The 144,179-nt window shown below is 35.5% G+C and overlaps 1 protein-coding gene across 1 annotated transcript; it reads left to right on the forward strand.

The window, feature by feature from the left end:
- The first annotated feature begins 24,129 nt into the window (after positions 1-24,129).
- Positions 24,130-87,235, forward strand: MEE12 (maternal effect embryo arrest 12). The gene is made up of 4 exons (XM_089789241.1): positions 24,130-25,289; positions 25,891-26,766; positions 60,373-60,503; positions 85,940-87,235. The coding sequence occupies exons 1-4, from the start codon at positions 24,695-24,697 to the stop codon at positions 86,462-86,464; spliced, it is 2,127 nt and encodes a 708-aa protein (XP_089645367.1). The 5' UTR covers positions 24,130-24,694; the 3' UTR covers positions 86,465-87,235.
- Positions 87,236-144,179: the final 56,944 nt, after the last annotated feature.

The raw sequence follows: 144,179 nt of genomic DNA on the forward strand, positions 1-144,179 counted from the left end.
AATAGATGATAGATCTCCTAAGCTATAAGGGGCGGAACCATCTCTGGCAAGACCAGTTTAAAAAAATAAGTCTCCTAAGCAGATTACCAAATTTTGGCAAACTCCCTCTCCAAAAAGAGATTATTCAGAAAATAGGGTCAGAACTAATGAGTCAAAAGTGTGCATTTCAAAAGATATTCTAATTCAAGACTTTCTGGAATTTTTGAATTAGAAAGTGGATAGGAAAGAAGAGTTAGAAACAAATTTTCTCAAAGAGGAGGAGAAAGAATACATAGAGAAGCTTTTAGAAGAGCTAAGCAGGGTATTTGTTTCTAATAATGAAGATAATGATAACTTGACTCAAAAAGAAGAACTCTTGCAGAAAGTTTTACAGCTGGGAGGAGACAATTACACTTTCACAGATCTCATAAGAGACCTACTAGCTTTTGAAGAAGAAGATAAGAAATTCAAGGATACATCAATAGAGGATAGAATATATGAAGATGAAGATAAAGTGACTGAGGCACAAAAAAGCATAACAGAGCAAGTACTTCAAGAGTTGGAATCTGAGGAAAAGGAGATTGAGGATAGCACTAGAGCAGAAACTCTTAAGAGTGCACAAGGAAACTTGGATCACTTGGGCATAATAAAGAACTTGGAAGGAGTTAAATTTCCTAACTATGGCAAGAGGTAGAAAATTGCTTAAGGAACTCAGAGAAGCAGATGGTAAAGCTCGGGAACAGCAAAAAAATAGTCATCTGTTCAACTAAGGGAAGGGGAAGAGCCTTCCCACGGAACCACGAAGATTACAACATGGAATGTTAGGGGCCTAAATGCCCCTAACAAGAAAAGAATTTTAAAACAAAATTTAAACAAGTTTGAATCAGATTTCATACTATTACAAGAAACTAAGTTGAATAAGTCAAAAGGAATTAGTTTATGCAAAAAACTAGGTAACTAGAGTTGTTTTATGCATGAATCTATAGGTACTTCTAGGGGTTTAGGGTTCATTTGGAATCATAGGAAAATATCATTAGATATATTAACATCAAAGAATAATTGGATTAGTGGCTTAGTTAATAGTGTGAAATCAGATGTTAAGTTTATGCTGCTTAATATATATGGGCTAGTAAGTAACATAGAGAAAAAATTGGTTTGGAAAGAAATCAGCTAGTACATGGGAAATTATCAGAACATTCCAATAATCTTAGGAGGAGACTTTAATATTATATTAAATTTGAATGAAAAATCTGGGGGTGTTTAATAGATTTCCCAATCCATGAAGGATTGTAAAGAATGGTGCGAAGGTCTCAACCTAATAGATATTCCATGTAGCAATGGGATGCATACATGGAATAACAAATGAAAGGATTTTGTGTATATTGCGGAAAAAATAGATAGGTTCTTTATCAAAGGAGATTTAGAAGTAAATAATCTTAATATTAAGTCTTTAATTCTTAAAACTATTTCTTCTAATCATCTCCTTGTCAAATTGGACCTTTAAAAACTGCACAAACCATCTAGAAATTCGTTTAAATGCGAAAAATGTGGTTTTTGAACTCTAGTTTTTTTAGCTAATATCAAAGAATGGTGGTCACAAGGTGATTTTGAAGGGTCAAAAATGTTTATTTTCATATCCAAAATGAAAATGCTCAAAGAAAAAATTCTAAGATGGAATAAAGATCACTTCAACAATATTTTCAAAGAAAAATTAGAAATTAGAGATAAATTGAAAGAATTAAATTTAGAAGTTATCAAATATGGCCTAAATAATGACAGCTATAAGTTAGAAAAAGATCTATTGGCTAAACAAGAAGAAATTCTGACCAAGGAAGAAATTTTTTGGAAGTAAAAATCCCAAGAAAGGTGGTTAGAGGAAGGAGATTGGAATACCAAATATTTTCATAATTCAACTCTCTATAATAGAGCTAAAAGCACTATAACTAGTATTAGAAATCATGAGGGTACATCAATAGATAAACCTAGTGAAATAGTAGAGATTTTTGTGCATCACTTTCAAAAAATATTGAATAATTTTGAAGGGTCTAATAGAATAGAGCAAGACAAAATGTTGGATGTTATTTCTAAACTAGTAACCGTGGAAGATAATAAAATTTTAAATAATTTGATCTCGTTAGAAGAGGTAAGGAAGGTAGTATTTAACATGAATCCAGAGAAATCTCCTAGTCCAGATGGTTTTTAGGCCTTTTTTTATCAAAAATGTTGGGATATTATTGGTAGAGACCTCGGGGAGGCAATCAAAGCTTCAAGAAGGGGTGGATCTTTGCTATCAAAAATGAATCATTCCTTTCTTACCTTGATTCCCAAGAAGTTTGAGCCTAAGAATCCAAGAGATTTTAGGCCTATCACATTATGAAATACTATTTATAAAATCTTTTCTAAAATTCTAGCTAATAGACTTAAATTAATTCTACCAAAAATCATCTTTGAGGAATAAATAGGTTTTGTTCTGGGAAAATCCATTCTAGATGGTATCATAATCATTCAAGAGGTAATTCATTCGGCAATCAAGAATAAAGAGGCTTGTATGTTTATGAAATTGGACATTTAGAAAGCCTATGATATGGTAGATTGGTGTTTTCTCTACAAAACCTTAGAAGCCTTTGGCTTTTCGCGTCAATGGATCAATCTTATTTTCAAATGTATTTCGACTACCAAGATCTCGGTTCTTATCAATGGGTTGCTAGAAGGTTTTTTTGAGATATGTAGGGGAACAAGACAAGGAGACCTGTTATCCCTGTTTTTATATATCATTATGGAAAAAGCTTTTGGGAGAGCTATAATTAAAGCATATAACAGTAAATAAATTAAAGGTGTCACCGTTATTAGAAATATTCCTAATATTACTCACCAACAATATGCTAATGACATGATCACGATCTTGCAAGGAGAGAGCACTCAAAGGGAGGCAGCTAATTTAAATGTTATAATTGAGTGATATATGAGAGCCTCTCGACAAAAAGTAAATGATGCCAAATCATAATTTTTTTCATCAACACAGATATCAAGGTGGAAAACCAAATTTGTCAGATAATGGGATACAAAAAAGGTTCGTTCCCATGTAAGTATCTTGGTATAGAATTAGAAAAGAATAGTAAATTAAGTAAGATCTGGCACAACATTTTGGAAAAAATGGAAGCTAGGATTGGAAGCTGGAAAGATAAAGGACTCACAAAAGCAGGTAAGAGCATGAAGATAAGATCTGTCCTTTCTGCCATCTTGACTTATCCTCTTTCTTGTCTTCCTCTTCCTAAACATCTTCTTCATAAATTTGAGGTCAAACTTGGAAATTTCCTATGGAATGACTATGAGGAATCTAAAAAATTGGCACTCACTAAATGGGATAATATTTGTAAACCCAAGGACTTTGGTGGGTCAAGAATCAAGAACCTCTTATGGCAAAATGAAGTTGTTACTAAAATTCAACACATGTTGAATTTTACTTTAAGTAACGTTGCAGAAGGAAATATTCATTTTCTATTCATTATTTTGCAATCATATAAAAAATCATGAGAAAAAGGAGATATGATGTTTATTGTATAAATTATCAACTAATATGTACAATTATCATTTTTACAAAGTATGAAACGAATGGAAAAATGCTGGAGATGAAAAATCTCATGCAAGCTGTGAGTCTGACTATTGCTTTTATATATATTGAGAATAAGAAAAACATAGAACAAGGAGGTAGAGTAAAAGGTAACCAGTCATTGTCTTTTAGCCTTTAACAAGTTAAATGTTCTTTGTTGCCACTTCTGGTCCAACTCTTGATCTGACAAGCTCCGGGTCTTTATTCTCCTGCATGGGAAAAGTGGGCTTAGATATTAAAATATCTAAGCAATGACTGATTATCTACGACTATGTACCCACACATGCAATATCTTCCCTATTCTGAATACATATAAAAAACAAAAAAATGTATTTTAAGTGCTCAAAGAACAAAAATCAAAAAATATAATGTTAAAGGGACATATTATTTCTGATATGAAACCTTTCATTATAATCAAAGACAAGCATAGAATTTGCAGATCATAGAAAGATAGTTTATGAGTGTCACGAGCCCATGCTCAAACCTCATGGAATACTCTTCTAAATATTATAGAATAGGATAAGAACAAAGGAGAATATTGTCAATGCTCTGCAAAATATCAAAGAGGGATGAACATTTTGAGTTTTCTATAAATGTCAAGTTGGGAAAGAGAGTTTGATTTGGATGAGTGTTATAAATAAGAGTCAAACCTAATAAGTAATTTTCATCCTATAATTAATGGTGGTCATATTGAAATGGCTATTAATTCTCCTTTCTGCATGGATGTCCAGTTTTTATAGAGTGAAGACTATGACAGTAATGAAGAAGATCTCAATGAAAAGTAAAGGACAAAGAATTTGTAGATGCAGCAAAAGCAGAGAAAATAGCACAATAATCATTTTCAAGTAGTGATCATATTCTCAATCCAGCATATGAAATTGAAAGAAATAGTATAGAAACTGACTTTGAAGTGTACCTTCGTTATTATACACCTTCTAAAAATGACTATTTTGATAATACATCTATTGACAGTTCATCTAGCAGATGTAGTAGCTCGAAAACTAGAAAAAATTGGGAAGAAGTGAGGATGACTCAACAATGTTGCAGCAATGTTTCCATTTTTAGGATATTTTATGAATCTAACAGGTCAAAGTCCATATGAGAAATGTTTGGTCACAAGACTTCAAAAAAACTCATCTTGACACTTACTCTCCTCTCGACTTCTATACAAGGGTTGAGATCAGGTGTGCCAGCTAATACAATAATGAAAAAGGAAAAGATTAGAACCACACAGCTGGTTTGTTCAATCTGGGCAATACTTTCCTTATGAACTCAATTACTCAATGTTTACATTCTGTTCTAGAACTTAAGTCAGCACTACAAAAGTATATTTATTCTAGGAAGAGCAATGATTTAGACCCATCCCCACGTCTTTTGACTATTGTTGCAAGGGATTTATTTGGTTAATTAGATTGAAGTGTTCGACCTGTTGCTCTCATGAAATTTTTAATGCTAGAAAACAATATCCCCAGCTTGGTCAGCAACATAATAGTTATGGTGTGTTGTATTCAGGTCAATGCTTCAATTTGTGTTTTAAAATTTGAATGTAGAACAGTCACATCTAGAAAATAGTGTCAAGAATAAAGAGAGTATCATTTGATGAGCTTAAATCCATCAATAATGATTCAATGAATCATTTAGCATAAGAGGTTTCCCCAGATGACACTCTACACAAAGCAATTTTCAACATGGTCCATGGATTAAGAAAGGCCAAAATCTTGGCAAATTTCTTTTAGCTAAAACCCGAACCGCAATAATGCTTCAATGGTGCAAATTTTTTAAAGAACAAGGATATCTGACTTTTGAGTTACCTTTAAAATTTCCTAGAAAACTGGCAGCAAATGTCACTAATAAGTGACTATTTATATCAGATAGCAATAAGGGAAATTTTTGCAAGTTGGAAGTAATGAAGAAGAGGTTCTAAGAAATGGTTCATTTGGACAACATATGGTCCCAAGAAAAATATATTGTATGTTGCAAACAAAAAAAACCTTGGAAGGATTGTTCGTACTCTTGTTGGAAATGGAGTGAAAGGTTCTAACTATAAAGGAGGAGCAAACTTGAATGAAGGCTTCGAGACATGTGTAGAGAAAAGAGAAGATTGGAGTGTCATGGATTTGGTGGCTTGCTTGCATAAGGAACTCATATTCCACTCACAAACATTCATTTTGTGACTTTCCATAATAATCCCAACAAAATCTTGGAGCATACCAAAGTAGAAGAAAGCTTATTGCTGATGAAGTTTTATTCTTTTTCTTCTGGCATTGCAAACTAATTACTTGGACGATCTGGTATAGGAAAGACAACTGGACTCACAATGAAACTTCTTCAGAAGGAACATCAATTGTGTCTTGCTATTCATGGTTTCTCATGGAATAATTAGGGTAACATAGAAAGCAAAGATGAGGAAAATGATTTGCAAGAAAAAAACTAGCAATTATAGTTTTAAAGGAGTGCAAAAAACCAGAATGCATGTGTAAATAGCAAGTTTGAACTACATACTTACAGCAAAGCATCAAGACAAAAAATATTTTCCAATGGTGGCTGAAGACCAGTGAAATCCTTTAAGAGATTCTCCAGTAATCTCATTCATGGCAACCAACAAAATATAGAAACTCAAAACCAACAAATCCCTTTCATTGCGACTTCAGAACCAACAAATGCATTCATGGCGGCCATCAAACAACAACAAACCCTCATTTCTCTCACCTTTTCCAAACTCTTCAAATGTGCAAAAACAAAATGAAGATTATTTAGGGTTACTAAGATTTAGTATCTCCTATTCTCTCCATTCTTTTTAATTGCATTTGGGCAAGCATTTTTATCCTATTTTAATTTTGCATTGTGAGAGTGGGGGGCTTTTATGTTTGCACCTTGGGTTCTTTTAAGGGTGTTTGATTATTTGAATATGATTTCTATTAAAGAAAAAAACAAAGAATATTAAAATGACATATCATTTTAATATCTCTTGTTATTTTTAATACAAATAAAAGGCATTGTTCAATTATTTTCTTTTTGCATAAGTTAGTAGCTATAAAGGATTAATATTTTAATGATAACTTTATGAATCATTAAGTATTATTTCCTATTTTAAATGCAAAAATAGAGTATATGATTTGACCTTGAATATTATAATTATTTAAGGAAGGAGAATTGGTTTGAAAACATTAGGAGGGAATATAGGGTTCTAGGGTCGAATTTGACTTTGCCCTGACAGTTGAAGGATATTTATTGGCTATTAGAGCATTTTTAGGGCAGTTTTGAATGAGTCATGGGGTTCATTATGAGATAGTGGGACTTTCTCAGGGATAGGACTTAATTTTGCGAGTCTTTAAGTCCTCTTTTTTATGCTATCTTTCTAAATTCAATCTAAGGGGCTGAGATTGTAATTAGTGAGTATTTTGTACTCATTTTAGGGAGTTCTAATGATGTAGAGAAGTTTATGTGACTACCTTCTGAGTCCTTAACATTTTTTGCAGAGTTTGTAATTCATTTTGGAAGCTTAATACAGGTGACAACAATTGTGTTTATGCTATTTGTGTCAGTGTTTGAACCTTCTTTCTTTTTGCAAATTTGTGTGTAATGGCAGAATGATTTTGATAAAATAATTTGTGAACTATTCTTGTTCCTCATTAGTTTGTCTCATTCCAACACCTAGTTGTAGAAAAGTAAGTCTATTTGCAAGTTGTAATCTGTGTTTTTTAAAGGTGAAATTGGTAAGAGAGAGGCATATGTATTCCTCCTTTTGCTAATTCATTCCTCAAACCTTATTACAAATTACTTATGCAAGTCTTTATAGAAAGAAGTGTTTTGTTTGTACTTCAAATAGCTGAATAATCCTTCTCTGTCAGTTGTATCTAAACTTTCATATCTCTTTTGGTGTATCACCCATTTGTTAGTTTAACTATAGGTTTTAGGTTTATTTCTAGTAATCTCTCTCCCTTTTCCCTACAAGTTTAGATTAATTTCATGGAGATTTCACTGAATATTTAATAGGAGTCAGCCTAGAACTCGAAGGTCTCACTTCATTTGCATGGCCCACGTAGTGAAGTGATTCCCATGTTAGGTTAGAATTACTAAACTTTTCCAGTTCAGTACTTGGTGCAAATTCTGATACTTAACAGTTTTGGCATGCCTTGTGGGACACAGAGGTCATTGTTCTCATTGTTCTTTCTAGTTTTGATATGCATCCAATAGGTTATAGACCTTTGAGAGGTCATTATTTTGCATATCTGGTGACTCAGAGTTCATATCTACTGGTTTTAAGCAGATTCAGTGCTTAAAATGGACTACCATCCTCCATTTCCTAGAATTCTCTCTCCATTACCTAAATTTCAGTCATCTCATAATAGTTGTATCGCTGGTTTTATGCCAGGATTCAAAGGACAACATTCATCTTATGCTTACCACCCACCCACCCCTACTGAAGGATCTTGGAAGCATCAACATGCATACCAGCAACCTCATGAATAGATGCATTTTTTGGAAGAGCAACATAGATTTGATATGCAACAACAAGAGCCTATTTTTCAAGCTCATACCCAACAACAAGAGATGTTGGTTATTCAGGAGCAACATCATAAAGAAATGGAAGAGCAAAGAAAATACTATGAAGAGCTATTGGAGACATAGAAAAAGCATATGCAATCACAAGCGAAGGAGAAATTTGATGCCAGATGGAAGTAGTATGAAGAGGTCATTATAGGACAACAACGAAGTCAGGTAGCCCTTACAAGCAATCTCGCAACATTGGAAAAAGTTTATGAGGAAGAAATGATAAAGGTTACTACTATTGTAGCTGCAAAAGAAGAAGAGTTTCAAAGAACATTAACAAGCAATGAAGAGTTTCATGCAAAAGAGTTAGAAGCACAAAAGTTGCAGCATGAAAAGAATGTTCACCAAGCATTAAGAGTTCATGAAGAATTTAATGATAAAAAGCTAGAGGAGTATAGTGAGAAAATGGAACTCCTAGTTAATGAATTCATGAAGAACAAGGAAACTCAGGCTCATCATGAAGAAGTACTTGCTCAACAAATTCAAGAGAAGGAAGAGCAAATGAGATTGCTACTTGCACAAGTACAAGAGCTAGGGGCTCAATCAGCAATCCATTTTCCTATTCATCCTATGAGTGAAGAAGTTCCTAACCCTATGATTCCAAGTTTTAAGGTAGAAAATTCTTCTCAGTCCCCAACTCAATTTTTGAAGCCAAACGTTCCATTTTTCAAGGCTCGTAGTTCAGCCAATCCAATACAACATCCCCTGAAAGAACCCTTGAATGAGCATAGACAGCCAAGCCATATTGTTAGTTCCCCTATTCAATCATGTCAAGAACCTGTTAGTAATCAAGATGTTCAACAAACATGTCAGTTTTCATGGACTAGGTATCCTGGTTATGAAATGGAAAATCTTGTCAAGGATGCCCCATGTAAGCTAATACAAAGTCAAGAGATTGAAGATGAGGTCACTTCAGCTCATTCTGAACTACAAAATGAAGAAATAACTATGCAAGCCTAGTTGGAACAACAAGATTGTGAACAACATGATGGAGAAGCTCTATTAGTTGTAGGAAAAGATGTGGGTAAAGAAGAAACCATTATGTGTTTCTCTGATGAGTTACCCCTATTTATAGAGCAAGAGGAGAGTATTGATGTTCAAAACATATCCATCCAAGCTTTGCACAAAAGGACATAAATGATGAATTTACACTTGACAAAGTATCCATTCAAGATATAGAAGATGGTGAGGTTCTAGGAGAGGAGTGTTTTGATAGCATTATCAAAGATTTATGTGAAAATCTTGTTGTTGAAATTTTAGGATGTAAGCCTATTGAAGAAAGCCCTATATTGGAAAACACTCTTCTTGAAAATTTTCTACCTGAGTTCAAGTTTGAACCCATTATTGAGAACTAGAAGGAAGAAATGATATGACAAGAAATTATGCAGGGGAATCATGATGAACTACAACAAGGAGCCAGTAGGTTAAGTGCAAAGTTTTCCATCTCTAGAGGTTGTCCCATTAGGCACTTAGTAAGAATGGAGGCCAACCAAGAAAAACCAATCATGTTTGTGCTCAAACATGCATATTCAAATGAAGCTGAAGCTGAAGGTCAACTCACTTATCTACCCCTAGACAATGGAAAGAAGAATTTGTTGATGGAGGTGAGTCAATTTGTTTATGTTTTTCAAGAGATGGTGCATCAATTCTTTACACAACTGCATGTACTTCATTTCTTATTAGCTGTCCTCATGCATGTAAAGTATTATATCCTAAGGAGGAAGGGTAGTTGTTTTAATTATCCAATGAATGGATTTGTTTGATAAATCTTTTAGGCTGGTTAGTTTAGGCTAGTTTAGGTTAGTTTCATTTTTCCTAAGTGTTGTCCAAGCACATGTCAGGTTTGTTTTCTATTCTAGGTTAGTTTCCTATTTTGTTTGGTAGTCTAGGTTAGTTAAGTTGCTGGTTTATGTTGTTAAGCAGCCATTTTCCACCCATTTCATTCATGTATGCATGAATGTATGTGATTCAACACATACTCATATCCAATATACACATACATATGCATATACATATCGCTGCAAATAAGTATGTCTGGCTACCAGCCATACATATATGCATATCCATGTATCCACTACATACATGCATCCATTCAGCCCATTCATTCATCCACACATAAACCAAATGGTCAACTATGACAATTTTGACTCCTAAAGTTGATACTTGAAGTTTTGACCCTTCATACCCATCAACCCAATAAGAGTTTTAAGTCTTATTAAGCTCATGTGCATGCACTATAAACTGAACCAACAACTTTAGAAGTCACTTTCTATCAGGTCTCGGTGCTAGGAATGCATAATTTAGACTCTATGCCCAATGAATAAGAGCAAACTGGTCAAATGTCAAGCATGCAAACATACAACAAAGGTCACCAAAAATGTTACTAAAATTTGACACATGTTGAATTTTACTTTAAGTGACATTGTAGAAGGAAATATTCATTTTCTATTCGTTTACATTTCATCATTTTTCAATCATATAAAAAGTCATGAGCAAAAGGAGATACAATGTTTATTGTATAAATCATCAACTGATATGTACAATTTTCATTTTTACAAAGTATGAAATGAATGGAAAAATGTTGGAAATGAAAAATCTCACACAAGTCATGAGTCTAATTACTACTTTTATACATATTGAGAATAAAAAAAACACAACACAAGGAGGTAGAGTCAAAGGTAACCAATCATTTCCTTTTAGCCTTTGATTAGTTAAATGTTCTTTGTTGCCACTGCTGGTCTAGCTTCCGATCTGACAAGCTCCAAGTCTTCATTCTCCTGCATGGGAAAAGTGGGGTTAGATCTTAAAAGATCTAAGCAATGACTGATTATCTGCAACTATGTACCCATACATGCAATATCTTGCCTATTTTGAATACATATAAAAAATAGCAAAATGTATTCTAAGTGCTCAAACGACAAAAATCACAAAATATAATGTTAAAGGGACATATTATTTCTAATATGAAACCTTTCATTATAATCAAAGACAAGCATAGAATTTGTAGATCATAGAAAGATAGTTTATGAGTGTCACAAGCCCATGCTCGAACCTCATGGAATACTCTTTTAAATATTACAAAATAGGATAAGAACAAAGGAGAATATTGTCAATGCTTTGCAAAATATCAAGAGGGATGAACATTTGGAGTTTTCTATAATGTCAAATTGGGAAATAGAGTTTGATTTGGATGAGTGTTATAAATAAGAGTCAGACATGATAAGTAATTTTCATCCTATAATTGATGGTGGACATATTGAAATGGCTGCTAATTCTCCTTTCCGCATGGATGTCTAGTTTTTACAGAGTGCGAAATATGACAGTAATGAAGAAGCTCTCAATGAAAAGTAAAGGACAAAGAATTTGCAGATGTAGAAAAAGAAGAGAAAACAACACAGTAATCATTTTCAAATAGTGATCATATTCTCAGTCCAACATATGAAACTAAAAGAAATAGTACAAAAAATGACTTTGAAGTGTACCTTCGTTATTATCAACACCTTCAAAGAATGACTATTTTGATAATACACATATTGACAGTTCATCCAACAGATGTAGTAGCTTGAAAACTAGAAAAAATTGGGAAGAAGTAAGGATGACTCAACAATGTTGCAACAATGTTTCCATTTTTAAGATATTTTATGAATCTAACAGGTCAAAGTCCATATGAGAAATGTTTGGTAACAAGACTTCAAAAAAAACTCATCTTGACACTTACTCTCCTCCTGACTTGTATACAAGGGTTGGGATTAGGTGTGCCAGCTGATACAATAATGAAAAAGGAAAAGATCAAAACCACATAGCTAGTTTGTTCAATTTGGGCAATACTTGCTTTATGAACTCAATTACTCAATGTTTACATTATGTTCCAGAACTTAAGTCAGCACTACAAAAGTATATTTATTTTGGGAGGAGCAATGATTTAGACCCATCCCCACATCTTTTGACTGTTGTTGCAAGGGATTTATTTGGTGAACTGGATTGAAGTGTTCGACCTGTTACTCCCATGCAATTTTTGATGTTAAAAAATAATATCCCCAGTTTGGTCAGCAACATAATAGTTATGGTGTGTCATATTCAGGTCAATGCTTCAATTTGTGTTTTAAAATTCAAAGGTAGAATAGTCGCATCTGGAAAATAGTGTCAGGAATAAAGAGAGTATCATTTGATGAGATTAAATCCATCAATAATGATTTAATGAATCATGCAACATAAGAGGTTTCCCCAGATGACACTCTGCACAAAGTAATTTTCAACATGGTCTATGGATTGAGAAAGGCCAAAATCTTGGCAAATTTCTTTTAGCTAAAACCCGAACAACAATAATGTTTCAATGGTGCAAATTTTTTAAAGAACAAGGATATTTGACTTTTGAGTTACCTTTAAAATTTCTTGGAAAAATGGTAGCAAATGTCACTAATAAGTGACTATTTATATCAGATAGCAATAAGGGAAATTTTTTCAAGTTGGAAGTAATGAAGAAGAGGTTCTAAGAAATGGTTCATTTGGACAACATATGATCCCAAGAAAAATATATTGTATGTTGTAGACACAGAAAACCTTGGAGAGATTTTTTGTACTCTTGTTGGAAATGGAGTGAAAGGTTCTAACTATAAAGGAGGAGCAAACTTGAATGAAGGCTTCGAGACATGTGTAGAGAAAAGAGAAGATTGGAGTGTCATGGATTTGGTGGCTTGCTTGCATAAGGAATTCATATTCCAGTCACAAATCTTGGAGCATGCCAAAGTAGAAGAAAGCTTATTGCTGATGAAGTTTTACTCTTTTTCTTCTGGCATTGCAAATTAATTACTTGGATAATCTGGTATAGGAAAGACAACTGGACTCACAACGAAACTTCTTTAGAAGGAACAACAATTATGTCTTGCTATTAATGGTTTCTCATGGAATAATTAGGGTAATGTAGAAAGCAAAGATGAGGAAAACAATTTGCAAGAAAAAAACCAACAGTTAAAGTTTTAATGTTGTGCAAAAAACCAGAACGCATGTGTAAATAGCAAGTTCAAACTTCATACTTACAGCAAAGCATTAAAACATAAAATCTTTTCCAATGGTGGTTGAAGACCAATGAAATCATTCAAGAGATTCTCCAGCAAGCTCATTCATGGCAGCCAATAGAATATAGAAACTCAAAACTAGAAAATCCCTTTCATTGGGGCTTCAAAACCAACAAATGCATTCATGGCGGCCATCAAACAACAACAAACCCTCATTTCTCTCACCCTTTCTAGACTCTTTGAATGTGCAAAAACAAAATGAAGAGTATTTAGGGTTACTAAGATTTAGTATCTCCTATGCCTTACTCTGTTATTTTTAATTGCCTTTGGAGTCCACATGCATTTTTATGGGATTTTTATCCTATTTTAATTTTTGCATTGTGAGAGTTGGGGGGGTTTATGTTTGCACCTTAGGTTCTTTTAAGGGTTTTTGATTATTTGCATATGATTTCTATTAAAGAAAAAAACAAAGAATATTAAAATGACATATCATTTTAATATCTATTGTTATTTTAAATGCAAATAAAATGCATTGTTCAATTATTTTCTTTTTGCATAAGTTAGTAGCTGTAAAGGATTAATATTTTAATGATAACTTTATGAATCATTAAGTATTATTTCCTATTTTAAATGCAAAAATATAGTATATGATTTGACCTTCTAAATTATAATTCTTTGAGGAAGGAGAATTGGTTTGAAAACATTAGGAGTCCTTCTAGGAGGGAGTATAGGGTCCTAGGGTCGAATTTGACTTTGCCTTGATAGTTGAAGGGTATTAATTAGCTCTTAGAGCATTTTTAGGGCAGTTTTGAATGAGTCATGGGGTTCATTATGAGGTAGTAGGACTTTCTTAGGGATAGGACTTAATTTCATGAATCTTTAAGTCCTCTTTTTTATGCTATCTTTCTGCATTCGACCCAAGGGGCTAAGATTGTATTTAGTGAGTATTGTTTACTCATTTTAGGGAGTTCTGATGATGTAGCGAAGTTTATGTGACTACCTTCTGAGTCCGTAATATTTTTTGCAGAGTTTGTAATTCATTTTGGAAGCTTAATATAGGTGACAACAATTGTGTTTATGTTATTTGTGTCAGTGTTTGAACCTTCTTTCTTTCTGCAAATCTGTGTGTAATGGCAAAATGATTTTGATAAAATAATTTGTGAACTATTCTTGTTCCTCATTAGTTTGTCTCATTCCAGCACCTAGTTTTAGAAAAGTAAGTCTATTTGGAGGTTGTAATCTGTGTTTTTTAAAGGTGAAATTGGTAAGAGAGAGGCATCTGTATTCCTCCTTTTGCTAATTCATTTCTCAAACCTTATTACAAATTACTTATGCAAGTCTTTACAGAAAGAAGTGTTTTGTTTGTACTTCAAATAGCTGAATAATCCTTCTCTATCAGTTGTATCTAAACTTTCATATCTCTTTTGGTGTATCACCCATTTGTTAGTTTAACTATAGGTTTTAGGTTTATTTCTAGTAATCTCTCTCCCTTTTCCCTGCAAGTTTAGATTAAGTTCATGGAGATTTCACTGAATATTTAATAAGAGTTGACCTAGAACTTGGAGGTCTCACTTCATTTGCATGTCCCACGTAGTGAAGTGATTCCCATGTTAGCTCAGAATTACTAAACTTTTCCAGTTCAGTACTGGGTGCAAATTCTGATACTTAACAAAAGCATTAGGGGTTAAACTGATCTGGCATTTAGATTCAGAAAGAGAACATAAATGGACCAAGATTTTGTATAATAAGTATCTTATTGCAGAAGATCCCAGTTCGATTTTCAGAATGAAGTCTCTTCCGAAGGGATTAGAAAGCTAGAATTTTATGGTTAAGTGTCGTCATCTTGTAAGAAAATATCTTACTTGGGATGTAGGTAAGGGAGAAGATGCTCTATTTTGGGAAGACTTGTGGGATGGGCATCCACCAATTGACAACAATCTTGTTCCTATCAGTCTCAAAAGAAAAACTTATCAGTTGTTGGGCTAGGAGAGTTAGTGAATATAAAATTAAGGCTAACTTGAAAAATCAATTGTCATGGATATGGAAATCCTTGGAAGGTGTAGACCTGGATCCTAAGGATATTAAGGCTTACAAAAAGATTATTTCCACAAGGAAAGTCAAACAAACGAAGAGGAAGGACAAATTGATCTGGGTAGCATCAAATGATGGCAAATATAGTGTTAAAAATGGATATAAAGCTTTGATTAATTCTAAAAGATGGGATGAAGTGGAGATACCGCTTAAGCTATGTTGGGACCCAAAATGTGTGCCAAAAGTAGGCTTTTTCTTATGGTTAGCTTTTCAAAGTGGGATTTTGATGGCAAACAGGCTTTGTAAAATTGGTCTAGCAGGACCGTCAAGATGCATTCTTTGTAAGAATGATTGCGAAAATGTTGACCATCTCCTCTACAAATGCTCTTTTTCAAGAGTGTGTTGGGAATGGTTCATTCAAAAATTAGACTAACACTCTCCTTTTTCTAAAAATCTTAATGATTTTCTTATTGGATGCCCCTTTGATCTCTATAAGGGAATCTATAGAAAACTTTGGAATATTAGTCCCTCTATACTTATTTGGGAAATTTGGAAAGAGAGTAATAGGAGGATTTTTTGTGATAGTGAGATGTGTGCAGATGAGCTAATTCCAAAAATAGAAGCCAACATTGTGGAAAACATTAATTCCCATCTCAGGAAATCTAGTAAGGAAGAAGGTTCCTTTTCATTGTGGGATGGTTGAATCAAAAAGTCATGGCCTAATCTGATCAATCCTCTGCTTGTTTACTTTAAGAGGAATAAGGAAGCAAGGAGAAATTGTAAATGGTCTCCCCCTTTGAAGGGTTGGGCAAAGCTTAATTTTGATGGAGTAGCTAGAGGCAATCTAGGGGTTGCAGGCATTAGATGTATCATCAATAATGACTCAGGAAAGTGGGTGGCCAAAAAAGCTATGTCCATATCCCCAAATACTAACAATTTGGCGGAGTTCATAGCTTTGGAAGAAGGACTAAGATTATGTCATCAACTAGGTATATCAAAACTCATAATTGAGGGTGACTCTCAAATTGTTTTAGATGCAATCAGGAATAGATCTACTCCTAATTGGATACTCAATTCGAAATTAGAAGAAGTCATCCATTTGATCGATAAGTTTGAGGAAACCAGGATATGTCATATTTACAGAGAAGGTAATTATAAGGCAGACTCCTTAGCCAATGTAGGGGTAGATGGCGCTAATTTTCAAGAATTCTGTAAAGGGACTTAATGTATTGTCGTGTCTTTGTTTATTCCTTAATTTATCACTTATTTCTTTTAACTATTCTTGGTGTTCTGTAATAGGTATGTTTAAGGAATTATATAAGATTATTTATAAGGATAGTTAGTCTAAGGGATATTAATCATTATTATTAATCCATCGCTTCAAATTATATTGGGAGTTGTCGGTATTCAAGAACTACATTATTGGCTCGCTATAGTTTAAGGCTTGATTTAGGAATGATAGTATGACATCATTATCCTTTAAGGTAGACAACTCTCTATGTATTATAATTAAGACACCTAAGGTTGGGGCTAAGTGTTTAATTAATTAAGCCCTATGTCGATAGCCTGCCCATTAATCATGGCATGGTGATGGACAACTCATATGTTTATCTAGGCTTTCTAGGTAATTCAAGATCATTCAATTTAGTAAGTCATCTGTTATTAGAATTTTTGGTTGCTATCAGGTAGGGTTGCAAAATTTGAAAATGGATACCAATATTTGTGTGTTTCACACCTTTGAAGTTCATACTATGGCGTTTTGTGGTAATGCGAAGCCAGAAAGGTGGAACAAAAATCTTAGGGTAGTAGATGGCATGACCAAAATTGCAGTGAGTAGGGCGATTGGAGAAGGTATTTTTAACTATGAATTTTCATGGAGGACTAACAGTGATGTTATAGGTACTTTTATAGGCTACATGGCAAAGGCTGGTTTTTAAAATGGGCCATGATTCGGTTATGTCTAAACATCTCCGATTCAACCTGATGCAGAGGCATTGAGGAATCTATAATGGGTCTGGATGAAGAAATGCATGTACCTCTCCCTGAGATGTACATGGATCATCCCTCGGGGAGTCTCATTATAGCCAATATTCCCAGATGCCCAACCCTAATTATTAGGGATAAGGTTGCCTTTAACATGGAATGACCCAAAATGGAATCTTGTAGCCTTTTTGCTTCATTGCTTCTTGCATGTCTGGTTATCATCTTTTGTTTCTGGTAGGGTTTATTGGCGTACGTATGCAAGATAGGGTTGGATGGCTTATTTTTCTTGAATACTCTTAGATTCTTATTCAGAGTATAATGGGGATGCTAGATGATGAGGTTTTATGTTTTAGACTTAATCGCCAATGACTTGAAGTGAAGGCGATCTTAGCAGTTTCTTTTTAAGCTGCTATTTAAAGATTAAGCCTATTAATCTTACAGGTAATTAATTGAAGACGTAGAATGGTCATCTTATTATAATACTACTGATTTATGAGGTTTTCATATTTTCTTAGCTTGAAACCTATAGAACTGATAACTTACGCCTTTAAGCATATTGGCTTGCTGGCTAACTTAGACAAGTTAATTGTGTTGGATTTTAGATTCTCCTTTTGATATCTTATTATCATATGCATGATACCTGTATCAAAAGAGGGGAAGGATGCTTGTTTTTTTGCAGTTCTATGATTCAAGCTAAGTAAATTTTGTTTAATATAAGATGGATGTCTAAATATTTGGTAGATAGGGTCTATGCTTATGAAATCATTTAGCAAGTTTGGCTACTAAATTTCCTACTGGATAATTTACAATTTCTAGCTTCTCAGATCTGTTATGATATTTTGGTTGTCTCTCTATCTGCCTTATTCTAGTAGTGTTAGTTGTTTGGCCTTCGTTTTAATGCTTTGAGTAATTGGTGGTAGCTTTATTTTTCTGTGATATGTTATTTTTGATGAGATGTCTAGTATTCTTGCTTTGGAGCTCTCTGTTCGATATTGTTCTCCTATTCTTAATAAGTGTTGTTCGTAAATCTCTTGGGTTATTTATGAATATTAGGAACCGGAGTCTAGTTTTTGAGTGTTCTCATTTCAGTCTAGATATCTAGAGATTTTGTGGTATGTGTTTCTTCATCGGTATGCTAGGCGCTCGGGGTTCTATTTACTAAGCTAATGTTTTGGATGAAGGATTCAGATATTATTTTGTAATTTGTTTCTTTCTCATAAACTATGAAGTAGGTATTTCTTTCTAATCATTAGTGTTATTATTATGCAATGTGTTGGTGGTATTTAACTAATATAGGTAGACTAACGTTTGGTGACTTTCTAAGGTCTTCTTTAATCAGCATGGATATTTGTAGTATTTTTTCTAACCTTGTTGATTGACAAGCCAAGAAGAAGGGATGAGTGCCTTACTCTGTTTGGATGGAATGTTTAGCTCATTAGCAAGAATGGCTCCAAATAATTGGCCATATATGGTTTGACAAATGGATTGTTCAACTTTGTAATTTTTCAATTGAAACAATAATATATGATGTAATATTGACTGGGGTATGCCCCTTTTATTATGTAATAATATAGGATGAATGTCCCGGGCTAGATTGGAGGTTTTCTTCTCCGTTCTTTCCTACCAGTGTCCATTTGAACGAAGAACTATTGTTGTAATTTATTTGTTTAAATTAATAAATATAATCAAGGCCTTGGCCGTTTACTAATCAAAAAAATAAAATCATATTTCCTATCATTACAGAACAAAAAATTTGTGAATGGAGAGTATTTTATTGGGAAAAACATGTTGGCAATTGAAAATAGATATTTTCGTGCTCTAGATATTCTCAATATTTTTTAATGATGAAACTACATCTTCTATTGGTTTGAAGTTGCATGTAGGAAAGCATGCAATTACTAGTGATTTACATGGTTGTCCAAGATATGCAAATTGATTTGATTGTATGAGATCATGCAAAACTTTATAGACATTTAAAATGTATTTTTAGCACTCATATTTCTAGTTGTGAATTTTACCACACTTTGTGAAAACGTTTATTATTCAAACTCTCTTTGCAAATGTGTGATGAAATTCTTAAGCTATATGCAATTTCATCATGTCCATTGATTTTTTTTTTTTTTGCATAGAGAAATTCATCTATTTGATACAAAGTTGAACCTTGATAATACTATCATATTTCCTATCATTACCAAACAAAAGTTTGTGAATGAAGGTGTTTATGAGGAAAAACATGTTGGCAACAAACATGGAGATTTCTGTACTCTAGATATTTTCAACATTTTTTTTAAGAACAAAGTCACATCTTCTATTGCCTCAACATTACATACATGAAAGCATGTGACTACTAGCAATTTACATGCTTATCAAAGATATTAGAATTGTTTTGGTTGCATGAGCATGCTCAAATTTATATGCATTTATAAATGCATTTTTAACACTCATATTTATAATTATCAATTTTACTACACTTTGTGAAAAAAGTTTATTGTTCAAGCTCTCTTTGCAAATGCGTGATGAAATTCTTGAATTATATGCAATTTCATCATATCCATTGATTTCTTTGTATAGAGAAATTCATCTATTTGATATAGGTTATCAATAGATCGAGCTTTGAAGTGTATGCAACTTTGTGTGCAATAATTGTGCTTCTGATTCATAAAATTTAGTGTTGTGTATATAGCGAACTCACATCTTCTATTGATTCACCATTGCATGCACAAAAAGACATGTGACTACTTGTGATTTACATGATTGACCAAGATATGAGAATTGATTTGATTGCATGAGCATGCAAAACTTTATAGCATTTAAAAATGCATTTTTAGTTCTCAATTTTCTAATTATGAATTTTTTGCACTTAGTGAAAAAGTTTATTGTTTAAGCTCTCTTTGCAAATGTGTGATGACACTCTTAAGTTATATGCAATTTCATCATATCCATCAATTTTTTTTTGTATATATAATTTCATCAATTTGATATAGGTTATCAACTGGTCTAACTTTGAAGTATATGTAACTTTGTGTGCAACAATTGTGTTTCTAATTTATAAAATTTAGTGGCTTTTTTTTTCCAATAGGTAATAGGCTCAAAGGCCACAGATTGTGAAGAACATCTTAAAAGACCCATCTCAATTGAGCACCAAAGATAAGAGATGGGTAGGTACCCTTGGTTTATCCCTTATAGAATTTCACATAATCAAATTTAATGTTGTGTATATAGCAAAATCTTTAATTTAACTTTTGTGTGCTCATAGTTTATAATGTCTATTTTGTAGCTAGAAAATGTGTTTGTGCCTTAATTACAATTCCTTTTCTTACAATCTTGTGTTTTCTATACTGTATAACTTTAGTTTTAATATGACACTACCCACGCCTTTATGATACGAGTCAACTACTTGTTTCAATGTATATGAACAAACAAAATGAACAAGCTAAAACTCTTTCGAAGCTCATTCCATACAAAAAGTGAATCATCAACTTCAAAATATTCACAATCATAGATGCTACAAGTCTTATAAGCAAATGTGCTACACAAAGATTTTTCAAATGTTTTAAACAATATAACATGTATCTTAAGTGGTACTACAAAATCACAGAGATTAAAAAAAAAGCCACATAATCGAATTTAGAAAATACTAGTAATTGATTTAATGGATTGTGAAAATCTATTTACTTTTATTAATAGAAAAAATGGATATTTAATGTACAAAATCATATAGACAATACAAAATATGAATATTTAACGTGCAAGTACCAGTTTTAAGCAGCTACATTTGATGTGGGCTACATTGGCTCATGCAAATGGAGGCTTCCATAAAAAAATTCACTAGGTGTTATTGATTTTTTAAAAAAATGGTCAAATCTCATAAATTGTATAATGTAATTTCAAGCTTATAAGCTTTTAAATAAAAAATAAATGTATGTTGTTGAATTTTTTTAAAATTAAGTGATCTAATAGATTTTATAATATAATTCAAACTTACAAATATAAGCTTTTAAATTTATTAGGTTATACATTATATAAATTTTATTATTGTTTAATTATTAAAAAATATAATTTACTGCCATGATTTTTTCTCACTAATTTTTATATCTTTTACCACTCAACAATTATTGAAAAAAGGCAAGAGCCTACAAAACATTAGTAAATATAAATCATCTAGACTTTGGCCATAACTTTTTTTATTATTATTAACAATGCCTTAAGTTGCTTGGACACCTTCTGTCAAGCCTTTGGATTTGCTATTGAATGACATAAAACGCTCTGCTTTCGACAGTCATTCTTGCCAGCTCCACCTTGGCTTAGCCAGTTTGAATGGAAATGGGTTACTCACGGGGAGATTTTCCACTTTCTTGTCATTCCTTTTGCTTTCCAGGCTTCGCCTGTTGAGCTTTGGAATGTTGTGCTTGCCAAGATCACCAAGAAGCTTGATTATTGGCTCACGAAACCACTCTCCCTTGTTGGCAAATTCCAAATTTGCTTGAAGGTTATTGCGGATACTCATGTCTATTATTCTTCTCGTTGGGCTCCCTCCAAAGCCTCCTACTAAAAATTGGAAAGATTGCTCAGGGATTTTCTCTGGGCTTCTAGTTTTGATCATCATGGCTTTCACCAAGTTGCCTGGGATTTTTGTTGTCTCCCAAAAGAATCTAGTGGTCTTGGCCTGCTTTCCACATAGAAACAAGACCTTTTTCTTTGTGCTAAATGGATTATTCATGACATCACTAGAGACAAAGCCTAGAAGATTTTGGTTCGACATTGCATATCTTCCAGCTTTCTCGTCAATAGGCCTGCTTGGAAGGGGATTGGTTTCCACACCCTGCTCATCATGCATGAGCCAATGATCATTCAAGGCTCGTTTGTTATCAAGAGCATATGGAAGGCTTGGGAAGCAATAAAGCCTTGGCTTTGATGGGTTGGGGATGAGTTCCGCAATGGCCTCTCCTTGAATCAACAGAACATTTGGTGGTCTCCCCTATTTGCCATTCAGGGTACTCCCCTTGCCAAGACTCAAGGTGCTAGTGCTTTGCGTTTTTTCAAACGAGGCATCAAAACTTTCAAGGATCTCTTCTCGAGGGTTACCATGAGTTTCAGATCTTGGGAAGACATGCAAGTACAATACTGCCTTATCCGTTTAGATCGACAGACTTTTGACCTATTGCTCTCTTCAATTCTAGTTCACTTAGGGTCCATTTGGTTCATGGAATTTAAAAAACTTGGATTTCTACAAACCTTGGTTTAGCCAAATCAAGGTTTTGTATATCTTCATTCCAATTTTTGAGATTTTATTGAAATCGTTTATTTCACTTGGAAGATGTGTGTGAAGACACATTTTTATGCATAAGCTTGGAGTTGAAGGCAAATTTCAAAAAGTAGTCTAATCTATTGTTTTTGCACTCATCAAAAAACAAAACCAGGTTTTGATTTTCAATTCCTACTTTTTTTAGGAAGTTGGAAAACTTGGTTTTGAGGCAAAATTGGAAGTCCCGTATGCTAATTCCATTTTGCAAATTTTGAAACAAACGCACAAATTTTCGAATCCAGATTTTGAAAAAGCCAATTCTTGTCATCTTCCAGGAACCAAACGAACCCTTAATTCATAAAGTGGGTATTCAGTCTGTTCGACCTTGGTGGCATGATTGGAAGTGGTTTCCTGCCACTCCTTTCTCCAATTATAAGCCAAGTTTGGGTTATAGATGGTTTTTGCCCCATCTTCCGATGGTGGACACACTTAATTAGAGATGACATTTGCAATCTTCTCTTTCTCAATGGAGAAAACACTTTGAAACCATTTGGAGTGCTATTACAGAACCCAAGATTGCCCATTTTGCTTGGTGTCTTGCCTTCCAAGGTCTTTCCCTAGGGCCTCGGCTCAAGCATATTGGGGTTCCTGATCCTAGATGCCCTTTTTGTGGGCAACCAGAGTCTTTCATACATATCTTCTGGTTTTGTAGGTGTGCCCAAAATTATTGGCACTAGATTCATGACTCTTTCAAGCCATTCAGGCATAAACCCTTTTCTTGGTTTATGGTTATTCTGGGGGATTCCCCCAGAATCCCTCGAAAATTCACCCAAATTTGGCATACCTTCAGGATGGAAATTTTGTTTACTCTGTGGAAAGATAGGAATGCTGTTCTTTTCACAAACAATTTTCTAGATATTAATATTGCCATGTACACTAAGGTGTGCATTTGTAATAATGTAATTATGCAGATTTGAATGCAGATTTTTAATGTGGCTCACCTATAGGAGCTACTAAATCACTGGGGCAATGCCCCTTGCACTATTGCCAGAGTTCCTCCGGATGCGTCGGTTGATACTTCGATGCCTCGTGGCCTCCGTCAGCGGCGCCATTCCTCAATTTGCCACTCACACACCCCGCGCTCCTAGGCTTCCCGGTGGCGATGGTGGATGGAGGTGCCGCTCAGCCTCCCCGCCCTGTGGTGGCTCTCGCTGGTCCCTAGCTCCTCTTCCTGGTGCTCGACGAGCGCTTTTTGGGAAATGGCCTCACCTGGATCTAGCGATTTCTTTTCTGCGACCAAAGATAAAAGATGCGAAGGCTGCCACTGATCCTCTTGCCACTGTTGCCGATGATGGCTGGACTGTTCCCAACCCGCCCCCCAATCCCAAAGATGATTGGGGCTTTTATGATCGTGATGAAACACCACCCTCGGTTGGCACTGCTTTGGCCGCCTGAAGTTGCTTTAAATATTTTTTTTGATGAATAGTGTTTGATTCCGGCTGCAGCTGTATGAACTTATTCGCGAGGTGATCTTATATCTCCTGACCTTTTTTTGTGAATTGTAATCTTAGTGTATTATTTATTTATTGATAGAAAATGACTATTCAAAAAAAAAAAAATGACTTTTTAACTTCGGCAACTTTACAAAATTAATGGAACGACCTGCCTCAAAATACCCTACTTCATAAAGTCAAGGGAACAACGATTTTGAGGTTTTAGAGTAGAAACCCTACTCTCTGGCAACGCAGCATCCTGTTCGTATCCATGCTTGCGGAGACCAATTGGAGCAATTTCCCAGAGCCTGATGAATGAATCCCTGTAACTTATTTCTACACAGTTCATGGAACTCCAACAAAGGGAGTTTTTAAAATTCGGAAGGAACGGGAGCTTTCAACTCGTTGAAATTAAGATCAATGAAACTCAAACGACGGCTCACAACGAGAGAGGAGGTATCTGCCAAGAGCAAGCATTACCCGAATTTTCAGGTGTTTGATGCTCCTTCTTCTTCATCCCACGCCTTGTATTTCTCCTCGGAACAAATTATTCGCCATATTCACAATTTGTGGCTCTGTTAAATGAGCCAGTTGAGAAGGCAGGTGCCCTGAGAAACGATTGCTTTGGAAGTAGAGTGAGGCGGATTCTTGCATACGCCATCTTTCTTTCTTTGCCACCGACGCTACCAGCGCCACATTTATCAGAGGATATTCAGAACATAGAGGATTGGTTGATGGGTGGCTGCATTGCTTAGACTCACAGAACTCGGAAATCATATTGCTAATGGAGAACACCCTTTGCAATGTTTGTGGATGCATTGGAATGTGTAATGGGGGAGATGGATTCTATTACTGTCAAGCATGTGGAACACAATCTCAACATTTAATGGAGCAGGCATTAGGGGATGATGAGATGGTCAATAATGGCATTTACAATGCTAATTATCAAAGAAAGGTACATGCCCCCGTTGAGTCCCAGGCTGATATCGATATGCAAGCACAAATTGACGTGTTCACACAAATGCAGAGAGTTAATAGGACCACTGTTCAGAGTTATGGACAGCTGGACAGTGCAAGTGACTCAGGTGATGATACTATTATGCGGGATTTTGGATCCCATACTGGTGGTGCTATCATTGATCCTGAAACTTTAGCTTGTAATATAAGAGAAAAATATCTGGATGGCATGCAAATGATGATTCAAATGCAATGTGAGACCTTAGTGAAGGAATTTGGAGTGAGCCCTTTGATTTGTGGGGTGACTGGTCCTATCTGGCTGCGTTTTGTCGCCTCGGCTCATGTTCTAGAACCAGAATGGGCCGATGAATCACTCGAAGTTGCAGATGCCTTATATGAAGATCATAATGGGAGGAACCACAGTAAGATGAGATATTGTTGTACATTATTCTGTAATCTGCAACATTATATTAAATGAACCTGCAAATAAGAGCTAACGTCTTTGGGATTTGGACATCAAACAGAGCTTTGTTTTTAATTGCATACCTGTAACCTGGCTCTCTGTGTAATAACAGATGAACTAGATAATAACATGCTTAAACCACAACTTGCGAAACACATAGCTGCCCATTTGGAATTTGTCACTCTGTTCCAAAGCAATTTATGAATCTTTCCTATTCACAATCTCTAATGGAAAATTGCGTACAAGATTCCTAATTGTTTTTATTGGAATATCTATCTGCATATCAGGCAAATGTAGGATTCTGCTAAAATAATCATTTTTCCCTGCTCTCATATATCTTTCCAAAGAACGAGATTCCAGTTGCCTTGCTTTTTCGCAGAATTCTACCCGTGATTAGTGCGTTCTCTGTTTTTCAATCGTCCTAAATGTATCACATACTAAATGGAACAAAAGGACTTTTTAAATTTTCAGTCGCTTCGGTTTCTTTAATGGTATTGAGCGCTGTAAAAACTAGAAGATATTTTAAAAACCATATTGAAATTTTACAACTGCTTTTGCAGATTTTGAATTTCAAACTAAATACCAGAGGAGGAAGAAATTCAGTGCAGAGCCTCGTTCTCTTTTGTATAGGAAAAAGGCACAGGTTGTGTGGCAGAGGTCTTTGAAGAATCGGATTCCACTGTACATTTCTTTAGCTATTTCATTTTTGGCCTGTCATATTGCTAGGGAAGCAGTTCTGCCTACAGACATTATTAAATGGGTATTGGAGGGGAAGCTTCCTTATTTGGCTGCTTTTGTGGACATTGAAAGAAGTTTGAGCTCAGTGTCAAGTGAATGGCCATTGAGTGCAAAGTTTTTGCTGAGGCCAGGTCGAGTGATTTCAGCACGACAATTAGAGTTGACATCAGGATGCCTCGCAAAGCGAATTGGTCTACAGCTTCCTCCTGTAAATTTTCATATAATTTCTTGTCGCTTTGTCAAACAATTATGTTTACCAGTGGATAAGCTTTTTCCTGCATTATCAAACATGCATGATTGGTTATTGTCTCCTGGTTTATGGCTGTCGGCAGAAGCTGCTGACATCCCAACTCGTGTTTATGTAATGGGTATGTTGGTTGTTCTCATAAGGATACTATATAATATTAATGGTCAAGGATACTTTGAAAAGAGTGTAATGGCCAATGCGGCAGTTTCTTCTGTCTCTTCTAATGACAACTGTAATAAAGAATTCTCAATGGACCAGGACAGATCAGCTAGGTCTTGTCTGAATGATTTCAATAATGAAAACAATCGTCTTCGTGTACATCCGAGTGTGAACCAACTAGGAGATACTTGTATGACTGGGTGCATGGCACATCTTCAGGATCAAGAGCTAGATGCAACAATTATGTTGCAGAATCTTGAAACTTGGCATCAAGATAACACTGATCGGTTTGGTAAGTGATTTATAGTATTGTTTCTTGATCGCTTTTGCCATACCTGTTCGGTACAACTCATATTTTAATCTGAGCATTGCTTAATTCATTCTAGTTTTGCTTGTATCTGTGTACACTTCTGAACTCCACCAAAAACAGCGTGATTATAAATATATATTTTTATATATAGTTTTCTACCTTTTAGTTAAGCTCATTTTGATCTAAAATAATGGGAATACAATCACATGAATTCAGAGTAGTTCGATGCACCTCTGTCTCTCCTTAGTTGCGCATATTCCTTTTCTGTATATGTATTATGTATACATGGCATGGATACAAGTTGGTTGCCATATCCACATGCGCCCAAAAAACCTTGATTTTCCAACCTTTCTGGATACCATGATTGGGTTTTTTCAAAATTTGACATTAATTTTCCTAAATAAAATTTAAAAAAATTTCAATCATGCAACTTTTTTTCTTTTTAAGTTTATTGTAGAAATAAAACCTACACCAAATGATGTTGACAAATGAAATGTTTTTCTATCTGAGCAACCCATATTTTTGGCTTATTTTCCAATGCAACTTTACTATTTTAATTTTTTTTTTTTTGCATATTGTAAATTGTTTAAATTAACTTATAATTATGTCTGTAGCAACTATTGACTATTTTGCTTTTAGAGTAATGCAAATCTCCTCTTTAACTTTGAAATTTGTGTTAATGTGTCTGGGTTTTTTATGAATGTTATATCCACTTGCATCTGTACTGGGGATCTTAAAACATGGCTATTTTGCTTTAAAGTAATGCAAATCTCCTCTATAACATAGAAGATTGTGTTAAATATGTGTCTGAATTTTTTTTTTATGAATGTCATATCCACTCGTACCTGTATTGGGGATCTTAAATCATGGCCATATTTGTATCCAATTTCTGTCAATTATAAGCATATAATATAAAATATAAACCTTCTTTATAGTATACAGCTACAAATAATTATAGAAACAATCAAATTTTGTGAAAGTAATGGCATGCAAATAATCTTAGAATTACCATTCTCTTTTGTACTGTGTCTTTCCTATGCATACATATACATGCAACTGGAGAACAACTTGGTAGAGGATATCAAAAACAAGGGTGAATTCAACTGGTCTTTGTTGCCTATCGCTGCCGGGAAGATAAGTGCCTGAGCGAGTTACCCTCTCGATATGTACTATATTAGTATATAGTAATTATACAGGGGCAATGTAATGCTGTTAAATGGTAAAAAATGCCTCTCTTTCAGGATATGGTATGTAAAAATTCTCATGGGTTAACAACATACACCCAGGAAAGTAGTTAAACTTAAAACCTCAGTTTTCAAACTCAGATAATACCTTGTCTGTTTCCCAGGAGCTAAGCTTAACTAGTCTCTTGTCCAACTCTGCTGTGACTGCTGCCTGTTGCCTTTTATGGGGCTTTGTTATACAGTCAATGGTCATGGAACCAATCTTATCAAATGCCACCCTTAAACAATATAATCTATTTTATTTAGTAAATAAGAGATGATGATAGAAACACTCATTAAGAAATTTAATCTATTCCATTTTGGCACCTTCAAGTGCTCTGGGTCAAAAATGTGATATGCATTGTGATTGCAAAATATTGATCATGTCTCCAACTTGTTGAACTGCCAGTAGCTGGTTCTCATTTATCTACAATGTTAATTGCAGAAAGCACTGCTGAATCTTACCACATTAAAGCCTTCCATTTTTTTTTGTTAAAAATTAAAATCTTGTAAATTAAAGAGTAGAACCATATCACTTACTTCCTACAAGTGCAATAATAGAAACACCCTACAATTTCCTATGCAGTTAAAACTCAATAAACTGATGTTTTCAAGAATGAACCAATTTATGTCTATGGTTAACATCAAAGTCTATGCTAAGGAATGACTGAACACAAACCTTGAAGATACCAAGGCAACCCTGAAGTGAACATTGGTTTTCTCACTGAAAAGCAGATCTCAAACCCTCATTGTAGTCTATTGAAAAATCCTCAAGGAAACATACAAAAAACTTGAAGTAATAGAAGGCATCCAGAATAAGGGAAGAATAAATATAGACTCATCTATGTGTTGATGTGAATTTTAATCCACTACAACATGCAAAATCAAACACTCATTATTTCGAAGTGAAACATCAAATACTCAACTCTCTCTTGATAGAAGGTCACTTCTTATGCTAAGTTTGCAAATTAAGAGCTCAAGGTGACTTCAAGGTTCTCTTTATTGTGTACACCTGCTCAGTGGATGTGATGTGATTTGCTGGATCACCAAGGGGACTTATGCTAGGTCATTCAAGACTTGTTGACTTGACTCTACTGATTTGGCTTTATAATGTGCAATAAAAATATGTGTTTGGCTTTCAACTCTTGAACTTAAACTCTAACTTAATTTCTACTACTACTTTTACTTCTAACTAAAATGCAAGGAAGTATCGATGGATGACTCTATTTGGTGTAATCTTGCCAGTGACTCCACCCACCTAGTGCAAGCTTCTATATTATTTCGAAGTGAAACATCAAATACTCAACTCTCTCTTGATAGAAGGTCACTTCTTATGCTAAGTTTGCAAATTAAGAGCTCAAGGTGACTTCAAGGTTCTCTCTATTGTGTACACCTGCTTAGTAGATGTGATGTGATTTGCTGGATCACCAAGGGGACTTATGCTAGGTCATTCAAGACTTGTCGACTTGACTCTACTGATTTGGCTTTATAATGTGCAATAAAAATATGTGTTTGGCTTTCAACTCTTGAACTTAAACTTCAACTTAATTTCTACTACTACTTTTACTTCTAACTAAAATGCAAGGAAGTATCGATGGATGACTCTATTTGGTGTAATCTTGCCAGTGACTCCACCCACCTAGTGCAAGCTTCTATGGTAGATAGTAAAGGTTTTCAAATCAATATCTCACCTCTAATCTCATCAAATGGATGCAAACTAAAGATTTGACATCAATTGAAGTTATGTGTTTTGATCATCGACTTATTGCGCAAGGTAATCTTGACAATCCACAAGAAGCTAGTGGCTCGGTTTTGTTCAAGACTAACAAGTGAACATCCACAATATCTTTTATCCACATAAACTAAATTACTGAAAGAAAACTTTGTTCTAACAACTTGAAGTGAAATCTAATCTAACAACTTGGAATGAAAAACTATTGTAAATGAAGGATGCAGATAACCATGCATTAATGCAAATCATGCAAGACACAACAACGAAGTGTAGAGCAAATTTGATATTATACATTAGTTATCTCCATGGCAGTGATAATTTGGATAAGCAACTCAAAAACTTGGAAGAATCAGAAGAGTTCTAATGAGCTCTTATGTGATATACATATTGGCTAGGAAGACAAGGTATGAAGATTGAGGTGCAAGGGGCCAATAGTAAGTGGGCCAAGCTATGTGAAAGTGCAATTTCCAGTTGTAGCTCTATGCTAAGGATGACTTCATGAGGGCCAACAATGCCTTTGCCATGTACATTGTTAGAATTTTGTAAAACAGCTTCCATACATGCCTTTCAGCTGAGGCGATGTAGTTGGTATAGAAGTACAGAGCATGGTGCATCCAATTTTCTATCTTCTTCTACATTAAGCTGCCAGGGTTTTCATCAGAACCATATAGGCTTCAAAGGTATCTGACTGACAAATGGTACTGTTGGAAGTTACCTGGTAGCTGAGGGCATATGAAAAGACTCGTAAGAGGAAGAAGTAATTGGGAATTGAATTCCCAATTGCCATAGTAGATAAAGATGAAATGTGTCCTTGTCTATAGGGAGTTGAAAGCTCAACAAATGAGCTACATTTATATTGTCTAGCATTTTACTCAACAAGATTGGATTATTAGAGTGTTGGCTGGGGTAAAATACCAACACAAGATTCACCTTGAAGATTTCTGGGCCAACACTGTAAATTAGTACAAGGTCAAAAGGAGGATGTTTTCTAGATTGCCACTCACCATACTCAAGCCATGCAAAATCATTCAAGTATCAGCCCAAGTAGAAGAAACATGGAAAAGAGAAGATAATCCAGCCATATTATTGGTCCAAAATAGAAATACTGGTTCTTGATTCAATAGGATCAATCTTGGAATTTACAAAATGGTGGGTTGAGCGTCAAATTGACAAACTGAAGGTGGCTAAAGATAGCTCGACTTATAAATTGATGAGACATTAGGCGTCGAGGGATGATAGACCAAGGCAATCACCAAGGAAAAAAATCGAAGTAGGAGAAATCCACCAACGAATACTGAACAAGAAAAAAGAAAGGGTATTCCTTGAGCAGTAGAGTCAAGAAAGAGCCTCAATGCTCATAGTGAAGAGCATTTGCATAAGAGACAAAGGCTAGTAATAACACTGACATCCTTTAGGTGGACCTCAAGCCTACAAGAGATTGAGCCTTTCATTAGTGAAGAAGTAGGAACCAATGGGAGAAGGATGCCACAAGTGTTATTGTTTTGCCCAAAAATAATGATAAATAACAATAAACAAATAAGAATGAAATAAGTACAAAAGAGACAAGAACGTATCCTAGGAAAACCCTTCAACTTGAAGGGAAAAACCCAACCACACTAGAAAAACATCTCTTTTATTGATAATAAATGTTGAAGTGCAATACTTTCACTTAATCACACACATATATAGGATTGAGAGCCTCTTCACATCACAAACGAAGGTCTCTTCAATTTCCAAAGAATAAGTCTTTTCATATTTCCAAACGTATGACTCTTCGCGTGCCACATGTCTCTTCATATAATATTATCTCAAATATTATCATAAATATCTTCTCCAGCTGTAAATACAATACATAGGTATTATCTCAATTTCAATATGTAGAAAAATTAGAGAAAAAGATCTCTATCACAACTACAATCTTCAACACTCCCTCTTAGCAAGAGTGAGATCTTTAGTATAGCAAGCACACAAAGCTATAACTAAAAATGTCAATGATAAATTCATATTGCATAGATTCTCATAAAATTATGTTATCCCAGCATAACATAATTCACCATAGTTACTTCATAAGCACATAAAATTAATTTCATGGAGTCAGACACATGACTTCCGCCATGCCTACTTGCAAAGGGTGGAGGGCTATCACCTCAAACCTCTCTAAAAAAAGAACGCATTTCCACCACACCTATTCGCCAAGGGTGGAATGAGGGCTTTCACCTTAGACTTCTCTTAGAGAAGAATGCATTTCCACCATGCCTACTTGCAGAGGGTGGTCCACCATACCTACTTGCAGAGGGTGGAATGATGGCTTTTACCTCAGACTTCTACCAGAGAAGAATGCATTTCCACCATGCCTATTCACAGAGGGTGGATCCACCATACCTACTAATAGAGTGTGGAACAAGGGATTTCACCTCGAACTTCTCCTTCATAGAGAAAAACCCATTAACAACATGCATGAGAATGACACAGATTCTCTCTCTACAAAGACTCCCTCTCAGTAGGGACAACTTTGATCACCACAATAAGATGGCTGATTAAAGACATCTCCTTCTGTCACGTAACCTCCCCCTGAAGCTGAAAAATCTCCCTCTGAATATCATTTCCTATATTTGATCTTCCTCTTTTAATGAAGACATGTAAGATTAACTGAGTCCCATGACTGCAAGCAGCATATAATCTCTCATCATCTCATTGCTTCTTGTCCTGCAATCAAGAGGGATTAATAATAACTCATAAAAGCAGCTTATTATGAGGAGGTATATAGCATACACTATTCTCAGTTATATAACAAAAATTTATGATCTTTCATAGAATACTTATTTCTTTCTAGTTCATAGTCATGCTGAAAGATGAAAAAAGGGATACGAACGAAGTTTCTTTGCAAAGATTGACAATCTTTGCATTATCAACATCGTTTGCAAAGCATGCCAAGGCATGAATACAATAGACTCTGACAGTAGGGATCTAGCTCTGCATTCTTCTTTGCATGCAGTCAAAGGCCTCATGCCAAACTTCATTACTCACTTTTGCACTATCTGGTAACTGCATAATCATCTTGGACAAAATTTGGCATGATCTGAATTGTATGGCCTTGTGAGAGACTTCCAACAGAAAGAGTGAAATCCCACAAAACTTCCTTCAAGAATGCATCACATTCTTCGTCAGGCTTTTCATCTCTGTAAGTCGCAAAATCTGCAACAAGTCAAGCAATCCCATCAGCAGCCGGTACACTCACAATATAAGATAAACAAACTGACTGAATATCGCATTATTTTATTGTTGAAGAAACATATTCGACAGAGATCCACAAGCTGATGGAAATTAAAACAAAAAAAGATACATATAATATTACACGAAAAACCAAAATGAACATCACATATGGAAATGGACATCACATGTAAAGTGAGTACTAAAGTTAAAACCAACAACACAGAGTCATATGAGAATCACAGATAAAATATCATAGAAAATATTAACACTGCAGATGCCAAAGAAAATGACACGATGCCTCCACAAGGTGAAGTGATGGGCTCCATAAAGGACACAAGCAACGTAAAAACTGCAGGCACAGTCTCAAAAATAATTTCTATTGATACAAGGGATACTCAACCCAGAGACGGATGTCCGTGTTATTTTATTTTAGAAACAATGAACAAGATTCATGTCCAATGCAATCACGACTAATCAGAACCTTTGTCTTCAATCTAGAGAGGCCATACCGTCTTGAGCACTGACAAGAGATATGTCTTAAAACAACACGACACCCACACAAGAACCGACAACTCAAATCATCTATCATAAATAAAAGACACAAAGAATTCAAAAATAACTGATGTATCAAGAAGGCCATTCTAAACGACGACAAAAGGTTCCAGTAAAGAGTTCCCAACAACGATGCGTCACACACATGATGCCAACAATGTATTAAGACGACAATTTGACAACATGATGCCAGTAAGGAATTAAAGCAGTGATTTGGCAAATGACCGGTCTGCAATAATAGTATGCACAACTTCTGAGTGGAAGACAAGAACCTGGCTTGAATGGAGAAGCTGCTGGGCATGCACAAATAAATATTACTCCAATTTTGAATAGCTGAACCAGAAATAAAGATTAATAACTAAATCATCATAAATCTGCAACTCCATAGCAGCTAAAGAACATTGGAAACTAACCACAATTATCTAACAAAAGCACGAGCACAACCGAAAACTGAGTCATCGCAGGTAGATTGATTTCTATGGCAGCTACCAAAATCAACTTCCAACATTAACAGTTTGCCTATGAAACAGCAATCTGAGACAAATCCGTTGTCCTCCATTTTGTCATCACAAAATGGAGATAACAATACAAAACTTTTCCAATTAAATTTCGCATTTTTCTTAGGCAATTCATTATTTTATTGGCGAAAATTGATCAAACAATTGTTACCAATTCATATAATGGAATGTTTTACTGAAGGTTCTCATCAAGTATTTTTCATTTTTTCAGTTTGTTAGCCTATATTTGAGTTTTGAGATGTTAAAGTCTATTTTTTTGCATTTTTAAGTGTTTGTTTTGATTGTTTTTATCTTTTTGTTTTCTTCAATCTCTTGCTTTTGATTTTCCCTTCGATTCGAGATATCGTGGGACTTAATCGGAGTTGTTAGTCAAAGATATCAAGGATTGAGTCCCTAAAAAGTGGGTTCTCCATGTTCAATTGCATGTTTAAAATATTGCCCTTATATCCTAATGTTGAGTTGCACCTTTTGAAAAATATAACTTAAAACAACTTTATGTTATGTTTTTAACTTACTTTAGCACTTTAGATTTATCACTTGCACTTCATGTTATAATTTGATATTTTCTTTTAAATTTATCACTTACAGCGACTTTATTACTTTATAGTCTGATTTGATGTTGAAATTTACTTCAATGTTTTAATTTAAAACATTTAAGTGAAATATCACTTTTGAACATATTTACACATAATATATAAAATATATAGTGTAAATATGTATTTGACCCCTTTAAGTGATATTTTCAAATAGACATGTGTTAAACAAAAAAATTAAGTGATGCAATTCCATTACATGTTATTTTTGAAATAAAATAATGCATGGAATGCATCCAAGAGAACCCAAATTTTGGCTTCAACGTCCAAATGCATGTAAATGCATTGCATATTTAAAACATGCAATCACTCCTAGAGAATCCGATTTTTCAAAGAAGTGGAGCTTTGGCCAAAACACATGCAAATACATTACATTACAAGGCGTGAAAACACAACATGCAATGGGCTCTTCTAAACCCAATTTTGGTCTACAGATGAGTTTCATGTCTTTACATTGTACATTTAAAGCTTGCATTTGAATTTTCTAAACCCAATTTTGCTCTTGCATTAAAAAACACTGCATGTAATCTCCTCTAGAAAACCCGATTTTGGTCCACAAATGGGTTACATGCATTTTCATTGCCCATTTAAAACTTGCATTTGAGCTGGAAGAACTTGATTTTGGTCTATGAGCAATTGGTTTGCATGCAGTCCATCCTCATAAACCCGATTTTTCTCTTGGAGGAAAAACGTTGGGATTTATGCTTTGCCAATGCATATTTTAAACATGCAATCCAACCTTATAACCCAGATTTTGGTCCTCGAGCAAAAATGTTAGATGTATAGCCTCTTTCTAAACTTGATTTGCTCTAGGCGTTGGAAAGAGAAAGTCTTGCAACTGCATTTACATGCAAAAATGCTGCATGTAATGCATTCCTCTAAACCTGATTTGGACTTGGGAAAGAGTTACATGTGTCTTCATTGCATATTTTTAAAGTATGCATTTGTCTTTAGAGAGCCCGATTTTTCTCTTCCAAGGCAAAAAAGTCCATGCAATAAGATTTTCTAAACCCAATTTTGGTCTTGGAGAAGAGGTGTTTCATGCAATGGGGCTTTTTAAATCTGATTTTGCCTAAAAAGGTTGGCAGAAAAGGAACTTTCAAAGCATTTGCATCAAATGAATGCACATGTAAGGCAAGTTGGAGAACCCGAATTGCTTTGAGGAGACATTTTCAAACATGAAAATCACTCCAACAATTGTGATCTGCACTTAGGAAGATGTTTTGAACAACACCGGCAACATCTTGCACATGCATTTGCATCTTCCAAACCTGATTTAAGGCTGAGGTTTGAATCTTTCAGAGGCTTTTGGCTATTGCTTGTAAACACACTTGGAGAACCCGATTTTGGTGAGAACAAGTTAATCTCAACTTTTTCTTCTTCCAGACATTTCTCCTTGCTCTCCAAGTAAGGGTAAGAGTCTGGTTTTGCTTGTATATTTTCATCTTTTTACTAATTTGTTGCATTCTTAGGCTCTTTATAATCCATTTGTTCAAATGCAGCCTTAGTTTTTTGCAATAAGTTATTTAATAAGTTTTAAACCTTCATTTTCTTGCAAATGCAAAAGCTATTCCATTTAAAAACTGAAATTGCATGCAAAGTGAAGTTTTGGAGTTTGTCAAAGTTTGAGTCAAAGCTAGAGGTATGCTTCTCTTTTAGTTTTTAGTTTTTGTATATACTTTGTTTCTTGTTTATTAAGAAAAGTTGGAGATCTTCCCTCAAGAATGCAAGTGCATTTCCGTGCTTTCATCTTGCATGTTCTTTCATTATCCAAATATATCCAAACTCCATATTCTTACATATGTAATCACATTCTACAAACTAGATTACATATTTACACCAAGTCAAAATAATGAGTTTTTACCACATGTAATTGCATCTCCTAAACCTGATTTTGGTAAAAAATCACATTTTTAAATACCAAAATTCTCATTTTGCACACATCCATATGCTTCCAACTTGCATTCTAAGCCATCGAGAGCAAAAGCCCTATTTTGCTCACATGCAATCCACCATCTAAACCCCAGTTTTGGCCATTTTTGCCCAAAATACAAGTTGGTCCATTTATTTCCAGTCTTCAAAAGTGTTCGATAAATATCTAATCCATACTCTGAACACCTATCCTTAATAGATCCGTCATTGAGATTTGAACCCGGAAGATTATATGGATCCAATCCTGTTTGATGTTTTCATTATTTGGAATCTTCCTCTTGCAGCAAACTTTTCAAGTCAAGATATGTTGGAATATCTTTAAAGAATAGAGACATCCTGTCAAGAAGAAATGCTTTGAATCAAAAGAGGCAATATTCATTTAGTCTCCACTTTCTCAACGATTGCTCTAGAACTTGAGTTCGTAAGGGAGCACCAAAGCAGAGCAGAGAGAGAGAGAGAGAGAGAGAGAGAGATTAATTGAAGATGCTGATGGGAGATTTGTTTCGGGTTTACATCCAGACATCATTGAAAATATTTTCAAAGTGTTTCAAATGACAACTGACAACCGATAATTCATCAAAGAAAATATTGTGGTGTGGAATACAATAATTCCTCATTTGGCAGTCACCCACAATTTCATCACCAAGTACAAGGCCTTTACTGATAATCTTCAATATTGATTCAACAATTTTAATTTTTTTCACAAAAACATTTTGCATTTTGTAGTTGTAGAAGATAGATTACGTGTAATCGAATTGCATGTAGTCCGATTACATGAACCTTTAGTGCATGTAATCCAATAAATCGTCTTTCCTAGTTTGACTCAGTCAAGGTGGTTGAGTTTCTCCCACCTTTTTCTCACTCCTTTTTCGTAGATAAAGGAGTGCCCCTCATTGCAAAAATCATCTTTTATTTATGCAATAGATGTTACATCCCAATTTTGGCTCAATTTAAAAATGTTCATGTAGCCATTGAGATTTCATGTGAAGTCAGTTGACAGGTAAAATTAGTTATGATCATGTGAAATGGGCAGTTGGTTCATCGTTATAATTTCATATGAAGGTGACGTGTTAGTTAATCGTTATTATTATTATCTTGAAATCTTGAAAAGATGAAGTAATATGGTGGTTAGCCATTGTGATAATTTATGAATAATAATTTGATATAGTAATTGTGATTATATTGAGAAATATGATATTCTTGTGGATAATTTCTTTTCTGCAGGAGCATGTTGAAGGGGGGGAAGCATTGCAAGAAAGGAATCGGACACGTGGGGCACCACCATCATTGGGCAAATAGGTATGAGTCATGAACCACTATGGCTAAGGGAAAGCGACTAGACAAGCAAGAGTGTACGGTGGATGACCATGAGCTAACCAGTTAAATTATATATATCACTTCATAATAAAAGATATCATTAAGCATAAATTTAACTATGAACAAGTTTGTACCTTTGTAATTATGTTGTTGGAGCCTCTTGGTGTATAAGCATGTCTTATCAAATCGACATCATGACACCTAAATATCTATAAGAGATAAAGGTCTCTATTGCAGCTACAATCTTCAACAACAAGGAGATTAGATAATTGAACCATATTGCTGGTCCAAGAAAGAGAAGATAATCCAGCCATATTGCTGGTCCAAGAAAGCAATATTGGATCTCGATTCAATAGCATGATTAATCTTGAAATTTTCAAAATAGTGGGTTGAGTGTCAAATCAACTAACTAAAGTTGGCTAAAGATAGCTTGACTTATAAATTGATGGGTAATTAAGTGTCGAGGGATAATAGATCGAGGCGATCATCAAGGGTCAAAATCAAAGGAGGAGAAATTCCACCAAAGAACACTGAACAAGAAAAAGGAAAGGGTATTTGTTGGGAAGTATTATTAAGAAAGAGGCTCAATCCGCATGGTGAAGAGCCTCTGTAGAAGAATCAAAGGCCATTGATAAATTGACATCCCAACTGGACCCCAAGCTTACAAGAAATTGAGCTTGTCACAAGTGATGAAGTTGGAACCGACAGGAGAAGGATGGCACAAGGAGATCAAATGACTCAGCCAATATAAGATAGGGAAAGCTTTAATTCGTATTAGAAATCTGCCCAACAAAAAAATCAAGAGCAAGGGGATTCCATTGAGGAAGGCTTAAGACCATATTAGATGAAGTGATAGTAGAGGCAAAAGGTCCCATTGCAGAGATAAATGACCCTACCACACGAGCAAAAGTTACCATTACAAAAATAGAAGTTCCTATCATAGAGGTTGAAAGTCCTATTGCAGAAGAGAAATTTAATGAAGGGATGATCCAAGGACAGGAATTATTATCAGTTTATGACCAAAACACTACTATTCCAAGTTGGCTAAGGGAAAAGGTGCAGAGAAGGCATGCAAAGGAAGTTGATTTTCCATTGGAGTTACAGGAAATCCTAAATTGAGCAATAGGCGAGAGGGAAAAGGAAAGGACATCCCAACTGGACCCCAAGCTTACAAGAAATTGAGCTTGTCACAAGTGATGAAGTTGGAACCGACAGGAGAAGGATGGCACAAGGAGATCAAATGACTCAGCCAATATAAGATAGGGAAAGCTTTAATTCGTATTAGAAATCTGCCCAACAAAAAAATCAAGAGCAAGGGGATTCCATTGAGGAAGGCTTAAGACCATATTAGATGAAGTGATAGTAGAGGCAAAAGGTCCCATTGCAGAGATAAATGACCCTACCACACGAGCAAAAGTTACCATTACAAAAATAGAAGTTCCTATCATAGAGGTTGAAAGTCCTATTGCAGAAGAGAAATTTAATGAAGGGATGATCCAAGGACAGGAATTATTATCAGTTTATGACCAAAACACTACTATTCCAAGTTGGCTAAGGGAAAAGGTGCAGAGAAGGCATGCAAAGGAAGTTGATTTTCCATTGGAGTTACAGGAAATCCTAAATTGAGCAACAGGCGAGAGGGAAAAGGAAAGGAAAGCAGCTAGTAAAGATTAGAATAGAAGAATAAGGTTCGAGGACTCTACAAATTGTAGTACTCACAATGGATAAGGCCAAGGACTAGAACACCTTAGAAGAGTACAATGTGACAACATTTGATCTGGGATATATCACTAGGGAGCAAGCTATTGAACAATTTGAGGACTTTGTCCCTGTTATAGAGGAGAAGATGAGAAAGTTGGAATTAAAATCCTAGAAGGCAAAAAATGAGAACATGGCTTTGTGTGTGTATTTGAACAACTTATCCTATCTTGTCAAGTAAGAGGACTAGTCTTTTGTTCCTCTTAGTCCTAATGTAGTTCATTGAAAATATCGACAAGTGAGAAAAGTTACCTAGGGCACAATGGTTCGAATGGAAGGTATTCAAAAGGAGGTAGAGAAGTTTATTGAAGACTTGGCGCAGATGAATGAGAGGGCATTAACTATTATCTCCATAATAAAAGGTATAGTTGTGTTGGACTAACAACCAATGTCCTCTTTCGAGATTCGTGACATGGCTTAACCGCCTCTAGTGTTTTATAAGTCTTGTGGTTGTATCGGGCATTGACAGGTTGATCTTTTGGTGCAACCACAAGCCTAGCTTGTAACAAGTGGTATCAAAGCTTGGTTACAGGTTCAAATCTTCTTGGGTAATGCTAAGGGGGGGATTGTTGGACTAACTGCCAACATTCCCCTTTGGGATTCGTGGCATGGCTTAACTGCCTCCAGTGTTCTATAATTCTAGTAGTTGTATCAGGCATTGACAGGTTGATCTTTTGGTGCAACGACAACCCTAACTTGTAACAAGATGACCTGTGAGAGGGTCAACTTCTTTACCAAGATGAGATAATCTCACAACTACAGGCCCTAATGGAGACTCCCAGGCACATGTTGGTTAATGATGGATTGGTCAGAGAAGAAGAGGCAAATAATTTTGCTCGTTGGTATGGTGTAGTAGTCGTGGCAAAAGAGATTATTGAAAATTCCAGTGAGGAATCTTCATGTAATGCCTCTCCCATTTGACTTTTGTAAGTCGTCCTAATGGATGCAACCTTGATGATCTTTTGTTGTGATGGGATCATGATTGTGACCCTGAGTAGTCTACACCGTTGAGGTGTTTGGATTTATGTTTCTGTATTAGTTGCTTTGATTATGATTTTGACCGATCTTTGAGATTATGATGTGATTTTTGGTTCACTGAGGTTTGTGCCAGTGGTTATCAGGATCGATGTGGTATCATGAGGTTGTTCCGTGATTACTTTGAGATGTGTGCAGAGATTGCACTGTGTACTTTTTACCGTGCTACACTGGACTAGGTTCCCGTAGCAGTGGTTAGTCATGTTTATGACTATGTTTGCTTATGTGTTTTAAGTGCCTTATTAAATGCTTAAGTAATTAGAATGGATTGTTCATGTGGGATTATTTGGTTATTTGTTGTGGGCATTTACCTTGTTATATTTTTGATTAGAGAGATATTTGTTACTCATGTTATGTTTACAGTTGAGAGGACCCGAGGGTCAGATGTTACTCTTTGAGTTCAGTATCATAGATATTAGACTACTATTTTGTTCAGTTAATCATATTGCATGATGATGCCATTTTGAGATGACAGTGTGTTATATGATGATATCTAGTTATCTGGTATTTGGACATACCTCTGATTTTGTTATGTGATGGATTTAATGCTATGGTTATTTACTTCATTCCTGCGTTGCTATGCTTTTTGCGAACGTGAGTGATGTAAATAGATTATTTTAATATAATTAAATAAATGGTTAAATTAGGTGACTTAATGCATTTATTGCTTCGGCTATGTTATTATATGCAATTGCACTTGATCGTTTTGTTTAGTGTGTAGGATTATATCCCTGGCAGTGACACATGGAGTTAGTGATTCAGCCTTTCATATTTTACTAATGTCGTCCTTGTATGGTCGACATATCCTTTATTAAATGTTTAAATTAAACCTTTCGGTGATTATTAAATCCGAACTCATTGCATTATGTGATTAGACCAGTAAGCGTGTTTGTGCATTTAGAGGTTCGCATTATCGCGAAAGTTGTTTAAGGAGATTTATGTGTTTTTGGGTTTTCGGGCTTTTTAATTGATTTATTTTAATTTCTGGCAGCTTTGCCATAGATGAATTCCTATTTATAGGAATAGCCTGTTTTCGTTTGGGTCGATTCGGAGTTTAACTAGATTGGTTGGTTAAATGCCCTAATCGATTATTCACCCGAAAAGTGAATAATTATCCAAAGAGGAATTTAATTCCTCACTTCTCACTTTCAAATTGGAAAGTTGGAGAGTAAAACCCAAAATCCTCTTCATGAGGATTTACTGTTTTGTTTGTTGTGGGAGCTACGGGCGTGGGATCGTCGCGAGGTTGAGCTCGTTGGATCCCGCTCGGGGAAACCTTGGATTGCCGCGATTTTCAGCTACTTCTGTGAGATATTTATTTTATGGTTTAGATTCCCGTTTTGCCCTTTTGGCTGTGAGGTAGGGCTTTCCTGTTTTATTGTTTTTGCTCCGTTTTTGATAGCCGTTTGTTTGGAGGCTGAGAACTAGTGTTCCCCTCCGTTTTTGTATGCTAGTTCTACCCGGTTGGGCGGGTATGAACATTTCCTTGTTTTTTGGGATGAGGGTTTGGGATTTTATGACGTTATGCTGGCCGTTTTTGCATACGGTGTCCGATTCCATTTATTTTTAGATTTTTGGGGTTTTTGAACCCAAAGGCCAAATGGGTTTTAATTTTGAAGTTTTTCAAATTTTTGGAGTTTTTACCTCGTTTTGCGTGCCGCCTTGTTTTCTCGAGTTTTCTTGGCACAATGTGGGTCGTGGACCTGGATGATCCGTTTGGATATCAATTAGACCACTATTGCACCTTTTGTTGCATTGGGATGCGTGTTGCATCCGTACTTCCGACGTTGTGTTCGGTTGAGTGATTTTATACTTGTTATGGTTTTTGTTGGACCTTTGCTTTTGTTTCGTGAACGCTAGGATTCGTGTAGAATCCATACTCTCGGATTGAGGCCGGTTGAGTGATTTCATGATGTATGATTTTATTGGCTTTGGGATTCGTGTAGAATTCGTCCTTCCCGTATTGCTTTCAGTTGGGTGTTTTCTTTGCATTGTGTTCTCATTCCTGTCCTTGTGTTATGATCTTCGTGATGGTGGTGTGCCACACACGAGTACGTGCGTGTACATTTGTTGGGTGACTTGCGAGGCCCGATCTTCCGTGGATTTGCTGGAAGTTATGATCATTGGGGTTGGGATGGGAGTATGCATGCCCACGGGCACTTGTTGTAGGATGAGCATGGGTAGGGTAGGGTAGCATCTGGAGGGGGCTTCTATCTCGCACCTAGGCGTTCATGGCGCCGGAGGTTGACGGAGGATAAGAAGTTTTAAGCAAGTGATAACTAAATAAAATGTGTGATTGTTAATAAAACTTAAGATAAGTAAAATGTGTGAGCACTCGATTAAGTTCGAGGACACAATGTGTGAGCACCCGTTTAAGTTTGAGGACACATGATCCGAGCTTTGGCTTTTCGATGCCAAGCGACTCTCCAGGATGTCAGCCCCTACTTAGCAGCCTTTTGAGTGTCTGACTAGGACCTGTACTCCTTGCATTGTCTTAGGTTCTTGGTTGCAGCCATCATACTGTTTGGCATGAGTGTTAGCCACGGATGTTCTTTTGTGTATTTTTGGTTGGATCATTATCTCCATTAGCACGGCGGGTGTGAACCTACGGGTGCCACGTGGTTGGGAGGCGTAGCTACCTTCACCACTGCTAGGGAATGGTGTACAGAGACGATCTTTTGTCCTAGTGCGACCGTTGCTGGATGTCTTCACTTGGTACTTCGGGTTCCGGAGTATGCTTTCTTGTGTTTTATGCTTTCATTGGGATGCTTGTATATCATGTTTAGATGATGTTATTTTATTTGGCGCATTCCCTTATTATGATGTTTAGCATACGATTAGATGATGTGATTTGCTTTAGTAGTATATCTGTTGCTTACTGTTGTTCAGCATGTGATAGGTGATGTTATCTACTGTAGGATTATCTTATGCGTTATCACTAGCATGTTAGATTTCTTTATGCTTTTAGTGTTGCATGTTTTAGTAGTGACGTCCCTATTACGACAGTACCGACGATCTGGTCGGTGGCTTGGGATGTTACGTGCGGGGGATGGCTAGGACCCACGATGGTCTTATGATGCTATTGACGGTTGGGAGGAATTGCGTACTTTGTTGGTTATTTTGCTCATTGCATTGTTAACTATGTTATTGCGATGTTTCTTTCAGTTGAATGTGATGTTTCCTTTGTGTACTTTTTCCCTTCTTTGTTTGGTAGATGGTTAGATCGTAGTGTTCTATCTTTCAGTTACTCTATTATTGTTCGAGTGCTCTCACCTCGAAATGTGGATCCGGTACTCCTCGGTGTGGAGCTTTTTCTGTGTGTTTGGCCTTTTTCAAGTTTCTTGAAGTGTTTTTGTTTTCTATGGGCGACATTTGTTCAGCATTGTGCGACACTGATAAAGTATCGCACACCCATAGAAAGAATGTCGTACGATACTGTAAAGTATCGCACACATTACTGGAGAAGTATCGTACGACACTGGAAGAGTGTCGCACAACTTCATGAGAAATGTTTCGCGATACTTTTCCAGTATCGCACGCCTTCTTGAGAAGTGTCGCATGCACTATGGGAGAAGTGTCGCCCTCCTTTAGTAAAAAGTGTCGCACGCACTTTGGTTAAAACCTGCGCGTGCCATCAGTGGGCACTTTTTGTAGCATTCTGATCTTTTTGATAGTTGATCTGGATACCGTTTTGGGCGTTCTTCAAGCCTATGTTGTTGCATTTTGTATTCAGGAGGTTTCTTTGTATTTCAGTTTTTGAGTTTCTGTTGTAGTCCTTCGAGATTTAATATATATCGTTTAAGTAATTTCTTATACTTAAGATATATTTTAATATATGCGACAAATCGTTTGAGATAGGTTTCAGACCTCTCAGAGATAAGTTATGGATTCTAAGAAATTTCAGGGCTTCAAAAATCCAGACTTAGCCAATTTTTAGGGCTTCAGGATTTCAGGCTTAGCCAGATTTCAAGTTTCTGCATTTTACCCCAGCTTGGTGTTTTGTTGATGAGTGGTTGTTTCTTGTGCCCTCATCATGTGCGTTGTCGTTGTTGGCTTTGTTTGTGTGTGTCAGTTTGGTAGTGGCGTTCGGAGATTTGTTGGTTGCCGGCATTGTGTTGAAGTCTTCTGTTGCGATCTTTGTGATCCCTGTATGATGTCATATGCATTCATACTTGTAAAAAAAAAAAATCTTGGCTTGATTTGAATCCTTGTTTCTAAGGATCTCCGGGTGGGGCATTACATCTGGTATCAGAGCCCATGTTCAAACATTAGGATCTCTGTGTTTATGTTGCCCATGTAGTTGTTGTTGCATTGGTTGAGTGCGAGTGTCTTGGTGAGTACTCGTGATCTTGTTGCTTTAGTATTTACTCGTGATGGACTTGCTTGTCCAGTAGATGCAACTAGAGCAGTTTGTGGAGAAGGAAGCGAGTCTTCCTAGTTTTGTTAGCAGAATCGATGTGCCTTGGTTGATTGGTTGCTTGTGTGACCCTTTTTGGATGGAACTGCTGAGTGGTGTCCATGTGTTGGCTTTGAGAGCCTCTCTTTGTTTCTCCTTGTGGAGTTAGGTGCATTGTTCCTTGCTTTCTCCTTGTTGTAAGTACATAGATGAATCTTTTTGTGATTCTTTATTTGTTGATTATAATAATAAAATAGTTTTTTGTCTTTTTCTTTGAAAATGAGTGTTTATTGTGAATCATTGCAAAGAGTAGGTTTGCATTATATCCTTGGGTTAATGACTTAAGTCCCCAATCTGATTGTTTCTTAAGCTCATGTAAAATTGTATTAATTTGATGGATATCTAAATGTTGCATTGCATGGAAATTTTTGTTTTTTCCATATGAATGAGATTACTGATGGTATACTGTTTGATTTGTGTGAGTGTGTTCTCTAACATTGCTAGGATGATGTATTCCTTAGCATTGTGTGGTGATTTATCCCTCTTGTGTGACTGTACTCAGACATCACCTGTAATGTGATTTGTTTGATGCCTTATTTTATTTGGCTGGAGGTACTTCCTCATGTTGTTGGGCTAGCATTGGTTTATAGTATTTTCCTCTCTTGGAGTAGTCATCAAATTTTATCTATTGCTCTCTTTGTGGCAGTTGTCACATTTGACTTATTGTTGAAATGAGCTCTTTTTGTTACTTACTGTTGGAATCAGCAATTCTCCCATTTGGGCTTTTTATTTTGTTTCATGATGACTATTTTGGATGTGTTTTACTGCTGCCCAGTTGTGTGTTGTGACTCTATCATGTTCATCTCGAACCTCTGGTAGTACGTTCAAGGGATAATATCATGGAGAACATGCTAGTGTGTCTTTGTTAGATCTAAAGTTGTTATTGTAACTGAATGGTTTAAATGGTGATTAAACTTAATGTTATTTTTGAAAGAAATTGAAAGGTATGTACTTGTTCTATAGTGACTCTTGGACCCTTGCTTGAAAATCTTTCAGTTCATTATGCATTAGTGCTTATGTTATGCTTACTTAATGAATTTATGAAAGAAAAGTAATGATGGTTTCAATGTGTGATCTACCTTTCATTCCATGTCTTATGTTATTTGGGCATGTGTGTTCTTGAGTGGTTCTCGACGTTTTGTCCGTCGCTTGTCTTGGTGGCCAAGACTGTTGGTTTTGTCTTTGTTGTTTTGAATGGTGACTCAATTGTAGGTCTTAGGTCTCTCTTAGCTTCTTCTTGTGGTAGTCCTTGTCGATATCTTTTCGACGCTTTTCAAATGGATTCAATTCGAGTCTGGATGTGAAAGCTATGGCTTCTGGAGTTGCTGATTGATGTTCCGAGTACCTTTTCGAATAGAGGCCAATTCAGTCATGACATATCATTTTTATGGCCATTGGAGAAGTTTTGTTAGAATCTGAAAAGATTAATAACCCAAAAAACTAGTGCAAAGAGTAAATATCTAAACTATGAATGCAAATGATACAAAATCAAAATAGCATCATAGAGTTAGTCTCCAAGAGAGTAATGCAAATGCTGGAAGCAAAATAGCATTAAGAGGATGCAAAAATAAGAGATACAAATACAAGCCAGGTAGCATGCTTATATAGGCTAGGAAGAGGGAGGAGGTGGCAACACCAACCAATAAGGAGCAACCATCTATCGGACTAAAGATAGCAAAGTATCTTCCCAAGATAGCTAATTGATGCTCACATGTAGGAAGGTGACACCTCACAACCATTCACCTAATAAGACATGCTTTATTAACCTAAGCGAGATTATTAAAAGTGTAGGAAAAACCTAGCAAAATAGGAAAAATAAAAAACTACACTAACACCCCCCCATAAGCGAAGCTTAGGTGGATGTAGAAATGGGTCCCGACAAGTCAAGCCTGATGAGGTACCCATGTACATAAAATTCCCTCAAAAGAGAGAGAAAAGAGACTCCCCAAAGAAAATTAGGACTCCAAGTGAGAGGAAGAGCCCCCCCCAAAAGATGAAGCATCCCACACCCCCAACAAAGCTTGCAAATTTTGTCCGGTAGATCCACTTACATCGAACAAGTTTTATTCCCTTAGGAAAACGGACAACATCCCAAGTGTGGTTCCTCATCAAGGAACTATACTCTTCCTGCATAGCTATATCCCACTCAGAAATACCAGAAGCCTCATGAAAGGATTGTGGATTTGAGGCAGTAGCAATGAAGATATGTAGAGCATCCTTGAATTGTGAACGAGTCTGCTTGGTGTCTGATGGATCCCCAACCCAATCACCTGCAAACTGCAAGGTCTGTCTAGCCCAAAGTGGACCAGAAGATGGAGAATCTAGAGGAGAATCATCAACCTGTAAATGATGACTAGGAGAGGAAGGAGGTGAGTCCTCTAAATCACTCTCTGCATCAAAAGTGGAGGTAGAAGACTGCTCAAGTGAATCTGACCCATCAAAAGATCTATCATGTATTCCAAGTGACTCCAATGTCAAAGTAGAAGGCAACCCTGTGACCATGTTCTGCTGGTTAAGCTGATGCAAGTAGTGGAAGTTAAGATGGCCAAACCGCTCATGCCATAATCTGCTCACATCATTAAAGTGAGTGAGTGAAACAGTCAAAGGAGGATCAGGAACAAAGTGAGAAAACATATAGAGTCGTGATTGATGATCTGCTCTCCCAACTGCAACTGTAGGATCATTGTGCAACTCACATATCTCCACTGAACTAGGAGTGAACTCAACCCACTTGCCTAAACCTGTGTGAGTGATCTGGTGTACCGATTGGAGATTAGTTGACAATGAGGGTACATAAGGAACATCATGGAATGTACCATCCCCCACATCAACAGACCCTCTCCCACACACATCAACAAGAGTGTTATCACCCATCAAAATAGAAGGCATAGTACACGGCTCCAAGGACGCAAGTTCTTCCTTAGATGAAGCCATTTGGTGTGAAGCACCCGAATCAAGAACCCAAGTGGATGGTGAGGAAGCAACTGCAAAAAGGGGCTTGCCCTTTCCTTTCCCCTTGCTGTTTTCTTTTTCCTTGTTAGACCCTTCATTAGAACTTTGTTTGATAGACTCAGGAACACTGATATTATTCTTCTCAAGAATGTATGTCAAGTGATTAAGTTGTTTCTGCAAACATTTATGTTCATCATGACCAGGTCTTTTACAATAAGCACATTTGACCTTTTCTTTCTTAGGCTTATCGCCCTTGGAAGATGGTGTATCAATAGTTGCTTTTTAAGAAACCGACATCTGATCCTTCTTCTCCTCGCTATTCTTTTGTTTCTTGTCCTTACTATTGTTGTTACTACTTTGTCCTTGTTGTTCTTTTGTGCCTTGGTTGGTAGCCAAGGCATGTGACTTAGAGGACTTAAGAATGCCCATCTAGATTAGCTTGTCCTGTTCTCGAGTGAGATTGACAGCAAAATCATCTAAAGATGACATGGTGAATTGGGTACCAAGTGCACCCTTAGTAGCATAGAAGGTAGAGACAAACACAGAATATTCTGAACTTAGCTTAGAGAGAATACTAAGAATCAGTTGTTCATCTTTCTTTTCAATTCCACATTGTTTTAACTGCAGCCTTAGTGATTTCAATTTGGTGAAGAAATCTTGGATTGTGTTGAAATTGCCTGGACTCAAACTTATTAATTCATTTTCCAACATATGACCCCTCATTGAATCTTGTGTGCCAAATAGTGTTTCTAGCTTTGTCCATACTTCATTTGGTGTATCCAAAGACTCAATATGAAATAACAAGTCAGGAGAAACAGACAAACACAATGTTCCAAATGCCTCATCACATTTGTTAAACCACTTAGGCTTATCTTCATTTTTAGCAGGTTCAGTTTCAAGTCCCATAGTTATCCTATTTAATCCAGCTTTTCTTAAGTGAATTGTCATGTGTGATTTCCATTCAAAATAATTGTATGGAGTTAGGATGGGCATATTTGTTTGATCCATGATGAAGAAATGCAGAGAAGAAATGCTAGAAAGAAGAGAACCCAGCCACGACAATGCCCCCCCCCTTTTTACTCAATCAAAGAACCCCCCCCCAAAGAAATATGATTTGACACTTTATTTTAGTGCATTTACAACTACCGACTTGATTTCAATGCATTACAAACCCTCATGAAGAGCATATGCTAAAAGTGAAACTTGGGCACAATAATCAAGGAAACAAATAGCACCACTGCAATCTACTCGAAAAATCATGCACTTTCAAAAAAAGAATCGCCTCGATACGAGGTCGTATGAGAAAGTTATAATCCTCCGAAGTTTCCAAAACGAGAACTGTGCACAGTCACGGCTGAGAATCTGCAATTTCTGAAGAATTCATGCATGAAAATCAAAAAACAACTCCACTAGTGGATAGAGCACAAAAAAATAGCCAAGTTCATAACAAGAATCATCAAAATCGGAGTCTGTATGAGCAAGAACGAGACATTTGAAAACTGCATTCAAATCTGTGACTGTCAACGGAGAGGGGTATGGCTGTAGCTTTGCATGCTCGATTCTGAAAAATATACAGCTTGCATGCAAAATCTAAAAGATACCCAGATGGTTTTTCGGGGCTGCGAACAAAACCCAGAAAGCGTTTTTCTTGCTGATGTACAGAAGATGTTGCTGTAGTGTAAATCAGACGCCTTTAACACTAAAAACAAACTCCAAAAATCAAAAAATGACCCCAACAACCAAAATATGACATGCAAATGCTAGATTAGCTTCTTAAGTCCATCAATGGCATGCTGGAACCTGCAAAATTGATTGAAAACTCCAAATATGCAAGTTGGTTGTCAGATTTGAGATTGAAACCCCAGAGAAAAACTGTTTTTGTCAAAACTTTTCTGATTCTCAGGATCATCCAAAGATGCAAGAGAAGAGCATACTTCGTTTTTCAAAAAACTACAATAAAGTTTATTTGCCCCCCCCCCCGAATTTCTCAAATAAAGAAACTAAAATCTACTCTTGCACATAGAAAAACTCTGATACCATGTTAGAATCTGAAAAGATTAATAACCCAGAAAACTAGTGCAAAGAGTAAATATCTAAACTATGAATGCAAATGATACAAAATCAAAATAGCATCATAGAGTTAGTCTCCAAGAGAGTAATGCAAATGCTGGAAGCAAAATAGCATTAAGAGGATGCAAAAATAAGAGATACAAATACAAGCCAGGTAGCATGCTTATATAGGCTAGGAAGAGGGAGGAGGTGGCAACACCAACCAATAAGGAGTAACCATCTATCGGACTAAAGATAGCAAAGTATCTTCCCAAGATAGCTAATTGATGCTCACATGTAGGAAGGTGACACCTCACAACCATTCACCTAATAAGACATGCTTTATTAACCTAAGCGAGATTATTAAAAGTGTAGGAAAAACCTAGCAAAATAGGAAAAATAAAAAACTACACTAACAAGTTTAACTCTTCATGTTATTCATAATGGAAGAGTATCTTGTCTTCATAATCTACTAGGTACCTGATGGAGTTCGTGCTTGGGTTTTTTGTGTTTCCTATTGCACTGAATTGCCCTTGTGAGGTGTAGTGTGGTTTGTGAGCGTTCCTTGCTCAGGGTTGATGTTGCCGTGTTGTTTGGGAGTGACTTAGTTCCTTGATGAGTCTAGATTCTCCTTTTTGGATGTTGTCTTGGGCACATCTCCGTATTCTTTCTCTCTTGGCAGAGTAGGCTAGTGTGGTTATGCCACTGGCTCAGTTAGTGTTCTCTTGTGAGTATGTTGATGGTTGGGGGAAATGTGAGTTCCCTAATGCATCTTGGACTGATTTTGTGCAGAGGTTGAGACTGACTCCCTCTCAGTCCTAATACTCTATAGTATCCTTCTGCCTAAGCTTATATCTTCTTGTGGATTGTCTCAGTCAAGTTTTCTCTTTAACTATTGACTTGAGGCTAGAGATTGAGTTTAGCGGTAGATTAGGTGTAGTTTTCCTAGCATGGTGCTAGAGGGACATGGTATCGTTGGACACATGTTACCATCTCGTGAGTTGGTATGCAGACTTTTCATGATTGTGTTCACTAACGAAAGTCTTTGAACCTTGTGAGAAGGTGATATCTTGTCTAGTTGGGTTATGTTACCCTAGTTTCTAGTGGTAGTTGAGCTTTTGTGCCTTGGTGAGGTGTTGTGCTCCTACGCTTGGTGGTGAGTAGTCCTTTGGAGTGTGTCCTTTTGTTGGTAAACTTTCATCCTCTTTGTTCTAAGGGTGAGTTTACGTGGATTCCAGAATGATCATGTGTGACATGATAGTATTCTTGGGAATTTGGGATGGTTATTCCCCATGATTCCAACTCTTGTTGGAAGTGTGTCGTGTTTTGACCTGGTTTTGTGGTCATGGGGTTGGTGCATGTCGTGGTTGGGCACTTGTTGACAAGGTAGAGTGGCTTGTTCCTTACCTTGTATTGTTGACTCTATGGCTAGATAGTTTTTTTTTTCTAGCGCATAGAAGGTTCCTTGTTGGAGGAACTTGTGTCTGTGTGACACCCATTCTCTCGTGGTTAACCTATTTGGGGGTTAACGTGATGGGTTGAGAATGTTGGAGTGATTTGGGTTTGACTTGTAGAGAGTTTTTGAGTCATTCCTATTGCTCGCTTCTGATTTTGGTTCTTGTGTGTTTAGGTTTCTATTCTTGGATTGCAGGCTTGCAGGAGTAAGCCTAGTCTTTGGGGGGGATGATGTAGTGCCTCTCCCATTTGACTTTTGTAAGTCGTCCTAATGGATGCAACCTTGATGATCTTTTGTTGTGATGGGATCATGATTGTGACTCTGAGTGGTCTACACCGTTGAGGTGTTTGGATTTATGTTTCTGTATCAGTTGCTTTGATTATGCTTTTGATCGATCTTTGAGATTATGATGTGATTTTTGGTTCACTGAGGTTTGTGCTAGTGGTTATCAAGATCGATGTGGTATCATGAGTTTGTTCCGTGATTACCTTGAGATGTGTGCAAAGATTGCACTGTGTACTTTTTACCATGCTACACTGGACTAGGTTCCCGTAGCAGTGGTTAGTCATGTTTATGACTATGTTTGCTTATGTGTTTTAAGTGCCTTATTAAATGCTTAAGTAATTAGAATGGATTGTTCATGTGGGATTATTTGGTTATTTGTTGTGGGCATTTACCTTGTTATATTTTTGATTAGAGAGATATTTGTTACTCATGTTATGTTTACAGTTGAGAGGACCCGAGGGTCAGATGTTACTCTTTGAGTTCAATATCATAGATATTAGACTACTATGCTGTTCAGTTAATCATATTGCATGATGATGCCATTTTGAGATGACAGTGTGTTATATGATGATATCTGGTTATCTGGTATTTGGACATACCTCTGATTTTGTTATGTGATGGAGTTAATGCTATGGTTATTTACTTCATTCCTGCGTTGCTATGCTTTTTGCGAACGTGAGTGATGTAAATAGAGTATTTTAATATAATTAAATAAATGGTTAAATTAGGTGACTTAATGCATTTATTGCTTCGACTATGTTATTATATGCAATTGCACTTGATCGTGTTGTTTAGTGTGCAAGATTATATCCCTGGCAGTGACACATGGAGTTAGTGATTCAGCCTTTCATATTTTACCAATGTCGTCCTTGTATGGTCGACGTATCCTTTATTAAATGTTTAAATTAAACCTTTCGGTGATTATTAATTCCGAACTCATTGCATTATGTGATTAGATCAGTAAGCGTGTTTGTGCATTTAGAGGTTCACATTGTCGCGAAAGTTGTTTAAGGAGATTTATGTGTTTTTGGGTTTTCGGGCTTTTTAATTGATTTATTTTAATTTCTGGCAGCTTTGCCATAGATGAATTCCTATTTATAGGAATAGCCTGTTTTTGTTTGGGTCGATTCGGGATTTAACTAGATTGGCTGGTTAAATGCCCTAATCGATTATTCACTCGAAAAGCGAATAGGTATCCAAGGAGGAATTTAATTCCTCACTTCGCACTTTCAAATTGGAAAGTTGGAGAGTAAAACCCAAAGTCCTCTTCATGAGGATTTACTGTTTTGTTCGTTGTGGGAGCTACGGGCATGGGATCGTTGCGAGGTTGAGCTCGTTGGATCCAGCTCGGGGAAACTTTGGATTGCCGCGATTTTCAGCTACTTCTGCGGGATATTTATTTTATGGTTCAGATTCCTGTTTTGCCCTTTTGGCTGTGAGGTAGGGCTTTCCTGTTTTATTGTTTCTACTCCGTTTCTGCTTTTGTTTTTGGTAGTCGTTTGTTTGGAGGTTGAGAACTAGTGTTCCCCTTCGTTTTCGTATGCTAGTTCTACCCGGTTGGGTGGGTATGAACATTTCCCTGTTTTTTTGGAATGAGGGTTTGGGATTTTACGCTGTTATGCTGGCCGTTTTTGCATACGGTGTTCGATTCCATTTATTTTTAGATTTTTGGGGTTTTTGAACCCAAAGGCCAAATGGGTTTTAATTTTGAAGTTTTTCAAATTTTTGGAATTTTTACCTCGTTTTGCATGCCGCCCTGTTTTTTTGGGTTTTTTTGGCACAATGTGGGTCGTGGATCTGGATGATCCATTTGGATATCAATTAGACCACTATTGCACCTTTTGTTGCATTGGGATGCGTGTTGCATCCGTACTTCCGACGTGTTCGGTTGAGTGATTTTATACTTGTTATGGTTTTTGTTGGACCTTTGCTTTTGTTTCGTGAACGATAGGATTCGTGTAGAATCCATACTCTCAGATTGAGGCCGGTTGAGTGAGTTCACGATGTTTGGTCTTGTTACATCATTGGGATTCGTGTAGAATCCATACTCTCGGATTGAGGCTGGTTGAGTGATTTCATGATGTATGATTTTATTGGCTTTGGGATTCGTGTAGAATTCGTCCTTCCCATGTTGCTTTCAGTTGGGTGTTTTCTTTGCATTGTGTTCTCATTCCTGTCCTTGTGTTATGATCTTCGTGATGGTGGTGCGCCACACACGAGTACGTGCGCGTACATTTGTTGGGTGACTTGCGAGGTCCGATCTTCCGTGGATTTGCTGGAAGTTATGATCATTGGGGTTGGGATGGGAGTATGCATGCCCACGGGCACTTGTTGTAGGATGAGCATGGGTAGGGTAGGATAGCATCTGGAGGGGGCTTCTATCTCGCAGCTCGGCGTTCATGGCGCCGGAGGTTGACGGAGGATAAGAAGTTTTAAGCAAGTGATAACTAAATAAAATGTGTGATTGTTAATAAAATTTAAGATAAGTAAAATGTGTGAGCACCCGATTAAGTTCGAGGACAGAATGTGTGAGCACCCGTTTAAGTTTGAGGACAGACGATCCGAGCTTTGGCTTTTCGATGCCAAGCGACTCTCCAAGATGTCAGCCCCTACTTAGCAGCCTTTTGAGTGTCTGACCAGGACTTGTACTCCTTGCATTGTCTTAGGTTCTTGGTTGCAACCATCATACTGTTTGGCGTGAGTGTTAGCCACGGATGTTCTTTTGTGTATTTTTGGTTGGATCATTATCTCCATCAGCACGGCGGTGTGGACCTATGGGTGCCACGTGGTTGGGAGGCGTAGCTACCTTCACCACTGCTAGGGATCGGTGTACAGAGACGACTTTTTGTCCTAGTGTGACCGTTGCTGGATGTCTTCACTTGGTACTTTGGGTTTCGGAGTATGCTTTCTTGTGATTTATGTTTTCATTGGGATGCTTGTATATCATGTTTAGATGATGTTATTTTATTTGGTGCATTCCCTTATTATGATGTTTAGCATATGATTAGATGATGTGATTTGCTTTAGTAGTATATCTGTTGCTTACTGCTATTTAGCATGTGATAGGTGATGTTATCTACTGTAGGATTATCTTATGCGTTATCACTAGCATGTTAGATTTCTTTATGCTTTTAGTGTTGCATGTTTTAGTAGTGACATCCCTATTACGACAGTACTGACGATCTGGTCGGTGGCTTGGGATGTTACGTGCGGGGGATGGCTAGGACCCACAATGGTCTTATGATGCTATTGACGGTTGGGAGGAACCGCGTACTTGGTTATTTTGCTCATTGCATTGTTAACTATGTTATTGCGATGTTTCTTTCAGTTGAATGTGATGTTTCCTTTGTGTACTTTTTCCCTTCTCTGTTTGGTAGATGGTTAGATCGTAGTATTCTATCTTTCAGTTACTCTATTATTGTTCAAGTGCTCTCGCCTTGGAATGTGGATCCGGTACTCCCCGGTGTGGAGCTTTTTCTGTGTGTTTGGCCTTTTTCAAGTTTCTTGAAGTGTTTTTGTTTTCTATGGGCGACATTTGTTCAGCATTGTGTGACATTGATAAAGTATCGCACGCCCATAGAAAGAATGTCGTACGATACTGTAAAGTATCGCACGCATTACTGGAGAAGTATCGTACGACACTGGAAGAGTGTCGCACGGCTTCATGAGAAATGTCGCGCGATACTTTTCCAGTATCGCACGCCTTCTTGAGAAGTGTCGCACGCACTATGGGAGAAGTGTCGCCCTCCCTTAGTAAAAAGTGTCGCACGCACTTTGGTTAAAACCTGCGCGTGCCATCATCAGGCACTTTTTGTAACATTCTAATCTTTTTGATAGTTGATCTGGATACCCTTTTGGGCGTTCTTCAAGCCTATGTTGTTGCATTTTGTATTCAGGAGGTTTCTTTGTATTTCAGTTTTTGGGTTTTTGTTGTAGTCCTTCGGGGTTTAAAATATATCGTTTAAGTAATTTCTTATACTTAAGATATATTTTAATATATGTGACAAATCGTTTGAGATAGGTTTCAGAGGTCTCAGAGATAAGTTATGGATTCTAAGAAATTTCAGGGCTTAAGAAATCCAGACTTAGCCAATTTTCAGGGCTTCAGGATTTCAGGCTTAGCCAGATTTCAAGTTTCTGCATTTTACCCCAGCTTGGTGTTTTGTTGATGAGTGGTTGTTTCTTGTGCCCTCATCATGTGCGTTGTCATTATTGGCTTTGTTTGTATGTGTCAGTTTGGTAGTGGCGTTCGGAGATTCGTTGGTTGTCGGCATTGTGTTGAAGTCTTCCGTTGCGATCTTTGTGATCCCTGTATGATGTTGTCATATGCATTCATACTTGTAAAAAAAAAATATCTTGGCTTGATTTGAATCCTTGTTTCCAAGGATCTCCAGGCGGGGCATTACACTTCATAGTTGAAAAAAATGATTGGGAACATTCAGAAGAGAACCTTCAATACAATGGTAGCTTTGTTTACGCATAGGATGACCGAGGATGACATGATTGCAAATAACTTCAAGGGCAAGCACAAAGAATTATTTCAATCAAACTCCTCAAGGGATGCCTTTGAGAATTTTTGCATATTCTCAAGTATCATGCACATTGCTCAAGATTCAATGCTAGAGTAGAGAAGAATTTCAGTAGATGTGAAAGAGACATGACTATTCTGGAATTTAAAGGAGAAGCAACACTAAGTGTCAACATAGATGAATTAGAGATATTGTTGTCCAAATTTCAAGCATTGAAGGAACAAAATCAAGCATAGGCTATTTTGGAAGACAAAGCATTTAATGCTAAGTGGGAACCTTTGGCCATTGGGTTATCTTTGACCACTATCCCACTATTTGGACACCCTTCTTTTGATTGGTTCAAGAGAAACCCTTCTCCCTCCTAGTCATAACCTTAATTAGGGTTGGGGTGGCAAAATTTGGGTCATTAGTTTGTTCAATCTTGGCTACTCATTGTGATTTGAGAACTATATATAGGCTTCACTCCTCATGTGTAATGGACAAAATTTGGAGATTTTTGCTTATGAGCTACCAAGATAATAAAGTTGTCATTCTGTTGGCAAAGTGTTTCGTTCTCCCCTCAGGATTCACGATAAGGGCTTAATCGCCTCTTGTGTACTATAAGTTGAGTGGTTGTATTGGGCATTGATAGATCAATCTACTAGTGCAATGACAACCCCACTCCAACAAGTGGTATGAGAGCTTGGTCATAGGTTCCAATCCTCAGACCCCTGGGTAATGTTGAAGGGGAGATTGTTGGCAAAGTGTTAAGCTCTCCCCTCGGGATTCATGGCAAGGGCTTAACCGCCTCCTGTGTGAAGGGTGTCCTTGTGGTCCAATCAAAAGAAGGGTATCTACTTAGTGGGAGAGTGGTCAAGGATAACCCATAATGGCCAAAGGTTCCTACTAAGGATGAATTGCTTTGTCTTCCAAAATAGCCTATGCTTGATTTTGTTCCTTAAATGTTTGAAATTCAGACAACACTATCTCCAATTCATCTATGTTGATACTGAGTGTTGCTTCTCGTTTGAATTTCAGAACAGTCACGTCTCTTTCACATATACTGAAACTCTTCTCCATTCTAGCATCGAATCTTGAGTAGTGTGCATGACATTTGAGAATATGGAAAAGTTCTTAGAGTCATCCCTTGAGGAGTTTGATTGAAAGAACTCTTCGTGCTTGCCGTTCAAGTTATTTGTAATCATGTCATCATCGGTCATCCTATGCGTAAACAAAGCTACCATTGTATTGCAGGTTCTCTTCTGAATGTTCCCAGTCATTTTTTCTATCGGCATTGATAGATTGGTCTTTTGGTGCAATGGCAACCTCACTCTAACACATTCAAGTTTGGTAGTTTTTTGATGTATTTTAGTGCTTGCATGTTCTCTTTGTTTGCTTACTTAGAGTAGATTTGTTTTCAAGTACATATATAAATGTGATTGATAATAGTGTTATGGTACTCATACCTTTTGTACTTAGGTGATTCCTAAGCATAGTGTAAGGTTGGATCTGAGCTATTTTGTAAATGCATTACTTCTGTCTTTGATGCATATTGTTAATTTTGATGGTGTTCATTGGGATACGAAAATTATTTGCACAACCCTTGAAGATTGCACCAACTTTGTCTAGTTGTCAAAATCGGCCTAGATTCCACCAGAGCAGTGCTCATCTATTAAGAGGAATAGAATAGAATTCCTAGACCCTACACTCGTTTACTTTCTACATATCACAGAGAACCCAAAAAAGTACTTTTGTTGCAATATCTTTTGATATCTCACATAGTTAATATTTTTTTGAAGTTGACTTGAAGAATATAATGTAAGTGCCCTCGTGATGCCGATATATCACATTAACCATTGAGCTTATCTGCAATCAAGATCTGACATAAAAATAACATTGGCGTCAATTGTGTGATCTTTTACAATGTTGGCATACACACGATTTTGATCAAGAGAGAATAGGATATCTCAATATTTTATTCTACTGTTGGTACAATCATAAAAGACACAGTTAAAATTGAAGATTGCACCAGCTTTCTGTAGTTGTTGAATTTGGTGATGCAAAGTTTGGTAGAGTTCATTGTAACAATATTTATCTTTCAAGTTCTTAGGATTAGAATAGAATTCCTAAACCCTATTCTCATTTACTTTCTGCATATCATGAAAAACTCAAAAAAAAAGTATTTCCATTGCAATATCATTTGATATCCTTCATAGCTCATATTGTTTGAAGTAGAAATATTATGTAAGGCCCCTCGTGATACCAACATATCACATTTACCATCGAGCTTATCCAACCTAAAAAGAACCTTGGATATTACCCGAGCGGTCTTTCTTGCAGTCTTACCATTCATGGAATTATAAGATAAACATTTTATTCTACTGTTAGTGTGATCATAAAACACACATCAACAATATCCAACATAAATGGACCAATAGTTGAATACTAAAACCTTTTTACATTCCCTTACATTATATGGAAAAAGCAAAATATTTAATGTCCTCACTTTATATATTTGTGATTGGATAAATTACTAATATGCAATACTCTTAAGGCTTTTGCATTGCTACCCCAATAGTTGTACACAGTTTTGTTTTTTCACTGTGACAAGAATACTTATTTAAATGAGCATTTGATTTTATAAATGCCACTTATAGTGGATAGTTATGATATTTTGCTTGAAACAGAAAATTATCTGTTTCACTTATTTTTTATAATTGCAACATTCATAGGTTTTCATGTGTTAAAAGTATCCGTCTTGATCAACATTTGGTTGTTTTTTGATTTACAGTGAACTAGTTATTTACAATGCATAGTATAACCACACGGGCAAGACTTTATATTATGCTCAAGTCGTTATACAACAATTTAACACTGTACAATCACTGGTCCCTCTCCCATATACCAAATAGATTAAAATTGTTGTTGTTGCTGGTGGTAAAACCGGGAAAAATCTATGTACTCAACAACACATCTTTGATCTTTCAGTTTGCTTTTGATCCCCAAATTTGTGGGACAGGAGTGAGGTAGGACTTAGTTTTGGTGCATTTTCTTAGGTGCAAGCTTCTAGGGTTTTGCTACCCATAAATAATTTAACTGCCAAGGCATTATCATTGACCTCAATAATTGACTGGTGTTTTTCATCATTTCTTTACCATTGCTGTTTTGCCTTTCTCTATGCTCAAATCAGCTTTGCCTTCATCATTTCTCAACCGTTGGTGTTTTGCCTTTCACTGATCTACATTATATGCCCGAATAAGCTTTGCCTCATCTCTTAGGTCCTATGATTGCTTGTTCCTGTGTATTATACATTTTATTTACTTTATTTCTTATTAGATTTTTTTCAGTCTTTCATGCATTTCTGGGCATAGCTCATTCGAGTTAGTAGTCTATGTTTGATTACCATATTAATAGTGTATGCTTGGCTTCTTTATATACTTATGGTTGTCTTCAGTGTATGTTTGATTGCCATATTAATATTGTATGGGTGGCTTCTTTGTATACTTATGGTTGTCTTCATTTTATTTATTACATTTCTTTGTGCTCTTTACTTTCCACATCGCTTTAGATGTTTGGAATGCTAATACTCTTTTAAGTCATTCATACAAGCCATTTTGTGCAAATCATCCTTAGTTTTATTTTTGCCTTGCCTTCACATAATGGACTCAAAGGTATTTGATTTGGCCTATCCCATATTGTTTGGTTCTTAGATCAATTTCTTAGTCACAGATTTTGAATTTTTTCTGCCTCAACTATTCTTTTTAACTGTTTGCTTAAGCTTCTTTCAGATGCTCTGACAGTGTCAGCTGTGTTAATTGTATTAGTTATTGTTTATCTTGGCATTAAATGACATCACAGACACGTAATGACTTGATGTCTGTAGTGTAGAGTATCATTTTTTTTCCTTGAGCGGACATATTGTTAAGAATTAATCTTGATGTCTGTAATCTAGAGCATAAATTTTTTTGAAGTAGACACATTACTGAACTCTCACTATTTTTTATGGCAGATTATGCAAAGGATTTACCAACATATTTGAAATACTGTAAAGATGTGATTTTTGCTGGTGCAAAGATGACATATGATGAGGAGCTCCTTTATAAACATTTCTGGCAACATTATGAGAAACTGGGGGAGGAGGCGAGTACATTTCTTCAACAGCTATATTAAGCATCTCTTTTTTTTGGCCTAAATAATTTAGTAGTCCATCTTTTCTTTCTTTTAAAGGGCAAGCCGGCCTGAGGAACTATTAAACTATTCTAAGTTGCATTATACTTCATTCGGGTTTAGTGGAAGGGTCAAGAACAAAGACAGTTATAACTGCCTTTGATTTGATTAATTTATTGTGTTTTTTACATATGAATGCAGCATCATTCCAGTCATCAAATTTTCTTTTTGGGTTTGCAATATGTTTTTGTATTCCTCAATTTATTGTTTCTACGTCCTTTGTCACTTAGGTTAGCATGTGCTAAGTATTGTAGGTCTGTGTGTATCTGAAATATGTCTGTTGTCCATTTATACCTGTTTTTTTCCATCAGGCAAACTGTCCCTAGTTTTGTATATCAGCTCTGGATTTTCTACTTCCTTTTATCTTTTTAATCTGCTGAAGGAATTAATATCGCGTTCCCATGTTGCTATTTTTGAATGGGTTAAATTGCATATTGGAAGGAATCAAAAGTTGTTTATACTATATAAACCAAAATAAGACTGAACATGGAAAAAGTGGTTTGGCAATACAATTTAGGAGATGCATTTTGACAAGAACTAATTGGTTGCCAGTTTATAAGCAATTGTGGTGTTGTGTAGCATGTCTCTTTATGCGATGTCCCCAATTTTAATGTAATAATTCAATTAATTAATTGGTTCCAGAAATAAAATAAAATAATAAAGGGGCCTTTAATTTATTAATAAAAATGGGACCCAAATTAATAAAATGACAACAATTATTTATGTTAGCCCGTTGTAAATTTCTAGATGTTTGGAGGCCTTTAGAAGGAGATGGCTGTAACAACTAAAAAATTTAAAGGACTAATAACCTTAAAATATTCTTTCTTTTTACCGAATAGAACGGAACAAACTACCTTTCACATGAAAAGGAACTAACAAAAAATAACTATCCTGCAATTTTTTATCCTGATGATGGATCATGTAGTGTGATCCGAAACGTTGATGAAATAAACAAACACAATCAAATCCAGAAAACTTAGCACTTTACAAATGGATTGTGGAAATCTGTTACTGTTAAAAAATAACTGATTAACTGTTGAATCATAACTGCATTCTCATGAAATAATTTAAACTAAAAACTGAACGATTTAAACTATCTTTTTGATTAATTAGAAAGAGTGATTTCATAGAATAGATTATCTATCTATCTACATTACACATGAAAAGTAAAATAATAGCTAACTGCAAAATCTTAACTACCATTTCATATGAACAGGAAAGTAACTGCATAGAATATAAAGCTGATGCTGAAGCTGAGATAAAGATGCGATTGAAAGAAAATAATGGAATACTAACAAGGTTTAGATTGCACCACATCAAGAGTAGGAACTGGTTTGTTTTGTGCAAGTCTGGGCATTTGGTATGTGTACACCATCTTGTTTTGCCCTCTTTTTTTCTACTGAGAATGACCCTACCCTACACGGGATAAGGTATGTGTACACCATCTTGTTTTGCCACCTAAGCAACCTAGTGTTTGAGCTATCAACTACATAGCCGGCTAGACTGTGGGTACTTCCCAATAGACTATCCATCTGACTATGAGTTGTCTTGACCTCTGCTGATCATTGCAACATTACTTGCCACTAAAGCTACCCTAGCCCGGGATTTCCAAAGGACACTATGTGCCCGATCACCCACCGCTTGACTTGACAGACTTAATTAATATCCAATTCCCACTATGAACTGACTGGATTTTCTATTTTCCAATGATTCATATAATTTTTCCTAGTTCTGTTGCATTATAGATAGTCTATCCAATTCGTATGAACTACACCACTTAGCTCAGCCATTCTTGGCTATCCTTGATGTTCTTTGGTGTGATTTGACAACTTGCATTATATAATATTCAATTTCTTTCTGCACCCATAAGTCAAAAAAGAAAGAAAGAAAGATTATGATTTCTGTGTGGCCAGATTCTTTCAGCGATGGACAATCTTCCATAAATCGCAAGGACATAGTATTAATGTCACTATAGTTTGGAAGTATAAATGACATTCTCAACCAATTCTTCTTGACACATATAAATAAGTTTTAGAAAACATTATGTGATAGAGGCAATAAACAATCTATGAGTGCTCTTGGCACAGATGGTAAGATAGTTCAAATATGGCTCAAACAGTCTTATCATACTGCAATCAATGATCCGACTAAAACTTTTGTATGCATGCTATGAATGATGATCTAATGACTTCTATTATGACAATAAAATATACAATCTTAAGGCAATTACAACCTGAATTTGGAGCTTCTAATTTGTAGTTCACTTGCTCTTCTAGCTCAACTTGCTCAATGATCAATGAACTTCAATGGATCTTCTTAATTGGAATCATAGTTTTTGGGGTGCTAGTTGAGTATGGCATGAAATTTGAATGAGCTACCACTATTCACAATTGCAGATACGGTTGATATCATAGTTGGAAATCTCTCACTCGGCAAGTGTCAAAAAGTTTAGTTGGGAAAAAATTGGCCAGTTTTCCAAAGCAACTCGGGATGAACTTGGGAACCTAGAAAGAAGCTCAAATTTAATTAAAAATACATTTATTTTGCAAAATTCAATGAGAATATGCATGTAATGATTTAATTAAAGAGAACACAAAAGAAACAAGCAAAGTTTAGATATATATAAATGCATAGTGCATATAAAATCACATTTTCATGTGGAATGCTGATGGCAAGAGGCAAAATAGTAAATAGTTTCTGTCAAACTAGAAGTAAATACTAAATACATCAATACAATCACATCTTCCTCTTCCCAGCTCTACTAGCAGAAAAGAGAGGGGGTCTATGCCTCGAAGAGGTGCCTCACATTGGGAGTGGGCGTGACTGTGAAGTCCGCGGCTGTGCCTCCCTGCTTGGCATCCCTACTAACTCGCTCTGTGTCCTGGAAGTGGATGTATCTCCTCCTATATGTGGCACTAGCAATGCCTCCTTTGAATCCTCATCATCCTCGTCCTTAATGTCATCCATTTTGAAATGAAAATCTGTTCTAGCCTCCCCCCAATGGCTTGCCTCTCCAAATCAGCGATCTCATTAACCGAAAACAATGGACTTGGCTCCTTTGCCGTCCAATTAGAATAAGGATCTATCTCATCCAGGTCAAGTGGACCAGGTACTATTGAACTCTGTGCCCTTTTTATGCACAACATAAGATTATAGTGCACATAAACAAGGTCATTGAGTCGTTTTTGAGTCAATTTGTTTATTTTCTTTGTGTGGATGGACTCAAATAAGCTCCAATTGCGATCACAATGAGATGCACTATAAGGTTGGCACAAGACTCTGAGAGAAAAAATCTTTGAATTGGGGGTATTGCAACCCAAGTTGCCCACCAACCATCTGCAAAAAAAATTATAATAAGTTATAAAGCAAATCAGAAAACATAACTCACCGATTTGCAAAAGTTTTAAAGATTAACTTGAAACTTTTACGGTTTAGCTAGGGCATAAGTGCCTCTTGCTCTCTTTGCTAGCATAGAGGAGAACAAATTACCCCTTGATTCCACGTAGACTTGTTGTTCGGTCAAAACAAGGTCTCTCTCCGCTTCATCGGATGAACAAATTACCCCATGGTTCTACATAAACTTGTTGTTCGGTCACAATAAGGTCTCTCTCTGCTTCATCGGATATCATCCTCTCAATGTATCTAGAGAGACCTCTCCATTAGGATTTGAATAGGAATCGTCAACCCTAAAAAAATAGGAAATGAAATCAAGTCTTAGTACACAACCTTAAAAAAAAAGTAAAATGAAGTCTTAGTAAAATCTCAAAGAGAATCATAATACCTGAAATGGGGGTTGAGGAAGTATCTTGCTGCATGAATGGGTTGGTGGAGCATATTGTTTCACCTATCAATTATTTCCCAAATGGGGTCAAATCTGAGTCTGTTTGCATGATAGTAATTTCTAACAACCTCTTTGGTCTTACCCATGACCTCATAAAGACATCCTGTTGGGGATTGCTGCCCATCACATATGCGCAGGGCTCTAACCAGGGGCATAGACATCTACATTTGAATTTGAAAACTACAAATTAGTTACTAACATAGCGATGTACAAATTAATAATGAAACTTGAATCAACTAAAAAATTAATTTATTGATTCTCGAAGTTACCTTCACAATCTTAGTAGCCTTTTCAAAAAAACTATCATCAAAAACTATTCGTGTAGCAAACTCTCCTTGAAGCTTCTTTGTGTAAGGTGAAGTAACCCAATTAGGACACACAAACATTTGTTTCAGAGGCAATATTGTGTCAATAATACTTTGCAACGTCAAGATCACCATTGCAAACCTTGTGATAACGTGTCTCATCAAATCTTTGTCTTTAATGATCCATCTTATCAAATTGAGAACTCATGTGTGATTATAGATAAACTTGGCGACTTGCCTTGCATCTTCCACAACTGGACTCACCCAATCAAGTTTTCTTATGTCCTCCAAAAGAAGGTCAAGGACGTGCTGCACAAAGTGACCAAAAAAGTGGGGGGTGCCTCTCTTGGAGGATTCTTCCTAAAATATTAGTAAAAAAACAATAATTAGTTGCAAATTTTTCACACTTACATAAAATTTAAATTGAATAATACTATAGAATTAGATTCATGTTTCATATTGAACAAATAAAATTAAATTTACCTGCTGCCGCATTATTTGTAATGATTTGTACCACATTCTTTATTATCACCTCCATGACAACATTCTCCAAGATCAAAGCCAATGTGTGTGCATTTTTCACTTTATTGGAGGCATCAACAAATTTCCAAAACACCACATCATCTTTGCAAGCAATCAAGAAATTAATAATGGTTCTACTTTCATCTATCCACCCATCAGATAAAATGGTGTAGCCATATTTCTTCCGCTCTATCTTTTGGTCTTCCACCAATACTCTTGCCCTATCAACCGCATTGTCAAGCAACCTACAAAATTAAAGTGAAATCAAGTGTTGGTAATAAATAGGAAAATAACAATTAAAATCTAAAATATAAAAATGAACTCAAGTGGATTTCAATTATTTACAGTTACCAAATAGTAAAATACTAACCTTCTACTAAAATCCTTGCAAGAAGGCAGCTTGTACCCTTTGGCCGATATTGTAATTACGTTCACCAAATTCAGCCAGTAGGGACTATCAACCACATACAATGAGAGATTGTTGAAAAATCGAAAGTTAGCACATGCAATATTAGTTTGCTCATGCACCTTCTTGTTCCATCCAGTGCTTTTTAATGATGTTTGTGATCTAGCTGTGTTCCTTGACACAAAATAGCTCCCTATCCCTAATGCCGATGGTGATGAAGAACTAGGCAATGTAGAAGAGGGAGTAGAACTGACAAAAGAGGCACTTTTGTTTGCAGATCCGTGGGCCCCGAAGAGATCCCGCTATGTTCTCGAGTGCTTCTTCTTCTTCTTGAACATTTTTAGGAGTTCCTTCAGATTCAGCTATGGCTGCCCTCATAGCTAATTTTCCCCTCTCCTTGCTGCAAGTAGGGCATTAATGAATATTTTTTCTTCTTCAGTTACCTTGCGACAAAGTTGAATCATGTTTCTTTATGCCTGCAAGGTGGTATTTGAAGTAGTTTATGCCTCCAAAAATACTTTCTTCACATTAAATGCATATAACCTTCCCAACATCATTTGGAGCTTCATAGCAATACTGCCATGCCTTATCTCTTGCATTTCTAGGTCGAGTGCCTATATATCCATATGGACATGTATTTGTGGCCACTCTTCCTGTGAATTTGCCATGCTTATTTAATGCTTAACTATTGCCCTACACATAAATTTAAAATACAAATTAAAATTTATAGAAAAATAATTATACAAAGTTATAACTTAGAAATAGAAACTAGGTAAATTAGTTTGATTTTTTTTAGACTTCAGTCAACATTAAACGTTAACTACATAGACTGCTAGGGTTTGTTTAAAACATATTCTTCAAAAAGATAGCAATAGATTAAAAAATAAATGGCAATCATAGAGTTGAAATGCTTTCAAATGATTCAAACATAGAGTTGAAATGCTTTCAAATTATTTGAATTCATTTACATGGAACAAAAAAACAATAGAACATTTTTTAAAAGTATAAAAACAATCTCAACAAATCTAGCTGGGAAAGAGATTTTCTCTTCTAAAATTGGTTGGAATCCTCTTAAAATTCACTCAAATCTGCCTCCAATAGCTTGCAGGCGGTTTGTTCATGTGGTCAAGTTGTTGCTAAAAACTCGACGATTAATTTGTCGGAAAACTTGAAAAATCGGTGAGTTTTAATCCTAGCCAAGTTGTGATTTTTTCCATTATTTACTTGCCTGATTGAAAAACTCGGTGATTAGTTGCTAATCACTGATTACATCATCTATGGTTGCTATAAAGAGTGAATTGAGGTCTGGACAATAAACAACTGCAACTGATAATTATAATGACAGATAGCTTCAACTAATCTACAACTGGTAATAAAGAAGGATGCTCTTGCAGAGGAAGGAAACTTTGTGACTTGAGGAGAATGATATCCCCTTTTCCTTCGGCCAACATGGGAAATAAATGAGCAAAAATGGAGTTATGATTTGCATGAAAGAAAAGGGTGGTCGAGGAATGTAGCTATAAGTTACAATCTTGGCCAAAGGAACATGCAATGTTGGAAGAAATATGAAAGGCCTTAATAATAAAAGAATTATAAGAGGTCGATGGACTTTTCATGAGTTAAGATTTTATTTGATATGGAAGTTAAATTTTCACCCATACTATTATATAAATAATACTTATACTATTTATGTATACTTGTACATATTATTTTGGCTATATATATACATGCTATATTAAAAAAAAATTGTATATATATATATATTTCATACGCCAAATATACATTAATACTATGGGTATTACCTATATAATATAATACATCCGACATCAGATAATGCAAAACATCCAGATTCCAATTTAAAGGTAATAATTTTATTTCATTTATTATTTATATAAATATGTATATATATATTTTTAAATTTGATGAGCTAGTTAGTTCGGAGTAGAAGCTTGTTAGTCTACCCTAGTTTGTTTTTCCCTGGCCAAAGTGGTTTGAACTTTGGATGAACACCTGATAAATTCGGTGGTAGCTTAGTGTTCTTGCCCTAATCCCCCTTTGTCAATGCTTTCCCTCTTTGTCGTGCACCTACAAAAGAAAATAACGTAGTGAAAGTACATTCCCAATAAATTCCAATGCAAATAATAACCAATTTAACCAACCATTTCCAATTCACATGAAATTATAACAGATAACCAATTTAACCAACCATTTCCGATTCACATGAAATTCCAATGGCTATAATTTATATTAAGAACATTTTTAAATTATAATAAAATATGGAATTTAACATACCCTCCCCCTTTTGTTTCATTGTCCTCGATGAACAATTACAAATAAGTATATAAAAATAACAATAATAACAAGTAACATAAGAGCTGCCACAATGTCTTAGAATTCTCAATTTAGAACACAATATAATAGTATCATTCCAAAGTTCATATTCTCAAAAAAGACAGGGAAATTTTTGGAAGATTTCATCATAATCTTCCCAAGTAGAATTTTCCTGAGCATATTGGTCTACTGGACCTTGGACTGAGTTATATTCCAATAAGTGTAGCTTACGCACCTTGAGTGTTCTGAGTGGTTCTATTACGACCACCCTTGGATCTTGCACTTGCAAGAATTTCTAGTCAATGGTATGCCCAACATTGGCTATATATTTCTTAAGACAGGACACATGAGAGTCTCAACGAACTTCTCATACCCTGAGAATCATTCATACGAGAAATAAGTGTCTAATCTAAACTTCCAAAATTCAATTGATTAAAAACTAACTATATTCAAGAAGAATCACGACTAATCACTAGAGGTATCAGAATAAATAATACTGGCAGAGAGACTCAAGTATTTGTTGTGAAGTTTTCACACCATCGCCCCAAAATTTTTGGGGACCCCCTTTTTTTTGGACCGCCTTAGCAAATTTTTTGACCTTGTCCAAAAAATTTCGATTTGGAAAATTTTACGTCTTGGATACCTTCAAGCCAGAAGGAAGAGGGTTAGCTTCATTCTCACCTGCTTTCAACTTGATTTTTCAGAATGACCAATTTCATCTTTAGGCCGGACAAATTTCAAAGAACCACTCTTGGCAGGATAAAATTGTAAATTTTGTACTTAGATGATTTTTTTTGAAAATTTGGATATAATTGTGTGAACTTGAGTAATTTTCAAAAATGAAATTTTGTTAGATTTAAAGTTTTTTTGGAAAATCTTGAATTTTTCTTTGGTGAGAAAATTAATTTTGTGATGATGAAATCAAATTGCAAAATCGATTTTAGACTCTAGAAATGATTTTATTTTTGTCAAAAAATTTAAGTTGCTTTGAAAATTTTTAAGCCTTTAATGAAATTGGTAATTTAATATTGAAAAAATGGCTTTTGGCTAGCCAAAATCCGATTTTAATGACGTATTAATTACTAAATCATCATTAAATGGAAACATTTAGCATCTCCAAGGCATTGTTTACTTTTTTTTTGCAATTTTGGTTCAATTGGCAATTTAAAAAAATAAATTTCATCTTGGCAAAGTTAATTTTGGGCTAAGCATTTAATTGGGGGCCATGTTTTGTGTTCTAATTAATTTATTTTATCTCCTAGGGTCCCAGTCGGCCAGCGAGGGAGGATGAGCAAGTTGGGTATAAGAAGAAACTCTTTTCTCTTATTTCCTCATTCCTCACTCCTCTTTGGTGCTTAGGTGATTTTTGGCTCAGGGCAGATTTCTTCTTCCTTGGACGATTTTTCCAAGGGCAGATTTCTTTTTCCTTGGACAATTTTTGCAAGCGCAGATTGGTATTTTCCTTGGATGATTTTTTTTGCAAGAGCAGATCTGCACTCTTCTTGCTTGGCAAATTTTGTGGGAGCCGAAATTTGTGGAAGACAAAATTCTGATTTTCAAGAGGGGCTGCGATTTTCTCCTAGAGATTGAACGATTTTGTTGGTGAAGAAAACAAGTGATAAAGTCAGATTTTTTTGGCACATGCATGGGCAATTTCAAGAGGACTAAATTCTGATTTTTCCAACTAAGGCCTCAAGATTTGCAAGGGATTTGAAATTCTCAAAGTCTGATCCTAAATTCCAAAAGAAAGATCCGGCTATTGGTAGAGGTAACTTTAAATCATTTAGAGTGGAAAGGAGTCCTTAAGCTGATTTCCTTCTTTCATTCTTGTCTAGATATTGTCTCCCTTGGTTCTTCTTGCATTCATTGTCCACCACTTTACCATCCTGTAGTAGGGTGACGAGATGGAGGATGTTAGTGCAAGCAAGAATCCTAAGGGAACAAACACTAAGAAAGACAAAGAGGATATGATGCCCAAACCAACTTTCTTCTCAAAAATGAGGCAAATAACTGATACCAATGTCGGTACAATAAACATGATACAAGTAAAGTACAGATTAGAGGAAGGACAATCCCCCTCCGGCTATTGGTAGAGGTAACTTTAAATCATTTAGAGTTGAAAGAGGTCCTTAAGCTGATTTCCTTCTTTCGTTCTTGTCTAGATATTATCTCTCTTGGTTCTTCTTGCATTCATTGTCCACCACTTTACCATCCGGTAATAGGGCGATGAGATGGAGGATATTAGTGCAAGCAAGAATCCTAAGGGAACAAACACTAAGAAAGACAAAGAGGATATGATGCCCAAAACAACTTTTTCTCGAAAATGAGGTGAATAACTGATACTAATGTCGGTACAATAAACATGATACAGGTAAAGGACAGACTAAAGGAAAGACAATCCCCCTTGGCAAAGAAGAGATATAGAAGACAGTTGCACATCACATCCCAAGCATTGACACTTCCATTTCAACCATGATGAGCGACGTTGGGGTGGCACTTGATTTTGAAGATATCAGAGAAGAGGATATCAATGAGACAAGACTTGGATCAAGATTGGATGAGTTAGGAAAGGTTGCTATCAAGAAGAAACATCTGAACACCCTTTCCTCCCTCAATGCCTTTATTGGATTTGCAAAAGAATATGAGAAGGATCATGAGAAGGCACTACAGGTAGCAAGCAGCATGATGAAATCCTCTGAGCTCAAGATAAAGCATACACCTTGTCCTCCCATGGAGGAAGTCAATGAAAGGCTAGCTAGGTTCATTGCCTTAGCTAAAAGAACAAAAGAAAAAGGGATATTTGTATTAGAAGATCATTTAATGTAAGCCCAAGTGTCAATTTCTCTTTCTTCTAGGGTAGGATAAGTGTCTAATCTTGATTGGCCACCATTTTGGTGCCTTTTCATTGGTTGCTACTTTTCCACTTTTTTCATTGGTCCATTGACGAGGTGGCCTCTTCTCATTGGCCGATGGGGTGGCAACCTTAATTAGGGTTTCTACGGTTCAATCTAGATCCTCGGTTTTACCTCTTTATCTCTACTGTCGGTTGTAACTTTGGCCTCTATATAAGGCCATTTTGCTCTCATTTGTGAGAGAGTTATGTTAGAGAATTGTTGCCAAAATACTATCAAAATTGTTCTCTATTCATTGTTGTGGCTTGCATGGTGGATATACATGATCATTTTGGTGTATTGCATGGTTCTTCTCATCTCTCAAGTTAAAGTAGGATTTCATTTCATATTGTTAGAGTAGAAGTAGATGGCTAATTGTATGGTGATGTTAGTGAATGTTTGATAGGGATCTACAACTAGGCCACTACCATCTTAGCTGCTGGTTAGGGAGCCTTGTGTGGTAAACTAGTTCTCTTTTCCTTTGAATCACTGCATCTATGGAGGTGGAGCCGTTGGTTAGCTTTCATTAGATTCGATCCCCATCCATTTGCTAACCTTTCCATTCATAGGAGTAGGAGTAGAATAGTGAGTAGTTGAAGGGGTAGAAGTAGAATAGCGAGTAGTTGAGTAGTCGAATTTCACTCTAAGAAAGTGAGGAAGGTAGAAGTCATTAGAACCATTATTGCCTCCTCGCGCAATCAACATTATTTGGCGCTACATCCTCCACCATCATTGTCACCATCAACATCACTCGACACTCATACAAAATCATCACCATCTCACCAAAAACCCAAGTCATCCTTGAATGAATAGCGTAAGGCTGCCTACGTGATTACCAACAAATCACATCGATAAAACTAAGCGAGTGTCCACAAGAGTAAGGAATATTGGAGTAATTCTCATATCCTATGAGCAATAACTTTTCAAGAGGGGAATTGTATGTTTGATACTCCATATTAGATATTCAATTGCTAATATGTTATGTAGTGATTCAAAACTCGCATCAACAGTATTGAATACAAATTCACACAAGAAAGGGAAGAAAATAAATTTTAAATGAAAAAGGGGAAAAGACAACAACAAACATTCATTCAAAAGAAAGAAGGATATGTCTAAGGTACAATGCTATAGATATGACAAGTATGGACATCTCACATAAAATGCCCAGAAAGACTCAAGACTCAAGACACAGTAGCAAAAGTCAAGGATATAGAGAGAATGTGCCCGAAAAGACTCAAGAATCAAGCCTTACTAGCAAAAGTCAAGGATATAGAAAGAATGGTTCTTTTCAGTATTATCAAGCAAATTAATGACCAACATAAATACTTGGGTCATTGACAGTGGAGCATCCCGTCATCTAACCGAATTCAAAGAGCAATTGGATAGTCTTGAAGAGAATTCAAATTAAGAAATCACTATTGGAGATAACTCCACCCATCCTATGAAAGGAATTAGGACCTGCACATTTCTATTAAATTCCTGAGTTTCTTTACGACTAAGTAGGGTGCTATTTGTACCAAGCATCAAAAAAAATCTACTATGCATCTCAACCCTTGAAGACAAAGGAAATTGAATCACCTTCTTAGATGAAAAAGTTTTTACTTGGTTTAAGAACTAAAACATCAAGAATGCATATATAATAGGAGTTCGTGATGGATCCTTATACAAACTTTGCAATGTTTCACATCAAGCCTTAACCCATGATATTTCCACTACAAATGAGATATGGCATAGAAGGTTAGGACATCTTCACTTTTGTGCCCTACCTTCCATAGAAAAACTTGTTACAGGACTATCCAAATCAAACCCTAGACATGATGGAATATGCAAGGGTTGTGCATTAGGTAAGAATTCTAAAGGGACTTTTCATTGTAGTGAGCACAAATCTAAAAATGTACTTGAACTTGTTCACACTTATTAATGTGGACGAGTGATAGTACCCTTAGGAGGATTATTTTACTATGTTACTTTTGTTGATGACTACTCGAGGAAAACTTGGATTTATTTCCTAAAACTTAGAGTCAAATGAAGTATACATTTGCATTCCCAAGGAGAAAAGGTCCAAACTAGAACCATCAGGAAATAAAGGAATATTTGTTGGATATAGCGAGTCATCCAAAGCCTACAAGATATATGCTTCTAGTTAGAAAATAATTGAACTCAACAAAGATGTAACTTTTGAAGAAGACATCGCAATTAAAATTTCTAAAAATATTAATGAGATAGATAATGAGTCTCCTCTATGACATGGAAGAGGATCCTGGCACCAAATTTTAGGAGATACTTGTAGAAAATAATGAACCTATGAATTCTACACCTGAACCTCTTGAATTTGCTAATAATAGATAAAGACCACTCTAGGCAAGGAAAATAATTGAAGAAGCAAAAAACTATGCTGCACCTATGGACATATTTATAGAAAGCAAGAAACCAAGAGGTTATTCAAATTATGTCGCTCTTATGAGTGAACTCATCAAGTTTGAGCCTCCAAATGTTGAGGAAGCTATAAAACATCGAGTTTGGAAGGACGCCATGATTGGAGAGAATCAATCCATTTGAATGATGTTTGGAATATTGTGCTTAGGCCTAAAGGAAAATCAATCATCTCATCCTTACAACTATTTAAAATCAAACATTGTAGTAGATGGAAGTATTGAAAAACACAAAGCTAGATTTGTTGCCAGAGGTTTCTTCCAAAAGGTAGGAATTGATTACGGAGAAACATTTGCCCCAATTGCTTAGTTCACTTCAATAGGACCATAATTGCTATCGCTGCCTCAAAATGATGGAAAATACACTAGATAGATGTAAAGACTGCATTTCTAAATGGTTTCATAGAAGAGGAAGTATACCTAGAGCAGTCTAAAGGGCTTATTATTCATGATAGTACTTCTAATGTTTGTCGATAGAAGAAAGCTCTCTATGGCCTCAAATAAACCCCTAGAGCTTGGTATGTAATGGACCCATTTTTGCTAGCATTAGAGTTTTAGGGATTAGCCTATTATCTTGATCATTGTAAGCTGATTGATCCCTTGAGGCAGAGGCTTGGCTATGGGAGGGTTTTGTTTTCTTTGCAATTCAGTATTTTTGAGTTTGGTCTTCATCTGACTTAGATTGGACTTTTCTTGGGCTTTGTTTCATGCACCTAATAATTATGGAAAGTCTTGTGTTGATTGAGAGAGACCCCTTCTATTTTAGGAAAGTGCATTTGGTCACATGGGGAAATAATAGGTGTGACTCCGGTTTCAAACGAAATATTTTAAGGATAAGCATTTTGGGAGTTATTATTATTTTAGTGACAAAATTATTATAAAATTATTAAATGGGAGCTTTTAATTGAAAGGTGTATTGGTGAAGGCTCTTTAATGAAAAATGTGAGGAAGAAGCCAAGTTGCATTAGTAAGGAGACTTAATGGAGAAAAATAATTCATTCTTGCCTATTGATTTTCATTACATTGTGAAGTTGATGAAGGGTTTCTGCAAGGGTTTGTGAGGACTGATTCCTTTTATTCTATTGTTACACTTTGAGCCATTGAAACACATGGTGAATTATGTCAAACTCTGAATCTGATTTACTATCAAAGTGTTATTGTTGTATAACAATTTGATAAATGTTTAGTTTGAGAATTCACGTCCAAAGTGTTGGAATCACTGTTGTCGTTACACCAAGAGCTCGAGCTGTGAATGAACGTCACAACAGCTAGAGACAAGGATCCATAGGAAGCAATTAAACACATGTCACAAATCCATTAGTCTATGTTGGATGGTACCTTCACCTAGAGGGGATGGAGGCATCAATTTCCCAATAATTCCCCACTCAGCATGACCTAAGGGATTTGAACTCGTAACCTAGCGCTCTGATACCACTTGTGGAATCATCGTTTTCGTTATGCCAAAAGCTTTAGTTGTCTGTTGGTGTTTTGAAACATCGCAGTTTCAAATTACCCCGATGAGAACAAGATACATCTAGGGGCAGCTACTTCCCATTTTCAAAATACCCTTTCAGACATTGGGCCAACTATAAAGCTAGTCCCTTCTTCTACTTTAGGCTCTGCAAAACTTAGGCGGGTGGACCTATTAGATTCTTCATATGGTACTAGTTGGCAAAAGCATAGACTGAATCTAAACGAAGCAGATAAAACCTTAATCTTCTAACACTTATGTAGAGATCTCTCGAACATGGAATAGCTAATAACATGGCCAAAAAAATTGCTAAGCTAAGTGAAGGTATCACATTTCAATTCTTCAACAGTAAAGGGAAAGATATTTGATTAATGATGTTGATTTTAGCAAATCCCCAAATATGCAGCAGTAAGAACAAGTTGATCCTATAGCTGATCAGTGCTTTATCTATTGGGCAATTTTATAAATTAAACACATACGATCTATGATACTAGTGACATATTCCATACACCAAGATATCAGATCTATCCTATCACCTTGTGAATCAGATATTGGTGCTCATAAAGATCTCATTCTCATGAAGTATCCTTCTCAAAGTAACCAGCAACCCTGTCAAATACATCAAGCATTTACTTGGCCCTTTGTTCCAACAACAAAATATATTAGACATACAACCTTAAGGGGATGTAAATGGGTCTTAGTTCTTTGTCCCTAAACCACATAAGATTGTAGATTACAGAGATAGGAGGCGAGAATTAGAATGAAACTAAGAGATTCCTGCTCATTTGTATTCATTTCTTTGAAACTATACATTCAGATGCATGTAAAACAACTCACAAAACCACTAAATAGATCAAAACTAGCTATATTATCTTCACTACTGCTGTTCATATAAGAGAAATATGCTGAATAATGTGGTATCACAGTGATGAAAACACATCAAAACTGGAACCCTAGTCTCACAAATATGAGAAAACTCAAGATTGGAACACACATGGTATCACAACAATGAGAAATTTTTTCCAAAATTGGAACCCTTACAATGAATCAGAAAGAGAGAGAGATATAGGAGAAGAATGAAATCTTAGATTTGATCTGGAAGTGACAAGTGTCCACTTGAATCTTCATTCTTTACAGTTGTAAAACATCTCACCTCTTTCTACCCCTACAATCTAATTTGGTTTTCATCATTGTTTTGTAACAAACCCGAAATATCTCTTCTTCAATGATGAAAACCCTTGTGTTATTAAAATACCTGAAATGCATCATGAAATGCTGATATTATCTTGATTCAACTATCTTAGAGGTGACCAAACTTGACCCTAACTGCATTTTTACTATATAATGGCCCCATGCAAAAGACCGAAACCATATTTCCATCATCTAGCTGATGCTTTGCCGTGCTTACCTTTCACAAAAGGATATGTTGTCGCTGAGTGTATTATGGTGAAGGTCAGGTGTGTGGTTAGGCCATTTTATTGGAGGGTTGCTTCAATGTAATACTATAGTTGGTGTTCGATCAAAGGGTAGTTCCTTTTCACTCCCTGAACCATCCTCGGATAATGGCAACTCATTTGGCGGATTATCCCAGTGGAAGCATTTTGAAAAGTGAGAATTCTGTGATAAGATTAGTGGGAAATCGTGACCTTGCTTTAGCAAATGATTGATTGCTCAAAGTGTTTGCAGAATACTTATGGATAAAATATGTATTGCAGTAGAGGCACCACTTCTGGCATATAACGGTTTTGTCTAGACTATCTTTATTTGGAATGATTGCCATGCACATGCTGGTCACCATGAGACAACTCAGACCTCATAGAATGATCGTTGGTTGTTTTCTTGAAGTAGTTGCATGTGGAGACAACTAACATTAAAGTCCTTTTTGTTATAGACTCATGCTCGTGTCCAAACACTTCCCTTATGATTGTTGGGACTTGCCGCCGACTCATATGCAGGCTTCTCAATATAATATGCTTATCTTAAAGTCTTCCTTTGATGGCATTTGTAATCGGCACTTCAAGAATGGTTGTTAAAAAATGTATTTCATGATGTGTGTGAACATCCCGCAAGGAGCATGAAATAATTTTTATAGCAGAGTTTGTCAATATACCCATAGCAACTGTGATTGATGGTTGGAACGAGTTTGCTAGGGCGCAACAACTTGTATGCATTGCAGGGTTCATTTTGTTTTGCGTTGAAGAAAGAGCTCCACGGGAAGATGTAGAGCAATCCACGACTGGAGTGGCATAGCGGTGTAGATGGAAGGTATTTGAAGGATAAGCAATCAAGCAAGACGAATGAAGATAGCAAGTGGGACAATGCCAACAGCGATAGGCATTTGGGATAGATGTTGGATACTTTTGAAGGAATTTTTTCTCTCTACTGTCGTCATCATTGCCATTCAAAGTACACTAATGAAGATATGTTTAAGCAAGGAAAGGCGTGTCTATTGCGCAGGAAGATGCAAAGGAAAGAACAAACTCTTCAGCTTCTAACATTTGTAGAGAAGAAAAGAAACGTTTTGAAATGGAAGCATCTCGAGCATTTGAAAGAGGTTTAATTCGTCGACATCGCTACCTTTTCCTTCCCTAAAATGCATGTACGCTCACAGTCAAAGGAAAATAAGAAGTGTTTAATTCCACATTGACAATGCCTTTTGAGATGTGAGGAATGATCGTGCGGGCCCATGGTGAGCTGGAGGCGACTATGCCAAAATTTTGAACATGTTGATGTCATCAAATGATGTGGAGTCCGAACAAATAAAAAATCGTCGACACGTGGCGCCAGAACAACGAATCTTGTATTGACAGACGTGGCATGGGGGACACGTGTCGCAAAGGCGCATCCCTGCATGCACAATCAGCAACTGTTGACTGTAATATGGGAATGCGCCTAGTTGACACATGGTAGTGGGCCTTGGTCAACGGTGATGTAGTAGGTATAGTTAGCGGATGACACATTGATGACAGGGCGGTACGGAGAGCCAATGAGAAGCTAACACATGGCGGTGACATGTCGACCAGTCAGAAGGTGCCACGTGGCACTCGGATGGATGATGACGTGGTAGACGCCGACCAATGGCGTACTGCCACGTGGCAGAAAATGTCAAACTTGGTTGACTCGGATTCAGGGGTAAGGCAGAAAATAAAAAATGATTTAAAAGTGATTTTTTAAGTGTTTTGAAATAATCACATGCAAAAAATTTTTAAATTCAAAAAGGATATAACTTAAAGTGTGAACTATAGGTTATTTTTGAATTTTTGCATAAAATTTTAAAAGGCAAGTGCAGATCACAGAGCTATAATAGGGGAATGTTTTTCAAAATGGGATTTTGGGTGTTTTTGGTGAGCAAATATAGCGATATTATATATCGTCGGAACTGGGAGCGAACGAACTTTCCGTTTTTAGAGTTTGTTTTTGCACAGGAAGCCATCTACTCAGGTTATATGAGGTTTTGTCCCAGATACCCAGTTTGCAACCACATTCAAGTATTGAAGATCAGATTTGTTTTCTAGCAAGGTGATGAACTGAATGTGTGTAAAAGACAGTAAAAATGCAGTAGGGTAAAGTTTCGTCACCTCTAAGATAGTTGAATCAAGATATTATTAGCATTTCATTATGCATTTCGGGTATTTTAATAACACAAGGCTTTTCATCATTGAGGAAGAGATATTTCGGGTTTGTTACAAAACAATGATGAAAACCAAATCAGATTTCAGGGGTAGAAAGAGGAGAGATGTTTTACAACTGCAAAGAATGAAGATTCAAGTGGACACATGTCACTTCCAGATCAGATCCGGGATTTCATTCTTCTCCTATATCTCTCTCTTTCTGATTCATTGTAAGGGTTCCAGTTTTGGAGAAAATTTCTCATTGTTGTGATACCATGTGTGTTTCAATCTTGAGTTTTCTCAAATTTGTGAGACTAGGGTTCCAGTTTTGATGTGTTTTCATCACTGTGGTACCATGTTCTTTAACATATTTCTCTAATATGAATAGCAGTAGTGAAGATAATATAGCTAGTTTTGATCTATTTAGTGGTTTTGTGAGTTGTTTTACATGCATCCGAATGTATAGTTTCAAAGAAATGAATACAGATGAGCAGGAATCTCTTAGTTTCATTCTGATTCTCATCTCTTATCTCTATAATCTGCAATCTTATGTGGTTTAGGGACAAAGAACTAAGACCCATTTACATCCCCTTAAAGTTGTGTATCTGATATATTTTGCTGTTGGAACAAAGGGCCAAGTAAGTGCTTGATGTATTTGATAGGGTTGCTGGTTATTTTGGGAAGGATACTTCATGAGAATGAGGTCTTTATGAACATCGATATCTGATTCACAAGGTGATAGGATAGATTTGATATCTTGGTGTATGGAATATGTCATTGGTATCACAGATGTATGTGTTTAATCAGCTAGAGACAAGGATCCATAGGAGGCAGTTAAGCACAATCACAAATCCATCGGTCTATGCTGAATGGTACCTTCACTTAGAGGGGACGGAGGCACCAACCTTGGGATGGAGGCACCAACCTCCCAACACAAAGAGGGTTTCATATGCAAGGGAAAAATCACTGCTGAAGCCGAAGAACAGTGAAGGAATTCATTCATCTATTTGGGCATTTAATCCTGCTGTTAATCGCTGCAACAACTGAAGCAGCGTTTGGTATTTACTTCATCAATTAAGGGTTGAAAAGAAATTGTTTTGGCAGCGAACACTGGCCGAAGCAGCAGCTATATATATAAGGAACTCAAGTTATTGTTTTTAGTCCAAAGGCCACATTGGGAGCTCTTTTTTGCATTATATTTTGTGAGCTGAAAGTGGTGTTTCTTTCTTCCAGCCATGTCAGCGATCGACCTCAGGTTACATTGTTTAAAATTAAATATATGTTGATGCATCGTATTGTTCATTGTAAACGTTTGGATTTGAAATAAGGGGTTACAAGGTTGTACAACAACTGTTTGATGAAATGCCAAGCTGTAGTTATATGTGTTTCAATTATGTATGTGTGCGAAGTGTTTGAAGAAATGTTTAGTGGCTGCATATTGGGAGTGTGGCAAGCATTTGCCATTATGTCTATTGGCTGTAATAGTTAATTTTCGTAATGTAGATGTTTGCCAAAGGTTGGAAACAACTATTAAATGATTTCTATAACTACCGTGCATTGTCAAAAGCATTCAATAACTTTATTTACAGCCTACAAACTTAAAGAACACAATCTGAAAATGAAGTAAAACAAAATAAAACTTGCATGCAAAGTGTTTGATGAAATAGTGTTCTCAAAGTGAAGTAATTTGATGTTGTTGGAGTTGGAACCGATTGGAGTTCTTCACAGTGATAAGGATCGTTTTTTAGATGTTTGACATTTCGTGAAACACTTTGCATGCAAGCTTTATCTTGCTGAACTTTAATTTTTCAGATTGTGTAATTTTAGTTTGCAGGCTGCAAATGAGTTAATGAATGCTTTTGACAATGCAAGGTTGTTATAGAAATGATATTTAACTGTTTTTAACCTTAGGCAAACATTTGCATTGCTGAAATTAACTATTACAGCCAATAGACATAATGACGAATTGGCACACATCCCATTATGCACCTACAACCACTAAGCATTTCTACAAACACTTGGCATGCATACTAGTTGATTCAGCATAACTGAAACACATATAACTACAACTTGGCATTTCATTAAACAGTTGTTCTGCAACCTTGTAACTCCTTATTTCAAATCTAACTATTTACAACGAACGATACGATGCCTCTACATATATTTAATTTTAAACAATGTAACCCGAGGCTGATCGCTGGCATGGCTAGAAGAATGAAACACCACTTTCAGCTCGCATAATATGATGCAAAAAGGAACTCCCAATGTGGCCTTTAGACTAGAATCGCTGCCTTGAGTTCCTTATCGTAGTCTATGTATAGCTGCTGCTACTATGCCCAGCTACCTTATTTCCTTCCGTTACCTCTTAGGAAGGGATCACAACCTTTGCTAGCTGCCAAACCAATTTCTTTCGAACCCTCAATTGATGAAGTAAATACCAAACACTGTTTCAGATGTTGCAGCAATTAACCACATGAACAAACCCCCAAATAGATGAATGAATTCCTCCATCAGTCTTCAGCTTCAGCAATGATTTTAACCTTGCATATGAAACCCTCTTTGGACACCAATTTTCAGACTAAACAATTATCAAATTGCTATACAACAACACTATTTGATAGTAAATTAAATTTAAAATTCAACACAATTTACCATGTGTTTCAATGGCTCAAAGTGTAACAACACAGAAGAACCATTCCTCACAAACCCTTGTAGAAACCCTTTAGCAAATTCACAACGTAATAAAAATCAATAGGCAAGAATGAATTGTTATTCTCTATGAAGTCTCTTTTATAGTGCAACTTGGCTTCTTCCTCACACTTTTTATTAAAGAGCCTCAGCAATACACCTCTCAATTAGAAGCTCTTATTTAATGATTTAATAATAATCTGACCACTAAAATAAAAATAACTCCCAAAATACTTATCCTTTAAATATGTCATCTGAAACAGGAGTCATACTTATTATTTCCCCATGTGACCAAATGTACTTTCCTAAAATAGAAAGGGTTCATCTCAATCATCACTAGACTTGCCAAAAATAGAAGGTGCATGAAAGTAAGCCCAAACGAAGACCAAAATGGAATATATTGAATTGTGAAGAAGACAAGACCCTCACATAGCCAAGCCTCTACCTCAGGGGACCTTCCATCCACAATAATTAGCCTACGAGGATCACAACAATAGGCTAATCTCTCAAAATCTGTTGCTGGTAAAAATGGGGACATTACATGTTATGAAAGGATAGACAATTATCTCACATGTTGGGATTCTCCAAAAAATGAAGCAGATACGAACCTCTATTTCAAGGTAACAAATGGTGATATGTTAATCCTCGTTCTTAATGTTGATGATTTACTTATCACATGTGAAGATCGTCTCATCATGAAATGCAATCAAGATCTTGCTTTTGAATTTAATATGAAGGACCCAGGTCTCCTGCATTACTTCCCGGGATTAGAAGTATGGAAAGAAGAAATTTTTATCATTCTAAATCAAGGGAAATACACTATTGATATTCTAAACAGATTTGGAATGATGAACAACAAACCTATGTCTACGTCCATGGAAACAAATTTACATAAATATAAAGATGCAGCCCCTGAGTCAAAATTAGCTCAACCTACTCTCTATCGACAGATAATTGGATCCTTGACGTATTTAGTGAATACAAGGCCAAACATTTTTTATGAAACAAACAATCTCAGTCAGTTCAAGTGTGAACCCAGGAATATACACCTTGTAGCAGCAAGACGTATTATGAGGTATCTACGTGGAACTTTACTCTATTGACAGATAATTGGATCCTTGATGTATTTGGTGAATATGAAGCCAAACATTTGTTATGAAACAAACGCTCTCACTCAATTCATGTGTGAACCCAAGGAATACACCTTGTAGCAACAAAACATATTATGAGGTGTCTACACGGAACTATTGGACTGGGACTAAAATATGATAATGTAGATATACATTTACATGGATATTCTGACTCAGATTTGGCTGGTAGTTTTGTTGATTGAGAAAGTACCTTAGATTGTTGTTTCAGCTTAGGATCTGCCATGATATCCTAGTTAAATAGAAAGCAATCTTTAGTTGCACAAATCTCTATGGAAGCTGAGTACATTACAGCATTATTGGGTTCTTGAGAAGCAGTATGGTTGAGGAAACTAATGGTAGGATTATTTGGACAATCCATGGACCCCACAATTATACACTGTGATAATCAAAGTGGTACAAAACTTTCAGTGAATCCAATATTTCATAACAAATCGAAGCACATTGAGATCGCATAACATTATATCAATGACGTGGTGGAAAGAGATTTCATACAATTCAGATACATTGGCATGGATGATCAAACTGCTGACACTTTAACCAGGCCTCACTCAAATTAAAAGTGGATCACTTCAGAGATAAATTTGGTATGGTAAAAATGTAATTGTATTTTCTAAGACTCTCTCAAATAAATTTTAATGATGAGTAATATCTATGTTTATACTCTTTTCTTATCATGTGAGTTACCACCTGATTTTGTAGAAACATTATGGTTACTATTGTAAGGTGTTGATCTTATCAATACTTTAACCTGCTATCATGATGGATGTTGGATGGATGATGTCTATGGAGGTCATGATAGTGCTTATCTCTAATGTAACTAACTAAGTAGTGTTCATACTACAAGTTATACTATTGAGAATTGGCATTGTGGATACTATGAGATGTAGTATCATTGGAGACACCCTGTTCAGATATCTCCTTCAGTAGACATCATGAGACTTTATGCTAGTGCACATACTGAGGAAGATATAAGTACGGTGAATATCTTATGGTTGATATTCATGAATGTACCATACTTCTGATTATACCGTAAGGTAACATCTAAATGATGGATCTATGTTATTAATCAGACCATTCTCTAGAATATCATATTGAGATGATATTTCTCTCTCATTGCTTGTGAGTACAGTGTGTCGATCTTACAAACAATCAGCCCTGGCTTGATCAAGAGATAAACTGTTTTAATCAGTCATTATGTTTACCAGTTAAACATTATTATCTCTGATCAATAATAATTAGATAATTCACACACACACACACACACATCATTTGTATTATGTTAACATCATCTGATGATTATTAATCAACACACACACACATCATTTGTGCTATGTTAACATCATCTAATGATTATTAATCAATGGCTATTGATCAATAATACAAATCTTATTGGATGGATAATAATAAATCTGTGTGGAACAATTATCATACAGATTGGTTATTGCAATTACTGATTGACATAATCATAAGAGGCAGATCATATTCTTGGGATTGCTTAACAACAGTGATTACTATATGATGGAATGAACACCTTAATGATCATTATTGTCATGAATCGGTGGCATTGGGCCATGTAGGGACCTATCCCTCCATGGGGCAGGGCCACATAGAGACATGTCCCCACATGGGACATGCCTTCTTACCACACATATATACAATCAGATTGCTGCAATTTGAAACACAGAAATAAAGCAGTGCTATTACAAGTTACAGAGATCTCTTAACACTTAAATTTGCGTTTTATATTAAAGGTAATCACAAAAATATACTTACAGGTTGGCAGCCAAATTGCCTGTACAAACCTGCAAGAAGAATTTGGTCAATCACATCAACAAGGAGATTCAAGTTAGAGTGCATCCATCACAACAAGAGATATATATAAAAATAAAAAAAGGGTGTTAAATCTGATCCTATTTTCCTTAACAGTTACTCTGTTCTAAATGGATATAAATTCTAAGTACCTGTGCTTGCTCATAGAGAACAAAAAAGGTTCATTACCACAAGACAGTTGACCACCTTATTTGCTTCCCATCTTCTATGTTTTTATGGACCTGATTATAGGCTTTGTTGAAAATGGAAATAAATCTATATAAATTATGAGAGGATTTGCTGAAAACGAAATGATGTTTTATCAACCTTTATGAGTGAACACAGTACAAGTCAGCGAAGATGGAAGAAGAGGTGCCTAAAGCACCAGTCCATTTCAAGAGAAAAGTTGCACATCATCTCCTAAGCTTTTTGATGGTATATATGTTGAGCTTGAGTCTGAGGTTGTTGACACCATAGTTCACAGACTCGGACTCTGAGATTACTGGTCAAGTCCAAAATTCTCAACTAGGAAAAAACTCGACAAATACTTGAGAAAAATTTGGCAGAACTCAGCAACTTAGAAAGTACTAAAAATTAAAGTCACTTAAAGAAACATTTTTTTGTAGACTCAATTACTAAATGTATTAATTTGAAAACCAACATCACAAAAAAGGACATGTATGGTATTATGGCAAAAATGTGCGAAAAACACATTTTAACCAATGTTTTGCATGTGTCAATATTTTTACCCATGTTTTTTTGTGCCTGTAAAAATGCAAGAATCAAACATGTGAAAACACGCTCAACAAAATATAGAGTACTCACAGAGTTTGCAAATTATGGTTGACACTATGGCTCTATGCTAGAGTCGATCACAGTTTCCAGATCTTATCTGATGTCTTTTTTTTCCCTGAGAATTTATAAATGACATTATGTTCAGTGGGAGCTCTATTGTAAGCAGAACTTGGCATTCTGACTATTTGGCAGATAGTTATGCTTTTCTCTTAGTTTTGTTACTTGTATTTGTTAGCATGATTTTGTGTGTATCTTGACTTTGCCAATATCTTTGTGTGCTTTGATCTGAACATCAATGGATCCCCTCTGTAAATTAGATCTTGCGTCAGTTTGGCATTCATCTTTGATGTTTCACATTAAGATTGCCTTTTTGGGCTATCCATTCTGTTCACGCAAACATGCATTCGTTCATTGCTTTACCCTTATTTTCCTGGGATTATTATTTGACATTTTCTGAACTCTCTTTCTGACACCTTTCTTAGTCCATTGGTTTGCCCTTCCTTTTGAGGAACATATTCTTGAGTTTGGAATGTATCCTAGTTCAGCACGATCTCTCTGATGCTGCACTGTATACTTGCTGGTCTAGGCCTTAGTTTCCTTGGTTCATTCTATAGTCATACGTTTCCTTGGTTCATTCTATAGTCATACTTAAACTACTTGTATTTTGAACACAATCCCAGATTGCAATATATGTACTATATTCCTTAACCTCTAGTATACTTGTAGGCTACAAAGAACCTTGATTCATTGGCAGATGTGCCAGTTGGCCCTGATATTTTACCAGTGTATCACCTGCCGTGGGTTGAAGCCTTAATAATGGCCAGCCAATGTTAGATGGAACTACACTGCATTCTTGCTTTGATACCTAGGGCAATTTTATGATAATTATTGTTAGTAAGTTGGTTTGTTACTTTCACGCAGATGCTGGAAATATTTTTTTGTTTTCCTCTACTATTAGCTGTTATTAATGATAAGGAGTTTAGGTTCTAAATTCTTTAAATTTCTCAATGTCAAAATCCATTTAGTGGAAACATACTTGTTGAATGGAGATGACAATCTATGTCCATCCTAACTCTGTTTGTTCATTCTTTTGCAGGACCTTGATCTGAATGCTGTGGGAGACCCTCTCATTGACTCGTGTCTTCCCAATACAAGACATGAAAACATACCACAGAGTGTGCATAAAGATAATGCAAGTTTATGTGGAAATGATTGCACAAATATTTCCAATATGACAGGACAGAACTCTGAAATCCAAATGTCAGAAGAAGATATTGCTACAAATTCTGAGGAGACTCCTTTGGAGGGATCACTTAAATTCAAAGTTACTGGAGGCAATAGGTTGGGACATATTATTTATGATATGGAACAAGATGGGTTCCAATATGTTCCTCCATTGAGAAGTTGTCCTCCTGACTCTTATATGAGTTACATGAAGAAGAAAGTTACGGGTGAGAAATCTCATATTGGCATACATGCAGATTACTACATTTTGCTTCGTGCTTGTGCAAGGGTTATCAAAGTGAATGCATTTGTTCTACATCGATGTATATTGAAAATTGAAAAAGAACTTGGTTCCATTGAAGAACGTATTGCAGGGATTTTGAAGGAAAACTTATGAAAGCTAAAATTTAGTGGCAAGAAGACTATGATCTCCAGAAAGTCTAATGACACCTTCGTTAGTGTATTTCAGGATCCTAGAAAGTTAAGAGTGGGAAATCTCATATTGTCATGCATGCAGATTACTACATTTTGCTTCGTGCTTGTGCAAGGATTATCAAAGTGAATGCGTTTGTTCTACATCAATGTATATTGAAAATAGAAAAAGCACTTTGTTTCATTGAAGATCGTATTGAAGGGATCTTGAAGGAAAATCTGTGAAAGCTAAAATCTCGTGGCAAGAAGATTATGATCTCCAGAAAGTCTAATTATGCCTTCGTTGGTGTACTTCAGGATCCTACACAAACTGAGATTCTTTGTGTAGTTCATTAGGATAGAGGATATGGCTGGTTATATTTGTTAAGACTTTGTTAGCATCGTTACTGGCTAAATTGAATTATTATTTTTCCTCGAGGACACATGTATGATCAGGGATAACTTGAAATATTCATAGCATGCAATTTGGTTGTCATCCATTATCATATTGCAGGGATTTTGAAAGAAAATTTGAAAAGGTGAAAATGGAGTGGCAGAAAGGACAATGGTCCAGGAAATTTGTTGATGCCTTCGTTGGTGAATTTCAAAATCTAACACAAATGACATTCTTGGCTTACACTTGTGTGCACGTGTTGGTCTAGAAAGTGAATAGGTATATATATGAGTATTGACAAATGTATGCATGTACATATTCATAAATACACAAATATAGTGTAATTGAGTTTTTCTGTTTGCATTTGTTTTTAAGTTTCCAAAATCCTCCAATCAGATTCTTTTTATGTATATCCTGCAATCATTACATCTGATGAAACTGCATATCCCCAAGGCACTTGGTCAAGGTGATCATATGCCCTTTACAAGAGTTATATGTATATTTTCTTAGTGACATATTTTCAAACAGTACTCATGCCACGTGCATGTTGCATACTTTCACAAAATTTACAACTGTTTTTATCAGCCTACTCTTTCCCTATTGCTATAAATTAATTAAATTGTCTACATTGATTCCAATTATAATAAGCACAATAATATACTACAATCCTGTGAGAAAATGCATGGGAGGATAATGTTGCTATTTCTGATTTTGTTAGCATTTATGGTTAAGCAGCTCTGTGATGCAAGCTGAATTAGAAGTTGACACACACACATCTGTATTTGATTTTTCATGCATAACAGGTCAGCAATGTTAGTTAAATCAGAAATAGCAACATACAGACTTACATGCATTCATATATAATACTTCTTATTTTTGAAAGATTCACTTATTCAGCAAGTGCAATTGAGTGAAAAGTTACGTCTGTTTTGAATTAGTTTCATGTGATAAGCTATAATGAAAATTTCAAACTGGTATAACTATAGTCAGAATATTGACATAAATTTTATCATAGTTTCTTGTACAAAGAAATGTGTATATCCTCACATTTATTACTATTGAGTATAGATGAGCATACACATGTAATTACTGCAAACATATTTTGATCATGGTAGAGGAACACGTGTCATTAATCCCATGTAACAAACTCCCTGTAAAATAGATATGTGGGACTGAGAGTTGCTAAATTGCCCAACTTGTAAGTAATGTTCATGTGTCAAATTCTTAGCTGCAAATTAGTCCCTGCTTGTATAGGCAGAGACCAATGTTTTTGTCTCCACCTAATGCAATTAATTAATTTGAAAATTGTGGCCTTCAAAACATTAAACATTTTCCCTATAGTTTGAACCATTCTTTATTTTCAAATCTAATTTTTATTATTTCCTAAATTTTTTCTGATTGGTCACTTGCAATTTTCCTGGGGTTTCAGGATTTTCTCATTAAAAATTTTGACCAAAAAATTCCTAAGCAATGGGCTACGAGCAGTGAAAAAATCTGAAACATCCACTAAGGTTAAAAATAAATAAATTGTTTTACAGATTGAGAACAGAAACAACATTGGAGAAAGGGTAGGAAACAGAAACTAGCGCCCATTGAGTCCATGGATGTTGTAACTCTTGTTGTGCCATTAACCAGAAGCTCTCCAAAAAAACTAGTGTAAGCTTCTGGTTTTTCTGAAGAGCTTCTGGTTGATGGCATTACCAACTAAAATAGTGATGCAGGAGCATCCTAGGCTTTCCTGCAATCCTGCATGTTTGGAGGGATTTTTGAGGAGCATCGAGCTTGGATTTTGGTGAAGTTATGTTTTCATGGTTAGGGATGTGTTGGAGACACATTGGGGAACCTTTCCTCATGATTTTATAGAGATTGGATGGATTTAGTTGAAGTTTGAACTATTTGAACCTTGTTGTTGGAACTGTGTTTTTCTGGTTTTTGGGTGTCTGTTGTAGAGCGTGTAACTAATTTTTTTTAATGAATGAGAAGCTGCGCACTTCAGGGATTGAAGAGGGCCTAGAGTACTTCCTTGTGTCAAGTGCACAAGTTCTAACTCTTTATGGATTGGGAGATATGGCAATTCTCCTACAACATCGATGTTTGGCAGTTTCGTGCGACAATCTACTATGGGTGACTTTCAGGATGGATGCACACTTTTCCTTGGGGAATCAGCCTTTGCGCATTTAAGGGTTTGTAGAGGACCCAGATTTCTACTTACGGTTCGAAGCACGAGTTCTAATTCAATCGGAGCTAGGAAATATCACAATTTTACTCGGATATCAATTTTTGGACATTTAGTTGCTGTTGCAGGCTGACTTGTGGCATTTAATTTATGTATTTGTATTTAATTTGTGTTTTGAGCTGACTTATGGCTTAGATTAGCATAAGTAGGGGTCTTGGGGAGTCTTTTAGTCATGATGGAATTGGGAGACGGAAGGATAGATGCGAATTTGTAAAGCTAGAGCTGCGGCTTAGGAACTAGAGGATCTCTTGGTGGACTTGCGGGTATAAGTGTGGATTCTTCTTGGTTTTCTTATCCAGTTGTGTATCTGGACTAGCTGAGATTGGTTGTAAGTTGGATCATGTTGGATCTTGTAGAATTGATTTTGTAATTTGCTATTTGTATTTGGCCCTAACCCGGAAGGCCTTATAGTCGGGCATATTGCATGTAATCAGTTATTTTTTATGAATAAGGGATTGTAATTTGGTATCAGATCTTGCATTATTGCTCCTTGTCGTTGTGTTTCCGCTATGTGGTTGTATAGCTGGGGGCTAGGACATCTCCTTTGGGGATTCTCATGCCTTGCACTGCATCAGGTGGTATCAGAGTGAAGATTGTTCCTGAGTGTGTAGACAGATCGCCGAAGCTGAGGCAGTTTGCACCAGGACTTGGGTTGGAGAAGGTTGATCTTGTGGCTGATTGATCTTCTGGATTGGTGGATTTATTGCTTAGGTTTTGCTAAAATTTTGGAAGATGCCTCCCAAAAGATTGGACCTTAGGGAAATTGTTGATCTTAGTGATACTGAAGAAGAACGGATCTCAGAGAAGATGAGAGTAGAGTTTAGATCTGAGATTGCATTGATGAAAAGTGACATGATTGCTGAAATTGTAAGTGCTTTAGGTGGTGTACCTAGACATGTGGGTACTAAAGATGGTTATGAGGAAGCTGCTGAAGACTTTGATTTTGCTGAATCACGTGGTGAGGCCAAAACTGATCGTATGGAAAGACCTATGGGCAATAGGGCTGGTCAGTTTGCTCGACCTGGATCTCAATAGAAGCTGCAGCATAAGATGGAGGTTTCTAATTTTTCGGGTACTTTGAATCCTGAAGATCTGATTGATTGGATTGGTGAATTGGAAGACTACTTTGAGCTTGAGGATATTGAGGATCCGCTCAGAGTAAGGTTGGCACAAACTAAGTTGAAGGGACATGCTGCTCTTTGGTGGAAAGAACTACAAAGAGATAGAGAAGAGGAAGGTGAAATGAAGATCACTAGATGGAAATTGATGGTGACTAAATTGAAGGCTAAGTTCATTCCTGCTGATTATGAATTTGAGTTGTTTAAAAGTTTGCAGAATCTGAAGCAGAAGGATATGACTGTGAAAGATTATACAAAGGAGTTCTACAAGTTGACTATTCGCTCTGGGCATAGAGAATTGTCAAAAGAGAAGGTAGCTCAGTATATTAATAGTTTGAGATTCAATATTCAGGATGAGGTTGGTATGCTGAATATTTCTTCAGTTAAGGATGCTTATTAGTATGCTTTGAGAGCAGAAGAGAAGTTAAAGAGGAAGAATCAAGGTAGTTCCTGAGAGAAGGAGAAGCAGGATAGTTCAGCACAAGCTAAACCAAAAGAAGAAGGTGAATCAAAACCTGTTGATCAAAAAAGAAGGACAAGTGGAGGTGGGTTCAGAGGTAATTGTTTCAAGTGTGGTCAAGAAGGGCATAGATCTTTTGAATGTCTGATTGGTAGGACAGTTGCTGTTGTAAATGAGGTTGAAGTCTAGGGTAGTCAGCTTGAGCAAGGAGAGAGTTTGTTGGCTCGGCGAGTACTGATTGGTGAGAGGACATTGGATTCTTGTCAGAGAACTAGTTTGTTCAGGACTTGTTGTAAGTTTGGTTGTAAAGTCTACAAAGTGATTGTGGATGGTGGTAGTATTGATAACCTTGTTGCTGAAGGGATGGTTCAGAAACTTGGTTTGAAGAGAATGAGACATCCTTATCCTTATAGGATTGGTGGGTTGGAAGGTGAACATGCTTTGGAAGTGAGGGAGCAATGCCTTGTTGATTTCCAGATTAGGCAGTATAAGGATCAAGTGTTGTGTGATATTGTGGATATGAACAGTTGTGATGTGTTACTTGGCAGACCTTGGTAGTATGATTGCAGGGTTGTGCATGATTGTGCTAGGAATGTATTTACTGTTGAGAAAGGTGGTAGGGATTTTTCCCTGATTCCTTTGCAGAATGAAGAACTTGGTAGGAGGAACCTGAGTATTGGCAGCCGAGTTGAGTTGGCAGATTTTGAGAAGGTTGGAGATTAGCATGGAAAGTAGACTTATGGAACACCTATGGTGGATGTGAAGAAGAAGAAGAAAAACAAGGGAAAGAGTGTGCAAGTTGAAGACTTGGAGGACGTGTATGTGAAGAACCAATTTGGAATTTATGTGCTGAATCCTAGAAGATGTTCTTCCAGTTACTAGAACATCTTTTTAAACTTGGGGTGTCTGATGCAGGAGCATCCATGGTTTCTTGCAATCCTACATGTTTGGAGGGATTTTTAAGGAGCATCGAGCTTGGATTTTGGTGGAATTATGTTTTCATGGTTAGGGATGTGTTGGAGACACATTGGGGAACCTTTCCTCATGATTTCATAGAGATTGGATGGATTGAGTTGAAGTTTGAATTGTTTGAACCTTGCTGGTGGAACTGTGTTTTTCTGATTTTTGGGTGTTTGTTGTAGAGCATGTAACTAATTTTCCTTAGTGAATGAGAAGCTGCGCACTTCAGGGATTGAAGAGGGCCTAGAGTACCTCGTGTCAAGTGCGCAAGTTCTAACTCTTTATGGATTGGGAGATATGACAATTCTCCTACAGCATCGATTTCTGGTAGTTTCACGCCACACTACTGGGGGTGACTTTCAGGATGGATGCACACTTTTCCTTGGGGAATCGGCCTTTGTGCAGTTAAGGGTTTGTAGAGGACCTAGATTTCTACCTATGGTGCGAAGCACGAGTTCTAATTCAATTAGAGCTAGGAGATATCGCGATTTTACTTGGATATCGATTTCTGGACATTTGGTTGCTGTTGCAGGCTGACTTGTGGCATTTAATTTATGTATTTGTATTTAATTTTTTTTTTGAGCTGACTTGTGGCTTAGATTAGTATAAGTAGGGGTCTTGGGGAGTCTTTTAGTCACGATGGAATTGGGAGAAGGTAGGATAGATGCGAATTTGCAGAGCTAGAGCTGTGGCTTAGGAACTAGAGGATCTTTTGGTGGACCTGTGGGTACAAAGTGTGGATTTTTTTTGGTGTTCTTATCCAATTGTGTATTTGGACTAGCTGAGATTGGTTGTAAGTTGGATCATGTTGGATCTTGCAGAATTGATTTTGTAATTTGCTATTTGTATTTGGCCCTAATCCTGAAGGCCTTACAGTTGGGCATATTGCATGTAATCAGTTATATTTTGTGAGTAAGGGATTGTAATTTGGTATCAGATCTTGCATTATTGCTCCTTGTTGTTGTGTTTCCACTGTCTAGTTGTATAGCTGGGGGCTAGGACATCTCCTTTGGGGATTCTCCTGCCTTGCACTGCATCAAATAGTGGAGCACTTCCAGGGCAGGCTGAATTGACCTCCAATGGACAAGCAGCATCACCTTGAAAATAATCAGCGTTGAATGAATTTGTCATGGCTCCAGCCAAAACTGTGGGGCATGATATCTCCTCTTCTTGATGGCGGCTGTCCGGTTTCAGATTTTTTAGATTGTATGCAGAGCCTTGATGGACAGGACAATTACATTTGGATAATATAGATTTTAATTCCATCTGAGGTAGCAGGTAAATGACACTAAAGTAACTCCATTCTCTATGGCATGGAGGAAATATCTTTTAAAATGCAACGCAAATACAAGCTGTCCCTTCTTAACATGACTGAGAAAGAGAAATAGGTTCTGAACTATATTTTACAAAGTCTGGGATTTATTTGAATATTATTGAGGTCTAAAGAAGCCCTTCTTCCACTAGAGCTGTAAGCTTTCTCACCTGTGCAGGGTAAATAAAAAAAAGAAGCCTCGCGACCATTGAATTTTGCCATTTCTCCGAACAAACCCTAAACCCTGAATACCCTAAATTCTCCCATTCAAAAAACAGTTCACATCCTTTGTCTCTGCTAACAGATTTTGCATAATGTCTGTTGTATTAATGAATCCAGGTACATGGCATTACAACATTCTTAATGTTACATTCCAGACTCCACAGCTAACATCCTTGAAGGCAATCTTTTCTTTTTTCGGTAATAATTTTTGTTTTATTAATAAAGTAAATTTGTTCTTGCAACTACACGTCTAGCGAACCCCTGGTACGTGTCCTTCATTAAACAAATCAGATGTTCACAAATAGGACTGCCAGTGACTCTGTTCCAATTCCTAGAGAGAGAGGGCTGAAATGCACATGACTCATTATATTCGCCCTACTATTCTAAAAGTACAAAAAGTCCTCGACTTTCAATTACATCACTAGGATCTGTAGAAAGATTATCAGCAGTCCCTAACCCAGACCAACAAAAACTAAACAAGCTGCAGTGCAAAATTTTCTTTATAGCACAATTGCAAGCTCTAAGCATACCCACCAGGCCACTACATTGGCATTTCATTACAAATTTGATGTTGATAGAGCCAGAATTACACCAAAAATAAGGAAACCTGGCTTCTGCTCTCTAATCTCTCGTGCATTCATTCCTTCATGTGTTACAACTGGATCAAAACATCATTTTGCGTAAATGACAAAAAATGGTTACCAACCTGCTTCCACCCAGATCTCTGTGAGACTCCAAAGCCCCTTTGCCGATAAGACAAAATTGGCAGCACACTGCCATGTATAGTGTTCTCCATGAGCAAATAGACTATTATTGCCAATCCCACGTAGCCCAGACCACCCTAAAAACTGCTAACACCATGCCAACACCCCAATTTCAGTCACTAAATGTCAAAAAGAAGAAAATAGAGAGGAGCTCATGAACTTCAAGCTTTCATTTCTGGGTACCTGCTCCAGTGATAGTTTCCAAAACTCATAATTCTAAATTTGTTCTTGTAAAGCAATGCAGAGAGCTCTCCTCTGGAACCCCTTTTTAAGGAATAAATCGACTAGAGAAGCTTCAACAAAGGGCTCAAAGCATCACAAACAAAACTTTAGAACAAGCTCATTATCCAAATCTGCCTATTGAAACACCATCTCAACATTCAATTTCTGATTGGAGGATATTAAACTTATTCTTCCACTCAAATGTATCATCCCAATAATCTTCCTGTAGCCAAAGTCCATTTCTATTAAAAATCCAACTGTTATACTATTACTGAACAATATAACACTTAATCTCATTTAAACACTCCAATCTTTAATCTTCTCAACTCACTAAAAAATCTGGCACTTGTACAAAATCATATGTTTCTTACTTCAAAAAATCAGAAATTTTCCAAAACCCAAATCTTCATTCAACTCCAACTTCATATATAACCAATATCAACATTCCCAAATCACATTTCAATTTAATGCCACAATGTCATTCATATTCAATTTAACTGATAAAAAATGAACTTTAAAGCATACTCTCCAATCTTGAATCAATCAAAATTCCATAACAAATAAAATCTGAATATTTCAAAGAAAAATCTGATTTGTACCATTTCAAAATAGATACCATTTCAATCCATGGTTTAACCATACTAGTCTGAAACCCCATTCAATGACAGAAATAAAGAACCGATTTCATCTCCTTAAAAATCAGAATTTATAATAACAAATCTGCTCTCATGTTTCTTCTTCAAACCGATATGAGCATGCATAAAATTCAGATTTTTACATCAGAAATAAGCATTGGGTTTCTTCACATTCTTAAATCCACTTCATTGTATTGAAGTTGTTTTTTAAACCCAATATTGTTCAAGAATTAAAATCAGCTTAAGTAGAGCCATAATCATTTCTTGGCTGTTCAAATTTATAAACAAAAGGAATTGATAAAGTGCATATAACAAGAATATCGAGTACGAAGTTTTGAACAGAGAGAATCATAAAATTTATTATCAAACTCCAAATGAAATAAATTCAAACTTCAAACAGAACCTATCGTTATCATAGTATTTCTTTGGAGCACCTTTTGGACAGCCTTGACTATTGATAGCCAGAGAGCCTACATTTCTAACTTTCTTTCACTCTTTCTCTAATCTATGGTAAATTAATACATTCAACCCCTTTTTATAATATTTGAGGGCGGTTACGGAGTATCGGTTACAAGATCTTCAACTCCTCAATATTCCCTATTACATTTGGCAATCTTGCAAGATTTTGCGGTTAAATACATTAATAAATAAAACCATTGACATGGGCTTCAACATTATTACATTGGACTTCATGAAATTTAAAGTCATTAATCTATTGGTGCCCCTTCACCATAAAGGCAACTTTCTAGCAATCCCATAGAAAAATATCCACATCTCCATTATTGCATTCGGGACAAAATAACATTTGTACAGGAAATACAACACAAAAAAAACACCTAACTCAAAGCCCTATCCATAGACATCCCAAATTGAAGGACGGAGAGGAAGCAACATAACCTTGCATCACCGTAAGGCCCTAGGAATGAAGCTGTCAATCCTTGTCATAGAGTTAACTCTGGCCTTCTACCAGTTGTTATCCCTTTTGTTGATTGCCTCTTGAGCTCTTTGCCTCTCCTCAAGATGGGCTTCATTTGCCTCTGACTCGCCCTTTTGCAAATGGGGACCCCCTCTTTTTGCTTTAACAAGTAGGAGTCTTTGTCTTAGGTGGTTTTGGTTGGCAACATTTTCAAGTCGCCAAGTTTGGGATGAGTTTGAGCAATTGTGGATCATTCAGAGGCAGATTTTGCCCAAGGTTGTGCGAACATTTTGGTCCCTTTTTGAGGAATTTTCGTAGCCTAAGTCTAGGTGGAGAGTGGGATTTTTGGGTTGAGGAGAGAAGGGTTTGCGTGTTTGAGAAATGAATGAAGTTTGTGAGAGAACCAAGTCCTGGGGGAAATCTCCCATCTCTTGGAATTTTCTCTCCTGGGTCAATTTCCCATCTCTTGAAATTTTCCCTCCTGGGGAAATTTCCCATCTCTCAGAAATCTTGCTCCTAGGGAAATTTCCCATCTCATAATTCTCTCTACTTAGGAAATTTCCCATCTCTTAAAAATTTCCCCACATTGAGTCTGTTGAGTTTTACCATCCTCTAAGGCATTAGAAGATTGATTTATGGCATGAGGGCAACACTATGAGCAAGAATAGAACAAGGAATCACCAAGGAATGTTGAAATGAGAAATTTTGAGAGCACCATGTTCTAGGGGAATTTCCCATCTCTCGAAATTTTCCTCAGCCAACTCTCATCCTTTGTTGATCGCCAAAACCTTCCTACTTATCCCTTAAAGAAAGAAAATAAAAATTGAGAGTGACGAAAATTAGAAATAAAAAATAATAATAATAAATGGTTTTGGATTGTGATGAGATTAAAGTTTGGCTCGACTTTGCAAAATTGTTGGTTTTAAATTGGGATGAATTTTGTTTATTATTGATGTGATTTTCTTTTCACAAACTTAATGCCTGTCTCCTTTTTTTGCAAGGTGAATTCAAGGCGGGATCAACCAAAATTCATTCTTGGAAAATCTTGGAAAATCATAGTGTTGTTGGTGCACACACCCTGCATCGTCACGCTAGCAGAAATTGGCACAAGAAGGAGAAGCTAGAGGGCAAGGTGATGATCAAGGCCTCAAAACTTCAAGTGGATACTACAAGCAGATGGCTCAAGCCCGAGGACTCAAGAGAGAAGGAGGCTTCATGATCAAGCTATCAACCCGCAAATTCAGATTGAAATTAGGAAGACATTCAGGAAAGCACAAAGGATCCAACCATATGAGGACATATTCAAGGAAAATCAAGAAAGATCAAGTTCATAGGGTTTTTGAAGGTGCAAGTGGTTCTAGTCAATTCCATGAGGAAACTTTGAAGGATGGAGGAAATCACAAATGTTGAGAGATGCTCTACAAGCCAAGACTAAAAGCACGAGATAAGGATGATGAGGTGGTGATTGGGTGTCTCCTCCAATTAGAAAAATTCAGTTTCAAGCACACTTAATCACAATGTGCCAAGTGTCCTATTTTCTCATTGGCTATCAAAATCATTGTAATTTTCTTATTGGACCACAAATTGACGCCTTCATGTAATTGGTTGTGAATTGGGCAACCCTAATTAGGGTCTGTGGGAAGAAATCTCTGCCTTTGATCTTGAATTGATCTTGGCCCTTCATTGTCATTGAACTACTATAAAAGGCCAAGGCCTTCTCATTTGTAATTCATTAGATTAGAGATTAGACGAGATTAACTTAGAGATTGGAGGTTAGTAGAGAGATAAGAGATAAGAGTAGGATAGCTAAGGAAAAGACTTGATCAAATAGTTGGTATAATGCATGTCAAAGTAATGGATAATTCATTGTTGGTTCTTCATGGTGGATTACTTAATATTGCTTTGCAATATTGCATGGTTTCCTCAATCTTTCTCTTGGAGTAGATTTCTTTTCATGTTGAAGTAGTTTAGTTGAATGGAAGTTGTGAATGTCTACTTGTTTGACTCGCCTCTTGCTGATGGTAAGGGTGCCTTGCTTGGTAAGCCAACGAAAACACTTAATTTCAATTGATGTTCAATCTTCGGTTTGCATCCAGATGATGGAACTGGAGAGAGGACATTGATGTAAAAATCATTTGTGTATTCCTTAGAAGCTTGCAGTAGGTGGGTGGAGCCATTGGTGAGATTACATCTAGTAGAGTCCAAATGATCCATGATTTCTTGCATTCACAGTTAGAAGTAGAGTAGAAATAGAAGTTATAAGTCTAAGTTGGAGTTGAAGTGGAAAATTTGGAAAATCAGAAGCAATATTTTCATTGCACATTGTGAAGTCAAACCTTTAGAAGTGCAAGAGTTGATATCCATTGAATGAATAGTGTGAGTCCCTTTGTGATAACCAACATATCACATCAAAAAACTGAGTGAAGTCCATGATTAAGAAGGAACCTTGAAGTCATTTCATGATCTTACTTTGCAAGATTAGCATGAGAGATGATCTTATATCAATAGAGGATTGAGTGTCTAGTGTTTCTCCTTGAAACATTAAGTATTTGATTCTGCATGTTGTAGTGGGACAAAACTTGCATCAACACCACCCAATCCTATCTTTCATTTGGGCAATAACCTAATCAATGATGTGATGCATCACCAAGAGTATTAGGGCATACCATGCCTTCCAGCCTTCTTTGAACCGTTTGTCTGACTCTCCACAAACCGCCACACAAAGGGGGTGTATTTTGTGCTAGGAATTTTAATCAATGCCTGTGGCCCTTTCCCCCTAGTTAATCCCCAAGCCAAGGACCAGAATTGCTAGAATTTCCTCCAAGCCAATCAGGGCTTCCACCCAAATCAGCTGGTGCATCATAAACCTGATTATGTCCTCGTTTTCTCCTAACCGTAGTGCCCAAGCAAGGATCATTGATTAGATGTCTTTATTTGTGCATTAGCAGTTCTTCAATTGATAGTACATTTCTCCCGGTCGTATGTCAACCACATCCGTGAGTCTAGAATGAGTTAACCTGAACACTTTATCCACTCTTATCCTGTTATTGTGTCAATGGAAAGGGCTTTACTTCTTACTGCAATGTAGAGTGAACGAGCACTCCATTTCTTGTCACTCAACAATCTCTTTCCGTAAATGGTCTGCAACTAATGAAGCTTGCAAGCTTGAAAAGAAATGCTTGAAAGACTGAGCCAGGTGTGGCGAATGATGTCTTCATAAATGCTAGTCACATCCAAACTAATGTTGCTTGAGAGTGGCATGTTTTAGACATATCCTAAAAGCATGCTTCTTTTATGAGGTTGTGGATGTGTCCTAGTGTGGTGAAAAGAATAAATGTTTGGTGGATTTTAATCATTCCATCGAACATAAATGAAGTCCTCCATAATTACTTCAGACATGTTGAGAGTCAGAGCCCAATTTGACATTTTGTCTGCTTCCACATTACTGGCCCTTTTAATGTGTGTGATTCTGAAGTCCTCCAGGGTGGTTAATTCAAGTTTTAATGTTGTGGATGTAGTTTTGTAACTGCCATGCATCCATGTCACTCATTATGATGGCATTGATAATAATGAGAGAGTCCCCTTCCACAGGCAATTTTGTAGCCCCCAACTTCTTTGAAGCTTTGATAGCCAAAAGAGATGCTTCAGCTTGTGCAACATTGTTGGTGCCATCTTGAAGTCTTTTCCCACCCAGTGCTAGTAAATTACCATTAGCATCTCTGATAATGAAACCTGCCCCTGATGGCCTTGGATTTCCTTTTGAAGCCCCATTGAAATTGCATTTCCACCATCTTTCATGTGGTTTCTCCCATTGTACTAAAGCCGATGGGCTTAACCTCACCAAACCCTTTCACTGGTCCTTAAAGACAATCTTAAAACAGAAAGGAAGGTAGAGTAAAATTTGAAGGCATCTATTTGAACTCTCATCATCAGCACTATGGTTTGAGCAAGAATTCTGGTTTCATATCTTTGGCTGCAGGTATGGTGACTGTTTTTCTTATTTTTATTTCTGCCTGTGTCGTCCATTTATGATTTAAGGTTTGATTGTAGCATTACACTTTGTTTAGCTCTACACGTTTTAATTGACAAAATTTTGTTACTGTAATTCATAGGCAAGTTGAGTAGAGTTCCAAGTGCCAAAGCCTAGATTCATACATATACTAAAAAAGATTCCTCAACTAATTGGGTAAGTATTGGCCTAGTTCTGAAAATGTAGTGGACCCTCATTGTAGTCAAAAGATTGGAGTGAAATTATTTTGAATACATTATTTCTTTTGAGTTTAGTTGCCGCTTTTCCCAAATGTGAAATCAGAGATCACAAGGTTGCCCAAATTTGTGAGTTTCAGCAGATATACATGTCTTTTCTGTCAGACAAGTTAAGGGTGCAGACTTGCCAAACTTAGTTTGGTCAAAGATCAATGACTAGGACAGCTGAAGAATCACATCACAGTTTTTGTCTCTCTTAATCATATTTTAATTTATCTCCTTTTGTGTTGAACAAGACTTTACATGTTTAATAGTGTTTTTGATGTCGGTCTTTATGCATGGGACTCTTGCTTTATATTTAAGAACTACCTTAAACTAGACATGTTTAAAAGTGCTTTGAAATGTCTAATTGTATCTACAGAGATAAAGAATGTACCAGGTACCATAGTTATACTATAAACTATCTAAAAAGGGGGAAAATGCTTTATCAAATTACCGTTGGACATGTGTCACTTTGGAGAATATCCTTTTATTCTTGATTGGTTTGTGTACTTCCAACATGCAGCTCCTTCTCCTTGATTCTCACCCTTCGACAACCACTTCAATCCTCCATTTTGTAGACAATATCAGTCTATTGCTAACATACTTGTTCCTGATATTGGTGACATATTTCAGTTTTTATTTCAACCCACTTAGGAGAGTTTTTAAACTGGATACACAGCAGTACTTCTGAGTGAAATGAATTTCTACACAAGTTTGACCATTAAAACTTTTTGCTATGCCCTAACCCATAGATCAACTGATTAGAAAATTCAAATAATTCCATTGGGATCCCAGGCTAGAAAGATTTAAAGCCTCGGATTTTTTCTCTGCATCAAACTCATACTTGTTGACTTGCTACTTAAAGAATAAAGTTGTGGGCTATGTTTCAAAGTGGGGTGGGTGTCACTTTGAGATCTATCTCAAAGTTAAAATAAATTAGAATGGTTATTAGTTTAAATATTAGTATAAATCTTCTACATTTTGATCAAGAAACTCTGCAATTTCTCAAGGCCCAGCCTGAATTTAGGAGCGGTGCCACATGAAGTTGGTGTACAACTTGCACATTCAGTTGTATCATTGAAATTTACTTTCCAATGTGGTGATTGTAATATTTTTGAGGTCTCATCACAAATTGTCTCATAGTTTTGGCATAGGTTTGAAATATACACAGTTACAATCATTTTAAATTTCATTTCTCCAAATAAAATCAACATTGAAGATAAATAACAATGTCAAACATCCAAGATTAATGTGTCGATCATTTACATTGATTATCACATGGTATCATTTTGCCAAATCATTGCATTGAGCAAAAGATAATGTTATCATACATGACATGAAGTCATGAGGGTAAAATTTAGAATTATTTTTGCAAAATGAACTTTGAGATAAATGCTAAAATAGGAAATGCAGTTTGTATTCCTTTGGCTTATTTATTACAGCATAAAACTCTAAGCTACCAGAGCCGAGGGCAATAAAGGGACTTTGTCACACTTGCCGCTATCACATTTGACATCAAGTTGTGATCATTATGGCATAATTAAGAGGCTAAAATTGCTGTAAGGGAAAAGTCCATGAATTTTTGGCTACATTGTTTGTAGTATATGGCACATTTCTCTAAACATGTGATCTCCCCTTTTGAGATATGCACAATTTTGCCCAACTGAACAACAACTCCAAAGATATGGCTTGTTTGTAAGAGTATTCTTTCACTAAATTCAGTCAGGCCTGATTTCTGATAATAGATCGAATGTTTCTTTCCATTTGAAGATCCCCTCTTGGATGCAAGGATAACTTAAGTGGCGAATATTCACCAATTAGCAAATTTCACTCATCAAGGACCCAAAATTCAGTGAAAAATCTGCACTTTTTGGGTGGCCATGTTGCCCACAATTAATAAAAATTGGTTCCCATGCATAGGCTAATCGCCAATAGTGATACAAAATTATTTGTATTTCAATGATGACTTCGCCAATAGAAACTAATCTTTCCACACAACAAATTCAAAAATTTTGCCTTCAATTTCCAAAGCTTGTCTTAACGGATGGTCATATTTGCTAATATTTGGTAAAAAATTGAGTTAGGCTATAGCTTAAGTACATAGATTTGCCACATGTCTCTATTTTGGAGACTTTCCATGGAACTTTTTATCCTTTCAAACTTTGGCCTGAAATACATTTGATTGCGGACACATCTTTATTTCAGAGACTTTCTCTAAAACTTAGTGTTCTTTAAAAGTTTGGTCCGAAATCGGAGTTATGCCATTGATTTAGGATCATTCAACGGCTATAAATTTAGGTTTATTGTATGTTAGATGATATAAAATTAACTCAGGACACCTTACTGAAATATTAATTAGGCTCCATATAACAATAATAGTGAAATGATGGTTGCTAGGTATTTACCTTGGGCCTAGAGTTTATTTAATAATGAAAGATTTGCTAGGATTTTATAGAATTTTTATATGATGAAAAAAATTGCGAGCACAAATAATATTTTTTCCTTTCAAATTAAATTTTTTGCTGCTACAAATTAAATTTTTACTCCTAAATAATGTAGGATTTGCCAAGATTTAACACTTTTTCTAGGGAGGGAGTTTCTTAAAATTTTTCCTACTTGGATGCCTATCTAATTGACTTTTCTTCCCCCTTATATCTTCAAGACATGAGGATTCATACCGCTTCACTAAATATGTTGCCCTTGTAAGGGATACAACCCTTCATCTAAGATATTGGATGTGCCTTCCTAGAGGTGGGATGTGAAAGCGGATGCTTCCTGATGTGGAGGTGGAGACGCTTAGGAGCGGATGCTTTATGATGCATATTAATGCTTTTGTCTGACAATCTTCTCCTTGAAGAACTTTCTAGCCTTCGCGTCTGCTACTTTGTAATTTGAAAACTTTGTCATTCTCGGCATAGTTTTTGAAAGTGAAGTTGAAGCAATAGGGATTGAAGGCCAAGGCGGGACTGTTGAAACCATAGATGGAAAGCTTTCACTTACAAAAACTCACCAAGCCCAAAAAACACCTAGGGAAAAATTCAGCCAATTTAAAAAAAACTCAAGAACCTAAAAAAGAGTTAAGTTTAATTTTTTTTTTTTTTTGCAACATTCAATGAGAAGATGCATCCTATGCGTTAATTAATGAGAACACAAAAGAAACAAGCAGAGTTCATATACATGTATATGTATATGTATGCAAATTTAGGTACAAAATCATATTCTCATGTGGAATGTTGATGCTGAGGAGCAAAATAGTAAATAGTTTCTATCAAACTAAAGTAAATACATCATAGCAAAATAGTACAAGAGCGAGTTTGAGCAATTTTGGCTTGCTGGAAAGTAATTCTTGTCTTGGGTGTGAGCAAGTGGTTGAGCTAAGTCTGTCAAGACTCAGGACTATAGAACTGAAACCAAGAGATTTATGAGAAAATGAGTTAGAATCATTAGAAAATCTTTGTTCCAGCTTCAAGATGACCTCAACTAGCTAGGACAAGTTGTAGGAGATAATATTGTTGAAGGGATGTCAAACCTTGAAATTTGGCTAAGCCTAGATTTTTTTGAAAACTCCCAAAATCTAGATTTTGTATTTGAACTCATATGAAGCTGAAATCTATCTTAAACATCTTGAGAATATTTATACAAATATAACATATACTTAAATGTTATTTTTGTGTAAATCCTCTTCCCAACTCTAGTAAAAACTAAGGGAAAGGTAGAAGTAGAGGTCCAGTCCTAGAAGTTTGTCTAATGGGCATGACTGTGCGTCCTCACTGAGTATATCTAACTTAGTTTGTGGCTTGTCCTCCATCATGGATGTAGCCCTACCTCTAGCTTTGCCTAACACTAGCAATGACTACTAATTCAACTCAATGTTATCCAATGTGAAACTAAATCCATCACTCTCCTCCATAGACTACCTCTCCAAATTGTTGATGTCATCTTCTTCAAAAACCACTAAAAATCCACCTCAAATCTGCCTCAAATCCATAGAAATAAGTTTGCAAGTGTTTGGAGTAGAAGGGTTTGGAAGACTATTTTCCCCCTCTTAGCAAAATACAAGTGAAGAAATGAGAAATAAAATTAGTTTGTGCCGTTCTTTGCCTTCAATTTCTATTATAAAACTATAATTACCAAAGATTGTTTTCCCTCAAGCAATCAAGATCTGCATGCTACGACCATGATGCCTGGGTCCCATATCAATCTCAAGTAAGTTGCTCAAACAAGCCATTGCGTAACTCTGATATAAACATCTCCAAAACTATAAAGCTGCTCATTAGTTCCCCATAATAGTAATACATCAATTGTACCAATACCAAGATCCAAATCACACCACGTGCATGATCAGTCAGGACAACCTGCCATGTGCTACTATCATATACAAGAAGATCCTCAATCCATCTGAGAATCTCACTCCAAAATGAGATCACCAACACCACTGTGGTCAGATGACTGTGGGAACTCAATCGTGTGCCAACCAACTCCTCGAACCCTTACTAACCATGGTAATGTTCCCCTTGGATCCCACAAACAAAGGGGCCATTCATCTTCCCAACTATCTGTAATATCATGTTGCTTTGTGCCTATAATGGGTGGAGTATCCAAGCTATCCAATTGCCAGAACATTGCTCTTCTAACTGTATGCTCTCTAGCTATACTGTTCACCACATCTCTATCCAAGGTTGATTTGTAATCTACATTATGTCCCTCTATCAAAGCAACAACCTCCTAGCTACAACACATATCAATTTCAAAACCATGATCAATATCAACAAGTGTTCCATCATTAAACTCGAATAGTGGATTCTCCAATATCCAATCAACATCTACCTCAAAAGGTGAATTGTTATGCTTTGTCCAATCAACTTTATGCAAACTGTGACTTTATGCAAACTGTGAGTAATGTCATTAGCATAGGCCTTAATCTTCTTGTTCATTTGATTTGCATGTAAAGGAAAATCCATTGCCACATCATTATCCTCATGCAAAAAATCATGATGTGAGGATTCCAACATGCTATTATTTTGAATAGAATCAACCTCAACAAATGTAATCTCCAAATTACCAATGTAGAAACTTGTATGTTCCTTATCCATAGCTGAAATCATCTCATCTATATCTTTTCCATCACTGGTTTGAATCTCTTTAGCTTCCTCTTCATTTCTACAATTCTTACAAACATGATGAAGTCTTCTAGTGTCCTCACATGTCAAGCGGATCTATTCCTGCCTTATAAGAGTTCCTTTAACTTGCAAACCTATGGAGATTAGCTCACTATCCATCATGCAACCCTGAAATCTGTTGATTCTATGCTTGATTACTTCCTCCACAAGCTTGAAGGCTGCAGATTAGAGCATCAACTTGAACAATCCTTCACAATATTTATGTTCCCTCCTCCAAAAAATGAACAAGGTTGTTTGCAATATCTTGCAAATCTTAACATCTGCATCAAAAATTGATGATATAATGGTATGCATGCAAGCCTTTGCTTTTTCTGAAAGGTGCTTCCCAATTCCAAACAAGAAGCATTATAACAACTGAAAAATTAAATTGTTGTATTCAAGGTCAATCATAATGTAAATGCTTCTCTTCTCTACCATAATATCTAAAAGCTTAACTTTCTTGGCAAAAGCAGGGTCTCTGTCATCATATAATCTCTCTAAGTTTTTCACAATCAGCTCCAAGCTTTCTTTCAACACACATCGTTATAGGTTGCTATAGGGGCCGTTATTTGCATAATCTCACTAAGACATGAAGCAACTGCCAACCTCACACCTTTATGCGGATGTTCCATAAACGTGGGCTAGACTAAGCTTACCATTGTAGGCTGTAAGGCATACGTTAGGAGCCTACAATCGACCTACTCAACTCAGATCAAATACATTTCTATCACCTCCAACTCTAAACAAATGACATCTAATGAGTTCCTGGAGTCTAACTGCAATCCAACCAAATATAGCAGTTCCCCATTTCCATTTCTTTCTGCAAGTCTCTCTTTTGTTTGTCACTGAAGGTCTCATTAAATTCAAAAGAAAACACCTTATTTGTCAAATTCTCCATTGTCTATTTTGCACTAACTTCCCTCAAACAAATTTTCAAATAGTTTTCTTGTTTGTGATAATGGAGATAGTTTTCAGTTTGAGAAGTGGTATCATGATGCAATCAGGGTTTTGTTTCTGAGCTAGGATACTTCGGATAAATTAGTTGAAAATCTCAAATTGTTCCTTGTACTTAACAAAGGTACCTCTCAATTTAGAAAAATTCAGAATATCAAAACATTGCTTCCAACACAGTTCATTTGAAGAATAGATTTCAAAAATAATCTTAATAAATCGAAACCGTGGAATAAATATTGGTTCAGAGTTAAAACTTGTTCCGAGCCACTATAGGAACTTGTAATAAAGGTAGATGCTTTGAATATATTTCACCAACTTAGCAAAATTCCTTCCAACCTCCTCAATTAGAGAGAAACAATTCAAAGAAGTCCTAACACCTTTTCAATTCTTCACAACAAACCGATATCCTTCCTTCCTAACTACAATTCTTATTGTAAACCTATTGCTAATAGAGCATCAAAGAACTACTCCAACTATTAACTCTATGTAAGGAGAGAACTTTAATCCACTAACTCTTATCTTTTCCTATAGACATCCTTAGGAGAAGGTTTGTTATGTCTGTTGGAAATTTGTTTAGCGCTCCCTTCGGGATTCATGAGAAGGGATTAATTGCCTCCTGTGTATTATAAGTTGAGTGGTTGTATCGGGCATTGACAAATCGATCTTTTGGTGCAACACCAACCCCACTCTAACAAGTGGTATTAGAGCTTGGTCACAGGTTCGAATCCTTAGACCCTTGGGTAACACTGAGGGGGGAGATTGTTGGAAATTTGTTTAGCCCTCCCCTCGATATTTATGACAAGGGCTTAACCGCCTCCTGTGTACTATAAGTTGAGTGGTTGTATTGGACATTAACAGATCGATCTTTTGGTGCAATGACAACCCCACTCTAACAATGTCTACGTATTGTGGAAATGATTAAGAGACATTAAAGTAACTCCTAGCCAACATTGCTAGATGACATAGATAATCTCCCAGGAGTTGTGGTTAACCATCATGAACCCACTACGTAGGCTCTAGGCTCCCGTGAAAATGACCATTTACCTATGGTTGCAAAAATTTATCATCGTACTATAGTCATAGCTGTTAACCAATGTTCATGCTATTCTCCTGCAAATTCTCACTATTTTTCTATTACCGACTCCTCTAAATCTCGTGCCTTCTAAAAATGTTTAGATAGCAAGTCTAAATGCTCAGAAAATTCCTTAAGCAGACCATAGTAATTTTGGTTCATGAAATCCTGTTCAATGAATGTTGTTTTCCTTCACTTATTTTTAACATTAGCACAAAGATGAATTTTGAAGATATCATTGTATACTCATTTGCTTTCCTCCTTTCAAACTTAATTCGTGCCTCTTAGAAGATTCCTTATGATGCTCGATAACAAAAAATTCTTGGTTTTCCAGTCTGAAAATCACGACACAATATTTCCTTTCAAACCAATAGGATTAATCCCTTGGAGTGAGCCGGTGTAATAAGATCATCACAATTGTTAATGCCAAAACGTCGCATGACTCCCTCTACCGTTGATGGTCGCTCAAAATTTCCTAATTCATGACAAAACTCTTCCACCCGTAAATAGTTTTATTGAATTGCGAACACTTGTTTCATTGCTCGACTACCCAATAATATTTGGCATTTCAAACTCGACATGACAGTTACTTTTGCTCCAAAACTTCTAACATAATGGAATACAAGCAAACTTTAGCTAACACCCCTATCATTACAACACTCCAACTTGCCACAACTTCTCTATCCTCCAACACACGAGTGTCGTTTCCAACTGGTACTAAGTTTGTTGTCTAAGACCATCTTACGACACCTTTGGGTATTGAATCAATTCAATACTCAATGAAGAATGAACTTAAGCAATAACTCATTACCTGATTCAAGCTTAAATCAAGCAAGGAATTTCTTGCAATGATGAGAATATACAAAGATTTTCAAAGCAATAGACCCCTTAGCTCTTTCTCTGAGTCACAATCTTCCCCCTTTTCTTTCTATGTTTGTTCTCCTCTGTAAGTCTCTATTTGTTGTTGTCACACAACACACGACCCCATTTCCTTCACGACCATATACCCTCAAAAACTCTTGTTGTTTCCTATTCTTCACTTAGCTTCCGAACAGATTCACGACAATCATTAATGTTCGTCACTATTCCAGTGTCTTCAAGATAATAGAGGCGCACTATTTGACTAGCTCAAACTGTACTCATTTCCTACTTCCTTCTTTGTTGTTAACATGCACTATATGCTCAGATTTAGTGGATACTCCCTTACAAATTTTGACAAATATACAACTCGTATTCAAATATTATTCTACATAAACTTTTTTTTTGACAGTTCTACAATCCTTGGAAATATTTATAATTTAGAATTATTTTACCGAACCTGTGCCTCTCAATAATGGCTTCCCCTTTTTATTGTTGTGCTGACAAGCAATAATTGATATCTTTCAATTGGTGCAAAAAATAACATTCCTATCAAGCTTTAACAATCGTAGAGTCTCATGGTGTTCTCTGTTATTTTTCCTTCACTAGTTTGTGTATTCTTTAAGCCATCGGTTCCATTTCCAAATAATGCTTATACACCATCCAACTTACCAGTATTTTCTGTGGATGGAAACTACACATAAACTAGTCAGCTCCTTTCAAAACTTCAGATACAAGGCCCAAAAAAAATACTTCAAATGGAAGAATATCATATGAAGATCCGAGCATATGTATCACCTGCAAAAGAATCTTTTGCACAAAACTATCAATTTACCCCCAACGTTTAAAACGCCATATACATACTACCCAAAACATGAATTTCTCCACAAAAGCCCAGATCAATAGAGTAAAATTCAATAAGGTTACTAGCACAAATGTTTAACATTTTTCCCTTTATTCTGGCCCACAAAATTTCCAATCTTAATATCGCTTTCAAAATCAAATATATCCTTGATTCACCACAATAGAGAATTTATCTCATGACTACAAATGTTCAATTTTTGCATTTGATAACCCTACAGGTTGGCATGATACACAAGCCCTGATATCACTATAGTTTATTGTGCGTGTTGTTGCTATTGCCGCTAACAGAAGGTTTGACGGCTTATTGAAACAAATTCATGCGTACATAATTAAGTCCTTTCCAATTTCAATTGGCTCACCAATTATTTTCGATGATTAAGATTTGATTGTGTCCGCACCCCTCAATGTTCTACTAGTGACTTGTTATTTCTTGGTCTTTGATATTGTTCCCAGAATATTTCAATCCTCCCCACAAATTAAAATTGTCTTCTCAAACTAGATAAAAACTATTCCTGAAGTTGCAAATTCTTTTAAATTTGTTACTTAGAAAACCACACAGGCTGGCAGGAAGAACAACTCTGGTACCACTGTAGTATGCCGACTGGGTATCATCTTTAAACTCTCAAATGAAATCTCAAAAAATATTGAACATAAATTTCATGCAACTCAATTTAACAATTTTTAACAAAAATAACCAACAATTCATCCAATATAACAATTTCTATAACCTTAGGTTCGTTATTGCATTATACATCAGCAATACAATAATTTATTATTACCACAATCCAATCTTAAAAACAATATTACAGTCAAACTGGCACTACTAGACCATAAATACAATGTAAGTGAGACACTTGAAGTGATGCCTCCACCATGATGGATTTTTTTCCACTAGCTTTTGACTTGTCGGTTTTCGTCCTCCAAGCAGGCTGAAGCTAAAGCTTCCAACTGACTCTCCAAGAGAGATCAATAACCAAACAAAACTAAATGTATATTGAAGCATATCCAAAATGAACACTTGAATGTCCTTTTATAACTATCCCCTACGTCTATTCATTTTCCCCCTACTTGTCTCTTCATATTTCTCCTTGTGTTATTATTCCACTTTAATTAATGTCTCCATGTAATAGGAAAGTGGGATAATAAATAATCTAAATGCATCTATGGCATAAAACAAAAAAATACCTACTAAACTCAGAATAACTGGTGTGACAACTTGATGGAAAGCTCTAGATGAATTGGTCCACGTCCAATAATGAAATACCAAAATACATAACCAACTAACTTACTATAAATAATAAATATATGGGAAACCTAGCTAAATCACTTTGTTTGGACCAAAACCCACTTTGATACCTCAAAGATTCCTGGTTGGCCCATAATGGCATAGTGGAAAGGGCTAGGAACATGACAAGAACGATGAACCAGAAAGGGGGACATTATAGATAATGTTTTTTGGCCAACTTTTACAAAAAAATCAAAGAGTTTTTGGTGCTTGTAAAAGTCTCAAAAACTCACCAGGCTAGAAAAATCAGCCACTAGAACATCTATGGTTGAAACCCTTGGTGTATTGAGAGAATTTATTGGATATGGAAAAACCCTTGTTAGATTATTTTTTGAACGAATTTTCGGTTTCCTGTTGTTGGCCCTTGATTTGATAGAATTTAAAGTACCTTTTCTAATATCATAAAACTTAGGAATTAGTTAGAAACCATATTGGGTGTTCTGAAAAAAAGAGAGGACAAACTAACAAGACATTAGAGTCTTCTCCACTTTGAACTCTGCAAGATTTAGGCAAGTTTACTTTAGGAATTCAATCTCATTTACTTTAGACTAAAATTCTCAACATGAACTCCAGAAATAATATATTACTTAGCCTTCTTCCTTCCAACTCAATGGCAATGAAGAGGTGATAACTAGCTATTTTGCCAAACCCTAGACAACATGAATCAAGTACAAGCTGGCAAATATTACTTAGACAAAAAAATATATTAAAAGATTGATTGATTATAAGTTTTCTGCATTGTACAAAACAATCCAATCACATCAATTCACAAGGATAGCTAGTGCCTTATCCATTGGGCTATAACTCATAGAGTTTACACACTTACTTCCAGATCTTACTTTAACACTTTGTGTTAAGATTCATCTATATTCATTTCCAAATCTCATACTTATCATATCTTTGCTTAAAACCATAATGTTCTTTCAATTCACATCAAACATTTACATAATCTATTAGATTATCAATAAAAGCAAATTGAAATATAACTCATAATGAATTACAACTAAGACTTACTAAACTTTTCTATCGCACCCCAGAAAACAAAACAATGATAAGAAAAGAGACAAGATCTGGGATGAAATATGTTCTCTTTATATTTGTATTAATTCCTTTGAAATTGTATACAATTTTAGTGACCATCTCTACTAGAAATAACACACATAGACCAACAAATGTAACTTTTGTATTTAATCTTGGAATTGATTTATAGTATGCATGGATTGACTCAAAATTTACATAGATTCATGCAACAAAAGAAACTCAGACCCTCCTTTAGCCTTGGGAACTCACTTATATAGTGTGAGTTGCAACAAGCTTCATGCTTAGAGGGAAAGGAAAGTTGTCCTTAAAACAAACATAATTACAAAAGGAGAAAATTGTCACCATCAAAATTTGCACGAGAAGAGACATAACTATTGGTCTTTTTCTTAGTAACATAATAATTCCTTTATTGGTCACTTTGTGGTGGGGCCAATTCTGTTGTAGCAGTTTCTTGCACATCCATTGCACTCGATGATTGATCTTCCTCCGTTTGTTGTTCTTCAGGTTGTGGGACCACTTTCACTTCTTCTTTTGTGCTAGGGGTTGACATTTGGACATGTATTACAGGTTGTTGATTATCTATCAAATCATCAGTTTGGGTGGCTATATCAACTATTGCATTTTCTTGATATGCTTCTATGTCATCCATTTGAACAACTTCATCAACTAACTGTATTTTCTTTGTGATAGTTTCCTTGCATGCAACTTTCTCTTTAGCTTCCATTTGCAACAACTCTATTGTTAGAGAGTAGTCTGTCATCCACTTGTTGAAAAGTGTGTCATCTGGCCAATTATAGCTCAATATTTCTCTCTATTTTCCAAATGTCTTTCCCAATTTTTTTTATCTCAACAAAATCTTGTTTGAAAGAATAATTTTTTTTTGGACTTGTACAACTTCTTCAGTGGTCCTTGCAAACCAAATGTAATTATCTTTATTTACTACCTTATTCCTTCTTATACTCATTAATTCCTTCAATTCATCTCCCCATTCCTCTTTACTTTTTATAATACCCAAGCCTTTGTGTGCATGGGGGAAAAGATCAAAATCTTTGCTTAGATATTTCCCCAGGCAAATTTTTAGTCTTCTTTGTAGCAAGTCCCTTTTGTTAGTGAATAGTTTTTCTCTCCCAGCTATTTAAGTTTAATTCACAAGAAAAACTAACTTCCACAACAAATGAGTCTTGATAATTGCAAAGACTCTCTATGTTCAAAGGCACAACTCCCTTCTAAAATTATTTTGCAATACAACTCTTATTATGAAACAATTATAATTATCATTCTTTGAACCGTAAAGAATTTAAGGAAAGATATAAACATCCCTTTATAGCTATAAAAGAATGCTGCAAATTTGAATAATCACTATTAGATATATGCCACATGACATGCTACTTCAAAATTTCAGAACTAAGATCAAGCTCACTAAACCAAATGCAAAGAGAACAATAACATCAGAATCAATGAAATAACATCTACACAGACATGAATCTCATAAAAATTCCATTAACCAGCAAGATAACCACAAAATTATTAGATAGATGCAATAGAAACAACCATACGATTGATATGCATTATCATTAACTTTACTGTTTTCATTAACAAAGGTAGATAACTACTTACGAACCAAAAGGTATTATGCTATGTCTAGAAAGTCGACCTCTTAAAATATTACATATATAGCCACACATGTCTATCTAAATTCCATCAAAAATTAACTCTCACATGGAAGTTCAAATGTAGAGTTTTAAAACATAATTAACTAAAATAAGAGAAAAATGATGTGAGTGACTCCTCACTTCTCTTTCAGGCTCCAACTATATTATTAGTATTGGTATGAGATTCTTGGGTGTCAAAATAGCCGCCACCACCTTCTTTCTAGACCTTGTGCACTGCAAGAAAACTGACTATCTCCTTATGCTGTAGGAAACCTAGCTATTCTAGCCCGAGCTTCCACATCTTCATGATTCGACCAATATGATCCAACTTTTTATCTTGAAATCCCAAATGATTAGTACAAAGGATCATCATTGAGTCTGCTATGGAAAAAATAGTTAGATTACGACCTGAAACCTTGTTCATTTCCTGTAGCAACTTCATTTTGGAGAAAAATGTTGTGTCCACTTCTTTAGGGGGCTTTTCATTTCTGTCCTCATTTCCCATGATTTCAAAATCAATACATTTTATGTCAACAATCAAGATCTCCTTTAGACACCCAACCTCTTTAAGCAACTCAGAACCCTCCTCCAACCCCTATTTCATCACAATGTTTCTCCACTCTAAATTGGCACGAGTGATGAAAAAGAAATCAACGTTGATATGGGCTCTAGGGACTTCATTTCTAAATTAGTCTACATCATATTCTTGCACTTCAGAAATATCAATTATTTATTCATCCCACCTGATATTCTTAGAGTCCCAAGCATTCATCTTTGACTCCAAGGCTATTGTTAGTTTATTTGCTCTAGCACTGGTATTGGTGAAATGGGAGAAATAATAGGTTGCCTGAGTATGAACAACACTCAACCATTTTCTATAGGCTTAGGCGATTGAGTAGTCTCTCTTAACCTACTCAAGGAAGCCTTTATTCAGGGAGAATCTAAAATGATATACAAAATAACATTAGGCAAGGCTTCCACATGTGGGCTCTGTAGCTCATGAATGTATTTGGCTATCTTCTACATCTATTTCTTTAATTCTTGCTTGTCTCTTTGATCCTTCCATATTCGCTAAGAGATCTTGGTCCATTTGATAGAAGAAGGGAGATGAAATGAACATTGATTAGGAGGTTCAAGTTCAGTGGACTTTCTCTTTCTTGCATTAGAGAAACCAACAACCTTATTAGAACTAATAATAACCAAGGGTGAACTTGAACTATCATGAATCCTCTGAACACTACAAGTCATTGATCTTTTCTACCTTTTGCACATTAGCCATTGCTCTGTTTTAACCAGGATGGGTTGGATTATTATTTGTAGGTCATCCTCTCTTGCCTTAGTTTAGTCAATATTTGGTAAGGGATAAGATTCTATCTTCTTGATGTAGGTAGGGTCAATGATCTCTTCATCCTTCTCTTTAGTCACCCGCAAGACATCAAAAGAGAGATTGAAATATTCAATTTTTGCAAAGTTAGCCTAGACCAGAGCTTCTTTCTAACTTCAAAGTCATATTGACAATTTTCTCGAAAATCCTCTAAGTGGGGAATGTGTGGGGTAGAAGAGGTTGCTTCAGAGTACTTCATAGAAATTTCTTGACTATCAAAATTGGGTCTAGTAGGATAAGTTAGTAAGCTAAGGGATTTGATCTTGACTTTGAGCCTGAGGGTGTCTTGAATAGTTTTGCATTTATAATGTCCAAGCTCAACAGAAAATGAGTACCCTGAACCTTTCCTCACCTTACAATGTTTATCCACCTCTGCCAACTGTCTACATATTTCAATTAATACAAAATGATCTAGACAATGCCGAGGCAGCCTCATTGGTTTACCTTCATAGCCTCTAACCTTGAGATAGGTGAATTGGGGAAATTGGGTGAAGTAACTGCCTGTTTTCCTTTCCTTGCAATTCAAACACCAATATGGATAAAAATGTGTCTTGAACTATTTTGAATCCATCCAAGTTTCTATTCTTTAGCAAGAGAGGGTAATATTCATAAATAGGCATACTTGGGTTTTAGTCTGAGTGGGGTAGACCTTTCCATTCTTTACTAAAAGCTAGGATGTAGAACAAGTAGGAGGTCATGTAAAAGCCAGAGGATGTGAAACAAGTAGGAGGACACATGGCATGGAAAGTGTGCCAAAATGTATTGCATAAAAATGTAATAAAGGAATAAACACTAAGCAACTAACATCTATTCTTACATGATTATGCAAACCTCAAAATATGCAAGATAACATGTAAACAAAGTTAACATGAAATCATAATGACTCAAACTACTAATGCAAACCTCATGAAATCATCAAGTGTAGATGATTTCATTGTTGTGGGATGTGGTTGCTCACAAATCCAGCATCATAACAATGAGGTAGATAGTGCTTGTGGAAATGAGGAGAGGGCTCTCCTTTTATAGGAAAAGAGATGAAATGGATAATTGAGATTGAAGGCAAGATGAATGGCTAGGATCTCTCAGGATCAATGAGGTGTCCATGAGGTGGAGGCCAAGTAGACTCCAAGTGGATTAGGGTTTTGACCAGTCAAAGGGGGCAATATGCTCACACATGTGTGAGCAACTTTTGATGTGACATGTCTATGACAGGTGTAAGAGGTGTGTAAGATCATGTTTCCTCACACATGTGTGAGACACCTTTGAAAGTGATGTGTGAGCAACTTTTGATGTGACATGTCTATGACAGGTGTAAGAGGTGTGGAAGATCATGTTTCCTCACACATGTGTGAGACACATTGATTCATGTGAAGGGGGACAAAGTTGTAAGTGTGTAAGAGTCACATGTCACATGTGACTAGGGTTTGTTAATCCTTTGATTAGGATTGTGCAAATGATCAATGATTTGATTAGATGAGAGACTAGGATTAATTAATGGATAAGTGGATTGACCTAGATTAGAAGGATGGGTTAAGTTAGGAAAGTGAGTTTAGGTGAGGGTTAAAGTTAGGAGCCATGTGCTCAAATAGGATTAAATGTAATATTTAATTCTAAGTGGGATTAGGAGAGGATTAATTAAGTAAACGAAGTACTAAATTAAAATGGGTGAGTTAGGATTTAAATAAACCTTAGTTCATTTAAATCAAGGAAAGACAAATATAATTAAATAAATGTAAATTTATTTAATTAAAAGTAGGGTAATTAAATAAATAATAAATATCTATTTAATTGGTCAAGACACGTGATTTGGACAATTTTAGGTGTCTACAATATCAAGAAGGATACTGCTAATAACTGACTCTCTATCCTTGTTAGGTAGTTTTGGGGGGGGGGGGGAATAGTGGCCATGACGGAAATAAAACTAGAGAAAAATGATATAGAAGAATCCACAACTTCTCAAGAAATGTAGAAGGAAAAGATACATGCAAAATTAAAGTTTAGAGACTCACCGAGTTGAGCACATGCAAGTTGCAAAACAAATACTTCAACTATTGTCGTGTACACTAGATGAGGCAAAAGAGTTTTACCAAAGCCGAGATGGTAGGGGAATGAAGATAAGGAAAGATTCATTTAAAACATAAGACCTAGCTTAAAGTGTGCAAATGGATGACAAGATATGTAACGCCCTACCAAGGGATCCAAAATAACTAACCTAAAGTTTTACTAAGTTTGCCAAACTTTTTTTTTTTAAACAAGAAGAATAACATACACAAAAAACACATAGTAGCAGAAGCAATAACATACGATCAACTATAAGCATACATAATAGGTTACATTCCTTAAGGATCCCAAGACATTGAGTCACATTTAAATTTAATTAATTCTAAGTCTAATAAATACCACATCCACATGAAAGAATAATTAGAAAGTCCAATGTCCATTTTAATAATATACATTTGTTCTGAATGCCTCTTGGCAAATGAAATTTGGAATGCTCAATCATCTACTGTACATGTCACAGGGTATGAAAGGCTAAAATAATATACATATGTAGAAATAAAGATACATCCTCCTCCTCGAATCCATGATAAAAAGTACAATAAAATAAATGAAAGCATCCACCATGAAAGATATTAACATCCATCATAAGATATAACCATCCATCAAATGATACAAGATAGAATGAGAGGATATGTAGACAAGGAAGCTCTAGCAATGATGACTACATATGGATCTCAATGGTAAGAGTAAAAAGCACTACCACTCGGCCACGTGGAACCTAAATGGCCCACTCCCACTGTGCTAAGGAGATAGTCTCTAGTCCCAAACATGATATCAAATCACATAACACAAGTAGTCTCTAAGTCCAAGAAATCCTAAAAGTATTCTAACTCAAAGGTTCCAAAATAGATCGACATCTAGACCTAGAGACACACAAGACATGTAGGAAACTACTACGTAAGCGGGCAAGTGTCATCACATGAATCATGCTAGAGTAACTCGAGTAGTCTCTTAGGACCCCTAGGTCCCTAATGATCCCTATGTGGCCACTAGTATCCTCTCGTACTGACAAGGCATACTACAAAATGCAAGGTCGCAACCAAACGTTCTCTCTAGTCTCATCCTAGTTTGTACTAGCACTCAAGGCATGAGCGATAACATACAAGACTCTTATTAGGTTCATTTTACTCTCATTTAGTATAATGTTTTCACTTATTAAACAACTGTAAGGGAAACTTGGCAAGAAAGAATATAACTGTTTCCACATAACCCATAATAGATCTAAAATAAACACAGAATTAAAATCCACATGTAAGAGAATAGAAAACATACGCACAAAATTATGACACATGATATACCCTGGGAAACCCTCATTGAGGGAAAAACCCAACCTCCAAAAGCATCCATCATCATGTATTATTCAGCAAAAATACCATTGCAATACAACCATGGAAGCCTTCATGGCCATAGCCACAACCGAGAAAACTATGTGAACAAGCATGAATCCACACATCCCATGCCATGCTTCCAACCTTCACAAATGCTCCCTTGGCTAACCTGTCAAGCCTTGTCCCGCTCGACTCTTGCCTTTTTCACTCTTACTATACAACAACTACCCTTGTGGCTACTTATATAGTAGCAAGTCCCACAAAACCACTAAGTGGTATTACATAAACCATGTGCTACCTAACCCACTGACCCCACATTTAATATTGGGCATTTAATTCTTTTCCCCAATATTAAATAATTACATGAAATATTATCACAATGTTACAATACAACTCATCAAAAATATTTCATGGGAATCTTTACATGTTGCACGTCCATCTAGGTGGAACATTACATGATAAAATAAAATAATAAAATATAACAATATTATGCAATGTGTGCAACACCCATTATCTCAACAACAACTTACAATGGGTTACCCTGGGAACCACTTAGGGCCCCGACCCCCATTGCAAGCCACTTCCCGACAACACATAGATTACCTACCCTAAGCTCATGAAATCACAAATCAAAGAATCATAGTAAAATCACCTTAGTCCTATACAAGTGACTCAAAAGCATTATAAAGATAATCATAATATTCACATCAGTTCTCTGCGAGCAATTAGAAAGCATCCCAAGATAAATCACAATACCCATTGGTTCTCAAAGAGCAACCGGAAAGTATCCCAATAATACTGATCAACAACTCAAAATGGTTAAGTCCAACATGTCACAACATGACATCTCCAAGAACAAGAAAACAAACACCTCAGTCCTATCAAAGTGACTGGAAAACAATTCAATTGTAACTGATTGGGGACTCAAAAATGGTTAAGTCAAGTAGGTCATACATTCACCTCAGTGTCACACAAAAACACTGGAAAGCAATAATGAATAGTAAATACAAACATATCATGGAACATGCCATCACATTACCATGGTTGGGTATAAAAAGATCGAAATCAAAACATCAACATGACATCACAAACTCATAACCCCCGAGCCTCTAGTAACATCCTAAGACTGGTCAATACTAGAACAACCTGAAACCCCAAAGCATAGATAGTACATAGAAAACATAATAGTCTCACGGTTCAGTTTGATTTGAAAATATATTGTTAATTTGGGTTTCAATTTTTGTTTTGGTGTATATTTTAAGTAAAAAGCTTCATTGTTTACCCCAATAATTAAACCCATCCTGATATTCAAATAACAAGCACCATTACCCCTATTCGACTTTTAAGTAAATTTTCTCCAAAATAACCTAAGGGTGGTCATTAATTAAATTATTAAAATAATAATCATGGATGTTTCAAAAATACCACTTTATTAAAAATCAATTTTAATAATAATAATAATAAGATAACTCTATATCTTCCTTAAGCAATATTAATCATTAATTAAATTAAATTAAACTAATTTTAAATTAAATTAATTAATAATTATACAAGACTAGTATATTACCATTCATTAATAATCTATTAAAATTAATAATTATTAATAAATAAAAATTCATCATTAAACTTAATAATTACAATTAAACAGTCTTATATTAAAATTGATTAAATAATTAAATATCAATAAATTATTATTTCATTAATAAACTTATTAATAAATAATAATTTAATTAAATATATATATATTTTTTATAAAATTAAATTATAAAAAAAATTATACAGATTTTAAATTATAAAACAAACAAATGTATTTTTATGCCCCACTAACCCTCATATTAAAAAAATGGCTACGACCATTGTGAAACACGACAACCCTATCGTAACAGGCTGCTGCCGCAATAACGGCAATAAAGGCTGCCAGTTATAAGGTAAGGGGGTAGGGTGTGGGTAAAACTCGCCCCTCCCCAAATTTAATATTTAATTATTTAAAATATGTATATATACATATTTAATTTTTTTTAAAAATATATATTTAACAAAAACAAGACCCCCTCCCAAATTTATTAATTAAAATATATTTTTTTATAGAAAATTCTAGCCTTAAATTGATAGGGGAAATATAACCAACTGGTTAAATTCTTTATTTAAATATTCTACTGAAATTTCTTTTTCAAAACAAGACCCTCCCCAATTTAAAAATTAATTTATTTCAATTGCAGGACAAGGTTTTCTAAATAGTTTTTCAATCTGGATATACAGATGGAATTGAATAGTCAAAGACTCAGAACGAAGGGTGGAATGATTCATACAATGAAATTTGAGAAAACAATCTTTTTTACAATCACGAAGTAGACAAGAATGTCAAATTACATATTTCATTCAGTGATCAAAGCACAAGACCCTACCTGAACCTGATGCTAATACACAATCACCCAAAGATTGTGAGAATTCGCTTCTATCCAAAAACTTCTCTCTGAAATATTCCAAAAAATTTCCTTCCAAAATTTCACTTCCAAATTTGCTTCCAAAAATCCGCATCCCTCAAAATGAACCTTCAATTGGTGATAATGAGTTTTCTCCTTAAATCAGGCCACTAATTATGCATTCACCCTAGATAATTCTCTACTCACCTGACTTCAACTCTAAATTAACTTTCCTTTATCTTTCCTTTATCTTTTCCATGCACATTTAGTAATTACTTTATTTAATTTCCATTGGACTTTAGTTTTAATTAATTTATTGAATTTTAATCTCATGCGCACTTTATGCAATTAAAATATCTTTATTAAATTCACTTGTTTTATCTTTTAATTAATTTTCTTATATTTTCATCTCATGCACGCATCATGCAAACTTAAAACTCTTAATAAATTAATATCTTTTCACTTTTTAATTTATTTTTGAAACTTAATTGATAAAATATTTATTAACTTAAATAATAATAATATTTAGCATTTATTTAAAAATGAACTCTGAATATATTATTATTAAATTAAATAAATATCATCACATTCTAAAATTATCCTTATAACTTTTATGTTCAAATTTAATTCTTTTTATTGAATTAATTTCCCAATTAATTAAATAAAATTAAATATTAAACTATCATAATAATTTTCCATTAAATTAAATCATTAATATAATCTTTTAATTAGACTTAATTAATAAAAAATTCACTAAAGACTCATAAAGTAAAATACGAAAATCTATCATAGAAAAATACATACAAAATCAAACTAAAGGGTTATAATCACGAATTAACGTCATCCAGCGCATTCAGAATGTAGACAACTCAGATACTTTCATAACTTTTTAGGACAAATGGCTTAAAGGTTTAGGATTTGGACTTAAGAATTTATCTCCCCTCTCTTACCATTGAGATAATGCAATAAGATACGCTCATCCTGGCAATTCAGGGAAGTTGATACCCGGTACCTACAACCTGCATAAAATTCATGCATGTACAAACATAATATTCTAAGCTAAATAGGCAATGGCAGGAAGTGGTGCATCATGTAGATCTCAACTAGCAGGTGACTACGACTCCCTTCCTTAACCACATCAAAAATGCCATACATAAAGAAAACAAACACACACACACCATACACATGCAGTATGGGGTAACTATCCATAAGAAAACACATATAATCCATCTAACTAATCATCATCAATAACTAAAATCACTAAATACTGATCATGCATACATGAAATATAGAGTACCAAGTAATCTCATCATTTAATAAATTGAATCTAAAACAATATCTAATAAACTCAAAACAATACTACTAATCATCAAACATAAAACTAGCCTAAAAGAGTTTGGCAATGATAGCAAAATGCAAACTAGGGGCAGGCACTACATTCACCCCCTAGACTTAGGCTTACTCCTGGAAGCCTACAAGAATGACAACACTAAAGGACTCACTGTGCATGTCTCATTGGACCTTTTCCCCTCAGTAGGAGGATATGACTCCACTAAAAACACTACACCAATAATATTTGATATAACAAGGTAGTATGATAACCATAACACATACTACTGTAAAGCATAGATAAAAGACACATGTTTTGAAAATAATTTAAGTTCAATTTTCAGTTTACCTATGTTTAGGTTTACGTATAATTTTCAATTTTGAAGTCTCAAGTGTTGAAGTATGAAAAATATACAACTAAAAGTTTAAGTTTTGTTTCAGTTCAACTAGTTCAAGTTTCAGTTTGAAAATAGATATACATAACAGTTTTAAGTTTCATTTTTGTTCAACTAGTTAACAACTAGTGGCATTCCAATATACCCAGAGCTCCCAATGTAGAAACTTGGGCTCTGATACCAGATGTAACACCTCACCAAGGGATCCAAAAGAATTAACCTAAAGTTTTACTAAGTTTGCCAAACATTTTTTTTAAACAAGAAGAATAACATACACATCAAACACATAGTAGCGGAAGCACAAACATATGATCAACTATAAGCATAAATAACAGGTTACATTCCTTAAGGATCCCAAGATGTTGAAGCACATTTAAATTTAATTAATTCTAAGTCTAATAAATACCACATTGACATGAAAGAATAATTGGAAAGTCCAAGGTCCATTTTAATAATACACATTTGTTCCGAATGCCTCTTGGAAAATGAAATTCAGAATGCTCAATCATCCACTGTACATGTCACAGGTATGAAAGGCTAAAAGAATATACATATGTAGAAATAAAGATACATCATCGTCCACGAGTGCATGATATAAAGTACAATAAAATAAATGAAAGCATCCACCATGAAAGATATTAACATCCATCATAAGATATAACCATCCATCAAATGATACAAGATAGAATGAAAGGATATGCAGACAAGGAAGCTCTAGCAATGGTGACTACAGAAAGATCTCAATGGTAAGAGTAAAAAGCACTACCACCTGACCGTGTGGAACCTAAATGGCCCACTCCCATCATGCTGAGGAGATAGTCTCAAGTCCCAAACAAGATATCAAATCATATAACACAAGTAGTCTCTAAGTCCAGAAAATCCTAAAAGTATTCTAACTCAAAGGTTGCAAAATAGATCGACATCTAGAGCCAGAGGCACACAAGATTTGTAGGAATCTACTATGTAAGCGGGCAATTGTCATCACACGAATCATGCTGGAGTTACCCAAGTAGTCTAGTAGGACCCCCGGGTTCCTTGTAATCCCTATGTGGCCACTAGTATCCTCTCGTATTGACAACACATACTACGAAATGCAAGGTCACAACCAAGCATTCTCTCTACTTCCATCCTAGTCTGTACTAGCACTCGAGGCATGGGAAAGAACATATAAGACTCTTATTACATTCATTTTACTCTCATTTGGTGTAATGTTTTCACTGATTAAACAACTTACAATGGGTTACCCTGGGAACCACTTAGGGCCCCAACCCCCATTGCAAGCCACTTTTCGACAACACATATAGATTACCTACCCTAGGCTCATGAAATCACAAATCAAAGAATCATAGTAAAATCACCTTAGTCCTATACAAGTGACTAGAAAGAGTCATAAAGATAATTATAATAATCACATTAGTTCTCTGCGAGCAACTAGAAAGCATCTCAAGATAAATCACAATACCCATCAGTTCTCAACGAGCAACCAAAAAGTATCCTAATAATACTGATCAATGATTCAAAATGGTTAAGTCCAACATGTCACAACATGACATCTCTAAGAACAAGAAAAAAAACACCTCAGTCCTATCAAAGAGACTGCAAAACAATTCAATTATAACTGATTGAGGACTCAAAAATGGTTAAGTAGGTCATATATTTACCTTAGTGTCACACAAAAACATTGAAAAACAATAACGAACATTAAATACAAACATATCATAGAGCATGCCATCACATTACCATGGTTGGGTATAAAAAGATCAAAATCAAAACATCAACATGACATCACAAACTCATAACACCCTAGCCACTAGTAACATCCTAAGACTGGTCAATACTAGGGTAACCTGAAATCCCAAAGCATAGACAATACATAGAAAACATAATAGTCTCACGATTCAGTTTGATTTGAAAATATATTGTTAATTCAAATGTAAGGGTTTCAATTTATGTTTTAGTGTATATTTTAAGTAAAAAAATTGTTTACCCCAATAATTAAACCCATCTTGATATTCAAATAACAAGCACCATTACCCCTATTCAACTTTTAAGTAAATTTTCTCTGAAATAACCTAAGGGTAGTCATTAATTAAATTATTAAAATAATAATCATGGATATTTCAATAATACCACTTTATTAAAAATCAATTTTATTAATAATAATAAGATAACTCTGTATCTTCTTTAAGCAATATTAGTCATTAATTAAATTAAATTAAACTAATTTTTAATTAATTAATTAATAATTATACAAGAATACTATATTACCATTCATTAATAATCTATTAAAATTAATAATTATTAATAAATAAAAATTCATTATTAAAGTTAATAATTACAATTAAACAATCTTATATTAAAACTGATTAAATAATTAAATATTAATAAAATATTATATCATTAATAAACTTATTAATAAATAATAATTTAATTAAATAAATAAATAAATATATATATATATATATATTTATAAAATTAAATTATATTAAAAAAATTATACAAATTTTAAATTATAAAACAAACAAGCGTATTTTTATGGCCCGCTAGCCCTCATATTAAAAAATTTCTATGACCATTGTGAAACATGGCAGCCCTGCCGTAGCAGGCTGCTACCACAATAGTAGTACAATGTACTACTGCTGCTACAGTAGTACCTATAGCGACAATGACAATAAAGGCCACCGGTTATAAGGAAAGGGGGTAGGGGGTGGGTAAAACTCACCCCTCCCCAAATTTAATATTTAATTAATATATATATATATATATATACAATTTTTTTTAAAAAAAAATATATTTAACAAAAAGAAGACCCCCTCCCAAATTTATTAATTAAAATATTTTTTTTTATACAAAATTCCAGCCTTAAACTGATAGGGGAAATATGACCAACCAGTCGAATTCTTTATTTAAATATTCTATTGAAATTTCTTTTTCAAAACAAAACCCTCCTCGATTTGAAGACTTATTTCTTTCAATTACAGGATGAGGTTTTCTAAATAGTTTTTCAATTCGGATATACATATGGAATTGAATAGCAAAAGATTCAAAATGAAGGTTGGAAAGATTCATACAACGAAATTTGAGAAAACAATCTTTTTTACAATCATGAAGTAGACAAGAATGTCAAATTACATATTTCATTCAGTGATCAAAGCACAAGACCCTACCTGAAGCTGATGCCAATACCCACCCACTCAAAGATTATGAGAGAATTTGCTTCTATCCAAAAACTTCTCTCTGAAACTTTCCCAAAAATTCCCTTCCGAAATTCGCTTCCAAATTTGCTTCCCAAAATTCATGTCCCTCAAAATGAACCTTCAATTGGTGATAAGGAGTTTTCTCCTCAAATCGGGGCACTAATTGTGCGTTCACCTGAGAGAACTCTTTACTCATCCGACTTCAACTCTAAATTAACTTTCCTTTATCTTTCTTTTATCTTTTCCATGCACATTTATTAAATTATTAAATTACTTTATTTCATTTTCACTCGACTTTGCTTTTAATTAATTTATTGAATTTTAATCTCATGCGCACTTTATGCAATTAAAATATCTTTATTAAATTCACTTGTTTTATCTTTTAATTATTTTTCTTATATTTTCATCTCATGCACGCATCATGCGAACTTAAAAATTTTAATAAATTAATATCTTTTCACTTTTTAATTTATTTTTGGAACTTAATCGATAAAATATTTATTAACTTAAATAATAATAATATTTAGTATTTATTTAAAAATGAGCTCCAAATATATTATTATTAAATTAAATAAATATTATCACGTTCTAAAATTGTCCTTATAACATTTATCTTCAAATTTAATTATTTTTATTTAATTAATTTTCCAATTAATTAAATAAAATTAAATATTAGAATATCATAATAATTTTCCATTAAACTAAATCATTAATTTAATCTTTTAATTAGACTTAATTAATAGAAAATTCAACAAAGAATCATAAAGTAAAATACGAAAACCCATCATAGAAAAACACATACAAAATCAAACTAAAGGGTTATAATCACGAATTAATGTCATATGACACATTCGAAAAGTAGACAACTCAGATACCTATCCTGACTTTCTAGGACAAATGGCTTAAAGGTTTAGAATTTGGACTTAAGAATTTATCTCCCCTCTCTTACCATTGAGATAATGCGATAGGATACGCTCATCCTAGTAATTCAGGAAAGTCGATATCCGATACTTGCAACCTGCATAAAATTCATGCATGTACAAACACAATATTCTAAGCTAAATAGACAATGGCAGGAAGTGGTGCATTGTGTAGATCCTGACTAGCAGGTGACTACAACTCTCTTCCTTAACCACATCGAAAATGCCATACATAAAGAAAATAGATACGTGCACCATACACATGCAGTATGGGGTAAGTATTCATAAAAAAACACATATAATCCATCTAACTAATCATCATCAATAACTGAAATCATTGAATAATCATCATGCATACATGAAATATAGAGTACCAAGTGATCTCATCATATAATAAACTGAATCTAAAACAATATTCGATAAACTCAAAACAATACTACTAATCATCAAACATAAAATTGGCCTAAAAGAGTTCGGCAATGATAGCAAAATGTAAACTAAGGGCAAACACTATGAGACAAGAGTTATGGTCATTAACAAATCACCCAAGTTCTGAATGTGTCACAACATACTTCTTTGTTATTACTCTTAACTTCACATTAATGAGAATCCCTTATGTAGATTTAGCAATATTGTGATGCTGCAAAGCTGTCACCTAAGATACATGGCATTCTGAGGCGTCAAACTTTATGACTGTAAGTGAACATGATGTTGGAAATATCCAAGATATGATAGGTTACTGAGAGGGGAGGGGTGAATCAATAACTTCAAAACTTTAAACAATTCAACACTTTAAATATTCACCATTCATCTATCTAATCTATTGCATATATGAGAAATCAAACATCCATAACACAAGTACAAAGTGATTTGGTGACCCAGAAACCTTCCAAATAGAAAGTAAAACTGGGGTGGGGATGATATCCACAAAACTTCATTACTAAAGTATGAAGTTGGCCTATTAAGGCTTACATTGACCACTTTTGGTGATCTTCCCTGTTAGGAGCACAAAAGATTGCTAGGTTCACCTTGTTAGAGGATTTACAAACATACACTGAAGTATGCACTCTATTAGGAGATTTATACAAAGACTGTTAAGTCTACCATGTTAAAGGATTTATAAAACTGATTCACCTATTAGGATGAAATAGTGGATCTACTTACAAACTTGATTTGTTGATTAGATCCTTGAAATATATATCACCTCTTGTGATTGATGAATCATTATTGCTCCTTGTAGACCTTGATGAATACCCTGCTCTGCTGCTGATTCGCTTTCATTCTTCTCAAAACATTACATGTCTGTCTTTATCCATACATCCATAACTTGTTACTTGCAAATGATATAATACATTAAATATATACCATTCCAATAATTACAATTGCAAGGTCAGCCAAAACATAAGTGAACAAAACATTACTGAGTCAGCCCAATAGAAAATAACTCTGGTTTACTGAACTGACTCGGTGACCTTCTGATACTCAGCATCCACTACATTACTCGACATCATCATGCACTCGGTAGAAGTGAAGGCTCAGTCCATACTAATCATTGATGTAGTTCTAAACTCGGTAACCACAGGTGACTTGGTAGATGTAGTGTCACTCAGTAAACATTTGATTCCTTTGTTTACCTTGTTTTCACTCGATAAACACTGCGCTTCCATCACTCGGTAATCACTACACTTCCATCACTCGGTAATCACTGTGAAACTCAATGAACACTGGAATGCTTGGTGTGAACTGTGAAGCTCGGTTAACACTAGAATGCTCAGTGTGAACTGCGAAGCTCGGTTAACACTAGAATGCTTGGTGTGAACTGCAAAGCTCGGTTAACACTAAAATGGTCAGTGTGAACTGTGAAGCTCAGTTAACACTAGAATGCTCAGTATACATTGTAGACTGAGTGATGAGCTCGGTAGCTATACTGATACAGATAAGTGTTGTCACTAATGGCAATAATAAGTTAATGCCAACACATGATCCATTGAACTATAAAACAATTTAATGTTCAAGTTAAATAGTTGTGATATATTGGAGACTATGCTCATGAGTAGACCAAAAATGAAAATAGACATGTGAACCTTGAACAACATGTTAAATGTTCAAGTTAAACTTCAATGACGAGTCTTAGCATCCAAACAAGACCGACGTTCATAACTTGACTAAGACACTTGATGAACCTATGAACCTTGAAGCTTGAACCTTGAACAACATGTTCAATGTTTAACTTCACAAATTTGTTCAACTAAGAGGCTAAAAGAAAGGAGCGCCGAAAAAGTTAAGCTTCACAATGAGACTTCAATAAGAGATCACCTCTTCACATAATCAACTATTACCATAATTATGTATACAATAAATGTTGACCATACATGGGTAAACCTTTTATGATCAATATTTAGAAGATCACTAGCTTGATCAAAAGTCTTCTCTATTTGGTCATTAGAGTTGTTAGTAACAAAGCAACATCGGGTAGTGATAACATCATCTCTGCTAATCCATTTATTCAATATTGGTCTCAAGGTGGCTTCATTATTATTCAACTCTTTCCATATATCTACCAACCTTGATAATTCCAAATGAAAGAGAGGCCGATTGATTCTATCCACTAAAAACAAAATTGTATCTCTAATCTTATCCTCATGTTGGATTCCCAACTCCACATGCAGTGACCAAATTTTGGATTTTTCCTCATTTAGCTCATAAACTATATAAAGTTGAGGTGTGGTTAAAATTTCCACAATAGGACAAGGACCAAAAGGTGGCAATGGAATAGGAGCAACTTCAATTCTAAGCTAGCTAGACTGCCTACCTACTTTCCTCTTTCCAATTTTTTTTTTTCATATTTGCAATCTTGTTCTTCAATTGGTAGATTCTTTGCCCCTTTCATTGTAGAATTCCAACACCTTCTCAAACTTTTCGTTCATTTCTAGGAATTTATTTTTATCTTTAGCAGCAACCACTAAACCAAAATATGTTACCTCTTTATTCATGAGAGCTACCTTTTCACTATATATTTCCTCCACCTTATACACCATGAGGCTCCCTATATATTCAATATTTGAAACCTCCTGGATTATGACATTATCTCTTTTTTGGATTGTCCACATGACTAGGACTTTATGGTCATCACTGTATTTTACCCCTTCATAGAGTTGCATTACTTCATCTTCAGTCCTGAATTTAGTTTCTTTCACCTTCCTCACTGCATCAAAAATCATTACATTAGCACTATCTCATTCTAGCAGTATCATGACTCTCAAATCTTTTAGTAACTATCTTCCCCCCTACAAGCGCTATTTGATTGAACACTTCTATAAGGTTAGCTTTGACCCCCTCTTCAATATCAGAGTCATGTCTAGAAAGTTTCTCTGCTTTTATTTTCTTGCACCTACCCTCAAAATTTTCAATGTTGTTCCTCCACAAAAATTGAATAAATACCCTAGATTTTACAAAATTTTCCTCATCTAGAAACTTCTTTGTTTCCTTCTCTACAATAGGATCAATCTCCATCCCTCCAAAATTCTCTACTATGAGGGCTAGGAGTGGCATGGGGGGCTCTTTAGGTGCTCCTTCCTCCACCTCTGCTGTAGTTATTACAATGTCACCTTAGCCTCCCATTTGTTTCAGCTTCTCCCTCAAGGAGTCTTCATCATCAATGTGAATGGGGGTTTATGAGGGGGAGTACTCCTCACCTCTAGATGAAGATCCCTATTCTAACTTCTTCCTTTCAATAGCTTGTGTTGAGGGAGGGCTTTATGAAAGTTTCCTCTTGTATAAAGGGATAGGCTATATATTCACACTTTTGGCCACAACATAGCTTTCCTTCCTTTGTAAGGTGTACTGACTCATGCTTATGATGACTTTTTTTGCTAGCCTCTTCTCAATTTCTATGGCCTAGTTTGGGTAGGCTTGTATCGAAATTTCCTTTTTCTCATTTATGGTTTGCATGAGCCCAAAAAAATTAGCCATAAGCTCATTGATCTTATCTCCCCAATACTTAATATCAGGTAAGGGATCATACTTCTTATCTAAAGCATTAATAAACTCCAAAACCCTACTATACACTTTCCATTTTTCATTTTTTACTTCCAGTTCTTGCAATGAAAATTGATTTCTAATAATGTCCTCAAGAAAGTAAAAAAAATTATCATATGATCTAGCTTTGATTCTATCTTTGAACATATCTTAAAAACCTTCAAGATCAATGAAACATGAATGAGATTGAGCTATTTGGTATTTATCCAAAAACTTACCTAGATGCCTCCAACCTCCTTTCATAAGCACAAAATTGTGGATGATAGTGAAGTTTGGGAAAATTGTACCTTAGACCTTCCCACCAACTCCTTTTCTTCTAGTCCTCCTTTCTACCATAAGAATTAAATAATTCCAACCTTTAGTGGCACTTGATATGGAAGGACATGTGGCTTCCCTCGGAAGCCATACACTCTAAAGATAGTGGATATTGAGTATGGGATGATATCCCCCCATTTGTGGTTCACTTTTAGTCCCTTGGCATGATCTTTGGGCCTAATCAACTCTAGTAAGGGTTGGGGTATTCTGGGATTGTCTCTTGTTAGAAAAATCCTTAGCTTTGAGGCAAAGTATCTGTCAAATCTAACAAAATTGGTATCGATGACCTCCCAGAACATTATCAGACACATTCCTCTATTTGTAATCCACTTTCCTAGAAAAATCCCTTCATGGAGGCATCTTAGTAATTTAACACACTTGATACTGGAAATTCTCAGGTAATCAAGAGTTTCAAGTACTTACCCACAAATTTCTTTCTTCAGCTAACCACTCTATTCACAATGATTCACTGTGTGAGGAAATGAAACTCTAAGCTTCTGTTCTTTATGCTTCAAATTTCTTTCACTTGGTAATTGATTATGAATTGAATTTCAAGTTTATGCAAATTTCCTTCACATGAGCTCACATTGATACATCATTAATCCTGTAATAGTTAGATTGTCTGTTGCGCCAAAAATTTAAAATTTGGTTGTTGATCTGGGCATGATCGGATGATGTTGTTTTAAACTTTAATGAGTGCATCACTTTTTGGAAAGTTAGACACTTGTCACCTCCTTCTATTCTCACTTTGGCTAAACAATGAGCACTTTTATAATGTGAGAATATGATCATCGTTGTTCCATTCACATCCTACGATCACAAAATTAATTAGCTATTTCTACATTTCTTTTAAGACCTAGGTCCAATGAACCACATGTCATCTTATCATAACCTTGCTTTGGCTAAAGATCAATCACTTTTGTTTTGTGAGGTTGTGACAACCATTGATCTTCTAAAGATCTATGCCTATAAAGATGCATTATTTTCTGGCTCTTTAGAACGTTGCATGGTCTCACATAGACACTTGTCAACATGTTGTATTGTCACACTTTCTAACCACCTTACATCTTGAATTTGGAGAAATACAAGAACCCTTGATCTACAATCCAATAAATGGTTGGAAAAGATTCTGCTTATTACATGCTTTAGGGATCCACAAGGATAGGTATCTATTTATCATATTTTCACACCTAACTTCAATATGAAACTATACAACAACCTTTGATTATGATCTAGATCAACGATTAGGAAGAAGAACACATTTTGGCTTCAGAATCAATCTGGATATGATAACTGGCAGATTTCAATAGAAATTTCAAAGCAATATTTTATGGAGCCCACTAGGAAACTCATCAATATGTTGCATGTTTTCACTTTTTAAACAACAAGCAACTTCACTTTGCGAGGATGCGACATTCATTGATTTAAAAGGAGATCAATGACTGTTATGAAACAAAGAACTTCTGCACTTCCTTAGGTTCCATTGGATAGGTGTCATGTTGTTGCTTTCTTGCTTTAGTTAAACAATCTGTATCTTCATTTTGCAAGAAAGTGACATTCGTATATCTAGGAAGAGATCAACGGTTCAAAAAGTAACTCATCCGAAGGTTTTTGAACAAGGAAAAAACAACACACAGGCTAACTAGAACACAACCTTGGGTTAAAATATGGTTTATGAGCTAGGGTAAAATGGAAGTTTTGTGAGAAATTTCAAAAATATTGTAAAAAAAACCTTATAAAAAGGAAATTTTAGAATGTATGAAGGCTTATTTTTAATCTCCCGTGTAAAATTCAAAAATGTGATCAATGCTAACAATTTTAAAAAAGAACCTAGGACATAAATGATATTAGGGTATAACAATTAGGGATTTTCTAGGGCATAATTAATGAAGAGACATACACACTCTAATCATAAAAGGACAACTAGATTTTTCACAAAAAAATTGAAGGGTTTATTACTAGGTTAAAAAAGTCAGGCCAAGTGGCTTTGTTTGGAGATGACAAATGAAACAAATTCATACAAGGGCTTAGAATCTTTGGCAAAAGCAGACCACATACTTGACAAAATGACAGCTTTTTAGAGAGCAACACAAACTAGGGACTAACAACATATATAGAGGGACAAGAATATATACAAGGATTTATAGAATATACAAAACTAGACTACTGTTCATGGAAAGAAAAGTATCTTCAAAAGAAGTACTTCAAAAATTATCCACGAGCTGACAATTCAAGAATGTCACCTAATAATTTCTTTAAAACATAAGAATCCTCACCTGATTTAGAATCAATCAAAAATGGGCCAAGCCAGATGGGATAAAATTTACCATGCTTACCCTTATCCACACTCGATGTAGAATCAATCAAATATGGGCCAAGCCAGATGTGATAAAATTTACCATACTTACCCTTATCTTTAATTCTTGCGTTCCACATTAGAATTAAGTCTTCAGGCTCAAACTTTCTTTCTATTGCCTTTTTGTCATATAAGTGCTTTGCTTGCAACTATAATTTTGTATTTCTAACAAAGTCCTCCTTTCTGTTCTCAAGTAATCCAACCAATTAATCCATTCTCTCTTGCATCATCATACATCTAGATATAATTGTATAGGCCTATATGGTTATTTCAGGGCATTCTTTCCTGAATCCCATATACTGGGTCAAAAGGTGAAACACCTATTGCCTTCTTAACAATTACTTTGTCAAGCCATATTGCCAGTTACAACTTGGAATCCCATGCCCTTTTATTTTCATCTAATGTCATTTTGATAATATTTAACAAACTTTTGTTTGTTGATTCTGTTTGTCCATTTCCCTATGGATGGTAAGGAGATGATGTTGATCTTGTAATAGCATATTTGTCAGAAAATAAGCCTCTGCCTCTACCTATAATGCTTAACATTTTCTTTAAGGGGTATTACATGCTGAAAAAGATCTTCCCTATATGCCTTAAGGTCATCATAAGACCATGCAAAAAAATGCCTAAATTTTCTTAGCAAATCAATTAGTGACTTCCTAATCGTAGGGGACAAAGTCTTTGGGTGATTAAGTTATTCCAATGCTTACTTCTTCAAGTTCCTATGGTTTCTTATCCTTGATGTCTGAATGCACTCTCTCTTGATTATCAAAGACACTTTCAAGTACCACTAACCCTTTAGGTACCTTGTTTTATTTAGCTGTACAATTTCTTGGTAAAAAATGGTTTCTTTTCCATCTACTATTTCAACCAATGCACTACAATCCAACTCTTGGCCATCATATTTATCTTCATTGAGGATAAATTTAGAATATCCTTATTATCTTCAAATACTTTCCAATTCTCTATGTCATTAGGAATTGATGGTCTATTCTTCATCTCAATCTTAGATACACCAACAAATGATATATCATCAAGCTTAATTGCCACATTGGCCAACATGTCAGCCATCTTATTGTTGCTTTTGTCCATCCAAGAAATTAAAAAGGCATCAAATGTTCCAATTTGATCCCAAACAACATTCCTATACTATTTTAGCCTCTTATTCTTGGATGCATACCTTTCATTGGTTTGAGACGCAACTAGTTCTGAGTCACCAATAACATGTAATTTTTTGATACCATGATTTGCTTCTACTTTTAACCCAAGAAAAAGTGCCTCATACTTTGCAATGTTGTTTGTACATGTGAAATTTAGGATGAATGAATACTTATATGTATTCTTATCTCAAGTTATGAAAACTACCCCAGCCCTTGACCCATCTTTAGAGTTAACCCCATCAAAATACATAGTCCAGAGATTATGAGAATCTAGACATTTTGTTGCTTCTTTTGAAATCAATGGGATTGACTTTTCTATTTCTTGAAAGGTGATTTCAACTTTGAAAGCATTCACCTTAGTGTCTAAGAAGCACATAGCATTAGTGTCAATATTATCTTCAAGCATGTGGGAAACTCTTGGTTCTCTATCCACCTTAATGACTTTGTCTCCTAGGTGAAATCTAAAATAAGACAAATCCTATTGTAGGCTACCCTTCATTGAATCAATCCATTTTCTTGAGAGAAACATTTCATACTAGGGAGGAATATAAACTACTGAGACTGTTATAGTTGTTGGGTAGATATTTTACAAATGAGAGTTTTGGATAAAAATTCAGTCACAAAATAGGATGACCAACCACAACGTGTGAGACACAGTCTCTCCTACCTTAAAGGGAAGGCTCCCCCTTCTCACCATTACTTGAATCAATTGAAGGTAAGAAAGAAGTCGAGAGATTTTATAAAATGGGTGTTACCAATATCCTTTCTTCTTATCTTTCAAGAAAGAATCCACTTACTCATGGAGCAAGTAATGGGTAGGGTGAATCTCTAACTATACTTCTATCAAGAGTTGGAAATAGTGACATCGATAAACCTTCACTAACTTAGCTTGTCTTTAAGTCTAGTCATACTTCTATATGAAAAGCTTTATAATTAGGGAACAAAGACTCCTAAAAGTAAGAATAACTTAAATATTTTATGAATTAATAAAGAAGTATAAGCTACAAAAAAAGCTTCTAGCTATACACTTCCACAATTGCTCCTGGTAAAAGCTCTGGCTCCAGTTGCTTCTTAATTCTTTTATATTCAATTCAGGAGATACAATTACCAAGAACACAAGATAAAATGAATCAAAGATAACTTAGAAAAATTATAGACAAATCTTATAACTCATACAAGTAACAATCTCACTTAATCAAAGTTAAGTCTCAAATGCTACTTTGTACTTAGTTTTCTCTCAAAATAGTGCTAAACAAATAAAGTTCTACTGGCACAATTTCTCCAGAGCTCTCTTGCATAAATATAAAGATGATCTTTAAAATGAGGGGGTACTCCTTTATATAGGCACAAGAATTGAGAAAAAAGGTGGAATAAAAAGTGGGAGCAACTCAACAAACTTTGACCTAGTCAAATAAGAAGAGAAATTATAGGGTTACATGCAACTATACGTGCAACTCGCATTACATTTAATTATACATGTAAGTTGTATTACATGTAATTACACATTTTCATGTAATACATTCTCTTCAATTACAAACATGAAAGAAGAAGAAGAAGAAGAAAGATGAAAGAGAATTGAAACAATCCTAGGGATTGTCCAGAAAGGCCTTGGACTTGGTGATGCTATCCTAGATGATAAAAGGACTGTGCCTCTACATTCACCTTGATAACCATGGTCTCATGTCTCTTGATAAATTTTGACTCTCTTTGATGAATTGTCCATTGTCATTTTAAATCTTGATGAGATCAAACTTTTTGTCATTCAAGTTTTCGTGAATTCTCCTTTGTAGATTAGCACATTCTAGATTCTTTGACTCTTTAAAAACCTTCCTGATGATGTATGGATGTAAACTTGGAATAAATTTCCATCAAAACCTTTAAATTTTTTTTTGAAGTAAAGTGCTTGGTGCATGTGAATGCGTGCAAGTGAAGATTGCTAATTTTCAAACATGACTTAGGGTTTTCAATATGTTATTGCATGAAAAATTACTACTTGTAAGTGCAACATGGAAAGAGGAATAGAAAGTGAGATGAGATGCAAATGTGGATGGAGGGTGCACTTTACATGCAAGTGTAGATGGAAGATGAGATGTGAAGCATGAAAATATGTGGAAACATGTATTTTCTTATGAAGGCGCAAATGCATATGGAGAGATGAAAATGGAAAATGGAAGAGGGACAATGAATTTTATAGTCATCTTTGGTCAGAAAGAAAAGTCAAAGTACATGGAAAATGAAAATGACATCTTTTTAACTTTTCAAAAAGTGTCTTTAAGTCAAAATCATGATTTTGAGATGCTATTACACGTAAGGCTTTTCATGTAATCATGTCATGTGAGTGGATGCGAAAAGTAAGATGAGTGAAAATGGAAGTGAAAAATGGGATTACATGCATGTGCGGATGGTGAGTGAGATGGAAAACATGTAATCACATTTGTCAGATGAGATGTGAAGTGTTGTGACATGGAAGATGGAAGTGAAACATGATGATGCTTTCACATGAAGTGAAACAACAACAAGTTCTTGGGAAAGAACTTGTAACTTCTCCAAAGTGGAAAAAATTGGAAAGCAATTTCGAATTTGGAGTTTGGAGGAAAAAAATAATAATATGAAAATGATCAATTTCTTCATTTTTAAAGGAAAAATGCACTTTCCATGGTATTGATTTCAAAAAGTGGCAATCATCAAGCAATAATGTGCATAAAATCAGCAAGATAAGCACAAATTAAATAGAAAGAAAGAATAAGTCCACTTACATAAAGCTTAAGTGCCAAAAATGGTGGAGAAAGATGCTCCAAATTTGAAAAATTCTTCAAAAACACTTGAATCTTTCAAAATTTTGCAAATTCGAATGGGAGAAGGTAAAAAACAAGGCATTTTAGGTGGAAGATGCCAAAATTTTCACTTCATGTTATAGTTTTAAGTTGAGTTACTTTATGTCAAATGTGAAGGCTTATGGTGCTCTTAGAATCTTATGTGCAGTGAGAGGTGCTGAGAAATTTCCACCACATACTTGATTATGAAATGAATCCAAAAGTTATACTTGCTGACTTTTATTAACACATCTTAAAAAATGTTCCATCTATTTCTCTCTTGTAAAGACCATCCTCCCACAGAACAAAAAATGAAGCTTTCAACTTGAGAGTCCTCTGTTCTTTGTATGTCAAATGTGGAGGACATTCACCATAGCTTAAATAATATGCCATGTCAGAGAACCAATCATCTGTACTGCTAACGAATAGTACCATAGGAAGTGATGAAGAATTCTCATCTTCTACCTGCAAAGGTTCATTTTCAGCCATAAGTTGACAAAGTCCCTTTCCACAAACTAACTTGGTAGGTCTTATCTCCATATCATATTCTTGAATCTTGGCTATCCAGTTTCCTCTTTTAGTTCAAAAATCCTCCTAAATCAGGATAGTCTTGACAATAGTATCTGGAACTAGAGAAATGATATGATAATTTAAAATGTAGGACCTTAAATGCTTTATTGCCTTGAAAACAACATAAGCATGTTTCTCCATTTGACTTTATTTTAGTTCACGAGCCTTCAAAGGACAACTCATTAATGAAATAGGTGATTTAATTCCTTCATTGTTTCTCTACATCATAATAGTAGAAAGAGTATGCTTTGAAGTATAACTGTACATAATGGAGCTTTTTATATAATTAGGACATAACAACATAGGAGCACTTGCTATACTGTCCTAAATTTATGCAAATTCTTTCTTTCCTTCTTGGTTCTAATGAAAATCATTTTTTTAAATTTTATTGAAAAAATTTAAACAACATCCAAGAAAACTTTTCAATTTGAAAAACAACCAACCCTCAATACTTATACAAAATTGGAGGGATGAGTTAACCAACTATAGGATTGTAAATAGAGTTTCTAATATGAACATCCAGAAATGTATATGATATGCCAAAATTCCTCATTAGAAGATACATGCACTATAGAACTATAATTTATGATAATCATGATTTGGCTAATCAATATCATTAATATGTGCTAAAGTGGATCCAACACATGTATTTGTCTCCATATCAGCATCCAGATGACACTTTTCTAGGAGATTTCTAAGCTTCTCAATTTTTGCTTGTGTAAGGAAAATTTGGTATCTCTCAATGTAATGTGCAACTTTAACTTCATCTTTGTAAATCAACAACATCCCATCATGCATTAGCTTCATGAATCTGGGCTTTGTAATCTCCAAGCAAAAGGAAACTTATGACATGATGTAAAAATGTGTGAGTTTAAGGTTAAACTCAGTAGGGAACCTTCTCACATTTTGAAATATCTCCATGTTCCTTTACTTCCAAAGAAACCATAGTACTTCACCAGTAAGAGAAAACCAAAATCTATTAAAATATAAATTAAAAGATCTGACATAACCAACCAAGATTTCACACCAAGAAAAACCATTATTTTTTTCCAATCAATAGGATAACCAAAAAAATGACTGAAATTTTAGATGCATAAATACACTCAAATAAAATATGTTCACAGGTCTATTATACAGATTGTAGGTCACAGACTCAACATTAATGGATGACAATACTAACCCAATAGCAAAATTCTTAATCAATAACAACCATCTAAAATGAATAACCTTAGGTTCACATGGACCCTTCCAAAAGTAATCAAAGAAAAAATGCTAGTTTGAGAAAGGACAGTCAAGACCCCAACAATTAACTATATACTATAACATACATTGATCCATTTTAAACATATCATAAATCTGTTTAATAGAGGTGTTACCAATACTAGTGCCATCATTCCATTTTACATTTCTCCATGAACTTTCCATCTTTTTCGTTGCATAAAACTTTGGTCAGAAGAGTATATGTCTTCCTTTGAGAACTGGGGATGTCAAACTTCTTGGAGATCTCATCCCATGACCCAATCCTATTATTAACCATTAAGTCATTAATTAGAGAAATACCTTTCTCATTCCATTTTTTAGCTAAACAACTCTGAGTAAGAGCAAGAGGCTTATCATTCAAAGACAGTCCCCGCCAGATTGATCTGTCAGTAATAATGTAATTAGGAGGACCCCTAGTTGCATTCCTACAAGAGATAAGCTTCCTTACTTGTGACCATGTAGACCATAGGGAGGTGAATAATTTAGAACCAAACAACTTCATATTAAAATCTCCCATAGTAAGATCCCAAAATGGAATGTTGTCCCAATTTTTACCTTTTTTAATAATTGACCTTCCAACATTGGTTCTCACAAGAACCTTCCAAGGTTCATTCCCCCAGAATGCTTTGAAGATCCACTTGGCTACAAGAGAAAGAACTTGAATTTTGATATCTTTAATCCCCAATCCCCCCAACTATTTGGGTAGGCAACACCATTCCCACTTAACATAGTGTCTCTTCTTGGACCCTAAGCCATTTGACCATAGAAAATCTCTAAGAATTTTTTCAAGCATACCAAACTGAGTTTTTCTAAACAACCAAGCCAAGAAAAAAAGATATGATGAGAAGAAAGGACCTTTTGCACAACCTAAACTCTCTTAGCTAATGAAAGGGAGTGAGTCTTCCATCTAATATGCTTTCCATTAATCTTGTTGAACATCTGCACCCACATGTTTGCAAATGAAGGACCTAGGTAGAAATAAATACTCAAATACCTAGTAATAGTTTTAGGTCCAGTGCAATTCCAACCCATCATTGACAACCAATTAGGAGGTACCTCCTTCCAACCCATATCATGTGACTTATGGGGGGCCAGTTTGGCTCCAGAAATAGAGAATTTTTTTAAAAGTCTCTTAAGATCCATAGAAAAGTTATCTTTAGATAGATCAAAAAAATAGTAGTGTCATCTGCAAATTGAGCATTGATCAATTCATTTGCATTAGGGAGGGTGATGCCCTTAACAAGATGCCCTAAAGAAGCATCCCTTTAAATGTAATACAAAGCATCAACTGCTATCACAAATAAGGAGGGTGCAATAGGACATCCTTTCCTGATAGATCTCTGAAGAATAATATGTTTTGACAATTCCCCATTTATCTCTATAAAGTGTGGATGCATCTTTAGATAGAATTTCAATCCATTTGCAAAAATAATAAGGAAAGCCAAAAGATTTCAACATTCCAGTAACAAAAGGCTACTCCACCCTGTCATAAGCCTTCTCAAAATCAAGGAGGATCATAGCCACATCCTACCTACTAGCCTTAGCCCAATTCGTAGCTTTCCAGATTGTGATAAGTTTCTCCAATATATATCTACCTTTTATAAAACTAGTTTTAGTGAATAAAACAATGCTCTTAGTAATATTTGCAATCCTCCTTGCCAAAAACTTAGCAATAATTTTATAAGAAAAATTAAGCAAGGTGATGGGTCTCCAATTCTTGACTAAAGATCTATCCTCAACTTTAGGAAGCAATTTACTGATTCCTCTATTCACAATACTACCTAGAGAACCATTATCAAAAAAATCATTATAGAATAACAAAAACTCTTCCCTAATCCAATCTAGATTATCCTTATAAAATTCAATAAGTAGTCTTGTTGGATACAATTATTCAATTGTGTGTTGTCTTTGATGTCACACAAATGTCATATTAGTCATTAGATAGTGTCTATCGAGCCCATAAGGTCAACAAGGCAAAGGACAGTGTCTACCAGGCTCAGAAGGTTAGCAAGGAAAATGACAATGTCTACCAAGCTCAGAAGGTCAGCAAGGAAAATGACAGAATCTACCAAGCCTAGGAGGTTAGTAAAGAAAACTTGTAGTATCTACTGAGTAAATAGTTTTTACTGAGCTAACTTGGTCATCAAAGGAAATGTGGCAAAAATAGTTCTTACCGAGTTCACTCAATCATCAAAGCAAATGTGGCAGAAATAGTTCTTACTGAGCTCACACGGTCATCAAAGGAAATGTTGTAGAAGCAGTTCTTACCGAGCTCTCATGAAGGAATTCAGTTCTTATCGAGTAAACTCAGAAGCCAAAGGATTTTATGGATATTGCAATGTTAACAGAGTTAAGAAGGTTAACTTAGAAAATTTTTGGAAGCAGTATTTACTGAGCAGGGTTGACCAGTAAAGGATTTCATTGTTTTATGAAATAACGTTTATTTTTTTAAAGTAATATTTGTAGTCGACTAATGTATGGTTTATTGGTAAATGTAACATGTAAATGGGCTGACTTAACAATTTGAATGGTATTAGTAAGAGGTCAAGTTGCAAATTCTAAGAGTGTGGAAGTATGTGGAATGAATGTAATATGAAGATTGATTATTGTGGAAGCGAATTAGAAGGATGATCAAAGATCATTGAGGGAGTTTGTAGAGATCATTGAGGGAGTTTTCTGTATTTGAAGAAGAAAGTGAAGTATTCTGTCAATAGAAGACTTGTTTTCAAATTTAATTCTGCTATGACATATTGTGTTGCCATCAATGCTAAAGAGGGAGATTGTTGGATACAATTGTTCAATTATGTGTTGTCTTGGATGTGACACAAATGTCATATCAGTCATCAGATAGTGTCTACCGAGCTTAGAAGGTCAGCAAGGCAAAAGACAAAATCTATCAAGTCCAGGAGGTTAGTAAAGAAAACTTGCAGTATCTACTGAGTAAACAATTCTTACCAAGCTAACTCAGTCATCAAAGGAAATGTGATAGAAACAGTTCTTACCGAGCTCACTCAATCATCAAAGGAAATGTGGCAAAAATAGTTCTTACTGAGCTCACTCAGTCATTAAAGGAAATGTGGTAAAAGTAGTTCTTACCAAGCTCTCATGAAGGAATTCAGTTCTTATCAAGTAAACTCGACGGCCAAAGGATTTTATGGATATTGCAATGTTAACCGAGTCAAGAAGGTTAACTTAAGAAATTTTTGGAAGCAACATTTATCGAGTAGGGTCGGCCAGTAAAGGATTTCATTGTTTTATGAAATAATGTTTATTTGTTTAGAGTAATATTTGTAGCTGACTTATGTATGGTTTATTGGTAAATGTAACATGTAAATGGGCCAACTTGACAATCTGAATGGTATAAGTAAGAGGCCAAGTTGCAAATTCTAAGAGTGTGAAAGTGTGTGGAATGAATGTAATATGAAGACTAATTATTGTGGAAGTGAATTGGAAGGATGATCCGAGATCATTGAGGAGCAACAAAGCTATATTTGATCAAAGAAGATCTAATGATGCTAAACAGAGACCTGTAGCTAGCAAATTCAGTTGCATCTTGTTCAGGTCATTTCATTATTGCTTTCTAACCATTGTAGTAGTGATTTCAAATCTCTTAACAGATTTGGTTTAACAACCATTTTGTAAATCTTCTAACAAGGTGATAGTTCAGTTGAATTATTCTAAAGACCTCTAGCAAGGCCACTCCTAACAAGGTGATTAAATCCTCTAACAGGGTCACACCTAGTAGTGTGTATTGTAACCTTTAATAGGGTTGGCTCCTAATAGGGCTCACTTCAAAAGTGTGAAAAATTGGTGACTAATTACTTGGTGGTTTTTCCCATACTGGGTTTCAACGTTAAATCCAATGTCTCTTGTGTTCGTTTTGTTTTCAATTGCATGCATGTTTGCTCGAAGATAAGTAATAGTGTTGTTTATTGAGTTACAACATTTTTGTTATGTTTACTGAGTATCACCAATAACTAAATCTTTAAGACATCTAAGGGATCTGTGGATGAATTTTTGTAAGTAACTGATTCACCCCCCTCTCAGCTACTCTACCTTTAATTCCAACAATTGGTATCAGAGCTTTTGGTGCTTACAGGAAAAGATTTCAAGGATCTAAGATAAAGATCAGAATGTCTTACAAAAGAGAAATTGCAAGACTTGACAGGGACAACTTCTCAACATGGCAAGGATTGATGAGACTTCATTTGGCTTCTATTGGTTATACAGGGCTAAAGTACCTCGATGAAAAATATGAAGAATCTTCTGGTACATTATTTGTCAATGATATTGCTGAAAAGAAGACTCAAAACAACATGATAGATATAGCATCTACTCTAAGTTATGAAGAATTTGATGGCATCAAGGATTGCAAAACTGCCTTTGAAATGTGGAACAAGCTGACAAAGATCTATGGAGGAGATGATAATGTAAGAAGAGCCAAAGCAGAAAGTTTGAGAGGACAATTTGATCAAATGAGGATGAGAGAGGATGAAAATATTGCAAAGTATGTTGAAAGAGTTAAAGAAAGTGTTAGTGCAATCAAAGAATTTGGAGGAGATATCAATGAAGAGATAGTTATAAGTAAAGTTCTTAGAACTCTACTTCCCATTTATGCAATCAGAGTCTCTGCAATTCAAGAAAGATGTGAAGCAAATCATAAAATAAATTTAGAAGCCATAGTTGGAAGATTGACTGCATTTGAGCTAGACAACTATGACAATTATGTTCCAGCTACGAAAAATGTTGAATCAACATTTGAAGCCAAGCTTTCACTCAAAGAAAAAGGGAAAAAGATGAAGGATCCACAATTAGAGAGTGATGAAGAATCAAAAAAAAGTTTAGACAGTGATCTTGAGGTGGTTGAAGCTCTACTAGCAAGAATATATTCAAGAGGCAAAGGGAAATACAAAGGTAAGGTTCCTCTAATATGCTTTTCTTGTGAAAAAATTGGACATATTGCAGCTAGGTGCCCAAATAAGAAAAACAAAGATGAGAAGAAAGGTCACAATTACAATGGCAAGAAAGACTTCAAATCATTCAAGGATAAAGGTAAGAAAACATGTTTTATGGCTAAAGATTCTAATGATTCTGATGATGAAGAAGAAGATGAAATTGTCTACATTGCTGTGAAAGATGACTCTGATAATGATGAGGAAATGGCACTTATTTCTCATATGAGCAGGAATGATACATGGATCATAGATAGTGGTTGTTCTCATCACATGACTGGTGATAAAACTAAGTTTGAATACTTTGAAGACTATGATGGTGGCAGTGTAAGATTTGGTAACAATGAACCTTGTTGTATAAGAGGAAAATGAAGAATCTCACTAACCAAAGAACTTGTATGTGATAATGCATATTGGATAGAAGGACTAAAGCATAATTTGTTGAGTGTGGCTACTCAATAATGGATTTAAAGTAGAATTTATGTATGGGAAAACAAGATTGTTGGATGGCAAAGGAAAACTGATTGGATCAGGCACTCAAACAAGAGGTAACTTATTTTATCTTGAACTTGGTGAATGTTCATGTTTCATTGCTTAAATTGAAGAAAGTTGGTTATGGAATAAGAGGTTATGTCATGTAAACTTTGAAAACTTGATAAAGATCAGTAAATTTAGGAAAGTAAGAGGTATTCCTAACATGCAAAAACCTGAGGTTGGTCTATGCAAGAATTGTCAAATTGGTAAAATGAGAAAGACTAGTTTTAAAAGCAAGAACTATCAGATTGAAGAAGTTCTAGAAATTGTGTACACTAATTTGTGTGGACCTAT

The sequence above is a fragment of the Cupressus sempervirens genome, chromosome 6 (genome assembly GCF_028749045.1).
Source record: "Cupressus sempervirens isolate cs-2001-9-10 chromosome 6, ASM2874904v1, whole genome shotgun sequence".
In the NCBI taxonomy this organism is placed as follows: domain Eukaryota; kingdom Viridiplantae; phylum Streptophyta; class Pinopsida; order Cupressales; family Cupressaceae; genus Cupressus; species Cupressus sempervirens.

Bases quoted from the DNA above. Each gene is read 5' to 3' on its own strand.
- MEE12 (XM_089789241.1), top strand. From the start codon at position 24,695: ATGGAGAACACCCTTTGCAATGTTTGTGGATGCATTGGAATGTGTAAT. The intron at 25,290-25,890 runs GTAAGATGAGAT...CTGCTTTTGCAG, and splicing joins TCATAATGGGAGGAACCACA to ATTTTGAATTTCAAACTAAA. The intron at 26,767-60,372 runs GTAAGTGATTTA...TTTTTATGGCAG, and splicing joins AGATAACACTGATCGGTTTG to ATTATGCAAAGGATTTACCA.